General features: G+C 38.9%; 1 protein-coding gene across 2 annotated transcripts; it reads left to right on the top strand.

The window, feature by feature from the left end:
* The first annotated feature begins 68,091 nt into the window (after positions 1-68,091).
* Positions 68,092-131,489, top strand: GPCPD1 (glycerophosphocholine phosphodiesterase 1). Of its 2 annotated transcripts, none has more exons than XM_060078005.1 (20): positions 68,092-68,195; positions 73,784-73,860; positions 77,323-77,419; positions 81,937-82,021; positions 87,999-88,074; positions 89,948-89,989; positions 91,982-92,105; positions 95,437-95,668; positions 98,023-98,185; positions 98,497-98,629; positions 99,397-99,451; positions 103,871-103,963; positions 107,824-107,901; positions 108,603-108,642; positions 110,301-110,362; positions 112,797-112,862; positions 114,109-114,245; positions 114,712-114,847; positions 115,504-115,664; positions 128,086-131,489. In XM_060078005.1, exons 2-20 carry the CDS (start codon positions 73,812-73,814, stop codon positions 128,273-128,275), a joined length of 2,019 nt encoding a protein of 672 aa, XP_059933988.1. In that variant the 5' UTR covers positions 68,092-68,195; positions 73,784-73,811; the 3' UTR covers positions 128,276-131,489. The 2 variants fall into 2 exon arrangements, with proteins under 2 accessions (XP_059933988.1, XP_059933989.1); XM_060078006.1 differs by lacking the exon at positions 68,092-68,195 and adding an exon at positions 68,234-68,383.
* The last annotated feature ends 12,690 nt before the right edge of the window (positions 131,490-144,179 follow it).

The raw sequence follows: 144,179 nt of genomic DNA, 5'->3' as shown, positions 1-144,179 counted from the left end.
ACATAATAAAATAATAATAATAGTGTTTCCTGGGATCTCAGCTGTCAGTGTCCTTGCCCCTGCTGTGAGGCACAGCTCACTTCTGCCTCACTAGGAGGCCCTCCAATGCCTCTAGGTTGTTCTGGACCTGCTGTGGGTCCTGTGGTGACAGCTCAGACTGATCTGGCCCCACTCCCGCATGTGCTTGTTCCCAAAGTCCACAGCTGCCAGAGCTAGACGGTTTTCTTTTGTGGGAGCACTCATTGTCTGAGCAGATATTCCTTAGATGCAGGGTCTACCCAGATAATTGCAGGGATTTAATCTGCAGCTTGTTCAAGTGATGGAAAGATTTTTGATCTTCTTCCTTAGTTGCCCTGCCCCTGGGGCTCAACTGTGCTTTTACCCCCACCTCTCCATTTGGGCCACCCACGGAAATCTGCTCCCAAGGCTGCCCTGGAGCACTTGGGTCTGTCCTGGTGAGGACAGAGCAAAAAGGTGGCATGGCTGCTTGGATCACAGGAGCCCTGGTGACACCAGGTGTGCAGGGAAGCCAGCAACCACAGGCACATGAGATGTGTTCCTAGTGGGAGCCTTTTCTAGCACCTGGCAGCAGATGCACGAAGGCCAGCCCTGGGTGGGCTTTTTCTATTGCCCAGTGGCAGATGCTGTCATGTGAGGAAAGAGAGGCTACAATGGTGGCTCCACCCCCTGCATGTGACTCAGCAGTAGAGCCCGTCTTCCATGGCAGTCCAGTTTTCCTCCATAAGCATTCCCTGTTGTGGATTTCCTCCCTCCCATTCCCTCAAGCCATCTCCCCACAGCCAACAGCAGTCCTTGCTCCAGGTTTGCTCTCTAATCCCCATGCTCCAGGTCCCAGTCCCTGTGTGCACCGGTGGACACACCTCCCCATCCAGGGCACATAGGGCTGTGGTACAGACCATCTGTGTAGTTTTCACTCTGTCCTCTCTGCCACATATTGGTCCCTTCACCCTCCTCCAACAGCCCCAAATGTTTCCTTTCTGTCCCAACTGATTTCCCTGTCAGTGAGGGAGCTTCCCCAGATGTGGGAGTCTCTCCTCTGCTTCAGTTCCCCCCACTCAGGGTGCAGGTCCTGTCCTGCTTCCTCTCCTCCTCCTTCTCCCTTCTTTCTTTCATCCTACCCAGTTATGTGGGGATCTTTATAGTCCTTTCTGGTGTCCAAGGTTTTTTGCTAGTGTTTAGCTAGTGTTCTTTGAGAATTGTTGCATCTGTAGATGTATTCTTGATGTATCTGTGAGAGAGATGAACTCCACATCCTCCTACTCCTCCTCCATCTTGGAACCTCCAAGAGCCTATATTTGTTCTTAAATATTCTATTTGACCAAATGTTTAAAAACATTTTTTTAATATTTTTGATGAATTTCATATCAAATTCTAATTAAAGTTCTTTTGACTTCAGCTAGCTTTGGGATGCTTCAGAGGGTCCCTGAGAGCCTTCACTATTGCATAGGTTTTGCCTGAAGTGGAGCATTGGTTGGGATTTTCCCTTTTGAACTAGCCTTGGTCATTCATTCAGCTGCATTTCCAATGGGACATTGCTTGGGGTTCTCCCCTTTTAGACTGATGGGACATTGGTTGGGAATCTTCCTTTTTTGTGGTTAAGGAACTGTGATACTGAGGCACCTGAGAGGGAAATATATATATATATATATATATATATATAATATATATATATATATATATATATATATATATATATATATATATATATATAAAACAGACTAGAATTGGTTGGTGTGCTAAATTACATGGAAAGCATTGTCAAATGAGTGATAAACCTCCTCAGATTATATGGTATGAATAAATGTTATTAATATAGGCATTCTAAAAATTGTATAAAGTTTCTGAAATTTGCATATGTCCTGGTATAATGTTATAGTTTTATATATAGTTGTTTTTTATATAGTTGTTATGTTAAAATGATGCATGTCACAACAACTTGGATAAGCTTCTTTGTCAAGAAGAATTGTAATCATGTCTTTAACTTTGCCTTTTTAAGAACTTTATCATTCATAGGCAGCTAAGGTGATGCTTTGCAAAACTGCCACATCTTCAAGAAGGCTCATAAAAAGGAACTTTTCTAACAAATATAAGTTTCTGATAACCTTTAGATAATATCACTGGACTGGGCAATAAATGACAAAACTAATGGAAAACCTGTTACTTCATCCAGATCAACAGGAGTTAATTACATGGGACTGAATAAACTGATGAATATGATTTATAACTTTATTACTTTGGGAAATATACTAGCCTTAATCTTTGTTTTCTAGAAAAAACATTTTCTCTTATGCTGTGACCCTTGTAAACAGGTTGATAAATTATACCCTTGTAAACAAAGATGAAGCATTTATCTTTTTCTCTCTACCTGATCCTACCAGAATTTGGCTTCTCTAGGTGGCTCTCCTGTGGACTTGATGGTTTATTGTAACTGGATTACAACTAGTTATACTAAGCATTGTTTTAATTTGTTCTTTGTTACCAAATTGTTTATGCTTTGTGTCTCTCTGCTGCACTATGACTTTGACAATGTTACTAGCTGCATTACTTATATCCTGTCTATTTTATAAGATTGTTGTCTGTTACGGTACCCAGTGTGTAACCAGGCTTCCAACAAAATTAATGATAGCCAAACATCTTGAGGAAATAGATCACATTTATGACTCATGAATAATTGTAATAGTGTGATTCTAAGTATGGGAAGAAGCAATAAGGAAAAACATTTCTTGGATCATAATATAGTAGAAAGACAGAGGATCCAGAGAATATTTAATTATCAACAGGAACTAATCGAGAAATTAGCACCTGGAGTGGCATATCAACAAGAATTTTCACCTGATCTGGGATGAGCCTCCCAGCACTGTGGGACAAATTTGTTCATGAAGTGTCTCCCAAATATTGGTCAAATTCCAGACCAAGAGGAGGATCTGAGAAATGGAAAATTTCCTGCCACAGTCATCAGTGATTGCAGCCAAGACCTATGGTGAGCTGGTGAGCCCTGACTGAACTCAGGAAGGAAAGAATGACTGCCATCTAGCAGCCATCAGACTGCAGCCACTCCCTACAGTGAGCCTTGAGGAAACTCAGGATGTGAAAACACAGGATACTGGACCCAGATAAGTGAGGTCCATATCAAAAGGATCATTTCAGTGAGCCCAGACTCTTGCATATTTCCATACATAGAAAAGCACTAAATTCCTTAAAGTGAGATTGCCATTTCCTTAAAGCTAGACAAGAGTGGGTCAATCTACTTGTTTAATCCTGTTCTACTGAATGACACAGCATCAGGTTCAAATAATCGAGAGTTGTACTATTTACTAAAAATTCTAAGAATTATTACCTGCCCAAAGCTGATCAATTCCAGTCCACAATCACCCTTTATTGCCCCTACACATCAGGAAACAGTTAGAGTGGTCATCACCCTTTTTCCCACAAAATTGTGGAATGGACATTGACACTGGGGAATTGTAACAGGGAAGAACAAAATCTGACTCCATGTTGGATCTGTTTCTTTTATTTTAACCTTTTCTCTCCATAGCTTTTTGTTACTATAATCACTAAAATGATGTTGTCTGTAGCTATTGGCATACACAGTGGCCTCACTCAGGGAACCCTGCCCCTCTGCCTAAATGTTAAACTAAATTGCCTTTGGTCAGCTCACAGGGGAAACATTCTGACACTGCCCACCTGTGGATGGCTGCAAGAAAGAAGAAATTAATACATCCCCTCCCTGAGGCTGGCCAAACCAGGAGGTGTTTAGCAAGACTTATGGCCTTTTTATTTTACTTCCTCACCTCCTCCCACTCTCTGTTCTATAAAAGAAACTAGCATCCAGACCCCAATAAGATGGTACTCTGGGACGTTAGTCTTCCATCTTCTTGGACGCCTGACTTTCCGAATAAAGTCGCTATTCCTTGCCTCAGCACCACAACTCCCGATTTATTGGCCTGTCATGTGGCAAGCAGAGTGAGCTTGGACTCAATAACACAAGCTGGGCTTTTGCACGTATGGGTCAGGCCATGTGTACATAAGCTTGTTCATTATAAAATTACTTGTGATAGTGAAGTGATGGAGTACTGTAGAGCAGTTATAATGAATGTGTGGATTAGAGCTCCATTTTTTTCAGCATGGATAAATATAAAAAACGTAATGGTGAACAAAAAAGAAAGCTATAAAAGCTGTAAAAATATACCATTTAAGTAAATTTGTGAAACATACAAACAACGTTTGTGTTTTGTCTGGGTTTTGTTGTAGACATATACTCCCCAGTTGTCAGATCCACCACCCAGCCTTCTCTACCACACTGAGGCCCTGGGAGGCTTGAGGGACTTCACCCACAAGCTCCCTTTGTTCTGGCTTTAGTTGAGTTCATCCAATGGGAAGCACCAGTAGCAGTCTGAGGGGAGGAGGGAGGGAGGATGGGTATTAACTCTGCCCCCCTCCCTACCCACTCCCTCCTTGCTGGGCAGGCTGCAGGTCTGCAAACCTGCAGTTATTCCCTGAAGACCACAGCTACTGTGGTCCCATCCTACGGCTATAGGCCTTTCTGGGTCTTACAGGTACCTCCCTTGTTCCTTCAAGCCTAGGTCTGACAATGACTCCCTTCAGTTGCTACCCCCAAGGTGTTTCTCCATCCTTTGCTGAGTTCCCTTCTCACAGCCTACACACTTACAAATAGAATCTACTTCAATCAGCCCATTTGCAAATGTCTGCTAAGGTCCTGAACAATGTGGGGAGATTTAAAACTATGCCTGCAAAGTTTATACACTCAGCTTAGGAGACTGGTGACTGCTGTGAAAGGAAGTGGAATTGAAGACGAGGAGAAGGGGAGAGGAGGGCTTTAGCTGTGAAACTGCACAACTCATCTCAGGACTTAATGTAACTCAGGTTCTTTATGTCTTGGCGCAGCAAGAATTCAGTGAGAGGAAAAGTGGTAGGTAAGAAGTAGATTTATTAATATCCTTTGTAAAGGGGTTGCAGGAAAATTGGACATGAGAGATTGATCCCATCCCAGGTCTCAGGTGTGTTCCTGGAACAGGTTGCCAAGTGAGGTTCTATGGCTTCTTGTAGGAGAGAATTCAAGAGTGAGCCATAGTAAAGTTAAGGCAGAGATACACATTCCATAGACAGAATGTGGTCCATCTCAAAAGATGAGAGTGGGCCCAAAATATGAGGTGGTTGGTCTTTATGCGTTGGGTAATTGCACATGCTAATGAGTGGGAGGATTATTCCAACTATTTTGGAGAGGGTTTGGCCATTTCCAGGAATTGGGCCACTGACCACTTTTTGGCCTTTTATGGTTGGCCTCAGAACTGTCATGACACTGGTGGGTGTGTCATTTAGTTGCTAATGTATTACAATGAGTGTATAATGAGGCTCAAGGTCCACTGGAAGTTGAATCTTCTGCCATCTTGGGCCTAATCTGTTCTAACCAGTTTTTGTAGTATTCTGTTTTTTCAACAGCTTTGTCATTCTTTAAGGGTTGTGCCCTACCCCCTTTCCTCCTAGCTCAGCTGTATTTGCACTTTAAAAAATATAAATTTTAAGAAATCACATCAGAAACTATTATGTAAAAGTATTTAATTCAGTTAAATCTGGGAGGTTAATACATATGGGTGTCGTAGAGTGTTTTGATTGAAATATTTCTATAAATGTTTTCTTTTAATAACAAGCTTTAGAAAGTGAAATGCTTCCTCATTCTGGATGATACAAGAGTGTCACATGAGGCCCAAGGCACATTGCACCTGATGGAAAGTTCTTCTCCCTCACCTTAGATCCTCTCTTCACCAGCACTTCTTCCAAAGACATAAGATAAGTTCTGGACAATTGGATGAGGCTGTCCCACCCTCTTTGCCTGGAAGTTGTGGGAAAGTGCAGAGGTGCAATTTAAACTAAGATACTGAAATGGAGCAGGACCCTGTGGGGTCCTCCAGGGTACAGATCCTTTCCATGTCCCCAGTTTATTATTTGTAACAAATAGGCTTCATTCAGCCTCTTTGACCTTTCCTGAGTTCCAAAGGGCAGATTCAAACAGCTGCTTATCAGGGAAGGGAGGGAATATGGAAACAAGGAGGAGCAGTCAAGAAAAAATACTGCAGAGATACAGCAGGGTCCTGGTTCTTCCTCAAGGAATACATATAACAATATATTTGAGTTCTTCTGCAGAAACTAAGGCCTCCACCCAGTTAGAGGATGGTAAATTATTGTTAACCAAGGCCTCAGTGCATTTGTTTTCATATCACTAAGGAAGTTACTTGTATAGTCAAAGTAGACACAAAACAGTACTGAAAATTGCACAATCCCTGTACTTCCTTGAGTAAAACATCTGTAACTCTAAATCTTAGAGCTTAGAGTCAAAGCCTGTATTGCCTTGTCTTAGATATAGCTCTGTGTGTGTGTGTGTGTGTGTGTTTATGTGCAAGGTTGTGGTTTTAAGATTTTAAAATATTTTAATTGCTGTCTATGGTATTTTCACAAGTTACATTTATTGCTGTAAAAAAGTAAGCAATACAAAGTGTAGAGTTGACAGAATAAAGTCCTTGGCTGTCTCAGCCCCACCCGAGCCCCTCCTTTTCCCAGAAATAAACATTGCTATTTAATGTGTGTTTTCTCCTAGACAGTTATTTATGCAAGTATAGGCATATGCATATAGAAATATTATCTTTATTATTAAAGCTTTGATATCATTCTTTGTTTTCTACCACTTGCTTTTCTCAACTAATAATATATGAGAGCTAAGAGTATTGATAAATTTCTATGAGACAGGTATAATTTAAAATTCTTTACATGCATTGACCTGCATTTAATTCTCAAAAAAAAAAAAAGATAGAAAAAGGAAAATGCTGGGAAGCAAATACTATTATCTTTGCCATTCACAAATGGGAAAGTGGAAGACTGGAATGCTAATCTGAGTGTAGACAGGCAGGAAGTGCCAGCACCAAGATCTGAATCCAGGCAGGCTAGTGTCAGAAACTTCATTGGTTACCTGTGTGCCATATTGCCCTCATCTTTAAGATCTTGTCATGTCACTACATATGAATCTTCCTAAATTTTTTTAGATGCTGCATGGTTTTCAATAGCATGGACGAGTCATCATTTACATAACCATTCTCACATGCTGGACATTTGTATTGTTTCCAGCGTTTTGTGACTCATGCCTCTTCTTGTACGTAACTCTTTGTGCACGAGGATAACTATTTCTCTGGGCTAGGTACCTAAAGTATTGGAATGTAAGGTATGCACACTTAAAGTGTTGACATATAACACCAAGTTCTCTTCGGGAGGAGAATTTTCAATAGTACGTATCCTACTGGGTACCACTAGCCTTTTAAATTTTCTAGGAGAATTCACATCCTCATAAGCTCCAGATTACCAATTTTTAAAGTGTTTCCTAAGCTGATAGGCAAAAATGATATTTCTTACTGGTTGTAACTTCTATTTTCTTGGTATTTAGTGAAGTTGAGACCTTTTTATTTGTTTACTGGAAATTTTAATTTCAACTTCCATAAATTGCTTTTATGTTTTGTCTAATTTTTTATCAGACTGCCTTTCTTCTTCTTTTTGATTTGTATGATATATATGTATATAATGATTAAAATTCTTTTTACTGCTATACATATTGCAAATATTTTCCCTCAGTCTATCCCTTGTCTTTTTTTTTTTTTTTTTTTTTTGCAGTACGCGGGCCTCTCACTGTTGTGGCCTCTCCCATTGCAGAGCACAGGCTCCAGACGCGCAGGCTCAGCGGCCATGGCTCACGGGCCCAGCCGCTCCGCGGCATGTGGGATCTTCCCGGACCGGGGCACGAACACGTGTCCCCTGCATCGGCAGGTGGACTCTCAACCACTGCGCCACCAGGGAAGCCCTATCCCTTGTCTTTTAAATTTATTTTTTGGTGTCTTCTGATTCAAGAAGTATTTAATATTTATAAAGACAAGTTCATCAGTCTTCTTTTTGGTTTTGGAAGTTGAATCTTTCTTACTGCACACCTTTAGAAAAAAATATATAAGCATATAATACACGTTTATTGTAGAAAATATAGGCACTACAGATAAAAATTAAAAGTAAAAATCAAGTATAATTCTATACCTCAGATACAAATAAAAATTGTTAATGTTTTGGGTATTTCCCATTAATATTTCAAACAGGAGAACAGATATAGTTACACTATTTTTAATATTTATTTATTTATTTATTTATTTATTGTTGGCTGTGTTGGGTCTTCGTTGTTGTGCACGGGCCTTCTTTAGTTGCAGTGAGCAGGGGCTACTCTTCGGTGCAGTACTTGGGCTTCTCATTGCAGTGGCTTCTCTTGTTGTGGAGCACAGGCTCTAGGCATGCTGTCTTCAGTAGTTGTGGTATGTGGGCTCAGTAGTTGTGGCTCGTGAGCTCTAGAGCGCAGGCTCAGTAGTTGTGGTGCACAGGCTTAGTTGTTCTGCAGTATGTGGGATCTTCCCAGACCAGGGATCGAACCTGTGTCCCCTGCATTGGCAGGCAGATTCTTAACCGCTGTGCCACCAAGGAAGTCCCTACGCTATTTTTTTTAAGGGTCATTTTTAAAAGAAGTTTCTGATGTAACTATTTTTTAATGTCTGTGACCTGTTTTAAGACACTTTCAAGACGGTAGGGTAATTATTATATACAAAGGAAAGTTCTGTGTTCTTACAGTCTGGGCTGGAGAAATGCAGAGGGAATATTTCCAAGCTGTTGGTAGAATTTACCAGTTTTATTTCAAGGTGAGGGGAGGATATTCAGAGGAGCACAAGCAGAGCCATTTGTTAGGGAGATGTCTCTGCCCCCACCAGGACCCTCTACCCCCAGACATCTCTAGTTACACTTGTGTTGTAAACGGGTAACCAAGACCCCTTGGGTGCAACCCTTCCTCTCTCCATCACAGGCCCCATCTGAGCACTTAAGCCATTTCATCTAAACTTTAAGCCCTAAATTCTCATGGGTCTCATTTGCTGTCTTGCTCCAGACACTAAAGAGGCTGAGCACAAAGTTTCCATTGTTTTCAACGGAGATTTTGCACTAACTGAGCTCCTGAGGCCATTTGAAAAATATGTGACTTTGAGCTTCTAAAGTTAAAGATGGGAGGCATGTTTTAGTTAAAAAAAAAGCATTTTAGGAGCACTGTTTTACTCTCAAGTCCAATTACTACACAGACATCATTATGACAATGTAAAGGAAAGAAAATAATCATTCATTGCTCCACTACCATCTGTTTTCACATTTTTATGCCTTCCAGCAAAAGCAATATGTTTAAAAGAAAAATTCAATTCCCTCCTCACTTCAAATCACTCATAGTACAGGACAGATTCTCTGTCTCTCTTCTGTCCATTTCTACTACACATGTGACCTCTCTCTGGCTAGTAAGTCCCTCACAGTTTAATTCATGTGTACTGTCAATTCATCAGGAAATCTAAGGCAGAGAGGTATTGAAAATTTTATTTTCTCTGATCACATTTTCAACCATGCTCTTTTGAGACTCCCTTCCCATTCCTGAATGTTATCTGTAGCAGATGCTATTGCTGCCTTGACCATATGGCTCTCACCATTTACACCAAGTGCTTCTGGATGCCAGTGCTTGGATTTTCCACCTGAGCTAACTCCCGGGAGGGCAGGGAATTAATACCTCTGGGAGCAGCCCTCAACCAGTAACTGATGAGAGGTGGTGGATAAATACCCCAGTTCCCTCACTGCACACTCTGAGGTGTGCTTTTCATACTCTCCGAGAGATCCTTGTGGAATTAAGGCAGAGTTGTCCATCCTTTACTAACATATCCATATGTTAAGCACCCCTACAGGTGCTTCCTAGGGATCATCTCCCAAATAAACTACTTGCATGCACATCCTTGTCTTCTGGTCTGCTTCTATGGGAAGCCTGCAGCAATGCTCATACAATCCATTCCCAACATCTGGCTGTAGCTGGCTTGACCCAAGCTGGGCACCTGCCTGTCCCGATCATACTTTTTTCTCCCTGGAATCTTGTATTGGGAGAGAGAACAGGCTGATTTTTGTCTGCAGGAAGCTGGAGGCTCTCTCAAGTGAACTAGGGAGACTTGTGGGGTTATAGTGTACTAATGGGTAGGAGAAGCAGAAAAAGTCAGTTTGCAGGGAGAGAGAGGGATGGGGGGATGAAGGGAGATAAAGGGATGGAGAAAGGGAAAGAGAGAGAAAAGAATGGACAAGAGAAGCAGAGATGAGAGACAGCTTCCTATTCCAGGCTCCCTTCCTTCCTGAAGCCCTCCTACATCTGGTTCCTTGTCTGTGAGTTATGCCAATATAAGTGTCATAAATTCCCGTCTTTCTCTTAAACTAGCTTAACTTGTTACATACTACCAAACAATGAGATAACACAGAAGTTAGACTCACCCTCTCAGAGAGCTGTAAATCTATGTTCCAAGATTCTTCCCTGCCCCACCCCTGTACCTTTCCCATGAGGAGATGAGGCTCTGACTTATGACCTCCTCCTGTGACTGACCTCCTGGGAGGACTCCTTCAGCTGGTGGCCACTCTGCTGGGCTCTGCTGAGATGGTGTATGTGGTCCTTTTGGAGTGCTACATAACCTCATCTAGAACATTTTTTCCACTGAAGACCCCCTTTAGGCAGGGACAGTCATGTGTCCCCTCAGCCTCTGCCAGCCTCCAGGCTGCAGGCCCTCTGCAGGATGAAGCATCTCCTTGCTGGACAACTAGGGCAGCTCCTTGGCATTGGCTTCTAGTCTACCCTGTGCTCCTTCATAAGGAGGCTGGAGACCCCTTGATGTTCTCTTTCATGTCCTCAGGCTAAGAGAAACAAGGTGAGGAAAATGTTCCCCATCCTCTCCTCTTGGGGCATGCTATAGTGTGGTCACTGTTCACCTAGTAGAGGCTGCTTAATCAGGGCCTCCCTGTTTCCAAATTAGAAAATTTAAGAAGCATTGCCAATCTCTAAGTTCATGAGCATCCCCAAATTTCAGAGGAAATATGTCAACTCTCCCAAGAATTACAAATGTCCAAATGTCTTCTCAAATGTCACCTTGGCATTGAGGTCCTACCTGGACTTCTTTATCTAAAATTGTCAGCCCCTCCCTTGCCCTGCTTTTGTTGTTTCCCCTTAACTTTTGTCTCTACCTAACATTCCATACATTTTACTTATTTGTCTTGTTGTGGTTTTGTTGTTGTTGTTCTTTTCCCCAGTGGAATGTAACCTCCATGAGGACAGGAATTATTGTCTGTTGTGTTTACTGCTGAATCCCCAGAACTTAAAACAGTATGTGATGCACAGTAAGAACCTGTATTAGTCAGGTTCTCCAGAGAAATAACATCAATTATATATACAGTTGACCCTTGAACAACACGAGTTTGAATTGCACAGGTCCACTTATATTCAGATTTCTTTCACTAAATATGTATCCCAGTACTACACAATCCATGATCCGTGGTTGGTTGAATCCACAGATGCAGAACCTCAGATACAGAGGGTTGACTATAAAGTTATATCTGAATTTTTGACTGAGAAAATGTTTTATGCCCCAATCCCTGCATTGTTAAAGTGTCAACTGTATATGTGTGTGTATATATATATAGAAAGAGATTATGATATATATACTGGGACATATATATTTTAGTCCATTTAGACTGCTATAACAAACTATCCTAGACTGGGAGGATTATAAACAACAGAAATTTTATTTCTCACAGTTCTGGAGGCTGGGAAACCCAAGGTACAGGCAGAGTAGGTAAGAGATCTGGTAAGGGACCCTTCCTAGTTCACAGACAGCTGTCCTCTCACCGTCTCCTCACATGGCAGAAGAGGTGAATGAGCTCTCTGGGATTTCTTTTGTAAAGACACTAATTCCTTTCATGAGGACTCCACCCTCATGACATAATCACCTCCCAAAAGCTACACTCCCCCATACCATCACATTGGGGTTTAGCAATTCAACATATGAATTGGGGTGGGGGGTGATGCAAACATTCAGTCCATAACATATATAAAAGAGACTTATTATAAGAAATTGACTCACATTGAAACTGTGCATCTCAGATTGGGACTTGAACCCATGTGCTGGGACTTGAACCCAGCCAAAACCCAGATTGAGACTTGAACCCACAGCCTTTTAACTGAGATCACACACCTGATCTCAGGACTTAATGAAGCTCAGGGTCTTGATGTCTCATCTCAGAAAGAATTCACTGAGAGACAAAGTGATAGGTAAGAAGTGGATTTATTTAGAGAGAAACATACTCCACAGACAGAGTGTGGGCCATCTCAGAAGGCGAGAGTGGCACCAGGGTATGGGGTTGTCAGTTTTTATAGGGATGGGTAATTTCATAGGCTAAAGAGTGGGAGGAGCATTCCGGCTATTTTGGGGAAGGGGTGGGGATTTCCAGAAATTGAGCCACCACCTACTTTTTGACCTTTATGGTTGGTTTCAGAACAGTCATGATGCTTGTGGGTGTGTCATTTAGCTTACTGATGTGTTATAATGAGAGTATCCTGAGATTTAAGGTCCAGTGGAAGTTGACTCGCCTGCCATCTTGGACCTATTAAGTTCTAATCAGTTTATGTCGTGTCCTCAGGCTATGTCATTCTTTTAAAGAATGCCCCCCTCCCTCCTGTTTCAACATGATTACGGAGGCTAAGAAGTCTCAAGATCTGCAGTCAGCAAGTTAGAGACCAAGGAGAGCCAATGGTTCCAGTCTGAGACCCAAGACCTGGAGAAAAATGAGAGCTGATGGTGTAAGTTCCAGTCAAAATCTGAGTTCAGGAGCAGGAGAAGACCAATGTCCCAGCTCAAAGACAGTCAGGCAGAGAGAGAGCAAATGCTTCCTACTCAGGCTCTTTGTTCTATTCAGACCTTCAGTGGATTAGATGAGACCCATCCAAGTTAAGTTAGGCGGTCTGCTTCACTCAGTCTACAAATTCAAGGTTAATTTCATCCAGAAACAGCCTCACAGACACACACAGAATAATGTTTAACTATATATCTGGGAACCCCATGACCCCCCCAAGTTGACATAAAATTAGTCATTACAGTGCTCAAGAAACATTTACTTAACAAATGGATGAGCTCCCATCATCAGTCTCCTCTACAGATTCCTAATCTAGGTGGCCAGGATTAAGATGTTGGTCTCTACTTCCTGCAAATCCATCATTTTGTTTAAGTGATTTCTTTGGAGCCTCCCCAATCATTTGATTTAGGGACTAGGGAAAGCATCCCTTCTCCTCTCCACTCCCCACTAAGCCCGTTCCTACCAACACAACTCACCAGAGGGAAACATCCAGCCCCAGAGGTTGACAGCTCTCCTTAGAACGTGAGGTGCTTGTGTTTGTTGTTTTCAGCTGTGCCCCCTAATGCCAACAGGGTGGCAACATAAGAAATCTCTCTTATAAGATGTTGTCACACAAGAGTTTCCTGTCTGGCAGATTGTGAAAAGTGGCCACAAATTCCTCCTATTCATGCACTGCCTGCCCCTTCCCAATGTGCCTTTTCATTTCCTCCTATCAAAGAGTGGAAACAATTTCTCTACCCCGTTGAATCTGGACAGACCTTAATGACTTGCTGTGATCAATAAAATGTGGCAGGAGTGACATTGTGGGGAGTTCTGAGCAAAGCCTCAAGAACACTTGCAGCTGCTGCTCTCACCTTCTTGCCAGGTGAAGTAGGCCAGCCTCATCTCCTTGAGCATGAGAGACCATGGAGAGAGTGGTCCAGGCAGCAGTTGGCACCAACCACCAGACATGCAAATGGGACTGTCGGGTCACCCAGCCCATCATGCCTGTTGTAGCAATGTGAGAGACTGCATTGGTTTTCTATTGCTGTAGAACAAGTTAACACAACCTTGCCAGCTTAAAACAACACACATTTATCACCTCACAGTTCTGAAAGTCCAACACAGGTCTCACACAGGTCTAAAATCAAGCTGTCAGTAGGGCTGCATTCCTTTTTGGAGGTTTTAGGGGGAGAAACTCTTTTTTTTTTCTTTTTTGTTCATTCAGATTGTTGGCAGAATTCAGTCCTTTAAAGCTGTGGGACTGAGGTCCCCTGTTTGCTGCCCATTAGTGAGAGCTGTTCCTATATTCCTTGGCTCATGAACCCCTTCCTCAATATTCAAAGCCAGCAATGAGGGGCCAGGTCCCTTTCATACTTCAAATCTCTCCTGACTCTTCTTCCATAGCATCTCTCTGACTAACTCTTCTGCCGTCTTCTTACACTTTTAAAGCCCCATGTGACTACATTGGACCCACCCAGACAATCCAAGATAGTCTTCTTATCCAAAGGTCCATAAACTTAATTCCATTTACAAAGTCCCTTTGACAATGTAAAATACACAGGCCTAACACCAGGGATTAGGGCATAGACATCTTTGGAGGAGGGACATTATTCTGCTTACCACAGTGACCCCAGATGAGAGCATCAGAAGAACCACACACCTAAGCCCATCTCAAAGGCTGACCCACAGAATCATCAGCAAGTAAAATGGGTAGTTTGCTAATGGGGCAATAATGAACTGATACATCCTGTACACAAGAATATCAGATCACAAACAGCCAAAAGAAAATGCCTTTGGAATATGTTCTCAAAATTCCAAAGCGGTCCCTCAAACCTTGAAAACTCTCAGAGACAAAGTTCTCTGGGCTCAGAGCCTTGACCCAATCTTCTTGCTGCTAAACTGTCACCCCAAACGGGAAATGAGTGATAAGTCTTGGGAATCCAATGGATTCTCAAAGTATATTATCAGTAAAATGTAAAGTTGGACCCAAGTGATCATTAAATGTCTGCCTGTGTTCCATGCTTTCCTGGTTATCTCACTCCTGGCTGCTTGTTGAAAATCAGCTGTGGTGCCAGATGGGTCCTTTTAGGGTTGCCACTTGTCCTGCAAAGTGTTGGACACATTTTATTACATCACACAGCATCAGTTGAGAAAAAGTCTTTATTGTGAAAAGGCAAAATCCGCAAGACCAGGGTGAGGAAGACAGATGCATGGTCTTCAGTTTCTCATTAAATCAAGGAGCAACCTGCCAGAGCCAGGACAGCAGCTGGACACATCGTGGGCCCACTTTAGCAAAAGGAAAACACCCAAGTTTTAGTGCTATTTGGACCAGGATATTTGGCCATGAGGAGAACGCAATAGCTCTCATACTACAGGGTCCCCACCTGCCCTAGCTGCAAAGCATTTGGCATTCCCAGACAACTTCATTCAACAGCTGACATCTCAAATCCAGACCTTTTGGCACTAGTCTGTGCCATGAGAGGGTGGGAAGTTTTTCCACTAGAATAGAACTCACAGCATGTCCACCAAAGCCCTGGTCTTGGCATACCTTCTTTGAGGTATGAAAGAAGGTGGGACTGCCTACTTCTCTGTTTACTAGTTTTTCCTTTCCCTAATCAAGATGCTTCCTTAACTAATTGGGTTTCACCACCAATTCTGATTCATGGTAAGGGAGGTGGTCGTGGTGGGGGGCATACCACGAACAAGCAATGCTCCAGACGCCAGCTGGGTATCCTACAATTCAACTCAATTCTGACAGGTTAAGAGTGAAGTCCTACAAGACTACCTTTCCTCCCCAACTTCAGACACCAATCGCAAGCCCAGGTTATCACCTGTACTTCTGGCTGACTGGATATAAATCAGAGGTCCCCAGGACCCCCTCTTCAGGTTTGATTTGCTAGAGTAGCTGACAGAAGTCAGAGAAACATTTTACTTACTAGATCACTGGTTTCTTATAAAAGGATAGAACTCAGGAACAGCCAGGCAGAAGAGATGTATAGGGCAACGTATGGGAAAAGGGCCTAAAGTTCCATGCCCTCTCCGAGAGAGCCACATTCCCCAATCACCACGTGTTCACCAACATGGAAGCTCTCCAAACCTTGTTCTTTTGGGTCTTTATGGAGGAGGCTTCATTACACAGATGACTGGTGATTGAGTCAACCTCTAGCCCCTCCCCCCTCTCTGGAGGTGAGGGAGGAGGGACACAAAATTCCAACCTGCCAGTCACATGGTTGGTTTCACTGGCAACCAGCCCTCAGCCTTAGGTGTAGTCTAAAAGTTACCTTATCAACATAACAAAAGATACATTTGTCACTCTTATTATTTCAGAAAATCCAGGAGTTTTAGGAGCTCTGTGCCAGAAGTGGAGATGAAGACTAAATATATATATTTACACATATATATATAAATATATACATTAAAATTTTTTTATTGGAGTATAGTTGATTTAGTTTGTTAGTTTCAGGTGTACAGCAAAGTGATGCAGTTATACATATATTCATTCTTTTGAAAAAATATTTATTTATTTTTATTTATTTTGCCAGGTCTTAGTTGCGGTACATGGGATAACCTATGATTTTCTCCAGACATATGCCCAGGAGTGGGATTGCTGGATCATATGGTAGTTCTCTCTTTAGTTTTTTAAGGACTCTCCATACTGTTCTCTATAGTGGTTGTACCACAAATATATATTTATTATAAATCACAATATCACATTAACCCATTCTGTATGACTTTGTAGAACTGGTCCCTACCCTATGTATAACATGTGTTAAACCCAAAGGGTTTCACCCTGGTATGACAGTAGGTTTAAACAAATATACAGATTTTCTGGTGTCACACAAGGTCAATTAGAATCTCTAGGGATGGGCCCATGCACTGGAATTTTTTATATGCCATGGACATTTTTGCCATCTGATGAAGCCTATAGACTCCTCCTCAGAATAACATTTTTAAAAGACATAAAATAAGAAAAAAAATACCTATACTTACAATGGAACTCACTTATAGTGGAAGAGAGAAATCAAAATATTAAAACAAGTTTGTGATAAAATAAAATATTTGTTGCTTCTATATGAACACATTTGACAAGACCTAGCAGACCTAACTACAGTAATTCCAAAGTAGCGATAAGAATAAACAACATTTTCCGCCAGATTTTGCTCTCCACTAGTTCTCACCTTAATGATCTCTAATGGTTTTCCTAACACTCCCAACAAAGAATCCCTTTAACTGGTTTCCTATCTTTGAAAAGAGTCCGTCTTCTCTAGTAATGGCAATAATTCATTTCCCATTTCCTGCCTTCCCATTCCAATGAAATGACATTAAATTTTTTGAATAAAAATTTAAGAACCATTGTTTTGGCCTCTAGGAAGTCACTGAGTTTCAAAGACCCCTGAAATGATTGTATGAATGAGTACTAGCTAAGATGTTAGCTGATATCATCTTAAACGAATTGATAGGTTATCACAGAACATTGAGTGATAACCTGTGATAACTAATTGATATCCCTCTCAGAGGCATCAGTATTATTATATGGAGTTATTTCTATGTATATTTAGAATAGAAATGTATTAAAATTTTACATAATACACACTCCCTAGAATGGCTAAGAATACAAAGGCTGACAATATCAATTTTTGGCAAGGGTGTGAACCAACGGAAACTTTCATACATTGCTGGTAGGATTGCAAAATGGTACAGCCACTTTAGAGAATAGTTGGGCAGCTTTTTTATAGTTAAACAAAAATTTACTATAGTGAAACATATACCTATACAATTATCCATAATCTCTAATTTCACTCCTAAACATCTCGTCAAGAGAATAAAGACGTGTTATACAAAAGCTATATGGAAATGTTATAAACATTATTCATAAAAGCTAAAAATTGGAAGCAATCTAACTGTTGACCAACTGGTGAATGGATAGCATAGTATATCCTAGACAGAAAATCAATCAGTAGTTGATTGAGGCTTGGGGTCAGGGAAGAGAACTCCTCTGTGTTAAAAAGTAGAGGTATGTTGCACAAGGATGAGGGGTGGACTTGGAATGGAGGATGTTAGGAACTGTTTACAGATCTGCAGAGACAGGGACTCTAAAATGGGCTGACTGTAAGTATGCAAAGAGTTTGGGATCCTGGCTGCTACTCAGGGGCTTTGGCAAAGAGCCCTCACCCAAATGAGGGGAGGATATGATGGAGGGGGAAAGGGCAACTCTACTTCTTCCAAATCAAATGGCAAAATACCTGGATTGAGTAAACCCTGGGTGATGCTTTGATCTGAATGGAGTGGGAGGAAACTTTTCACCAAAAGTCTGGGATTGGATTTCTCTACTATTAAAGCCAACAGAGGTTAAGCCAGATTTAGTTTCATTTAAGAATATAACGTAAGAGACTTCCCTGGTGGCACAGTGGTTAAGAATCCGCCTGCCGATGCAGGGGACACGGGTTTGAGCCCTGGTCCGGTAAGATCCCACATGCTGCAGAGCAGCTAAGCCTGTGCACCACAACTACTGAGCCTGTGCTCTAGAGCCCACATGCCACAACTACTGAGCCTGTGTGCTACAACTACTGAAGCTCATGTGCCTAGAGCCTGTGCTCTGAAACATGAGAAGCCACTGCAATGAGAAGGCTGAACACCACAACAAAGAGTAGCCCCCACTCGACGCAACTAGAGAAAGCCCGCACACAGCAACAGAGACCCAATGCTGGCAAAAATAAATAAATAAATAAAATTTAAAAAAGACTATAAAGTAAGTTGACACTTCTTGTGTTTGATTCTCATGGAACAAATTCATAGAGATTCATGTGTGTGAGCATAAAATCATATTAATAGAGGGATGTTAGAGAAGATGTAATAGCCAGAGAAAAGGACACTAAAGGTGGTTTTGGCACTGACAGAAGTGGTGAGACAATCCTTTGGCAGCAACAGGGTTCCTGTTCCCCTGGGATCTTGCCAGAGAAGCTGGTACTTCTCACCTTGCTTTCTTGAAAGACTCAGTTACTTGGGCTTAGAGACCTTGCAAAGAAACATACTTTAATAGTCTGTTATGTAGGAAACTGAAAGTCAACTTAAGCATCATATCCAAATTTGCAAAATTTGTTCAAAACAATTTGCATTTGCCAAGCAATTTGTTTTGAACAGTTGCCTTGTCTATGAAAGGCAGCCAGCAGAAGATAACATTGTACTATCAACATAAACAAAGGCTATCTTCTTATAAACACTTGCCCAAAATACAACATGCAGTTCACCCAACCTTGGGAGTTAGCAATTGCATGTTGATGTAATGATCATGAGTTTTCAAGTAGGAAAAACCCAACAGACCTAAGACATGTCTTTTCAGAGTAAACTGCAGAGATGGGTGATTATGTTAACATCAGATTATTATACATATTTATTGCTGCAGTAGAACCATCTCCTCACACATTATCTTGGCTTCATAATGGTTGAGAAAAGCACTTGTGTATATAAATATGAAACTGTGATTATGATGGGAGTATAATATTGACAGTCTTTAATGATTGATCAAGATCAGTGACTTAAGAGATTTTGAAATGTCTAAGGTTTGTCCCAGCCCAGAATTACTGGATGGAGCGGGGCCTGGAAGAATGTCTTCATCTGCTTGGGCTGCCATAACAAAACATCATAGACTGTGTGGCTTAAACCAGAGAAATTTATTTTGTCATAGTTGTAGAGGCTGGAAGCTTGAGATCAGGGTACCAGAAAGGTCCAGTTTTAGTGAGGGGTTTCTTCTGGCTTACATGTGGCTGCCTTCTTGCTGTGTCCACACATGACCTTTCCTCAGTGCTTACATGTGGAGAAAGAGTGACCTCTCTCTCTTCTACTTTTTTTTTTTTGTACTGGGATAGTATATTTACAAATATACATCCAGTAAATATAAAGCACTAATATTTATATACACGAAAAAGACAAACAACCCATTTAAACAATGGACAAAAGACATGAACAGGTACATCACAAAAGAGGATAACCAATGGCCAATAAACATATGAATGTTATTGACCTTAGAGAAATGCAAAGTAATATCCACAATGGCATACCACTACACACCCACCAGAATGACTAAAATGAAAAACACTGACAGCACTACGTATGCATGTGGGTGTGTGGGGACACTGTGAGGCACTGCCTGGATCTCCTTTTCTTTTATTTTTGTTTATTTATTTTCTTATTAGTCATCCATTTTATACACCGCAGTGTATACATCTCAATCCCAATCTCCCAATTCATCACACCACAACCTCAAACCCCTGTCGCTTTCCCCTCCTTGGTGTTCATATGTTCGTTCTCTACTTCTGTGTCTCAATTTCTGCTCTGCAAGCCAGTTAATCTGTACCATTTTCTAGGTTCCACATATATGCATTAATATACGATATTTGTTTTTCTCTTTCTGACATACTTCACTCTGTATGACAGTCTCTAGATGCATCCACATCTCTACAAATGACCAAATATCGTTCCTGTTTATGGCTGAGTAATATTCCATTGTACATATGTACCACATCTTCTGTATCTATTTGTCGATGGATATTTAGGTTGCTTCCATGACCTGGCTATTGTAAATAGTGCTGCAATGAATATTGGGGTGCATCTGTCTTTTTGAATTATGGTTTTCTCTGGGTATATGCCCAGTAGTGGGATTTCTGGGTCATATGGTAATTCTATTTTTAGTTATTTAAGGAAACTCTATACTGTTCTCCATAGTGGCTGTATCAATTTACATTCCCACCAACAGTGTAAGAGGGTTCCCTTTTCTCCACACCCTCTGCAGCATTTGTTGTTTGTAGATTTTCTGATGATGCCCATTCTAACTGGTGTGAGGTGGTACCTCACTGTAGTTTTGATTTGCATTTCTCTAATAATTAGTGATGTTGAGAAGCTTTTAATGTGTTTCTTGGCCATCTATATGTCTTCTATGGAGAAATATCTATTTAGGTCTTCTGCCCATTTTTTGATTGGGTTGTTTGTTTTTTTAATATCGAGCTGCATGAGCTGTTTATATATTTTGGAGATTAATCCTTTGTTTGACGATTCATTTGCAAACATTTTCTCCCATTCTGAGGTTGCCTTTTCATCTTGTTTATGGTTTCCTGTGCTGTACAAAAGCTTTGAAGTTTTATTAGGTCCCATTTATTTATTTTTGTTTTTATTTCCATTACTCTAGGAGGTGGATCAAAAAAGATCTTGCAGCGATTTATGTCAAAGAGTGTTCATCCTATGTTTTCCTCTAAGAGTTTTATAGTGCCCGGTCTTACATTTAGGTCTCTAATCCATTTTGAGTTTATTTTCGTGTATGGTGTTAGGGAGTGTTCCAATTTCATTCTTTTACATGTAGCTGTCCAGTTTTCCCAGCACCACTTATTGAAGAGACTGTCTTTTCTCCATTGTATATGCTTGCCTCCCTTGTCATAGATTAGTTGACCATAGGTGTGTGGGTTTATCTCTGGGCTTTCTATCCCGTTCCATTGATCTATATTTCTCTTTTTGTGCTAGTACCATATTGTCTTGATTACTGTAGCTTTGTAGTACAGTCTGAAGTCAGGGAGTCTGATTCCTCCAGCTCCATTTTCTTCCCTCAAGACTGCTTTGGCTATTTGGGGTCTTTTTTGTCTCCATACAAATGTTAAGATTTTTTGTTCTAGTTCTGTAAAAAATGCCACTGGTAATTTGATAGGGATTGCATTTATTCTATAGATTGCTTTGGGTAGTATAGTCATTTTCACAATATTGATTCTTCCAATCCAAGAACATGGAATATCTCTCCATCTGTTTGCATCATCTTTGATTTCTTTCATCAGTGTCTTATAGTTTTCTGAGCATAGGTATTTTATATCCTTAGGTAGGTTTATTCCCAGGTATTTTTTCTTTTTGTTGCAAGGGTGAATGGATTTTATCCTTAATTTCTCTTTTTGATCTTTCATTGTTAGTGTATAGGAATGCAAAAGATTTCTGTGCATTAATTTTTTATCCTGCAACTTTACCAAATTCATTGATTAGCTCTAGTAGTTTTCTGGTGGCATCTTTAGGATTCTCTATGTATAGTATCATGTCATCTTCAAACAGTGACAGTTTTACTTCTTTTTTTCCAATTTGTATTCCTTTTGTTTCTTTTTCTTCTCTGATTGCTGTGGCAAGGACTTCCAAAGCTATGTTGAATAATAGTGGTGAGAGTGGACATCCTTGTCTTGTTCCTGATCTTAGAGGAAATGCTTTCAGTTTTTCACCATTGAGAATGATGTTTGCTGAGGGTTTGTCATATATGGCTTTTATTATGTTGAGGAAGGTTCCCTCTATGCCCACTTTCTGGAGAGTTTTTAACATAAAATTGTTGAATTTGTCAAAAGCTTTTTCTGCATCTATTGAGATGATCGTATGGTGTTTTTTTTTTTTCCTCCAATTCGCGCTGTCTCGGCGCACGTACATGTCAACAGCTCTTTTTTTTTTTTTTTTAATTTATGGCTGTGTTGGGTCTTCGTTTCTGTGCGAGGGCTTTCTCTAGTTGTGGCAAGTGGGGGCCACTCCTCATCGCGGTGCGCGGGCCTCTCACTATCGCGGCCTCTCTTGTTGCAGAGCACAGGCTCCAGACGCGCAGGCTCAGTAATTGTGGCTCACGGGGCCAGCTGCTCCGTGGCATGTGGGATCTTCCCAGACCAGGGCTCGAACCCGTGTGTCCGGCATTGGCAGGCGGACTCTCAACCACAGCGCCACCAGGGAAGCCCGATCGTATGGTTTTTATTCTTCAATTTGTTAATATGGTATATCACATTGATCGATTTGCCTATATTGAAGAAACCTTGCATCTCTGGGATAAATCCCGCTTGATCATGGTGTATGATCCTTGTAATGTGCTGTTGGATTCTGTTTGCTAGTATTTTCTTGAGGATTTTTGCATCTATATTCATCAGTGATATTGGTCTGTGATTTTCTTTTTTTGTAGTATCTTTGTCTGGTTTTGGTATCAGGGTGATGGTGGGCTCATAGAATGAGTTTGGGAGTGTTCCTTCCTCTGCAATTTTTTGGAAGAGTTTGAGAAGGATGGATGTTAGCTCTTCTCTAAATGTTTGGTAGAATTCTCCTGTGAAGCCATGTGGTCCTGGACTCTTGTTTCCTGGAAGATTTTTAATCACAGTTTCAATTTCATTACTTGTGATTGGTCTGTTCATATTTTATGTTTCTTCCTTGTTCAGTCTGAGAAGTTTCTACCTTCCTAAGAATTTGTCCATTTCTTCCAGGTTGTCCATTTTATTGGCATAGAGTTGTTTGTAGTCATCTCTTAGGATGTTTTGTATTTCTGTGGTGTCTGTTGTAACTTCTCCTTTTTCATTTCTAATTTTATTGATTTGAGTCCTCTCCGTCTTTTTCTTGATGAGTCTGGCTAAGGGTTTATCAATTTTGTTTATCTTCTCAAGGAACCAGCTTTTAGTTTTATTGATCTTCGCTATTGTTTTCTTTGTTTCTATTTCTTTTATTTCTGCTCTGATCTTTATGCTTTCATTCCTTCTGTTAACTTTGGGTTTTGTTTGTTCTTCTTTCTCCAGTTCCTTTAGGTGTAAGGTTAGATTGTTTATTTGAGATTTTTCTTGTTTCTTGAGGTAGGCTTGTATAGCTATAAACTTCCCTCTTAGAACTGCTTTTGCTGCATCCCATAGATTTTGGACTATCGTGTTTTCATTGTCATTTGCCTCTAGGTATTTTTTGATTTCCTCTTTGATTTCTTTAGTATTCTCTTGGTTATTTAGTAACATATTGTTTAGCCTCCTTGTGTTTGTGTTTTTTGTATTTTTTCCCTGTAATTGATTTCTAATCTCATAACGTTATTGTCAGAAAAGATGCTTGATATGATTTCAATTTTTTTAAGTTTACTGAGGCTTGATTTGTGGCCCAAGATGTGATCTATCCTGGAGAATGTTCCATGCGCACTTGAGAAGAAAGTGTAATCTGCTGTTTTTAGATGGAATGTCCTATAAATATCCATTAAATCTATCTGGTCTATTGTGTCATTTAAAGCTTGTGTTTCCTTATTAATTTTCTGTTTGGATGATCTGTCCATTGATGTAAGTGAGGTGTTAAATTCCCCCATTATTATTGTGTTACTGTTGATTTCCTCTTTTAGAGCTGTTAGCAGTTGCCTTATGTATTGAAGTGTTCCTATATTGGGTGCATATATATTTATAATTGTTATATCTTCTTCTTGGGTTGATCTGTTAACATTACATAGTGTCCTTTATTGTCTCTTGTAACATTCTTTATTTTAAAGTCTATTTTATCTGATATGAGTATTGCTACTCCAGCTTTCTTTTGATTTCCATTTGCATGGAATATCTTTTTCTATCCCCTCACTTTCAGTCTGTATGTGTCCCTAGGTCTGAAGTGCATCTCTTGTAGACAGCATATATATGGGTCTTGTTTTTGTATACATTCAGCAAGCCTGTGTCTTTTGGTTGGAGCATTTAATCCATTCATATTTAAAGTAATTATCAATATGTATGTTCATATTACCACTTTCTTAATTTTGGGGGGTTTGGTTTTGTAGGTCCTTTTCTTCTCTTGTGTTTCCCACTTTGAGAAGTTCATTTAGCATTTGTTGTAGAGCTGGTTTGGTGGTTCTGAATTCTCTTAGCTTTTGCTTGTCTGTAAAGCTTTTGATTTCTCCATCAAATCTGAATGAGATCCTTGCTGGGTAGAATAATCTTAGTTGTAGGTTTTTCCCTTTCATCACTTTAACTATATCATGCCACTCCCTTCTGGCTTGTAGAGTTTCAGCTGAGAAATCAGCTGTTAATCTTATGAGAGTTCCCTTGTATATTATTTGACATTTTTCCCTTGCTGCTTTCAATAATTTTTCTTTGTCTTTAATTTTTGCCAGTTTGATTACTATGTGTCTCGAGATGTTTCTCCTTGGTTTTATCCTGTATGGGACTCTCTGCACTTCCTGGACTTGGGTGGCTATTTTCTTTCTCATGTTAGGGAAGTTTTTGACTGTAATCTCTTCAGATATTTTCTCAGGTACTTTCTCTCTCTCTTCTCCTTCTGTGACCCCCATAATGTGAATGTTGTTGGGTTTAATGTTGTCCCAGAGGTCTCTTAGACTGTCTTCATTTCTTTTTTTTTTTTTTTTTTTTTTGTGGTATGCAGGCCCCTCACCACTGTGGCCTCCCCTGCCATGGAGCACAGGTTCTGGACATGCAGGCCCAGCAGCCATGGCCCACAGGCCCAGCCGCTCTGCGGCATGTGGGATCCTCCTGGACCGGGGCACGAACTCTTTTCCCCTGCATCGGCAGGCGGACCCCCAACCACTGCGCCACCAGGGAAGCCCCTATCTTCATTTCTTTTCATTCTTTTTTCTTTATTCTGTTCCACAGCAGTGAATTCCACCATTCTGTCTTCTAGGTCACTTAACCCTTCTTCTGCCTCAAGTATTCTGCTATTGATTCCTTCTAGTGTATTTTTTCATTTCAGTTATTGTATTGTTCATTGCTGTTTGTTTGTTCTGTAATTCTTCTAGGTCTTTGTTAAACATATCTTACATCTTCTTGATCTTTGCCTCGATTCTTTTTCTGAGGTCGTAGATCATGTTCACTATCATTATTCTGAATCCCTTTTCTGGAAGATTGTCTATCTCCATTTCATTTAGTTGTTTTTCTGGGGGGTTTTATCTTGTTCCTTCATCTGGTACATAGCCCTCTGCCTTTTCATCTTGTCTATCTTTCTGTGAATGTGACTTTTGTTCCACAGGCTGCAGGATTGTAGTTCTTCTTGCTTCTGCTGTCTGCCCTCTCTCTCTTCTACTTCTTAGAAGGCCACCAATTCTATTAGGCAAGGACTTCCATCCTCATTTAACCTTAGTTACCTCCTAAAAGCCCCATCTCCAAACACAGTCACATTAGGAGTTGGGGCTTCAACATAGGAACTTGCAGAGGACACAGTTTAGTCCAAAGCAAACAGTAAGCAGCCCCTCCTTCTTCTCTGCATGGAACTTTCAATTTAGCCACCAGAGAACCTGTAATGCATGAAGCAGTAACAGTGAGTAAGGAAGGTAGAATCCAAAGCTGAGAAAGAGGAGGGCTGGAGTACTCAAAGAAGCCTTTCTAAACCTGAGACTCCCTTGGGACCTTCAAGCCTGCTTGCAGATTTTCTAAACCCTGAATTCAGTCAGGATTCCCTTGCTCAGTGGCTTCCATTGCTCTAAAGAAAATGTCCAGTCTCTTTTATCACTGCTTTCCAGTGCACTGGTTCTACCTCCCAGCCTCTTCTCTTGCCACCCTCTGATGCAATCCCACTGAGCTGCTTTCAGTCCCAAGTAACTCTCCTTCACCTTTAGGACTGTGCCCATGCAGTTCTCTCTACCTGGAAGACATCCACCCAACATCTCACATCTCATCCTCTTGCCTCAGTTTGTACCTGCCAGCTCCCCTCATCCTTGAGGTCTCAGTTTAGAGGATGCTTCCTCAGAAAACCTCAGAGAGAACAGCACCATGAACCCTCAAACACCTGTCATCATCTGCATTTGGTAATGGAATATCATCAAATATTCTGCCAGTGTTCATATTCCCCTAATAATCTCATAAATAATTTTAATAGTTTATTTGTATGAATCAAGATCGAAAGTTCACACTTTGCAAATAATAAAGTTATTCCACTGAATTATTACATATATAATATTTATCCATTGCCCATCCCTTACTACATTGGTTGAACCACAAGTTATTATCTGCCCCTGAACACACAACCCCAGGCCACCTACGTGGGATTCAAAATTCCAGTTCACATTCATATCTGCAGAGCTAACCCCTAACCACAAATTACTACTGACATTGTCCTCACAAAGCTAACTCACCCAAATTAAGAGACAGCCCAGATATATCTCCAATATGTCATTTTCAGCACAACCTGACCTCACTGTAGGGTTCTTCAAGAACTAGAAAATTGACAATATGCTCTAAAGGAAAAGAAAGGAAAGGATGTGTGATGCTCCAGTTGGCAGCTCTAGGTTCTACCAGCATGGGCTTTGAAGACATTTACATATCAGAAAGTTTATAATAAGCCAGATGAAATGTTTGTGCAATGCACCCCGTGAGACTTACTGTGCCAAAAGCTGAATCTAAGTTTAGGTGGATTCCAAATTCTTTCCCTTCCCGAAATCCTCTAAAAATAGCTTCTCTATTACTTAGGAAATCTGTCTTGCTCCTGAACACAAATATGCTTTGATTTGATTCCAACATAAAAAGGCATTACTGAACAAAAGAAACACAGAGCTCTTATTGAGGGACATGGATGGGTAAGGAACTATCTGAACTATTTACTATTTATTGTCCTTGTGTTTTAGAATGTACAGAATGCTCCCCTCCCCCCATTTCTGTGTTCTACATTGAAACACAGTGGAGAGGGGGCTTTGCCAATGAAATTTGGTGAGTGTAGGAGGAGGGAGGTACAGGCAGTGTACCAAGTCCAGCTTGGTACACAGAACGTGCTGGAGAGAGAAATGCTGAAAAACAGAGAGAATAGGGGAGGATTTATATTTCCATGTTGGCAGTTGATCACATTCAGTCTTATTCAGTGAAGCTGCTTCAGTGGCTGTTGCCATGGGAACCAGACATGATTAAGTAGTTTATTGGATGCAGCTTCCATGGACTGATGTTCTAAAGCTGGGTCAGTGTTTCACCCTCACTTTAGGTGTTCCAAAGGTACCAAGGTATTTTCTTCCAACAGGTGTGTTTATTTCACTATCAATGTACACCCAAAACATCCGAGATAAAATGGCTAAAATTCATGAACCTAATATTTGTAGGATTTTGGTTATTTTGTCAGTAATAAAATAATTTAGTGTATTTGCCAGAAGGAGGCTATAATTGTAAATTTTACGTGTGTGCACACTGAATTTTGCATCACAATGTAAAAGGGATCATCTCACTTTGTAAGATCAGTAAGGCCATCACTGATTTGTAGTATTTCTCTTTCCGGACTGGGCTGGTTCAGAAAAACATTCATCACTGTAGTGACATTATAGTTACCTTTCGAAGATCTCCACATCTCTCATTTGTTTAAACCGACAGTTTTCTGGTGAGAGTCTGGCCAGACATCTCGTCTCCCCAACCACCTAATGAGGTGTAGCAACATTGCTTTCCTCCTCATATTCAGCTCCCTTAGTTACTCACATGACACACATGGATAGGCAGCTGACAGATACTGTGTATCTGTGATTCTTTCCAGAAACACTCTACAGCAGTCAGTGTGTGGAAATCAGCACACACCGAACAGTAGCAAATAGCTGGGAGCTGGGGCAGTGCTTTCTAAAAGGCTGCGTGCAGACCTGGGCTTTGCTGCTTAGAAGCTGGGTGACTTGCTTCCTTTGCCACAACTGCTTCAGGATTACTGGGAGGCACTGCCCAGATTCCTCTTCAGACCAAAGGACTCCCAGCTGCTGGAAGTGTTGTCAGCTAACAGCTGGGGCCCTCTCCAGAAATTGTCTTCTCCTAAAAAGAGCCAACCCCTCAGGGCCATGCTTCCTTCCTGGGTATCTCACAAACATCTGGTTCACGGGAGGGCAAGAGAGAGAAGGGGTGGTATGAAAGCCTGGGCCCCTCACTCTTACCCACCTTGCTCCAACTCCAGACCCCTCTGAAGGTTCACCCATCTAGCACTGATGATACTAGAACCTTCCTCATAAAGATGTTTTGGAGAATACATTATCAGTGTAGCCAGCACATCAGAAGTACACCATGGATATTAGCGATTCACATGGTTTTCAAAACCCTTGGCTGATTTACATGATGGAAGGCATTGCATTTCCCTTTAGCATGGGTTCCTCAGAGGTAAAAAGGTCTTTATTGGACAATATCTGGGACTGTCCTTCAATCTGTAGTTTGAAGTTTGATCCAGAGCTGAGATTTTCCATTTGTAAGCAGTGGCATTTTTAAAAACTGAAATCTCATGTGGAAACCATAGCTATGTATACACATAATAATAATAATAAATAAAAAGTATAGGGCACTTGCTATGTGCCAGGTACCATGATTAGCACTTTACTTTTAGGATATATGTGCATGCTTGTGCAATAATGAATTCATTGAACCTTCCCGACAACCCTGTGATGTATACACTACTGTCATCTCTTGTACTTCTTGCAAAACCTCTCCAGTGCATTCACAATAGTACAAAGGATGGTGGAATTTGATGACGACGACTATTTTCTGTGAATAATGGATATTTTGAATGCAGCTTTGGGTCACAAGATTTTTTTTAAAAAGCAGTAAATAGAATATATGTAGCACAAATAATCTAAAATAATAACCACACACACACACACACAAACATATTCATTCGAAGCTTTAGCTGTGTAGCTGAGAACAGTTGTTGAGAAATGCAACCATTCTTTCATATTCCAAATAGTCCTGAGAAAGCAATTTGAAAGGGGAAGGGGAAGGAAGATTATGGAAAGGAATGCATACTACTTAATACAAAAACGTGAAATTTTATGTTCATCGGAGAGAGAATTACAGGGTGTGTTAGGAAAATGGTTTCCTTCCTCCTTTTGGGTTTAGACTGTAGGGACCATTAATGTCTGTCATTGGGAGACTGTGTATTTGTGTTTGTGTGTGTATGAGCTTTCAGTTCCCTAATGGGCAGCTAGGAAATTAAGAGATTTTATCTGCAACGACACTGGTAGGGAGATTGGAGTTCGGGTTAGGAGTTAGGGATCCATGGCCATTCTGGACTCTTCAAAGAGACCTAGACTACCAAAACCTCCAAGAACGGAGCTGACACTCATGCCCCAGAGATGTTGACCCAGGCCAAAGAAATCATCCTCTGGACCATGTACCACTCAGGGAAGAACACTGACAATGACCCAAAAATAAGTCCTAGGGGCAGGGCCTGGGGTTTTGAACAAGCACAAGAGCTATGCATGGCAGCAAAAGAGAATCTTTTACAAAGAGTAGAATATGAGTTGGTGGGGCGGATTTAGGATCTGGGGTGTGCCAACAAGAAATCCCAGTGAAGAATTAAACTTTTCGGATAGTTTTCCCTTGAGCTAGAGGAAAATTCTTAGCCTCATTATAAATGGCTTCCTTCTTATGTGGTCTAAAGTTTCCTCAACAGTGTAATAAAATCTGATATACCTACAAACCTTGAGAGTTGTAGTGATATGGGGGCACAAGCTGTGGGGGAGAGACGGAAAAAGCATGTGGTGGTCAAAGGCAGAGAAAAGAAGAGCAGGCCTCTCAGACCTAGCAGGCTGCTGGGCTCCAGTGATCTGGATGCCAGGATCTTCTTGAGGGTCCTAAAACAAAAGCGGTTGCCCTTAAGGGTCCAAAACACTGACCTTGAGTTATAAGTGGGTTCGGTTAAACTTTTTTTTTTTTTTTTTAACAGAGAGTAATTAAGGGTCCATTCTAAACATTGCTCTACAGAACTGAAAATATTTGTTCAATATTTCCTGTGGTGGAAATGCAAAATGATTTTAGCGGTCGATCATACAAGTTGTGGGAACTGTGTATTTCTTAAAGAGAAAAATTTACTACACATGGGCCCAACATCACTATCTAGAAGCGTTCTTTATGTACCAGTTCCATGAAATCCAAGTATATTTTTTGGTAGATGTTGCTGCTTGGCTGGATGTTTAGGTAGCAAGAAAGAGAAGTGATGTGGGATAGGAAGCCAAGAGCTACAACTTCAACCCACCACCAGCCAGCAGGGTACTCTCAGGCATATCTCCTTGGCCTCTTGGAACCTCAGATTTCTCTTTAAAATGGGTTTTGCAAATTCCACCATTAGAGATTCATTACTTTGGCCTAAAGTGTTTCTCTCTGCTAAAATACACATACTCCTATGAGTGTTGTCAGAAACCACAATCAGGTATTTATGGTAAAGTGAATTTATTCAAGAACAGACTTTGGAAAGGGTTACTGATGTGGAGAAAGAGCACAGAAAGGGGAGGACGTTCAAGCCAACATACATTTTTCATTAGAACTCATCAGCTAAGAGGGGGGAAGAAATGAAGAGTTTTGACAGTGTTGCCTTGTCAAGGTAAGAGGGAATATATGTCACCACAGTAAGAGTTGAGTTTTACTAAATATTTGTCCCACTGAAAAGCAATTGCTAGCTGTGCTGGTTAAAACTCCAGAATACAAAATTATCATCCTTGGGTTTCTTCCTGGGTTGTGGTGTGATTGCCAGTTATGCTTCAGAGTAGGAAAATTAATTCCTTTCTTTCAGATTTCCCCTCTAAAATGTACGTCTGACTGATGATCATTTTCTAATTAAGTCATTTATTGAGAATGTAAGAAATTTCTACAGTGTTTTATCAACTCCAAAGTAAAAGACTGGTCAATGATTTTTTTTTTTTAATGAGAGGACTTCCCTGCTGGTGCAGTGGTTAAGAATTCACCTGCCAATACAGGGGACATGGGGTCAATCCCTGGTCCAGGAAGATCCCATAAGCCACGGAGCAACTAAGCCCGTGTGCCACAGCTACTGAGCCTGCATTCTAGAGCCTGTGAGCCACAACTACTGAGCCTGTGCACCACAACTACTGAAGCCCATGCACTTTAGAGCCCACGTGCCGCAACTACTGAGCCCGCATGCGGCAACTACTGAAGCCTGTGCCCCTAGACCCTGTGCTCTGCAATAAGAGAAGCCACTGCCACGAGAAGCCTGTGCACCACAACGAAGAGTAGCCCCTGCTCGGCGCAACTAGAGAAAAGCCCATGCGCAGCAATGAAGACCCAGTGCAGCCGGAAAAAAAAAAAAAAAAAGAGCATTGAAGATGTAACACCTTAGGTCTCTTCCAGCTCTGAAATATTTTGGTTGTGTGTCGTGCCTTACTTTCTGAAAGTGGAGGTGTTTGAAGGAGGTCATGCCCACAGGGCCCAGTTAAAGGAAAAGGCACCAAGCTCAGGGCTGGCCAATTTGGCTGACTAATCGAGAGCAGAAATGTACCCTCTCTGAATTTTTTGAGCAATAAAAGGAGAGCTATGTCTTATAGTTAGTAGCATCAGAAGTTCAGCAGACACTGTGAATTAGAGATGGAACTGATGTAATTTTCTACATAGAAGTTAAGCTGGGCAACTCAATGCAGGGCTCAATATAAACAGCTCCCTTTAGAAGCAGCCAAGAATATGGTCTTAACAGATACAGCATGCTTGGATGGTTTAGGACAATCTCTTATATCCTTATAGTTAAAAAACCAAACAAAACTGCTTCTCTTGATATCATATAAATTTTTAAATTGAATCTTGAATAGAGACTCTATTAAACAGTCAGGAGAAAATATAAAAGGTATTTTAGCTCTAAAATAAGCTTTATTCCTCATAGAAACAAACGTGAACAACTGAGAACATTTCCTCCTCATAGTTTCCTCAGGAACAGATGAACCTGGGATCCTTGACCCTTGTGGTATCTTGTGACTCACTCTTTATATTCAAAAAACATTTTAGTTGTCTGAAGAAGATTTTCAAATGCAGCTCTATTCCCTGCAAAATAGATTTCTTCCCAGAGAATTTTATCTATCCACTCACTGTTTTATGATTTATTTTGAAGGACTTGAAACAGTTTTGGTTCCTTGGGGGATGATTTGAATTCACTTAACAGAATACAGGCCCCTTTGTGAGCTAGAATTTCAGGATCTGTAACTCAGTAAAAGTGATTTATGGCTTTTATAAATGTTGGAAAGTAGGAGCTTCAGTGGATTAAATTCCACTGAAAACTTGCTGGTGATTTGTGATTTATTAACAAAATAAAAGAGAAGCTGTTTAAGGTATTAGAACAGAATTCAAATTCCTGGGTAAGCTTTAGCCAAGTAAATGACAACTTCAATTGCACAATTATTAGAAGGTCTATTTTCAGCTCAGTGTCTATGATGACACAAAGTTTTGCCATAGACATAAAAGTGAGAAGTTTTACTCTAAAGGCTATAGCTTCTTAATGTTGATATTTTCTATGAATGTAAGAATTTTAAAGTGCCAAGATCTAATCTGGAGTTTTGTTCATGTGCTCATACAGAAGAATTTGAGTTCAAACCTTCTTTTCTTACTCCATCAAGACAATGTCCATCTCATGGGATTTTGGTCTTAGAGGAGGAAAAGAGAGAACAATAATAAACTCTAATGAGAAACACAGGAAATGAGATGGCGTGAGAAAATCCTTCCAGTCCCTGCATGTTAGGTTGACTGCAACTGTGTCACAGAGGGCCACGACCACAGCAAAACAGGAACTGTTTTGCTAAACACTTTCCACTGAAGAGGTCCCAAAAATGCCCTTACTTTTGGTTTCAGATGTGGAGTCACTTTATCCATTTTCAGATATGCGTGCTATTGTGTGGGCTTGGTCACATCCAGCAGGATCCCCAGTTAGGAGAGAAGTAGTTCATTGTTTATGTGACCTCTGATTTGTTTCAAATCTAGCAAGTTGCATAAAAGTCTTCCAATGTCCTCCTTTTGGAAAAATTGGTCTGGCATTATAACTATGGGAGTAACTGTGATGGTGGAAAGGAAAAAGCTGCTAAAAAGAGAATAAAGGGAACAAAGAGGCATACTTCAGGTAGGATAGTCAGGGGAAGCCTCTCTGAGTGGACAATATTCAGTTAACACCTAAAGGAAGAGAAAGCCAGAATAAGAGAAGTATGGGAAGAGCTTCTAGGAAGAAAAGACAGCATATGCAAAGGTCCTGAGGCTGGACAGGCTGGTGTAATGAGCCAAAGAGAGAGTGGTTTGAAATAAGCTTGGGAAGGTGGGTGGGAGCCAGGTCCTGTAGCAGATTGGAGGGCACTGCAAGTTTATATTTAATTCTGGGTGTAGTAGGAATCCATTGAGGGAGGTTAAATAGACCATGACATGAACAAATTTTTATTTCAAGATGCACCTATTGTCTGTGTAGAGAATGGGTTGGCTAGGGCGAGGAGATTGGGTGGTAATGAAGGACAGGTTGATAAAATCAACAGCACTTCCAGTGAACCGAATATAGAGAGCGAGGAGAAGGATGAATCAAGATACACTGAAGTTTCTCACCAGGGTGTCTAAATGAGAGATGATGCCATTTACAAGACAGGTAAGGCTTAGGTTGGGGAAACAAGTTGGGAGGTGAGGAACCAAAAGCACCAGGAGATACACTGTGATGTCTCTGAAATTCTCTAGTGGAAATACCAAGAAGGCAGTTGGATATAGGAATCTTGAGTTCCAGGAAGAGATCATGGCTGGAGATATTAATGTTGGCATCTAGATGGTATTGGAGCCACGGTCCTGGATAAGATTATGCACAAAGAGCTCAGAAAAACAAGAGAAATGATCAGGGACTCCAAAATTTAGAGGTTGGATATTGGAAAAAGAACTTACATAGATGGCAATGAGATGGGAAACACGGAGAAAATGATATCCTAGAAACCAGGAGGAGAGTATTTCCAGAAACAGTAGGATGGTCAACTGGGTTATGTTGCTTAGAGTACAAAAACAGAAAAATGTCCTTCAAATTGGGCAACAAGGAGGTCATTGTTAACCACAGCGAAAGCAGGTTCGATGAAATGGTGGGGGCAAAAGCCAGGCCAGAGGGAATGGGGGAGGTGAAGAAGTAGAAACAGCATGTAGAGGGCATTTTCCCAAGAAATTTGGCTCTGTTGAAAGTAGTTTAAAAACTCTTTGCTTCCCTACATATTATGAAAGAACAAAGCTCTTAGGTTCTTGCCACATTACAATCTGCTTTTCCCTTCCTGTTTTGATTGCAAAGTTCTCTTTGCTTCAATTTTCAATTAGCACTAACTGGAAAATCACCTCCTTTCATCACAGTATGAAACCTGGACATTATTGTCCTGTCAAGTAACTACTAATTACACTGGCAAAAGTAAACTTCCTGAAAGACCGTGTCCTTGCTGAATAAAGATGTCATTTAGGCAACCATGATTTCTTGTTAGAAACCTAAAATATCTTTCTGTCTCAGAAAACCAATTAATTATTCAGAAGAAATATTCCCCTTATAGTTCAGCCAAGAAATTGAAAATGACCTTTTAAGGGCATGGAGCAGTATGTCTCCTGTTGTTGGTGTAGGAATAACTTTGGAAGAGAAGAAAGTGGTCATTCTTCTAGCTTCTGGTCAGCAAGATGTGTCAGGGACTATAAGCTCTCAAGACTCGCTACCCCATTCCCAGCTCCAGGGCCCAATTATTACTTGACTTTTCCTTAAAATGCTCTTGGTTCCAATAGTACATATCTCCTTTGTCTCTTCTTTTCTCCTTTGAACCTTATCTTTTCCTTTGCTTCACTGAGTTCAGTTTCTAAGATGACCCCAAATGATACCCCACCTCCTAGTATTCATACTTGTGTGTAGTCTCCTCTCTCACTAATAAGGCTGACCTCTGTGACCAATAGAATATTATGGGAACAACAGAGGATGACTTCCAAGGCTAGGTCACAAAAAACATTGTGGCCTCCACCTTCTTCTCTCTTGGACTGCTTACTCGGGGAGAAGGCAGCCACCACGTTATGAGAACAGTAAAGCAATTCATGGAGAGGTCCCCATGGGAGGATCTACAAGTTCCTGCCTATACGCAGAGCTCTTCGGATGTGCCATCTTGGAGATGGATCTTTCAGCCCCAGCCAAGCCTTCAGAAGACCACTGCCCCAGACAGCATCTTTTTTTTTTTTTTTTTTTTAACACAACAGTTCTTTTTTTTTTTTTTTTTTTAGATGTTGGGGGTAGGAGTCCATTAATTAATTTATTTATTTTTTTGCTGTATTGGGTCCCCGCCCCTGCGCAAGGGCCTTCTCCAGTTGTGGCAAGTGGGGGCCACTCTTCATCGCGGTGCGCCGGCCTCTCACCATCGCGGCCTCTCTTGTTGCGGAGCACAGGCTCCAGATGCGCAGGCTCAGTAGTTGCGGCTCACGGGCCCAGTTGCTCCGCGGCATGTGGGATCTTCCCAGACCAGGGCCCGAACCTGTGTCCCCTGCATTAGCAGGCAGACTCCCAACCACTGCACCACCAGGGAAGCCCCCCAGACAGCATCTTGCTGCAGGCTCCTATGAGACCTGGAGTCAGAACCATTCAGCTAAGCTGCTTCTAAGTTACCCACCCACAAAACTGTGGTATAAAATTGTTTTGCAACACTAAGTTTTGAGTTTATGTAGGAATAGATAACTAACACATCACTGAAACTGAATTACTGACAAGAGTTCCACAACCTTCCAGAAAAGTTTACATATTCTAAAGAGGATAGTTTAAAACCCAAATCTATAATTGATAACTTTCAGACAACCGAAAAAGTGCAATGAAAGACTCAAGGCAAGGAAAAAGGAGAGAAGGTAATTTTCTGGGCATATGTATGTTTGGGGATATAAGAGAGGGCAGAAGATACTAATATATAGTTAAGTAGGTCCTGATAACCTGCTTTTAGATCAAACCTCTAATAAAACCTGTACTTCTTGTCAGAGCTTCTTTCCTTCCTTCCCTTTAAAAAAATATTTCATTGAAGTAGATTATCATGGTAGATTAAACATAGTCTTTTCTAGGGAAGTCAGCTACCATGTAAGATGTCTGACTAGCCTTAGACCACCATGCTGGGAGGAAGCTCAAGCTATCTATCTGGAGAAGTACTTGAAAAGACAGAGGTGCCTGAGCTGTTCAGTCATCCCAGCTAAGGTGCCAGACAAGCGAGTAGAGAAGTCATCTCGGATATCTGGTCCAGTCATCCTTTCAGCCAACTCCAGCCCCAGATGCCAACTGACTGCAACTGCATGAGAAACTCTGAGCAAGAACCTCCAAGCTGAGCCCAGTCAGCCTACAGAACTAGAGAGATAATAAAATGGTTGTTTTAAGCCACCAAATTTTGGAATGGTTTGTTCCGCAGCAAAAATAATTAGAACACTGAAAGAGGAAATTGATCAGAGAACACTAGGAATGCCTGTTTATGCTGGTGATCATTAGTTTATAATGATGCCATTTGCCTGGCTGTGTTACTTTCTCTAGCTCAGCTTCTTAGTTTCAGGAAGAGGGAATGGATAGTAGCACTTATGCAAGATGATGATGATAATGATGGTAAAGATGATGATGATTTAGTGACTAAAACAACAATTTATTATTATCTTCTAGAATTTTGGGCCTGACATGCTCAGCAGGGCAATTCTTACTTGGAGTGTCTCAGATGGTGGCAGTCAGAGGGCTTCTTTTTCTACCCAATCTCTCCACATGGCTAGCTTGGGCTTCCTCACAGCATAGTGTTTCAGGGTACTCAGATTTCTTACATAGCAGCTAGCATCCCTCAGAGCAAACATTCTATGAGACACAGGCAGAAGCTGCAAAGCTTTGCAAGATTATTATTTTGCCAATGGCATGAAGAGACATTAAACACCGAAGGACTGATAAATGGGCATATAACAAGACTCGGTTTGATTTTAAAAGGAGAAAAGGAGTCCAGAACATGGAGCTCTGGTGCCCAAAGACTTGTTGTCTAGAGCCAGTGTTGCCCAAAGAATTAAGTTATTAAAAAAAAAAAGTACACACTGCTATATTTTAAAAATAAATAAAACTGTGCTGAAAGTAAAAAAAAATTTAATAAATAAAATAAAATCTTACAAGATTTACAGGAAAAAAAAAAAGCTAGTCACAGACCATTAGCATTTCTCTTCTGAACTCTTGGTCACCTTGTTTTATCCACACTTCTGTGTCTTCTATTCTAGTTACTTGAGCACTTGAGTTATCCCAGCTATGAAATGGTGACATCCAATAGGACAAAGCCCATCTTATTCTTTTGAACATCATAGTAGCTTCATGCCTTATGCTTTAAACAGGTCTTCAACAAAAGTTTGTAGTGCTGCTAGGTATTTGGTCTTTAAGAAGAAACATCAACATCCTCTTGTTAATATTTCTCTTGATCATGAAGCAGAATGCTGGAAGCTTTCAAAACAACTAAAGATATGCTTTTCATCACTGTCGTTGGTCACTATGATGACTTTTCTTAGTCAGGTTAACCTCCTCAGGCTTGAGGTAGCTCTTGACTTTGGTGCAGGCTTTTAATGGAAAATACTTCAGACTCGGATGTAAAGTATACCATTTAATAATGAAAATGCTTATTCTTCAGGGAGGTAGGGAAAGGCAGGATGATTTTTATCAATATGAGCCTTTGGCAGGGCCTCTGGCTGGCAACAGGATGGCACCTGAGAGGTTAGAGAAGGAGTTTTGGAGCTAAGTGTCCCTAGGCTTATCAAGTGCATATTTCTACTGGATAGTCAAGAATAAGGGGGGTTATTATCAGAACATGCATGGACATGCTATTGAGAGAGTCCATAGGACCAAAATTTATTTTCTTGACTTGTACCACCCACTATTTTGAGGGTGTTCTACTTGGAGAACAAAGTGTGAGATTTATTGTCTAGTGTTTCTGTAGAAGCAGTCTCAGTGTTGGCAAATAAGTTACAAACTCCACAACAACCACTCCCAAATGATTAAAACAGGCCTAAACCTGTCCTATCTGGCAAGTAGCTACAATTTCACAAAACAAAAGTGAGAAAAGTAAATGCAGACCAAGCCCAAGATTTCATCCCATGCCTGTGTTGACTGGGCATAAAATAAGTACTACAGATGCCTACAGAGCTGGATTTTTAATCTCACTAAATACCCAGAAACTCAGAAAAGATTTGGAGCAGAAACAATCAAATGTAAATACCCTACCACATCCACCAAGAGCTTAGGGGTAGGGAAAACTGGCTTTCATTTCATTAAAAAGGTAAAAGACAAAAGTTATTTTCTACATACCTTGAAAAAAGTTTTCATAGATAACTTATCTTGAAAACCAAATCAACCATAATTCTATAATCTCAGATAAAATAAATGTGTAGGATATTTTGTGAATCTCTCATTCAACTCAGAAAACTTTGTTTTTTGTCATTTAAAGAACACTTTAAAGAGGTACCAATATGTCTCTTCCATATGTAGTTTTTAGTAGCTTTTAATCCTTTTGTTATTGAAAAAAGTGGCATTGTGAAATTAAAACAGGTAGATTTTTTTTTTTTTTTTTCTTTTTGCGGTATGCGGGCCTCTCACTGTCGCGGCCTCTCCCGTTGCGGAGCACAGGCTCCGGACGCGCAGGCCCAGCGGCCATGGCTCACGGGCCCAGCCGCTCCGCGGCATATGGGATCCTCCCAGATCGGGGCACGAACCCGTATCCCCTGCATTGGCAGGCGGACTCTCAACCACTGCGCCACCAGGGAGGCCCAAAACAGGTAGATTTTTATGGTGTGGGGAAGGAAAAATAATTTTCCCTCTACCCTTCTACATTCTTGGTTGAGACATCCCCTGTAATAAAAGAGAGATTAAGAGGAGAAAAACAGATTTAATTTAACTTTGTACATAGGGGGAACCCAAAGGTAAGAGACCTTCCGACAGTCAGGCTATTCAGGTTTACTTGCCATCCTGAGCTAAGGAGAAGGACGTAGGGGTCTGGGACTTCAAAAGGGAAGAAAACAATTCACAGAAATATGGGAAGAGCAAAGGTTTGGTAAACCACCATCCATGCATTTAAGTCTATTTTTAAATTTTTTCTTCCAGTTTTATCGAGATATATTTGACATACAGCACTGTATAAGTTTAAGGTGGACAGCATAATGATTTGTCACACATACATCATGAAGTGATTATCACAATAAGTTTAGTGAACACCCATTATCTCATATAGATAAAAAATCAATGAAATAGAATTTTCCTGTGATGAGAACTCTTAGAATTCACTCTTTTAACTTTCATATATAACGTACAGCAATGTTAATTATATTTTCATGATGTACATTATATCCCTAGTACTTATTTATCTTCTAACTGGAAGTTTGTACCTTTGACTGCCTTCATCCAATTCCCTCTCCCCGCAATCCCACCTCTGGTAACCACAAAGCTGATCTCTTTTTCTATGAGTTTGTTTGTTTTTGAAGTATAATTGACCTAAAACATTATGTTACACAACATAGTGATTTGGTATTTCTATACATTTCAAACTGATGACCACTGTAAGTCTAGTTATGTCTGTTACTATACAAAGATCTTACACAATTATTGACGATATTCCCCATACTATACATTTCATACTTGTGACTTACTTATTTTGCAGCTTGAATTTTGTATGCTTAATCTCCCTCACCTATTTCTTTCTTCTCCTCTCACCCCTTTCGTCTGGCAACCACCTGTTTGAATTCTGTATCTATAACTCTGTTTCTATTTTGTTTTATTTTTTAGATTCCACATGTAAGTGACACTCATACATTATTTGTCTTTCTCTGTCTGACTTATTTCACTTAGCATAATACCTTCTAGGTCCATCCATATTGTCACAAATGGCAAGACTTCATTCTTTTTCATCTCTGAGTAATATTCCTGTGTGTGTGTGTGTGTGTGTGTGTGTGTGTATCACATCTTCTTTATCCATTCATCTGTTGATGGGCATTTAGGTTGCTTCCATATCTTGCCTATTATGAATAATGCTACAATGAGCTATCTTTTCTCATTTTCATTTTCTTCAGATAAATACCCAGGAGTGGAATTGATGGATCATTATGGTAGTTCTAGTTTTAATTTTTTGAAGAATCTCCATACTGTTTCCCATAGTGGCTGCACTAATTTATATTCCCACCAACAGTGCATGAGGGTACCCTTTTCTCCATATCCTTGCAAACACTTGTTATCTCTTGTCTTTTTGTAATAGCCATTCTGACAGGTGTGAGATGATATCCCATAGTGACTTTGATTTTCATTTCCTTGAATGCAAGGAAAGGAAGTGATGCTGAGGATCTTTCCATATGCCTGTATGTTTTCTTTGGAAAAAATATCTATTCAGATCCTCTGCTCATTTTTTAATCAGGTTGGTTGTTTTTTCTATTAATTTTTTTGTTTCTAAATTTGTATGAGTTCTTATGTATTTTGAATATTAACCACTAATCAAACATAAAGTTTGCAAATATCTTCTCCCATTCAGTAGGCAGCCTCTTCATTTTGTTTAGTTTCCTTAGCTGTGCAAAGGCTTTCCAGTTTTATGTAGTCCCATTTGTTTATTTTTGCTTTGTTTCTCTTGCCTGAGGAGACATATCCAAAAACTATTACTAAGACCAGTGTCAAAGAGTATTCTTCCTATGTCTTCTTCTAGAAGTTTATTGTTTCAGGTCTTATATTTAAGTATTTAATCCATTTCAAATTTATTTTTGTGCATGGTGTGAGAGATTAGTCCAGTTTGATTCTTTTTCATGTAGCTGTCCAGTTTTCCCAACAACATTTATTGAACAAGATGTCTTTTCCCCATTGTATATTCTTGCCTCCTTTGTCATAGATTAATTGCCCAAATAAGTGTGAGTTCATTTCTGGGCTATCTATTCTGTTCCATTCATCTATGTATCTGTTTTTGTGCTGGTACCATACTGTTTTAGTTGCTGTAGCTTTGTAGTATAGTTCCAAGTTGGGGCGCATGATATCTCCAGCTTTCTTCTTCTTTCTCAAGATTGTTTGGCTATTCTGGATCTTTTGTGTTTCCATACAAATTTTAAATTATTTGTTATAGTTCTGTGAAAAATGCCCTTGGTATTTTGATAGGAATTGCACTGAATCTGTAGATTGCCTTGGGTAGTGTGTTCATTTTGACAATATTAATTCTTTCATTCCATGAGCACAGTATATCTTTCCAACTGTTTGTGTCATCTTCAATTTCTTTCATCAGTGTCTTAGAGTTTTCTGAGTAGAGGTCTTTTACCTCCTTAGTTAGATTTATTCCTAGGTATTTTATTCTTTTTGATGTGATAGTAACTGGATTATTTTCTTTATTTCTCTTTCTGATAGCTCATTGTTAGTGTACAGAAATGAAACAGTCAGGATCTAATAAAAGAAAAAATGCAACAGATTTCTGTGTATTAATTTTGTGTCTTGCAACTTTACCAAATTTAATGATGAGTTCTAGTAGTCATTTGGTGGCATTTTTAGGTTTTTTTATGTGTAGTATAATGTCATCTGCAAATAGTCACAGTTTTACTTCTTCCTTTCCAATTTTGATTTCTTTTGTTTATTTTTCTTGTCTGCAGTGGCTAGAACTTCCAATACTATGTTGAATAAAAGTGGTGAGAATGGGCATCCTTGTGTTTTTCCTGATCTTAGAGGAAATGCTTTTAGCTTTTCACCATTGAGTGTGATGTTGGCTCTGGGCTTATCATATATGGCCTTTATTGTGTTGAGGCTTGTTTCCTCTATTCCCACTTTCTTGAGGGTTTTTATCATAAATGGATGTTGAATTTTGTCAAAGGTTTTTGTGCATCTATTGAGATTATCATATGATTTTTTGTTCTTCAATTTGTTAATGTGGTGTATCACGTTGATTGGCAGTTATTAAACTATCCTTGCATCCCTAGGATAAATCCCACTTGATAATGGTTTATTCTCCTTTTAATGTATTGTTGGATTCAATTTGTGAATATTTTGTTGAAAATTGTTGCATCTATATTCATCAGTGATATTGGCCTATCTTTTTTTGTGATATCTTTGTCTGATTTTGATATCAGGGCAATGCTGGCATTATAGAATGAGTTCAGAAGCATTCCTCCCTCTGCAGTTTTTTGGAAGTTTGAGAAGGATAGGTGTTAACTCTTTTCTAAATGTTTGGTAGAATTCACTTGTAGAGTCATCTGGTCCTGGAATTTTGTTTGTTGGGCTTTTCTTTTTTTTTTTCTAATTCAGTTTCTTTACTGGTCATATTTTTTATTTCTTCATGGTTCAGTCTTGGGAGATTGTACACTTCTAGGAATTTGTCTATTTCTTCTAGGTTGTCTATTTTATTGGCATACAATTGTTTGTAGTATTCAATGTAGTATTTCATTGTTGATTTTATTGATTTGGACCCCCTATCTTTTTTTTTCTTGATGAGTCTGGATAAAAGTTTATCAATTTTGTTTATATTTTCAGAGAAGCAGATCTTTGTTTCATTGCTCTTTCCTATTGCTTTTTAAGTCTCTATTTCATTTATTTCTGCTCTAATCTTTATGATTTCTTTCCTTTTACTAATTTTGGGTTTTGTTTGTTCTTCTTTTTCTAGTTCCTTTAGGTATAAGGATAGGTTGTTTATTTGAGATGTTTCTTGTTTCCTGACGTAGGCTTGTATCACAATAAACTTCCCCCTTAGAACCTCTTATGTTGCATCCCATTGATTTTGAATAGTTGTATTTTTATTTTCATTTGTCTCAGGTATTTTAAAATTTCTTCTTTGATTTAGTCAATGATCCATTTTGTAGTTTAGTAGCATATTGTTTAGCCTCCACATGTTTGTGTTCTTTGCAGTTTTTTTTCCTGTAGTTGATTTCTAGTCTCATAGCATTGTGGTCAGAAATGATGCTTGATATGATTTCAGTTTTCTTAAATTTACCTAGACTTGTTTTGTGGCCTAAGATGTAACCTATCCTGGAGAATGTTCTATGGGCACTTGAAAAGAATTATATATACATATATATATAATCTCCATCTAGGCCAGTGTTTTACTGTTTCCTTATTGGTTTTCTGTCTGAATGATCTGTCCATTGATGTAAGTGGGGTGTTAAAGTCAGCTACTATTATTGTGTTACTGTCAATTTCTCCCTTTTTGTCTGTTAATATTTGCTTTATGTATTTAGATGCCCCTATGTTGGGTGCATATATATTTACAATTGTTATATCTTCTTGGATTGATCCTTTGATCATTATGTAATGTCCTTCTTTGTCTCTTGTCACAGTCTTTGTTTTAAAAGTCTATTTTGTCTGGTACAAGTATTGCTACCCCAGTGTTCTTTTCATTTCCATTTGTATAGAATACTGTCTTCCATCCTCTCACTTTCAGTTCTTGTGTGTCTTTAGATCTGAAGTGAGTCTTGTAAGCAGGTCTTGTTTTTTATCCATTCAGATACTCTATGTGTCTTCTGATTGGAACATTAATTCATCATTTACATTTAAAGTAATTATTGATGAGTATGTACTTATTGTTGTTCTGTTAACTATTTGGGGATTCTTTTTTTTTTTCCTTCTTCTTTTGTTCTCTTCCCTTGTGATTTGATGACTATCTTTTTTTTTTTTTTTTTTTCCTGCACTGCACAGCATGTGGAACTTCCTTGGCCAGGGATCAAACCTTTGCCCCCTGCAGTGGAATTGTGGAGTCTTAACCACTGGACCACCAGGGAAGTCCTTGATGACTATCTTTAGTGTTATGTTTGGATTCCTTTCTCTTTTTGTGTGTGTATCTACTATAGATTTTTGGTTTGTGGTTACCATGAGGTTTATTATATATAACAATCTCTATGTATACATGATTATTTTAAGTTGCTAATCTCTGAGTTCAAATGCATTTTAACAAGACTGCATTTTTACTTTCCCCTTCCACATTTACTGTTTTTGACCTAATATTTTATATATTTTTTTGTTTTGTGTATCCCTTAACTACTTATTGAGAATACAGATGATTTATTCCTTTTGTCTTTTAACCTTCCTACTAACTTTATATGTGTATGATTTACTACATTTACTGTATATTTGCCTTTACCAGTGAGATTTCTTTCCTTTCATAATCTTCATATTTCTAGCTGTAGCCCTTTCTTTTTTGCTTAGAGAGGCCTTTTAACTTTTCTTTTAAAGCTGGTTTGGTGGTGCTGAACTCTTTTAGCTTTTGCTTATCTGTAAAAATTTTGATCTCTCCATCAAATCTGAATGAAATCTTTGCCAAGTATAGTAGTCTTGCTTGTAGGTTTTTCCCTTTTATCACTTTAAATACACCATGCTAGTCCCTTCTGACCAGCAGAGTTTCTGCTGAAAAGTCAAGTGCTTCTGGGGGTTTTTTAGATTTAAAAAAATATATTTATTTATTTATTTGGTTGAGCTGGGTCTTAGTTGCAGCAGGCAGGCTCCTTAGTTGTGGCTCACTGGCTCCTTAGTTGCAGCAGGTGGACTCCTTAGATGTGGCTCACAGGCTCCTTAGTTTTGGCATGTGAACTCTTGGTTGTTGCAAGTTCCCTGACCAGGGAACCTGGGCCCTCTGCATTGGGAGCATGGAGTCTTATCCACTGCACCACCAGGGAAGTCCCTCCCTTGCTGGCTTTTAATATTCCCTCTTCATTTTTAAATTTGCCATTTTAATTACCATGTGCCTTGTTGTGTTCCTATTTGGGTTAATCCTCTATGGAACTGTCTGTGATCCCTGGACCTGGATGTGTGTGTCCTTTCTCAGGTTAGGAAAGTTTTCAGCTATTATGTCTTCAGATATGTTCTCTGCCATTTTTTCTCTCTCATCTCCTTCTGGGACCCCTATAATGTGAATGTTAGTATGCTTGATCTTGTCCCAGGGGTCTTTTAAACAGTCCTTATTTCATTTTATTCTCTTTTCTGTTTTCTGTTCAGCTTGAGTGGTTTCCACTACTCTGTCTTCCAGCTCACTGATCTGTTCCTCTGTATCATCCAATCTACTGCTGATTCCTTCCAATGTATTTTTTTATTTCAGTTACTGTATTTTTCATCTCTGTCTGGACCTTCTTTATATTTTGTAACTCTTTGTTAAAAACTTCTAACTTCTCACTCTGTTCATCCAATCTTCTTCTGAATTCTTTCAGCATCTTTAGAATCATTACATTGAACTCTTTATTGAGTAGATTGCTTATCACCACTTCCCTTTGTTCTTCTTCTTGGGTTTTATCTTGTTCCTTCATTTAGAACATATTCCTCTGTTGTCTCATTTTGCCTAATTTGCTGTTTTTATTTCTATGTATTTGGGAGGTTGGTTACATTTCCCATCCTTGGAGACACCTTATGCATCTCTGTAGCACACTCCCCTCTAGTCACTAGAGCTGTATGCTCTAGGGGTGCCTCTTATGTGGACAGCATAGATCCTTTTGTTGGAGTGGGTTTACTTTTGTGGGTGGCCTGGTAATTGTGACTGGCCCTTGGTCTGATTGGTTGGCAGGTCCCGCCTTCTGCAGGGGCTGCCCAACACTGGTGGGCAGGGCTGGGTTATGAGACAGTTGGTTGCAGAGCCCGGGGGTAGGGGCGTGTCCTGGGGCTAGTGCTGGCCCACTGGTGGGCAGAGCCAAGTTCTGGGGTGGGTGGTTGTCGGACTGGGTTTCTGGAGCTAGTGTCAGCCTGCTGGTGGGCAGGGCTGGTTCCTGGGGGCACTGACTGAGAGGTCAAAGTTTTCCCAGAGCTGGTATTGGCCTGCTAGTGGGTAGGCTTGGTCCTGATAGGGCAGGCCGTGGGGCTGCTGTTGTCATGGTGAGTGTGGACGGGTCCTTGGGCTAGTGCCAGCCCACTGTGAGCAGAGCTAGGTTCTGGGTTCTCTGCCTAGAGGGCTCAGGGGTTCTGGAGCTTGTGCCAGCCTGCTGGTGGTCAGGGCCAATTCCCAGGGACTCCTGGGGCTAGTGCTAGCTCACTGGTGTATAAGTCTAGTCTCAGGGCTAGCTCCAACCCACTGGTGGGCAGAGCTGGGTCCCAGGATCTCTGGATGCTGGGCCCTAGGTATTCTGAAATTGATGTATTTATTCACTGGTGCATGGGGCCTGGGGCTGGTGCATGCCCACTGGTGGGTGATACTGGTTCCAGGGCTAGCTCTGGTCCACTGCTGGGTGGAGCTGGGTCCTGGGATCTCTAACTCTAGGGCGCTGGGTGTCCAAGAGTTGGTATTGGCCAAGTGGTTCATGGGACAGGGTCCCAATGGCTGGCTGAAGGATCCTGGGGGAGTCCCAAGGATAGTGCCAGAGGACTGGTGTGTGGAGCTGGGTCCTGGGCCCTCTGGTACACAGGGCCAGGTCCTGGGGTGCTTATGGTTTCAGGGGGTCTTAAAGCAACCAACCTACGTTAATGGGTTAATGGGTGGGTAGTGCTGTGTCCCTGTCCAGCTATCTGCTTGACCTAAGGCATCCCAGTACTGGTGCTGACAAGTTGGTGCATGGGGCTGTGTCCAGATACTAATAAGCTAGAGGGAGGATTCCAAAATGGTGTTTCTCAGCACCAGTGTCCTTTTGGTAGAAAGAGTTCCCAACAATGACTGCCACCTGTGTTCATGTCCCCAGTGTGAGTTCCAGTGTGAACTCCAGAAGGCATGTGCTCCAATATCAGCAGGTGGGTCTGACCCGGGTCCTTTCAAATTATTGTTTATGACCTGGGTTTCAGAGTGTGTGAGTTTTGTGTGTGCCTTTAAGATGGAGTCTCTATTTCCATAGCCCTCTGGCTCTTCTAAAAGTAAGCCCTGCTGGTCTTCAAAGCCAAATATTCTGGGGACTTGTCTTCCCCGTTCAGGACTCCTAGGCCCAATGTGGGACTTAGACCTCTCACTCCTTGGGGAGAACCTCTGCAATTATAATTATCCCTCCATTTGTGGGTCACCCACCCAGGGTTATGGGTCTTGACTATACGATGCCTCTGCTCTCCTACCTGTTTCATTGTGGTTCCTTCTTTAAATCTTTAGTGTTAGAAGATCTTTTCTGTTAGTCTTCTGGTCTTTCTTATCAATAGCTGCTCTATAAATAGTTATAATTTTGGTGTGCTCATGGAAGGAAGGAAGCTCAAGGTCTTCCCACTCTGCCATCTTGGCCGCTCTCTACAGTTAAGTCTTTATGATGAAAAAATGAAAAAGTTATGTTTGGTAATAACACTCTTCCTGGTACAGGCTCTCTATCTAAAGTCTTTTATGCAATTAAGGAAAGGTATAAAGCTGTTCTTGAGTCTGCTGGGCCTTGATTGCCTTCAGATCGAAATAATCCATATGCCAAAGTGGCATATTTTGGAGTGGCCTGACCTGAACCACATCAATGGCAAAAAGCACAAAGCAGATAAATACCTCTGGAAGCTAAATATCCTCATTAATTAAAATGAATCTTAATAGTTATGAACTAAATATTCAAATAAAACTTCACCTAATTAGCTTTCCATTTGTTTGATCAATAATATTTTTAATACATCACATTGCAATTGTTTAGATTCTAAGCTATGGTTATACATTTTTTTACTGTATATAAAATCTTGTATTTTCTTTTTTTATTAAAGTATAGTTGATTTACAATATTATCTTAGTTTCAAGTGTATAACATAGAAATTTTTTATAGATTATACTCTCTTTAAAGTTATCTTTAAATATTGGCTATATTCCCTATGCTGTACAATATATCCTTGCAGCTTATTTGTTTTATCATAGTAGTTTGTACCTTTTATCCTCTACCCTTATCTTGCCCCCAATCATCCCTCTCTTTTCCGGTAACTACTAGTTTGTTCTCTATATCTGTGAGTCTGTTGTTATTTTGTTATATTCACTCATTTGTTTTATATTTTAGATTCTGAATATAAGTGATCACATACAGTATTTCTCTTTCTCTGTACAACTTATTTCACTAAGCATAATGCCCTCCTGGTCCATCTATGTTGTTGCAAATAGTAAATTTTCAATCTTTTTTATGGCTGAGTAGTATTCCATTTTGTGTGTATGTATGTATACCACATCTTCTTTATCCATTCATCTGTTAATGGGCACTTAGATTGCATCCATATCTTGGCTGTTGTAAATAATGCTGCTATGAACATTGCGTAGCATGTATCTTTCCAAATTAGTGTTTTGATTATACATATTTAATGCAAATCGCTATCCTTTTTAGCAACTGAGATTGTAAATAGGAGGACATTTTCCCCAAATAAGCAAGATGTATGGGATCTGCAAGCTCATATCAAAGATTTGTGTAGGGGCTTCCCTGGTGGTGCAGTGGTTAAGAGTCCGCCTGCTGATGCAGGGGACACAGGTTCGTGCCCCGGTCCGGGAAGATCCCACATGCCACGGAGCGGCTGGGCCCATGAGCTATGGCTGCTGAGCCTGCATGTCTGGAGCCTGTGCTCCGCAACAGGAGAGGCCACAACAGTGAGAGGCCCGCGTACCACACACACACAAAAAAAAGATTTGTGTAGGTAAAAATGACATGGTATAATTTAGTTCACCCTAATTTCTACTTGACTTGGGAAATTTATAGAATTTATCTCTGAATTTGTGACTTCTGCATCCAGCTTTTACAATTTTTTTTTTTGGTGGGGGAGGGAGAGCACACAACCCACTTGCTTCCAACATCTTTGATGGGTTGTAAATATTATTTTCTCTGCTTACTAGCTATAGGAATAACATAAGAAGTTAGGTGATTTATCTAAGTTCTCCACAAATGTAATGTGGAAAAAGTAAATGAAATTGGAAGCAAAGATATTAAATACAGTCCTAATATTTGTTATTTACCTTCTGTGTAAATATTTTCCCACATTTTGTTTGCTTTCATGAGTCATTATGCTAAGGTAACTGCATAACAGTGGGGTGTGAATTATCAGTTAGTCTCTGCCTGCAGGGAGGAAATTTAAACTCAGTATTGCAGCACCAGGTCATGTGCAGTGACTAATTGTTTTGTTTAAGAAATGACCCTACTTTTTTAGGTGCATGTAATTTTTGATAACTTGTCTTGGTTTTGCCTTCAAGTTTGGTTAATGTTCTACCATCTATTGATAGAACTCCTGAAAATATATGAACTAACCCAAGAGCATCAGATGAGAGATGGATCACAGATGCCAAAAGCCTGCAGAATGATGTATTCTTTGAGCATTGATCCACTGTGTCTAGACTGTGGTGAGCCTTGCTGATCAAAGAGTACTTGCTACTCAAAGAGACTGGTAACATCAGCATCCCGTGGGAGCTTGTTAGAAATTCAGAATCTCAGACCCCAGACCTGCTGAATTAGAATCTGCACTTTAACAAGATCCCCAGTGATTCAAGGGTAAGTTAAAGTTTGAGAGACACTCACTGCTCTAGGTCCTAGATTCTAGGGCATTCCATAATTATATTTGATTTCTGCAAATTATCCAGGTGACCCATGACAACCCTCTCTCTCTCCCTTCCACTCACTTCTCTTTTGTTCTCTCCATCTCTTCTTCTACCTCTCTCTCCTCCATCTTCTTTTCCTCCTCTTCCTTCTTCTCTTCCTCCTCCCTCTTCTCCTCCTCCCTCTCTTTCTCTCTCTTCCCCCTGCCACCCCCATCTTCTTTCTCCTCTTTCTCTCATCTATAGAATATATGCTAGGAAAATAGAGACTTTTAACTCACGCATAAATATGCATATGCACAAAACCAAATAACTCAGCTTACATGGAACATGAATCTGTAAAGGAGCTGAGACTGGGTCTTGGAACAGTGGTGAAGAATGTGGGGTTATAGTTCTTACCCCTGAGTTTGAGATGCTCTCTCTTCAGTGCAACAGAGTGAGGATGGAGAATGACAGGTGGAAGCCAGAAGGTGTGGGGTTTGCCTCCCTTCTTTCCCAGCCCTGAGGTAGAAAAAAAGTGGGCTTCAGGCTGGACTCTTACAACTAGCCTCCTGTTTGCCTTTCCTGACACAGGAGATAGGTGGGCTCCAGGTTGGGCATTTACAACCAGCCTCCTGTTTGCTCTCCGAAATGGAAGTAACAACAGAAACAGGGTAAATAGCCAGCCTTTGTCTCCTATGGACATCTTAAGATAGCAGTCATGGCAAGAACAAAGAGGGGCAAAACCTTGTTTGAATAAAGGATCAAGGGATCTCTACTTCCCCCCTCCTTGAGGCAAGGGAGACACTACACATGCACAGAAAGGCTCCCTGGGGGTCAAAAGTCAGGGGACAATGCCAGGCCATAGTGAGTCTTGTTTCCCCCCAGACGCCTTCATGTCAAGATCCATCTTGGCTGAGAGGTGCGTGTGCACCAAAGGGGAGGGTCCTGAGACAAATTAGCGGGGGGTGGGTGCATGGGGGGAAACAAAATGATTGGCCAGAAGGAAGACAAAGACCCGGAAAAGTGCCTCTTTATAAAGGATTTAAACTTCCTAAAGGCACAACTCTCTCTCAGGGTTAGCCCATGCGTCTTTCCACACGTACACTGTTTTTCCAATAAATTTTTACTTTTCTCATTACTTTCTGCCTCCTCGCCTGAATTCTTTCCCGACAAGCCAGGAAAGGACTGGGGGTTTAGGCCCTGGCCGGTGGCCTCCGTGGTCTAGCAGTTAGGACTCCCTCTCCAGGAACTAAGATCTTGCTTCCAGCTACTTCTCACTGCTGCTTTCTGCAAGCTGCCGCTTACTGCTGCATGCATCTAAAATCAGCCTGAGGTCGGTCACTGAGGTCTCATCACTTACTCAAGCTTTTGAAGAGGAGGCTAGACATTGTGACTCTTCCCCCCTTGCTTTCTTTTGTTACCATTTTATTTTGAAATAATTTCAAACTTAAGGGAAATTGCAAAAATGATGCAAAGGACTCCTATACATCCTTTATTCAGATTCACTATTTTTAACATTTTGCCACATTTGCATGCTCTCTCTCTTTCCACACACATACACATATATGCAGATGATTATTATCTGAACCATTTGTTAGCAGGCTGAATCCATCATGCCTCTTACCTTTTTATACTTCCATGTATATTTCCTAAGAACAGGGAGATTCTCTTCAATTTGGCTTAAATAAAATTTTTCATTTGTTTCCTACATGGACTGATTAATTTTTTTGTCAACACTACATATGGGAGCCCCACAAAGATATGAGACTCAAAGAAGTGACCAGAGCAGGACTACCTTTTAGACAAAGAAACAACAAATTTGTGAAGAATTGACAAGACAAAGGGGTTTGGGCTTGGGTAGTAAATCGGTGAAGAAGTAACAATTTTTTTTAATATAGGCTTTCAGCCCTAAATTCCCTATCTCTGCTGATAAGGATGCCATCTACCCTCCTGATAGAGGGAAGGCGTCTTTCACAGGGGAGATTCATCTCTTGCTTTCAGGGGGACAAAGAAGGGTCAGAGTCTCCTCCTTGCACCACCGTTTCTCAAGTACCTTTAATTCAAAATAAAGCGGCATATTTTGGGGTGCATATACTATTATATTTGCATGGTGGAAATATTGTATAATGTCCTCAGTTATGCATCTCATCCCAACTCAACATTCAGTCATGTTGCACAGGTAGATGAAAAATGGCCATGGAGAGAGTATTTGTACCATGGAAACTGGCGAACGCTACAAATTGGAATTTTTTTTGGAGAGCCAACTGTTAAAGCACTGACTTATATATTCTTTATTGGCTTTTCTCCCTCCCCTGTCCCCTTCCCCCTCCCTCACAATACTTTCTGAGATCACCTTGCAAATAAGCCATTCGCACACAATTCTTTGTCTCAGAGAAATGCAAACTAAATCAATAGGAAAGAAAAATCAGGTGATTCCAAGCTGACACTGCTGTTGGAACAATGAGCTATAGTCAGGGAGGCTGGCCTCTTAGCACAGAGCTGCCCACTGAATATCCACCCTTATAGATGAGTGCAGTTTCTAAGCAGCAAAGAACTGTCGTGAGCCCTATAGTCACTGCAAGGGAACCTGAAGTAACTCTCAGCCTGGTGAAAATTTATATGAAATGAGACATTTTTGGGGAAAGAAGCTGATGTGGAATTCATCAGAGAAAGGAATTGAATCTCATACTCAGCAAAGCTTGTGGATGTTGTGTGTTTGAACCTCACGGGCTTCAGTGTGCTTTAGGTCAGTGCTTATCAGACTTTTAGAAATTTTGATCTAACAAAGTACATTTTAAAAAATTCTGGATCTAGACATAGGATTGCCACTTTTTCATTTTGCCCCAAAGAGAACTTTATAAAATGAAACAAAGTCCGTTATTTTAAAGGATGTTTTAACCTTTAAAAAGTAGATATAAATGTCATTCATCATAGGATATGTTTTTATGAGATAAACTTGGCTTCATGAAGAACTAATGACATTTCCTTTGCATTTCTCACTTTTCTTGTGGCTGGTAAACATGCCTTCAGGAATCATTACCCATTCCACATGGACTCTGGGGCAATCTCTCTTCTCATCAAGGTTCTGATGGTTTACAGTATAGAAAAAGAAAGTCTCTCAAGTGAACAAAAACAAAGGAGGGGGGACTTCCCTGGTGGCGCCGTGGTTAAGAATCTGCCTGCCAATGCAGGAGACACGTGTTCAAGCCCTGGTCCGGGAAGATCCCACACGACACGGAGCAACTAAGCCCATGAGCCACAACTACTGACCCCGCGTTCCACGGCTACTGAAGCCCGCATGCCTAGAGCCCGTGCTCCACAACAAGAGAAGCCACTGCAATGGGAAGCATGTGCACTGCAATGAAGAGTAGCCCCCGCTCCCCGCAACTAGAGAAAGCCAGCGTGCAGCAACAAAGACCCAACACAGCCAAAAATAAATAAGTAAATAAAAAAACCAAAACAAAACCAAAGGAGGGAATGAATGAGTTAATGGAAGGGATGCAGTGGAGGCCATACTGTCCATCTTTCAGAGATTGTTTCCTTTGTTTTCCCTCTTTATATCTGTTCTGCCTGTGTCTTCCTCTTCCCATTGCCTTCCCCTGTTGACTCATCTCGACTTGGCCTGGTTATTTACAAACTCCTGGCCTATAGAGCGCTCACTGAGGACTTCCTTCTTAGTATCTGTTATTGGATAAACTGTGTCCCACAGAAAGATATGTTCAAGTCCAATCCCTGTATCTCTGAACATGACCTTATTTGGAAATAGGGGCTTTGCAGATACATCCAACCTAAGATGAGGTCATTAGGGTGGGAAATCCAATATGACTGATGTCCTTAGAAGAGAAGAAACACAGAGAGGGAAGACAATGTAAAGACAGACACACAGGGTTAGGATGATGGCAGCAGAGGTTGGAGTAATGCATCTACAAGTTAAAGAATGCCAAGGATTGGGACTTCCCTGGTGGTCCAGTGGCTAAGATTCCACACTCCCACTGCAGGGGGCCTGGGTTCGATCCCTGGTCAGGGAAGTAAATCCCACGTGCTGCAACTAAAGATCCCATATGCCGCAACTGAAAAAAAAAAAAAAAAAAAGATCCCGCATGCCGTATCTAAAGATCCTGCATGCCTCAACGAAGATCCAGCACGCGGTAATGAAGATCTCGTGTGCCACAACTAAGACCTGACACAGCCAAAAAAAAAGAAAAGAAAACGATGGCAAGGATTGCTGGCAACACCAGAAGCTAAGAGAAAGTCATGGAACAGATTCTCTCCTAGTACCTTTAGAGGGAGCATGTCTCTGCTGGCACCTTGATTTTGCACTTCTGACCTCCAGAACTGTGACAGAATAAACTTCTGTTGTTTTAAGTCACTAAGTTTGTGGTACTTTGTTACAGTAGACCTAGGAAACATGTGGCATCCTAACTGAAGTTGCTGAGAGAAGCTTCCCTCTGATTGGGTGCCTTACCCTAGTCCAGTCAGAGGCCAGCCTAGCTTTGCCTCCCAGCCTAGGTAACTATGAGTGGGACACTTTGACCTACATGTCTAATACAGGAAAGCTGGCAGGACCCATGGGAGAAAGGCCAGTGAAGTTGGCCATTGCTGGATGACATAGAGGGGGAAGCAGGACTTACCTTCAGTAACCCCTTGGGTTGAAGCTTGAGTTTCAGGAGGGCACAGTGAACTCCAACAGAAAGTGTCCCATTTCTTCAGCCATGATAAAGTCGTCTCATTATTTTATCCTGGAGGAAAGGGAAGCTTTCTGGGGTCGAACACCAACCACTGAAATAATGTTGACCAATACTGCCTTATTTTGACAAAATATCTCAGTTTCTCCATGCCAACCATTCTTGCAAGATATGGTTCTACAGAGGAAGAAACACTGGTTAATGAGCTAACTACTAACTACCACAAGACACAAGTATGCCAAACAAAATGGGTTATTCATAAAATTATTAATCTGGGCCCTTTATGGTAGTAATAAACAGGATAGAGATTTTAAAAACCCAAAAAAACCCACATCAACACCCAAAGATGTGTCTGGCATATTGTGTTTTCCTAATCAGATAGAAACAGCTGAAATGGGAAAAATCACTGTCTGGGGATTTTTTGCCGTTCTTGGAATTCCTTCACACTGCAGCTGGGAAAATAGGCCTCATGACTTGCAAATCCAAGTTATGAATCATTCCCCCTACATAAATAAATAAACCCTGAATTTGAGCCAGACCAGTAACTCCATTTTCTTTCAATCTGGGAGCTGTGGTGTGCTGGTAAATACCCCAAAACCAGTTCTCCTGGAAGAAAGGCCCTGATTTGCAGCCTTTGCTGGTTTCAGACTCCCACCATGGCTGATTTCAAGTCACCAACCTGAAGACAGTGAACTTGACGTTGGGAGATGTGTACCACCTACACACAACTAGCTCCTGCACAGGATTCCTTAGGGGCTTGTTTAATAGTTGTACCTGACATCTTTAGAGAACTTAAAATAATTTGTTTTCTTTCCTTTTTTTTAAAAGTATTTATTTATTTATTTTGGCTGCACCAGGTCTTAGTTGCAGCACACGGGATCTTTTAGTTGTGGCATGTGGACTCTTAGTTGCAGCATGCATGCAGGATCTAGTTCCCTTTCCAGGGATCAAACCCAGTACCCCTGCATTGGGAGCGTGGAGTCTTACCCACTGGACCACCAGGAAACTCCCAGAATTTGTTTTCTTTATACCAGGTGTCTCACGTAAGAACTCCTCCACAGTTGTCATTCTTTTTAAATTCTTATACTTGATGAGGTAGATACTATCTTAGTTTTATAGGCTATAAAATTGAAAGCCTAAGAGAATGAGTGGTTTGTATAAAGTCATGTAGTGGAGCTGAACTAGGCAAGTTAGTTAACCTCAGTGGCTTTTGTTTCCTTTTCTGCAATGTGGGTTAATAATAGTACCTCAAACACGGTTGGGAGGATTTTCTAAGATGATGCATGTAAAATTCTTAGCACATTGCCTGCTGTGCAGTCATTCTCTATTTCAAATGCAATAAATATTCAGTGTGGAACGTTAAAAAGTACCAATATGCAAAAAAGAAGAAAATTTAAAATACTTCTCACTGTTAACAATCTTGGTGCAGAATTTTGGTTCTGGCTTAATATGATTTATGAAGGGCAATCCAGGCATACAAAATACTTTTTCAATAATGAACATTTGAGCAATTATTAAGTGCAATTCTGTTTGGATCATGATGGAATCTTAAGTTGCATATGAATGTATGCAAATTACTTCTAAAAATAAATTAGAGCAAGAACAATAATGTCATTGTCACTCTGAGTATGATATGATGTTCTCTCTGGAGTGGGAGTCCTAAGAAATAACATGAAGCCAAGGTCCAGGGCATGTAATAACTATGGATGGGACATCCATGGGTGCACATGGTGGCTGTAAATTATATCCCTGGTGAATGCTGCAAGAAAGATGGGGAGAGAACTGAGTCAGACAGATTCACAGTTAGGGAGAGCTAATGTGTTTCTTCCAAGCCGAGTCATTTGTAAGAGCTCCCTGGAGCACTGTGTTGTTGGAAAGGATAGTGGAGCCTCTCCTCTGGGGGTGGGGGCGGGAGTGGGTGCAGGGGGGCTGTGGGATATTTTCAAATCACAGTTCTCTTCCTGATTTGACTGAGGATTTTCAGTGGATTTTAGGGGAAACAAGAAATGATTTTTTTTTTTTTTTTTTTTTTGGCTGCACCGCAGCAGCATGAGGAACTTCCCAACCAGGGATCTAACCCGTGCCCACTGCAGTGGAAGTGTGGAGTCTTAACCACTGGACTGCCAAGGAAGTCCAGAAAGTGATACCTTTTTTTGTACTGAAAATTTCACAATTTTTTTTGTGTTCAAAACAAATTTCTTGGGACTTCCCTGGATGCCCAGTGGTTAGGACTCTGTGCTCTCACTGCTGAGGGCATGGCTTCAATCCCTGTTTGGGGAACTAAGATCCCGCAAGCCATGTGGTGTGGCCAAAAAACAAAACAAAACAAACAAATTTCTTGTTTTATCTGTGTTACCACAATTTGTTTCTGTAATTCAGTAGAAGATGAGCTGGAGTTTACTTTGCTTGTTTATTTCTTTTCTGTTGTTCTCAGGCATGATTTAAAAATTGACACATATTCACATAGAATATTTGAAAAACTGAGAAACACACAAAAAAGCAACAACCTCACATATTTCCACTACCTTTTTGTACATTCACTCAGCCTTTTAAAAGTAGTATACCAAAAATATATTTCTATAAACACATATATACATACATCAACAAATACTTTTATTAAAAAGTGGGATCATACTATATAACCTACCACTTGCTTTTTTTACTTAACAATAAACTATGAGGAACTTCCCTGGTGGTGCAGTGGTTAAGAATCCGCCTGCCAACGCAGGGGACACTGTTTCGATCCCTGGTCCAGGAAGATCCCACATGCCGCGGAGCAACTAAGCCCGTGTGCCACAACTACTGAGCCTGTGCTCTAGAGCCTGCAAGCCACAACTACTGAAGCCCGCACACCTAGAGCCTGTGCTCCACAATGAGAGAAGCCACCGCAGTGAGAAGCCCGCGCACCGCAACGAAGAGTAGCCCCTGCTCGCCGCAACTACAGAAAGCCCTCACGCAGCAACAAAGACCCAAACGCAGCCAAATAAATAAATAAACAAAAAACCACAATAAACTGCGAACATCTTTTTAAGTGGGTACATAAGGAATAATCAAATTCTTTTCGTGGCTGTTTATTTCTCATGTAAATAAATGAGCATTCTTTGTGTAACCATTGCCAAACATCCCATTGAGGGATGTTTACTTTGTTTCTACTTTTTAAATTTTTGTTTGTTTGTTTGTTTTTGTGGATTTGTGTGTGTGTGTGTGTGTGACAATTTCAAGCTATGTTACATGAATCCTGTTGGTATATCTTTATGTGCCTGTAAATATATATTTCTAGAAATATAAATTCTGGGTTGGTAGCTATGCACACAAATTTTTCACAGCTATGATTCAAATACTCTCCAAGAGTGTTATCAATGAACACCCTTAGCATTAATGTGCCAGATTATTCATTTTCTCACATCCTTCCAAAACTGGGTGTTATAAATTCTTACTTCTATTATTGATAAGTTCCATGGTTTCTCCTTGTTAAGGATTCTTGGAAACCCAGGAGGTTGAAGGTCACAGAACTAGATGTGGTGGAATGGATTGCTCTGTTGGCTGCTAGGAGAGTTTTGGCTTTAGAGTCAAAGAGGGCCATTCTGGGGTCTGGGCAGGAAGAGACTCATGCTTGCCCTTAGACCAAAGGATTACACAGAGTGTAAGCCTGTGGTGGCATAGTAAGATGGCAGACCCCTTCATTTTGGCTCAGGGCAGCATCCTTTCTACTAGAAACAGGATGAGGAGGGGTTGCATCTCTAAGAATAATTTAGGGCCAAATTTAAAAAGTCATGTGAGATTAAAGATGTGTGATTCTGAAATCCCTTCAAACTCTACTAAGGATTAGATGGCCCTTCAGGTGGCTGAGTCTAATTACAAGAAAGAGTGGACTTTAGAAGTCAATTATTTATTTACTCAGGCAACACAAGTTTCAAGTCCATTTGATAGGCATCGTTCTAGACACTGGGCTTCCAAATAGAATAAGGTAAGAGTCAGTAAATTCAAGGAGTTTACAAATTAGTTGGGGAGGTTGGGGGAGACTGAAAACCAAAAGCTATACCAAGCAAGGTGTGGTTGACATTTGCCTATGCAAATTTACCCACATAAATTTTTGTCACACCCACAAAAAAAATAACTAAGATGAAAGCAGGAGGAAAGAAAAGGCTTGTAAGGAAAGGCTTCCAAGATAAGGTGCAGATAACTTGATGGCTTCTTGGAGCTAATTTTACAGTGGTTCAAGTGGGTGGGGATGGGCAGAGGAGAAGGCTTCTCTGGAGCAGATCTTATCAAACTTTGTGTTCAGTGAACCCCTAGTAATCTTGTTAAAATGCAGATTCTGGTTCAGCAGGTCTGGGGTGGGGCCTCGAGACTCAGCAGTTCTAACATGCTCCCAGGAAACATCAGTGCTGCTGGTTCAAGGACCACACTTAGAAGGGCAAATTTCTAGGCTGAGGTGGCCCTAAATCCTTTGGTATAAGTGGGAGGGAAGGGGGTGGCTTGTATCAGAGATAAAGCTTTAGTGTTAGGTAGGATCCAGCTAATTGTGGAGAGCCATTGGGATACTAAAAAGGGGAGTGCTTAATTGGGGGTGGTGGTGAAATCTAATCCAGAGAGGCAGAGTATGAGAATACATCTCCTACCCTTTCCCTTTCTTTGTCTTCTCCTCCCCCTCTTCCTCCTCATCTTGCATTTAAGTCATAAAAGTGGAGAATTACATGAAGCAAGCAAAGAGGAAGGTTCCTCTGTTTTGAAGACAAACGGAAATTTCTGGCTATTACAGAATTCTTAGGTCTCTGAATTCCTTAACATTTCCAAGATGAGTTTTAATCTCCTACAAAAGGAATTTTGGCTGTTTGCCTTATACAGTGGGTGCCTGCTTTGGCATTAATGTTACTGAACTCATATTCGGCTGTTCACTGCTTAAAAGCCAGTATGCAAGAGACAACTTGTCAAGAGACAAGTGTTGGTTGGAAAGGAAAGTTTGCTTTATTCAGGGGGCTAGCAACCTGGGGAGAAGGCAGACTCATGTCCAAGAACCAACTCTGAAGATTCTGGTTGACCATGCAAGTTTCTTAAAGGGAGAAATGGGAAGTTAATCATTTAGGGAAGGTGTCAAGAGTCTTTTTATCTTCCACTGTGTGCAGAGTTTCTTCTGATTGGTTAGTGGTGAGGTAACAGGGTGGTGTTCCAGGAATCTTGTGCTCAGCCTGAAGTTACCATCCTCCACCTGGGTGGGGCCCTTAGTTCCTACAGAAGAACTCAAAGATATATTGTTATGTATATTCCTTAAGGAGGAACCAGGACCCTGCCCCATCCCTGCACTATTGTTTCTTGATTGCCCTTCCTTTGTTCCTGCACTCCCTCCCTTAAATGGACACAGGACTTCCCTGGACACAGGTTCAAGCCCTGGTCCAGGAAGATCCCACGTGCCACTGAGCAACTAAGCCCGTGCACCACAACTACTGAGCCCACGTGCCACAACTACTGAAGCCCGTGTGCCTAGAGCCCATTCTCTGCAGTACGAGAAGCCACCGCAATGACAAGCCCACGCACCACAACGAAGAGTAGTCCCCACTCGCCGTAGCTAGAGAAAGCCCGCATACAGCAGTGAAGACCCAATGCAGCCATAAATAAATAAATAAATAAATAAATAAAATTTAAAAAGGGACATGGAAAGGATTTGTACCTGGGGGTACCCCACAGGGTCCTGCTCAATTCTATGATTTGAAACATGAATTGGTGACTTGACAGTGGATTCTCTGGACAGGGATCTGGGATCTAAAAAAAAAATAATCACTTATTTTAATAAGTTTTATGAGACCATGATGCCATTTTCTTAAAGAACCTTTCTGTAATAATTACCCAACTGGGAACTTCTCTCCCCAAATCCAGTAAAATAAACACCTCTAAAACCAACTAATTAGTTTTATTTACTAATGCTTATTTCTGTAGTTGGCTGGGTAATAAAATAATTTGGGAGATGATTTCCATTTCTGACGGACTTTGGTTGACTCCACACATTATAACTGAGTCCTCTAACCATGAATCATAGATATAATATTTGTGTTAAAGGTCATTTATTCAGATTTTTTAAAAAATGCCTGGTAGTTAACTAAATCTGGTGAAAAAAAGATGGCCTCAGAATTCTACCATCATTTTCATAGGTCCTTGGGGTTTTCTTCTTTTCCTTAGGAAAATATTTTGATTACTTTTATTTTTCTTATTATGTTTTGATTTATTTTTGATGTCTTAGCATTTTTATGTATAATCACATTAATTGATTGCATGGCCATGTTGATGAATTCCAAGAGGATGATCTCCACCCTCTCTCCATGCCCCGTGGGTTGGGATTTACATTTGTTCTTTTAGCAGGAAAATGCAGTAAGGAGCATAGCTATGGCATCCGCCTATTTTCATAAAAGGAAAATAAGGAAAATAAGGCTCTCTTTAACCCAGCAGGACTAGGATAATCAGTAGTTTGTTTTGTTTTGTTGTTTGTTTGTTTTGTTGCCCTGGAACCCAGACTCCAGGCCTATCTGGGCCAGGCAGGACATATGACATGTCTGATTAGTACAGTGAGTGAGTAAAAGGGAGTTGGCTCCATGTTGGGTTAGGGTGTGCATTCAAAATTAAATTTAAAAAAATCTACTATATATCTACAGTTGTGGGTCAAATATATCATATGACTAAATGTCATTACTGCTAACTGGACACAGTGATATGGTTGCATGGGGAGGCCATGCTATGGAACATGTAGCAGTGAGTTCCTACTTCTCCAATGGGTACACGTGACATTGTTTATTATTAAATATTGACATCTGCATTGACAAACTACTTAATATTTTTTCCTGAACTTTTCAGTTATTCCTACAAGCACGTTTATACCTGCTATGTGCCAGGCACTATGCTGGGATCAATAATTCTTGCTCTTGAAGGCCTGATTACAGGAGGGCAAAACAGAAATGTAACAGATAAAAGCAATGAAGTGTTAGTTCTCAGGCTTGTTTTCATTTTATAGGTAAAATAACAAAGGTATGGTGCAAGACAGCATGACAGAGAGTAGAATCATCACCTCTAAATCACTCACATAATAAATGAACCACCAATGCCAAGAACCTCTGCCTTCCTGACTCCAGTTCCAGCATTCTTTGGCCTGTTGCCAGCCTGAAGTGAGCATCTGGGCTTGTGAGCCTGGTGTGCGGTAGCAGTGCTGTTAGTGTTATTTTGTTCAGAGTAAGAATGTGCCCTGAAAACAGCAGCTCATTCTGTGGAGAGTCATCAATATTTTCACTAAAATGGTGAAATGATGATAGCCAGTCAAATGTGGAAAAATTTGAGCAGTAAAGGGAACTCCTTTGGGGAATTCATTTTAGTGCCAAATGCACAAGACTGAGAGTCATTTGGAAAGACAAAAAATAGTAATAAGTGGAACAGGCTGAGGACAAAATGTTCAGTGCTTTCTGATCTAACTTTTTTTGTGTGTATTAAAAAAATTGAGGGACTTCCCTGGTGGCGCAGTGGTTAGGAGTCTGCCTGCCAATGCAGGGGATGCGGGTTCAAGCCCTGGTGCGCGAAGATCCCACATGCCGCAGAGGAATTAGGCCCGCATGCCACAACTACTGAGGCCCACACGCCTAGAGCCCATGCTCCGCAATGGGAGAGGCCACTGCAATGAGAAGCCCGCACACCGCAACAAAGACCCAACGCAGCCAGAAAATAAATAAATAAATAATTTAAAAAAAAATGGAAATACGGTGTTAGTTCAGATGTAATACATAGTGATTTGACATTTGCATACATTATGAAATGATCACCATGATAAATCTAGTAACCATCATCCCCATACAAAGTTATTACAGTATTTTTGACCATATTCCTTATACTATACATTAATATCCCCATGGCATATTTATTTTATAACTTGAAGTTTGTACTTCTTAATTCCCTTCACCTATTTCATCCCCACCCTCCCCCCTTCTGAATCTGTGAGTCTGTTTTTGTTTTTGTTTCCTTAGTTTTTTAGATTCCATGTATAAGTGAGGTCATATGGTATTTGTCTTTCTCTGTCTGACTTATTTCACTTAGCATATTACCCTCCAAGTCCATCCATGTTGCCGCAAAAGGCAAGATTTCTTTTTTCTGTTTTTAAATGGCTGAGTAATATTCTGTTACCACATCATCTTTATCTGTTCCTCTTTTTTAAAAATTTTATTTATTTACTTTTATTTTTGGCTGTGTTGGGTCTTCTTTGCTGTGCATAGGCTGTCTCTAGTTGCGGCGAGTGGGGGCTACTCTTCATTGCGGTGCACAAGCTTCTCATTGCAGTGGCTTCTCTTGTTGGGAAGCATGGGCTCTAGGTGTGCGGGCTTCAGTAGTTGTGGCACGCAGGCTCCATAGTTGTGGCTCACAGGCTCTAGAGCGCAGGCTCACTAGTTGTGGCACATGGGCTTAGTTGCTCCATGGCATGTGGGATCTTCCCGGGCCAGGGCTTGAATGTGTGTCTCCTGCATTGGCAGGCAGATTCTTAACCACTGTGCCACCAGGGAAGCCCCTATCTGTCCCTCTCTCGAAGAATGCTTAGGTTGCTTCCATATCTTGGCTATTGTAAATAATGCTGCTATGAACATAGGAGTGCATGTATCTTTTTGAATTAGTATTTTTTGTTTTCTTCAGGTAAATACCTAGAAGTGGAATTGCTGGATCATATGGTAGTTCTATTTTTAATTTTTGAGAAACCTCCATACTGTTTTCCACCAATTTACATTCCCACCAATAGTGCACAATGGTTTCCCTCTTTCCATATCCTAGCCAAGATTTACCTCTTGTCTTTTTGATAATAGCCATTCTGACAGGTGTGATGCACTATCTCATTGTGGTTTTGCATTTCCCTGATGATTAGTGATGTTGAACATCTTTTCATGTGTCTGTTGGCCATCTGTATGTCTTCTTTGGAAAAATGTCTAGTCATGTCCTCTTCCTGCTGTTTAATCGGGTTGTCTGTTTTGTTTTGATGTTGAGTCATATGAGTTCTTTATGTATTTCAGATATTAACCCCTTATCAGATATATCATTTACAAATATCTTCCCCCAGTCAGTAGGTGGCCTTTTTTGTTGATAGTTTCCTTCACTGTGCAAAAACTCTTTAGTGTGATGTAGTCCTGTTTGTTTATTCTTGCTTTTGTTTCCCTTGCCTGAGGAGATAGATCAAAAAAATATTGCTAAGACATATGTCAGAGGTACTGCCTATTTTCTTCTAGGAGTTTTGTGGTTTCAATCTGATGTAACTTTTGCTACTGAGTTTTACAAGGTATTAACTCCTAAAGAGTCCATAGGACAGAGGACTTCCAGAATTACAATTATGTTAAATTATGTTACACATGGTAATTTTTCTTTAGAGATTGCTTCATTATATCCAGTTTTACCAATATGCTAGTCACTTACAAACCATACTTCACTACTCAGGATGTTTCTGTAGCATGCTACAGTAGCTAAACATGAAAATTTGAACTAATCCTTGAATGGGGCTGCTGGTCCACAGATGACTTATTTATGGATGAAAAGTTAATTTAGTCAAAATCGAATGAAAGACTTTCCCAGTCATTCATGAAAAAATGGTTATTCTACTGTCCCTTTTTGTGGAGGAGACTCTGTATAGTAATTGACAAATCTTTCTAGATTATTCTTCCATTAAATTAAAAAAAATTTTTTGAAGCTCTCCCTTTTTGATTACATACATTTAAAATATGGATAAGGAAAGTTAATGGGTAAATAACTATCTATCTAAACAATTAGCTAAATTGCCACAATTCTGTGAGTTAGGGTGGACATTACCTTATTTCATCCATTCTACCGTCCCCTTTTTAAAATATAACCTCTCAAATCACTGATGGCCAGGCAGCAGCCCTGACATAGTTGTCATGCCTTAGACACACTTGAATGCGGTTGTTTTCCCTGAAGACCATTTGTAGATGGAGTAGGTGTCCAGGCTATTATCTGTAGACCTTTGTTGATAACTTCTCTTAGGATAAAAAATAACAATGGCATCAAAACTTGCCCAATGGCTATCAGTGGTTTATGTCCTAGAGATAATATCTGAGCACTTAGAAAAATGTTTTGTCACTAATATATTGTTTAGAAAACAAGGACATTACAATTATTTATGGTTGAACTATAAATGTGAAGAAGTTTGAAAAATACCTAAACCATTTATTTCACTTATATTTTCCTTCTCGTATATATGCACAAGAATAATATGTAATAAAATTTATGTCTAAATAGGTATAAAAGAGCCAGGTAGTGGCTGTGGGCCAAGATCTTTGTTGACAGGACAGTACCCAACTATCTTGTTGCAATGTGAAAGCAGCCACAGGCAAAAAAAAAAAAAGGTATAAAAGAACACTTTCAGTAAGTAAAATGAAACATTATAAAATATAAGTATTTTGGCATAGTTTAAAGGGCAGCACTTTTTGATTCTTAGTATTGTCTTACAAATCAACTTTTTAGGTTTGATGAAATTGGTAGTTCTTTCATAGAGTAGAGGCACAGGGAAAGTCTAGGAGGGACACAGGCATTAGGTAGCAGCAGGTATTGTGTGCTGTGTGCTGGGTGCCTTCTCAAACTTCATTTGAAATAACCTATGGTACTTAAATTTCTACTTCATTGATGAAAAAACAGGTCAAGGAAGGCATTTTGAGCTCCCCATTTGAATCTTTCCCACTACAGACATTTTGATCTAATGGTACAGTTGAGAGCTTGGAAAGTATACACCACAAAAGCTGCAGCCAATTTGAAATTGGTTTAAAGGTTCACATTTGCAGCACTTAAATTTCTTTGGAAATCAGCAATTTCCTTGGTTTCCTCCATGTAGAGTTGATCTCATATGAAAGAAAAATTAACAGCAAAAATGAACTATAACAATTGTGTCACTTATATGATGAATAAGTGGCACCTCCTATAACTTGGGAATTGCTCATGGACTCATATAGAGGGAATGAAAGGCATGGACCTTACCTTCGAGGAACAGGGCCACTGGTGAGGTGAAACACAAAATTGATAGCCTTTTGAGTCTGTAAAAAGATTCTGACAGTACAGCAATTGTGAAGTATCTCAGGAGAATACTCATAATATTTTCATGGGTTGATCAAGAGATAAGTACAAATGATCAGTCTTTTATCCAACTCATAATGAGTATTTCTGGGAGAAGACTCAGCACAAAACAAAGCTGTTTAAAATCGCCAAAAGGTGCTTTAATGTAAATATTGTTGGAGGAACCAATACTTTGTGACAAAAATATAGGCTTGCAAAAAACTAGACTTGGTAAAATAAGGGCCACAAAAGTAAACTCACAATGGTAGAAGCTATAGCTGGTTAAAAAAAAAAAAGAAAATGATACCAACATAAAGCATTTTTTTTGCAGTAAAATTTACATGAAAAAAACTGAACCCAGTGCTTCCCTGGTGGCGCAGTGGTTGAGAGTCTGCCTGCCGATGCAGGGGATGAGGGTTCGTGCCCCGGTCCAGGAGGATCCCACATGCCACGGAGTGGCTGGGCCCGTGAGCCATGGCCGCTGAGCCTGCGCGTCCGGAGCCTGTGCTCCGCAACGGGAGAGGCCACAACAGTGAGAGGCCCGCGTACTGGAAAAAAAAAAAAAAAAAAAAAAAAAAAAAAAAAATATATATATATATATATATATATATATATATATACCTGAACCCAATACAAATAATTTCAATAAAATAAAAATGGAGCAAACTAGCAACAACTTAACTCTGCCTTCTAGAAAATTTAAGTAAGAAAGTAAATGGGTTTAATAGAGTTTTCTCCAGAATAAAGCCTCAAAATTCAATAGTGGTAAAAATTTTTCCAAAGACATATTTAATCACAGATAGTGAGGGGTAGGATTTACGTTCAAGTCTGGGACCTAAGTCTAGAGGTTTTTCCACCAATGCTGCTCACCTTTAAAAAAATGAAGGTATAAAGTGAGATCATGCAGCTGATTTTAGACAAACGAGATAACATGTTTCATTATTTAATCAAATAAGATAATGTAAAATATTTTTAAATGAGGTAAGATCCAATTTAATCTCATTAAACATTTCTCGGAATAGTTATAATATTCCACAGAGGTAGGAGGAAGGAATTTATTGTTTATATTTTACTCCAATATCTCAATCAGAACAGGGTATACATGATATAATCTAAACTATATTGCATTATTAAAGAGTTTTAAAGTAAGGCTGTGTAAAGTGGCAGCTCCAGGAGTCCATTCTTCCTCTGCATGGGTCTAGGTTTCTCTGTTCTCATTTTTTCAATTATCCAATGCTGCTGGCTTGTTTTATATCTTCTAGAAATTCCTCAGTTTCTGGCCCACTGATAGCAACTTTCAAATATGTGTAATTCTTCTGCTATTTCAATAGGATTTGGGGAAGGAGCATGGATTAGATCATCAACTTGGACTATAAACATTAGGCAAATAATAACTTGATTAAATGGTGATTATAGGAAAATAAAGATCTACTATAAACATTTAAAATAAGCAAACTCATGTGAAAGAAATTCATCACTGAAGTGTGACTAACAGCAGAAGAATGAAATCAACTCCAAGCTCTTATGAAATGTACAACAACAGACTTTATAGTACATAATTGGGAGGAATTTTTAATTCCTTAAGAAATTTGGGATTAAAACGAGTGCCATCAAGAAACCATTGCATTCTGTGCCTCGCACAAAGCAGGCACTTAGTAATTATTTATTAACTGAATGGATAACAGACATGCTCTGGGATCTAATCCAAGCTCAAATATCAAATTCCGTCATGAACGATCCGATTTATAAAACTAGAAGCTGTCTAAAAGCTAGAGCTTATCTAACTCAAACGCCTTTTCAATAGGACCACAACTTGCTGCTCGAGCTATCTCTTAGAGTCCTTCAACATCTCTTTTTAAATTTTCAGTATCTCACTCGATTTAAAGGAAATCTGATAACAATTTTCTATTACGGGTGAACCAGCGGTTAACCTTGATGCTGGAAAGTAACAGTTTAATTTGGGTGAGTAGCAAATGCTGATTAATTTTTTTGGAACCGTCAAAGGAGAGAACATCTCTTGCCTTTTTTTTTTCTTGGTATGGCCAAATTTTTTTTCCAGAAAATAAATGACTACAACTTTTGCAGAGTGGTTCTTTCTAGCTTCCAGAAAGCTTCCTTCAAACTTTACGTACAAATAACCTGGGGATCTTGTTAAACGCAATTCCAATAGACAGGTCTGAGAGGGTCCCCAGAGAGCAAATCTGATAGCCTTCAGGTGATACTGCCGGTCCGAACACCATGCTTTGCTTAGCAGAGGTATAAACTCTCAACCATTTTAGGTCACCTAATTCTCCTTCTTAACGCTAAAGATTTGATCCAAGAGTGCTTGTTATTTTGTAACGAAAGAAAGTTTCCACAGAACGTCAGGCCTGTTAATTTCCCTTGTTTTCCAATGGGAAAAAAACGCAGTTCAGGATCGCAGCTCCACCTTCCATCCTAGGTTGTCCTAAGACGGCTTAGGGGACCAAGGTAGGCATCTATGAACCCAGGCCAGGTCTCTGCGGCGGCTCCCACCCAGCAGAAAAACCCAGCACCGGGTACCGCGGGGAGGCCCGACCGCCCTCGGCCACGGACGCAGGCCCTTTCCAGGAACGCGCGGGCCCGCCCCCTGCACGCGGCCGCCCATTGGCCCGACGGCGCCGGGCGTGACGTCAGGCCCCGCCCCACCACTTCTCCGGCCCCGCCCCGCGGAGTGGCCTGGCGGTTTGGTCTGGAGCAGCTGAAACCGGTTTGAGCGGAGCTGCTTCCTGCCGCTCGGCGCCGCGGTTGGCCGCCTGGGGGAGCGCTGGCGAGGCGCGGACGGCGGGCGCCCGGCACCTCGGCCCGCGGCACTGCTTCTCGGGCGCGGCGTCGGTGGCGGCGCGTACCCGCGGACCCGGCAGGTGAGGCGGGAGGCCGGGGGGCCGGGCGCGCGGTGCGGGGGCAGTGGCGGCCGCTCACGTGGCTGCCGAGTTGTCAGGGCGACCCGGCTGGGGGACGCGGGCGGAGCGCGGGGCGAGGCATGGGCAGGGTCCCCCAGCCCGGGCGGGCTCTGCCCGTCGGGGAAACAGCGGCCTGGACGTTCGCCCCGGTAAGTCGGTGGGTGACACATGTTTATTGTATTTATCCTTTGCTGCCGCGATTCCTCTGGGCTGCTGGTGCTTCGTTCCCCTCCGAAAATTTTGCAGCGTTTTCGATATACGAGAATGCATAAACCGTAGGACCACCATGAGTATTCAAAGAAACAAGTCTCGCTCACCACCACTCTCTGGCTTTATCCTTAAGTAATTCATAGTGTTTTGACAACTGCTTATTTTCTGAAATTGCCTAACCAAGTAGTCTAGGGTGTGCTTGTATAATTCAGTTATTCCAAGAAACCGAAGTGCCTTAGTCTCTTAGGAAAAGGTTCCAGGAACAGTCATCAGTGCCCTTGATACAATTTTAAGACAGTTTCCCCTTCTTATAAAGCTCTGCTTTTTCCAAAGCTCTTCAAATTGCCTTGATGACTTCTGGGAGAAAGCCTTCATCAGTTAGGTGCTTCATCGGCCCCCTCTTATCCCACTGCCCTGTTATAAGGGAAATTAGGCGTGAATTCAGCCACGAATTGTAGAGAAATCTTTCACCATTGAGGCAGCTGCCTAGTCTGTAACACGTAGAGGAACTGATAAAACGAAGCAGGATGTTTGGACTTGATGTTTTCTTCATACTCTTCTTTAGCCCTTCCTATTTCTGCCCAGTTCCTGTCCACTACTCCCCCCACCCCCCGCCTTGTGTGTCTTGCTACGTTTCTGACAGTTGTGACTTAGCTAAGAAATAAATACAAATTATCAGTCCTTTTTCCAACTCCTAACATTCTGGATACAAATAACACAAGATAAAACAAACAGGTAAAACTACACGGTGGTTCAGTGGTTCTCAACTTCACTAGGGAGAACCAATATTCTAGACAAAATAAGATTAGGAAAGTTGGACTCCAATAATGACCACAAAGGAAATCTCAGTGACTAAAATTTGATATGTACAAAAAGGAAGCTGATGAATCAAATCTTTGTGTATAACTTAACCAGGAAAAATAAATGAAATGCATATGAAAATAATATCAAGATGAAATGGAAAAAATTTGGAATAGTTTTATGGCATTGTTTAGAAAGGTGATTAAAGAATTAACCGGCTTAATGAAATCTCCAGAACTGCTTTCTTAATAAAAATCCATTCATGTCTGTGTACATTTGATTAAAATACTGGCTCAGAATATACTGGGGTCTGAATAGTGGGGTCATAATGATCCTCCAACAGGATGAGCAGGAATTAACTCAGGAAAATACAGGCATTTCATATGTTGTTTTCCTGTAGTCAGTTGGAGCCTAGGAAAGAGCAAGGAGAATTGGAAACAGCTTTTTTCTTTGAAAAAGTATTTGAAGGAAAACAGTGAAATTTTTTTGGCTAGAAAAAAAACCACATTTTAGCTGAAAATATCTGTGACTTCAGTTTAGCTCTAAAGTAAATGTTCCTGTACCTTTGTTTGCTTAAATCTCCCTTTTGTTCCCCAAGCTGGCAAACCAGTAAAGGAATGTGTTGGGATAGTTTGTTTGACAAAAAGAATAGAGTAAAACTTATTTCAGGTAGTGTAAACTCTGAAATATTTTTAAAATGTAAATTACAATGTCATTTTGCAAATTACCTGAGTCCTTAAAAAAGTTAAAGTGTAAAATGCTACTCAAAGTCCTAGATGAGAATGCTGTTTAATGCTTATCTTCAAAAAGTACAAAGTGGAGGCTATGTTTAAGAACCAGACCAAACCAAAAACCTGCCTCAGAAAGTCTGTAAGTGAGGTTATAGGTGAATTGGTTAAATTACATGTGCAGTCAGCTCATGTATGTAAAAATGACTAGCATTTTTCATCTTATTCTTGTTGTATGTATATCTAGAAGACCTCCCCCGTCCAAGGTGAGATTTTCTTTGCTTGTTTGGAAGAAGAGGAAGTGTTGGTTGTATAAATTTTTCGTTCCACAACAGAACAGTATTTTACTTTGGTTGGTAGCAGGGTGCCAAAATTGTACGCTTCAATTCTGCACCAGAATTTTGGCCTCTGTCCACGATCAAGTAAACTGCTGCTCCTGCAGCTCTGCAGGCTCTTATTTGGTACGGTATTAAATTTGGGCAAGGGGGGGAATGGAAATTAACCAGATTATATGACTTAAGGCAATCCAAGTTGGAGATGATGCTTTGTTGACACCTGGGGAGGTTAGGGGGGTAATTTTGTGCTTGTGTATGTAGCTTTGGTGTAGTAAATACTGGATACTGCAGCTGGTTCCAGTCAAGTTACTATAGCCACTTTCACAAGCAACCTTAAGAATGAGAAGCTCAATTTTAATCAGTTGATTTACTTTTCATTAAATTTACATGTTTCACATTTAACACAGTAGAAATTTAGAGATAATTTTGTACTAGGTGTTGATTTTAATACATAGGAATAATTACATCTGATTTCCCTAAAATTGGTTAAAATATTTACTTAAAATTGATCAACAAATAACTGAACACCAACTTTTAATTATGTAGATAAGATTGTTCTTAGTAACTGGCAGTAAACACTGGGTGAAAGTACAGGTTATATGTTGAGATGGTGGTTGGTTATTCAGCAATTTGCTGGATGATGGGGCTTTTTGCTATGTCTCAAAATTAATTCAGTAACTTAAAAAGCCAAGCTTTTTTGCTAGCCTTAAGGTTTCTTCTTGATACGATTGATACAGATAAATTAAATGTAAGGTATAGATAAATGTAAGATTGCAGTACTTCAATGAATCATTTGATTTATTAGGAAAGGAAATAGTCTTATTATCTTAGGGTTATACTCAGATTCATATCAGATGTCATATTAAAAGGCAACTATTAAGATATTTGGGTTAAATAGGTAAAAGGTGAGGTAACAATCTAGAGCTAATTTTAGATTTGGAACATTCTTTGGCCATGCTACAACTGGATGTATATGCTTTAAATAGATCATGTTTACTCTTAGACACAGAAAGTAGATTAAGGTATCAAGGACAGGTGTTTTTTCCTCCAGTGTGGAATCTTGGGTTTTCTAACTGAAGTGGTAGAGTTGCCAGATACGGAATTCTTTAGCCAAGTGACATGAAACCACATTGACTGGTGTTCTTGCTTAGTATATATACTGTATTTACATTTTGTAATTGATGTAGGTGGGATGATGCATAGTTTATAGCTAACATTGGCTATAAACTATGATCCTCATTGCAGCGCCCCTGTGGTTAGATATTAGAGATTCCTCATCCTCAGCCCTCTTGATATTTGGAGCTGGACAATTATTTGTGGAGAGCTGTTCTGTGTATTGTATGGTGTAGAGCATCACTCCTGGCTTCTACCCCCTAGATGCCAGGAGCATCACCCACAGTTGTGGCAACCAAAAATGTCTCCTGACATTGCCAGATGTCCTTTAGAGGACAGAGTTGCCTCCAGTGGCAACTGCTGCTATCGATCTGTCTGCCTTGACTTGGAAGCGTGGTTAACTGTGGGTATTAGTGTTCATTAAATGACCATTGCAGAGTTGTGCATGTATTCACAGGGAGGGGAACATAGTGAAAATGGAAGAAAGAATAGCTAGGAAAGGTGCTTGAGGATTTTTTTTTTTGAATAAAATAATGTGCAAATGAAGATAAGCAATTTCAGTTGGTAAATTAAAGGAAATGATGTAAAGACATCATTGGAATTATTTTAGGAACATTGATGGATTGGGGGTACAAAAGTTTTTTTGGAGGTGTTGGAGAAGTTATGTACAATATGATGTGGCCTTGTGTGGAGTATGTGTTCTTTCTATATTTAAATTCTATAAACTGCATGAGAATTGATGTACATTAAAATTGTTAAAAAATTTCCTATCTTGGGACTTCCTTGCTGGTCCAGTGGTTAGGACTCCGTGCTTCCCCTACAGGGGGCATGGGATTCCATCCTGGGTGGGAGAACTAAGTTCCCGCCTGCTGTGGCAATCAATCAATCAATCAACCAATCAATAAATTAAAAACAATTTTAAATTTCCTATCTTAAGTACTTAAATTAAGGGATAGTAAGGTGAATAGGTTGGTTAGGCTGGGAAAAACAGTGAAGAAATGAAAAGTAAGCTGGAGAGAAAATGTGGATAAGGAATAAAGGACATCAAAGACTTCAGGATTTAGATTTCTATAAGTAATGGAAGTGATTCCAAGCCAGGGATGTGAGGGATATTCTAATTGACATAAAATGTATTGTTGGGAAGCGATCGAGAAGCCAAAATATAAGTAGGAGACTTAGGGTTTTTAATGAAGTTTAAACTTAGAAAGAAAGGCATGTATGTAAGATCAATTAAAATCTACAGGTTTTGGTAATGTTGGCTTGGCCAAAAGTTCGTTCGGTTAATGAATATGTTGTTCAATAAAGTTCTTGGTGAAAATGAAAAATGGCAGACTTCCTGCTGGAGCGGTGGTTAAGAATCCTCCTGCCAATGCAGGAGACATGGGTTCGAGCCCTGGTCCGGGAAGATCCCACATGCCGCAGAGCAGCTAAGTCTGTGTGCTACAACTACTGAGGCTGCTCTGTAGAGCCCGTGAGCCACAACTACTGAAGCCCGCACGCCTAGAGCCCGTGCTCCTCAACAAGAGAAGCCACCTCAGTGAGAAGCCTGCACACCGCAGCGAAGAGTAGCCCCCGCTCCCAGCAACTAGAGAAAGCTCATCCACAGCAATGAAGACCCAATGAAGCCAAAAATAAATATATTAAAAAAAAAGAAAAATGGCTACTTAAAACCGAACGAACTTTTTGGCCAACCCAATAGATTACAGAGTTGAGACTAAATTCAAGTCTGCAGAACTACAGTAATGATGGGCCTGTGGTTAATAAAGAGAAACTTGAAAAGAGTGATTTGTGAGGGGGAAGGGGTTTTTGTTATTGTTTTTTTTAAGCCATTGGTTAGGTCACTTAGAAGCAGGTTCTCAAACTTGTTTCAGAACTTAACTAGTTTGTTTCAGTGGGTGGTACTTAAGTTCTTTGGTTGTTTTCTTGTTATTAAAATTGGAACCTTCTTAATTGAAGTAGAAATGCTCTCTTGAGCCAAGTTTTTTTCTGACTCTAGTTGTTGGTGTGTGTGTTTCCCTCCACTATAAACATGAGCCTGGTCAGGAAAGATAGGTTGAGTTCAGAACAGCTGCTTATTAGAGGAGAAGGTATATGACAAGATAATCTTGAATTCTTAAAAAAAGTTTGGACACGCTTGTTTTGCAGATTTTTCTGGTCCATACATTCTTACAGGTTTGTAACACTAGGTCCTAAAACTTGCTAGGTACTTCCTAAATAATTCCGTCTCTATATATAAGATCTCTGAAATCTTTTGCTCACAGTTGAGATTCATTTTTATTTTTGTGTTTTTTAACTTGTTTCTTGGTGGTAGCTATCTAGAGCTGATATTCATGTACTATAAATGACATCTTTTTCTTTCTAGCACGACATCCTAAAATAAATCCATCAGAATGACACCTTCTCAGGTTACCTTTGAAATAAGAGGAGCTCTTTTACCAGGTATTGTAAAACTTTACTTTTAAACATTAAAAAAAAAAATAAATGAGCGTTTTTCTTATCTGGATTATCTTAAATATAGAGTTGTTACTAGAGTGAGCCTAATTATTAGATGAAAGTATCTTTAGGACATGCCTGATAACAGAAATGTGCTCGGAGCATAACAACTTCAAGAAAAAAAAGCTTCCCAAATAGTAAGTGTCTTAGTCTCATGTTTTCCAGGAAAGCTGTGAATTTTGAACAGGACAGATAATTGAACTGTGATTTTTTTTTTTTTTTTTTTTTTTTTTTTTTTTTTGGCTGTACTGCACAGCTTGTGGTATCTTAGTCCCCTGACTAGGGATTGAACCTGGGCCCTCGGCAGTGAGAGTGTGGAGTCCTAACCACTGGACCGCCAGGGAATTCTCTGAGCTATGATTTTTAAGTCATGAAAATGAAGGAAATTTTTCTAGTGTTGAGAAGTTGGTGAAATATTTGGCGAAGGTAAATTTGTTCCTTACTTGTACATCTATTTTTTTTTTTTTTTCTTTTTGCGGTATGTGGGCCTCTCACTGTTGTGGCCTCTCCCGTTGCGGAGCACAGGCTCCGGATGCGCAGGCCCAGCGGCCATGGCTCACGGGCCCAGCCGCTCCGCGGCATATGGGATCCTCCCAGACCGGGGCACGAACCCGTATCCCCTGCATCGGCAGGCGGACTCTTAACCACTGCGCCACCAGGGAGGCCCTATTTTTTTAAGCTTTATTATATTTTTTGCTGTCTACTGAAGCAGTGTGAAATAATTTTAGTGTAAGATAACATGTCAAAATAGTATCACACCTTGCTACTTACCTGGTGGTCCAGTGGTTAAGACTTCTCCCTTCTGCTACAGGGGACACAGGTTCGATCCCTGGTTGGGGAACGAAGATTCCACATGCCGCACAGTGCGGCCCCAAAAAACAAAAAAAAAAACCCAAAAACAAACTATCACACCTGGGTTAAAAATTCCTTGTTTAATACACTCTGGCTATGCTGACCAGTTCCTCAAATCTTTTGCATTCCTTTCCTCCTTTGGGGCTTTCTCAAATTGTTTCCTTTGTTTAGATCTGTGCCCCCCGCCACCCCAACTCTCCTTATCCCAACTTCCCGTATTCGACTAGGTTAAGGTCCCTGTGAAATTCAAGGTTCTTTTTTGTAGTACCTCTTAATGAGTTTTATAGAGTTATTTGAGTAATTTTTCTTGTGGACAGATTGTAAGCTCTATGAAAAAAAATGTGACTTTATCTTATTCATGCTGAATTCCTGTACCTAGCACAGTGCCTGGCTCAGAACAGGGGTAAGTATGTGTTCGAAAAATGAATGAATGATTCATTCTGTATGTCAGGCATCTTTGATAAAGCATCCATCACAGCACCTGACGGTGTGTGTTTGTCCAAGTTCAGATTCTTAGGCAAGATGATTTTGTACAGCTCCACCTCTGGGCAACATTCTGCAGATTGAAGATTGCTAGTCAGTTGATGGGGTTGCTCCCTTGGGTCTAGTACTCACCTCTTGTCCTGTGTGTAACCTCTTCTGTGGAGAGGAGACTGCAGACCTATATCATACTTTTGTGCATAGGCAGTTTAAGCTAGAAGGAGCTGGCCACATCAGGCAAATGTGGTGACCACAGAATTAGCCACAGAAGGGTCAGCTTGACAAGGTGGAACTCCTTCTCAAGGACTAGTGGCAGATGTGAATGTAGGTGTATCTGTAGGTGGGAAGGAAAGGAGGTAGAGGGACAGGGAGGGGATGTTGGGGTGGATTCTCACCTCCCCCCACAGATCTCATGTCACCTTGATTTCCTCCCCAAAGCAAGGAGGAAGTGTTCTCTGCTGACAGTGGAGAGGCTGCAGAGAGAAGTGAAGTAAGAGGGAACAAGTAAAAAGAATGTGTGGGGGTGCTGTTTGCATATTCCTTTAGTTAGCATTCAGGTCTTTATAATCTTCTATACGTGAAATCCAATTAAAGAAATAGGTCTGTTCTGGTAAAAAGTTTCCCTTTTTTCCTCATAGAAGCCATATGCAAAGGCAATCAGCAGAAAGACAGAGTAACATTGCAGGAGGGAATTAGTAAAATGCAGGAGCACTTATATAGAAGGAAAGTAACCACAGATTGTCCAAGTTTCACTTTTTCCATGTGGGATACATGTTCTTCCCAGAACAGAGAGTAGCTGCTATTTTGTATGGGGATAAGAAATAACTGACTCCATGAGAAAGGTTAATGAGACTGTCCTTTACAAAGGAAGTGTAACCAGCCTGAATCAGTGATTTGATGGTAATCTGTACTTTGAGCTAGGAGCCACTGCATATGCTGTACATATGCAGAGCAACATATATGATCTTGAGAATAAATATTTGTGCCTTGTATTTAGCAATAGTGTTTATCTTTTTTTTTTTTAATATGAAGAGGTAGTGATAACCTAAGTTAATTGCAAAAAAAAAAAATCTGGTTACTTTAAAGGATTGGTGAATATTTTAACATGAAATCTTTATACATAACCACCGTATGCTTTTACAGACATGTATTTAGAACCCTGAAAACTCCTGAATGACTACCACATTTGGGATTTTAGTTAAGTTTTAGACAGTCCAAGCATATAAAATGCCATGCAGGTGGCTAAAACCAATTAGAATTGTAGTCTTAATATAGTAGTGTCCAGAGCTTGGAAACCAAGCTACTCTCAGAGTGTGGAGGAGTTTGTCCTGAAGTTTGTTCATTTGGGCTCAGTTCCTTGTTTTTTTCTTTAAGGATTTTAATTATAGTAATTCAGAATGTGTTGATATATAAGTTAAAGATATCTGCATACTTATATTCAAGAAGTTGTAGACTTTTGCTAAATATATGGAATTTAGCAAATATAGGTGATGGCTATATGTTGGTTTGTGTGTTGATGACAAGTGTTCAGATGAAGTGTGACAGTCTTTATTTTAGTAAGGAATATGAGATTTTTGGCTAGTTTTTCACTAGTCTTTGATCTGGGGACTTTTTTTTCTTTGTTTGTTGTTGTTACATTGCTCATGTCCCATTGATAATTTTCTTGATCTTTAGCTTCTTGGTAGCTACTGTTTGAGTTCCTGGAAAATATCAGGTACTGGTTCTGTAGGATACTTATATGTTCCTTTAAATTGGAAGCTGCCTTGAAGGCAAGGACTGCCGTTTGATCCCCTTGTCTTCTTGGTGCTCATTATTGGCTCAGTAAGTAGTTGAAACAGGAAGAAAAGTCTGTCCCTATATACCCTTCCTTTTCTCTGCCTTTGGTTCTGTAGAGGTGGGTCAGGTTAATAACGTAGGTGCTAGTGTGAGTGGCACCTGGGTCCAAACCCATTTCTCCACTGAAGCTCTTCCATCTCCACTGAAAAGGGACTTGCATCCCGTTAAATTAGTACAGTTTCCTAAAACTAAAATGAGATGTTCCTGCTTAACCCACTATAACTCGTTATGTTTCTTTAGGAGAGGTTTTTGCAATATGTGGAAGCTCTGATGCTTTGGGAAACTGGAATCCTCAAAATGCCGTGACTCTTCTTCCAGAGAACGAGACAGGTGAAAGGTAAGCATGGGCATGTCATAATATTGAATAATTGTGACATTCAGATTATAAACTTGGGGGTTTCTAAGATACCTTGGTATATTTTTCTTTTAATTTTTATCAAACTTATCACATATGTATAAAGAGTGAAATCATTTTACAAAGTTTGCTGTGAAAAAACAAGTTCCTCTGTTTCTCAATTTCCACCTCGCAAAAAGTCATTTTCAACTCTTGGCTGTTGGCTGGTTCTTTTGATGCTTAATACCATATTTCTAAACAGGCTTATATTGTTATTTCTTATTTTAAAAAACTTTTTAAGGCATTTTTTGGCTTCTCAGTACTATTCTTGATAAAAGATCTAATTTTTGCTTTCGCTTATGAAATAATTTTCTTGAGACATGTATTCTTTTAAAAGTAGCAGAGGGTGGAACACGTCCTTAGGAATTTTAGCTAATGTAATGAAATGAGTTTACTACTGACATTAAATACAGCACTAAACTTAGCATGGGTGTGTTGGTGCATTGGAGTGGGGAAAAGAGGATCTGGGTGCCAGTTTCAGTTCCGAAGTTAGCTGTGATCTTGGGCAGATCTCATATCTCTAAGCCTATCTGCATGGTAAAGGGGTTAGGATAGAATCAGTGTTGTCAACAAAGGTGGTCCTTCTCTGTGTGGATATTTCGAAGTGTTATGGATTGTCAAGATGTATGCATGGGGGTAAAGGAAAGATGAGATTCTAAATAGTATACAAATACATGCAGTGCCCCCAGGGAGAAACATCAGAGTAGATGATTGTTAAGCACTGATACTAAAAATGTGGCCTGTGGACTCAGTGCTAGACAAAAAAACATTTTTTTATCAGTGCACAATGTGAGAAATACAAAAATTGAGAGCAAGCATTTAGAAATGTTTATGGCAGTTTGACATGGCTGGGATACCCATGCATGTCATGGACTTATCTCATTGAACTGGGTACATCATAGACCAGAAGTATTGGTCATGGGACAAGTAGGTAACACAAGTAAACAGAAACTGGTCCTTCACAGCAGACAGTTTGAGGAGCACTGATGGCAAAGCAGAGGGAAATAACAAGGAAAGTAAAACAATACCATAATGTACGCTCAGGAAAAGAAAACAAAAAGCATACATAGAACACCTGTTCCTCTATTTATCATTAGTGTGACACATTTTCTCAGCCAATTCTCATCTGTTTTTATAAGTTAAGTTCTGTTGACAAATGATATTGGGATCACAGAAAAACGAGATGTTTATTCTCTTCTAGTGGCTATTTTTTCCTTGATTTGTGGATTAGTCACTCCCATCTGAAGTGAAACCTCATGTCTTTCTAAACTTGTTTACCTCTGCTCTGAACTCTTGAGCTGCCCTGTTACCTGTCTTAAGTCCATTCTAGCTAACCTGGTCAAAGTGATGTGAACAGAATGAGAACAATTAACGTATTAATTTTAAGGAAGCAGCCATTTTGACATCGCTGTACAATGAAGTATAATTGATTCATATATGGCAGATAAACAGTGCTTCACAAAGAGAAAGGACGTAGATGACACAGTTGATATAAGTAGTTGAAACAAGATGATACAAAAGGTAAACAAATCTGTTTGCCTGTAAACAACAGTCTCGTGGGGGTTTTTGGTTGGTTGGTTGGTTTTTGACAGCGTGCTGGATCTTAGTTCCCGGACCGGGGATTGAACCCTTCCCCCTACAGTGGAAGCGCAGAGTCCTAACCACTGGACCACCAGGAAGTTCCTCAGGCTTGTGCTTTAGAACTGGGTTTCTTTGGGATTTCAGTGTACTCTGCACTTAAGTCCGCTGTTCCTCCTTTTCAGAGTCTCTTAAGTCTCTCTGTACCTACAGGTTTGTGGTGACAAGAGCTCTGTTGGAATTTTTTTCTTACAAACAATTTGAAGGTTGTGGTGTTATTTCCTAATAATGCAGGAAATGTGGGTCACTTATGATTTTATTTGCCATCCTTGGAGATCTTACGGTATTTTTGTGGGGAGGATATGAGGGCAATTCAAAACCAGACAGGTGCACTAAACCTTCTCACTGCCCCTCTTTCCTGGTTTTTCTTGAGTTTCATCAGGTTACGTTCATTCTTGACGTCACTGAACAGTTCTGGTACATTTTTTTAAAAGTAATTTTATTTATTTATTCATTCATTCATTCATTCATTCACGACTGCGTTGGGTCTTTGTTGCTACACTCGGGCTTTCTCTCTAGTTGCGCTGAGCCGGAGCTACTCTTTGTTGCGGTGCGGTGGCTTCTCTTGTGGGGCGCAGGCTCTAGGCCCGTGGGTTCAGCAGTTGTGGCTCGCGGGCTCTAGAGCGCAGGCTCAGTAATTGTGGCGCACAGGCTTAGTTGCTCCGCGGCACGTGGGATCTTCCCGGACCAGGGATTGAACCCGTGTCCCCTGCCTTGGCAGGCGGATTCTTAACCACTGTTCCACCAGGGAAGTCCCTCTGGTTCATTTATAACTTTGCTATATTTGCTTAGGGAAGTAAAGTAAAAAGACTCATTTTATTGCTCTCACCATCTGATCTTTTCATTTGGTGATTCTTAACCAGGGGAGCACATTGGAATCACTTTAAAAAATGATTTAAAAAGCACTTTAACTGGTTTAAAGCACTTTAAAAGGGGGCTTTTAAACAAATGCCTAGACCCTGCTCCTGTAAGACTGATAAATAGTGCACGAGAGAGGGGCCCCAGCACATTTTTGAAGCTTCCCCCTAATTCTGCTGTGCACATCTGGGGCTAGTTTCACATACTCTGGCTGGTTTTATGGGTGAAATAATACTGGAAATTTGCCTTTTTTTTTTTTGGGTAGCAGAGATGGGAAATAAATTTCATCTCAGAGTTGGTAGAATCTGCTTGGAGCCCTGTGTTGAAAAGGATTCTGAGGCTTATCAGGGAGAAGTAGTCAGGGCACATGTTCCGAGCATTTAGGCTGTCCTTGTTGTGCAGCAGTGTTTCTCAAGCAATCACATATGTCCAGTTTATCAAACTCCACCCCAGACCTATGAAACCAGAGTTTCCTGCCAGGGCATATGTATTTTATTATTACCAGGTTAATCTGATTGTTGAAACTAGGACCAGGGGTGACAGCTGGTTGTGGATATTTTGTTAGAAACCAGAATTGAGTCAGAGTGAGGATAATGCCCTAAGTCCGTCTTGGCAGAGCCAGGTGGGGAGCAGTGCTAGCCGTCTGGTATCATGGAAGAATATTTGGAGCTGCCGTTTAGTCACTGAACTATTCATGCTGAATTAACGTTTGGGTAATGGTCTATGACATGGGCTCTCAAACTTGTGTTCATCATCAGAGTCACCTGGACGCTTGTTAACTTACAGAGTGCTTGGGCCCTCCCCCAGAGTTTCTAATTCAATAGGTCTAGATGTGGCCTGAGATTTTTTTATTTAATTTATTTTTGGCTGTATTAGGTTTTCATTGCTGCATGCAGGCTTTCTTTAGTTGCGTTGAGTGGGAGCTACTCTTCGTTGCGGTTCTTATTGCGGTGGCTTCTCTTGCTGTGGAGCACGGGCTCTAGGCGTGTGAGCTTCAGTAGTTGTGACATGCAGGCTCAGTAGTTGTGGCATGTGGGCTCTAGAGCACAGGCTCAGTAGTTGTGGCACATGGACTTAGTTATTTCGCTGCATGTGGGATCTTCCCAGACCAGGGCTCGAACCCGTGTCCCCTGCATTGGTAGGCGGATTCTTAACCCCTGTGCAACCAGGGAAGCCCTGGACTGAGATTTTGCATTTCTAACAAGCTCCCAGTTGATACTGATGGTCCTGGGACCACACTTTGAATACCATTGGCCTATGATTTGAAGCTAAAAATCAGTTATAATCATGAATTGTAGTGAATTCTTTCACTGTTGAGTCTAAGCTTTAGAATTAGCATTAGAATATGTAGAATGACATAGTTCAGAAGATGTTGAGTAAGATACAAGTACAAGTAAGATACAGACACTGATTGCTTGGCTAGGGAAATAGCCAGAGGCTGGGCAGGACAGAATAAGGGACAGTTGGGAACAGGCATTTAAGTTTGTGGCCTTGGCCTCAAAGCCTCTTAGCAGCCATGTAACATCCCTAGCTAAGTGGAAAGCGAGAGGAGATTCAGAGGTCTGCACTGCTTGCCTTTTCTGTTTGGAATACTACTTCTCCTGCTTCTTTGTATGGCTCATCATTTAGGTCTCAGCTCAGACAGTTCTTTCTTGTTGAGGTCTCCCTCCAAAACTTCTTGTCACCTCAGAAAGGTCAGCTAACCCTTCCTGTGTATGCTGTTGGCTTATATATTTGTCTATCCACATAAGCAAGCAATCTCTGTGAAGATGGATTTCTTTCTGCCTTATTCATCACTGTGTTCCCAGTACCTGGTTCAGATTAGGCCTGGAGTAAAAGTTTGTGTAGGAATAAATAAATGGTATTGGTCACAGACCTTACTTGAGGGATTTTATGAATTAATGAAGACTTTATGCATTTTAGTTTGATACTGATGCTGCTGCTTTAATTCTTTTTTCTCACAGCATGTTATGGAAAGCAACCATTGTACTTAGTAGAGGAGTATCAGTTCAGTACCGCTACTTCAAAGGGTGCTTTTTAGAACCAAAGGTATGTTTTCTTTATCTAGTTTCCAGTTTCTTTACAAGACTTCTTTCAAAAGCAACTAACTTAAGTTTGGAAACATTAAAAGTAAAATGAGTTTGTTTAGATCAAATAAGGAAAAAAGAACTCTAGATTAATAATATTTTAGTACCAAAAAAAAAAAAAAGGAAGTAGCCTCTTCAGAGGCAAATAGTGTGTGCAATGGAATTTTTAAAAGACTAATAGTAAGTATGTTCTGCAATATTCTTATCATGAAATTGGTTTTAATGATAAGTGTTCTTGATAGGTGTGCATTTTGTATAACTTTTGTAAACTAGTTAGTAACCAGTAGTAAGGGTTTTTCTTTTTGTTTCATTTTTTTAATTTGTCTGTGGTAAAGATATATTTAGAGGTGTATATAGCCAGCTTTAAGTGAGTAACTTTGAAAAAATTATTTCAATGCAGCCATCTCTTAGTGGCTGCATTAACTCCTATCAAAACTGAAGTCATTCCTTTTAGACTTTTTTCAGTGATAGTGTTGATAGACCAGGATCTTTTCTGAAGGCCTTTGGAATATCAGTTAGATCTAAATCTGCTTGCTCACTAAGATTTATTTATTATTTTGGGAACGTTTTCATATTTAGAAAAAAAAAAGTTGATTCTTTATTTTAAAGATACTTATTTGCTGAAAGGATTCTTTTCCTTCAGATTTTTACCTTTGAGCACACTTTGGGCTGCATGTGAACAAGGGCTTAGGCAGGAGTCTAGGAAGCAAACATGGATTAGATCTTTTTAAAAATGTATTTCCCTTTGGGGTCCTTGAATACTTGTTACGTGTAAAAAAAAAAAAATGCAAGCAGCCACTGTGACCTCAGTCTCTTAGCCACCATTATAAAGAAGAGAAAAACTGACAAACCCACTTCAGCTGTCTTTTGCACCTATTACGTTTCTTATTCCAAGAATATATTGTGAATATACTCAGTAATTAAAATTAAATTACATTATAGTTGATCATTATGTTGGCTTATCTTGACAATAGTCTCACTTTAATGACTAAGGGAAAAATCATTTATTTGGCATAGGGGTTGTGCATTGTGGCAGAGTTCTTTAGTATAAAGTGAACATTTGTGCAGAGTTATGTAGATCACAGCACTCATGACTTTGAAAGCATATTTGAGGATCCTGGTATGTGAAATTAACTAAATTTTACTTACGGGGGCATTTGGACAAAATCCTAATGAGTCCTTTGGGCGTAGTTTCCTAAAGTAAGACTGTTGTCAACACAGGTCAAATTAAGCCAACCTACAGTATTTTCTCTTTTCATTGAAAATGTAACCAAAAGCAGCAAATCCGTCCAAAATGCCTTTTCCAAAACATTGGCACGAAGTCTGCTTACAGTAAGAAACAAGTTTTCCCCCTTGTAATACTTGCAAAAGTTTACAGTATGTGTTGGTGAGTGTGTTTCTTTAAGTAGGTGCTCTGTATCGTGTACACATGTACCGTGTGATGCAGGGGCTGCCATGGTAAGTATGTTTTTCATGGAATAGAGTAAATAGCCACATAAAATCCCATGCATATGGCTAGAGGTTTTTTTTTTTTCCCACACGCCAGCTTAAAGTGACACTTCTTTTTAAAGTTGGTGGCGCTTTTTAAATGAATCATAATTTTTAATAGAAGTAATTAGAAACTTTGTCTCAATTGTGCATTGTCAAATGATAGAACTAATGTGCAAGGAATCTTAAATCGTGAAATGACGTAAATTATTGGAGTATATATTTTATGAATATAAAGAATGATTGGAAAGCAAAATGATTATGAAAGCATTGAAAAACTGACATGGGTAATAAGGTTACTTTTACTGGGTCAAAAGTTTTAGTTTATCCGAGCAGTTGTAGAACCTAAGCTAAAAATCTTGTGATCTTGTCACTTGACCTTCAGAATTCAGCTTCCTCATCTATAAAATGAAGGATTTGAACTATAGATTTCTTACATCCCTTCCATTGCTAAAATTTTTCTATAAATAAAATTTTACCATTCATAGTTTCTCTTCCGTAATTTGCTCTTTCTGGCATACTCCTTTTAGTTTAGAAGTTAAAGTCTTGAAGTCCTTTTTCTCTTTAATTTCTCACAGCTCTATGTTCTTATACTTTGTAGAATTAGAATAAGGTGTTAATATATTAAATTCTAAAATAATTTTTTACAGGTGACAAATATTATCTTATTTAAGCATAGCAAACAAAGGTAGTAGATATTCCTGGAATGGAAACATTGCTGTGAGTCTGCAGATAACCCATTAATTTCACATCTTCACCAAAGATAATTTTTGAATTAATGTGTAATTTAAACATTTTTTAATCCACGTTCACCCCTTTTTATTTGTGGCTGGAATTAGGGGTTGTCTCATACTGAGATGTTAGCCACTTTTTAATTATACTGTCTTTGAAATTTTTCATTCATTTCAGTGAAATAGCTTATTTTTCAGTAACATCTGCTTTTAATTTTTACAGGTGTTAACATTCACTCATAATTAGATTCATTACAAATTCTTTTACCTTGTTCTTAATGTCCCTTGATTTTTATTAAATCCTTTAACAAAAGAATCAATCATCTGGTAGGCAGACAATTGTTTATTTTCATAATAGCCCAGGTTGTCATTTTGTACAATGGTTTCTTAATAAAATTCTTCTGGATGCTAAATACCCTCAGCTGTTAACTGTGAATTTGAACCATCTCAGAGATGTATGTCGGCCTAGCCTTCTTTGCTTTACTCACTCCTAAGTGACCGTTTTTCTTCCTGGTCTTGTTAAAAATAGTGATTTTTAACTAACTGGTTCTGGCCTCTGACATAGATTAAAAATTCAGAGCATTTCACATGGGCTTTTTTTTTTCCATTTTTTTCAAAATCATAGAAAGGAAACTGAAATTTTTACAGTTTACGCTTAACAGTTTTTATGATATTTGAAAGCAGTGATATTCCATGATAGTGATAGTTTTGCTTGGTGGTCTGTTAAAAACCCCAGGCTACCTCTTATATAATCTTGTTTCTTTTTCTCAGTGCTTGATATAGCTGAGTGATGTCAATCAATAACTGTTTAAGAAAGCAGTCATTATGACTTTTTTGTAGAAACAGGTTTTTTGTATTTTTGTTAACATGCATGTTTGAGAAACATTCCAGCAATCATCTGATTTAATACATGCTAAAATGTGAAATAACTCTACCAGTCCTGTTAGTGGAGTACTGTCTTGGACTGATATTGTTACTTTTGTCTCCAAAGAGCCATTTTCCGCTTGACTCCAAAGTGCTTAAAATTGTGGCAGTCTTTTACAGAATGGAACTCTTGTTTTTTTCCTAAGATCTTGAAGAATGACTTACTGCATTTAACATATTAAAAAGGATTGCATGTTTTGGAATCGTTACTAAGATCTTTAATTTCCCAGTGCTCAGGTGTTAAGGTTTTTTTTTGTTTTAAAGAACATTGGTAAGCTAAAATTTAAGATTACCTACCAAAGTTTAATAAACTAGTCATAACAATTTTGGAAATTCAGTGTGTTTTAAAACTTGCTTCATTTGTCAATATTATAACATTTTATGTACCAACCATGAATTTGTAGTGTGAACGCCAGTAGACACAATTATAAGCCATCTGTTGAATTGGCCCTTTGGACTGCTCCTCAAGTCTCCATTCTGTTCAAGCCTAGTTTGCTTTATGCTATGATTAGTGGGTTTGTAAACAGTTAGGGGTGGTGTTTTAAAAATTACTACTAAAATATGTTCCCTCTCAAGTGTTTAATCCACAGGGCTATTCTTACATGATTAAGTATAGATACTGTAATCAACACTTTTTGTGAAATTCCCCTGATACCTGAATTAAAACAAAAAGTTAGGGCTTCCCTGGTGGCGCAGTGGTTGAGGGTCCGCCTGCCGATGCAGGGGACACGGGTTCGTGCCCCGGTCCGGGAAGATCCCACATGCCGCGGAGCGGCTGGGCCCGTGAGCCATGGCCGCTGAGCCTGCGCGTCCGGAGCCTGTGCTCCGCCACGGGAGAGGCCACAGCAGTGAGAGGCCCGCGTACAGCAAAAAAAAAAAAAAGTTAAAACAAAAACAAAGCCTCTCCTTTCTTCTACCCACTTTTAATCCCTGCTGATATTTACTATTATGTTCATGGCACCCTTTCAAGTCACGTTTGATTAGTAACTTTTATAAGAATATGGATCTACACCACTTCTGTAGCAAAGAGGATTTTTTTTTTTTTGAGGGGAGTGCAGGGGACATGGGAGGGGTGGAAGAAGGGAATAGATTAGTTATTTCTGGTTGCCCATTACTGCTAAGAAACATTCCTATTTTTATTGTATACATTTGCATCTTTTGAGGGTTAGAAAGTTTGATGTGTGAAAACAAATTCAAAAAAGTCACAGCAAAAAGTTGTAGTAAAAAACATCTAGCAGATGCAGGATCAGATGTTTCTTGTTTTTTTAGCATAATTCACCATATTTTAAGATTAGCACTTTCACATTTACATTTTTTAAAACGTCTACACAGTTTATTATCAATTCACAAGTGAACCCTTATAACAAGGATGTATTCAGCTAGAGAAAATGAGTTCCTGTATTATCCCAGGATTAAGGAATTTAATGTATACCTAATGCAATTTTAGTTTTCAAACTTCAAAAGTTTACAAGTTTTAAAAAAAGATTTTAACCTCTGATTATTTTAAGTGACAGAATTATCTCTTGCCTAATTTGTAACATACTTATTTGTTATCATTTGGCACATTTATTATTAAATAAAATCAATATTGAAATCCTATAAAATGTTATAGAAGAGTATTTAATGCTATCTACAGATGTAATAAAGAGAGAAGCTTATCTGTTCCAGACTTAAGAGTATATATATGCCTAGACAAGGGTTGAAAGATACGTGAAAATATTGATAGTGATTATCCCTAAGTAGTGTGGTAATGGGTGATTTTTGTTTCTTTTTGCTTCTCTGTATTTTACTAAATTTCTTCTTCAGAAAAAAAAATACCTTGTAAGGATATAGTTTGAAATTTTTCTTTTAAAATATGTATTTAAGGATTGTATTTTGGCACATAAGTTTAATTAGACAAGTTTAGGGTTTTTTGTTTTAAATACTTCAAGGAAAATGAGGAAACACTTCATATACTTCAGTACTTTAGGAACACACAAGGGAATCCTTGTGATAGTTCATTCTTGCTTTTAAATTGCTGTAGACATTATCAACAATACATAAAGCTTTATTTTCTTTTTTAGTAAGAGAATTTGATAACAGAAGACAGTATTAAAATTTTTCACACTGAATTTATAAACTTTAAGGCATTAAGAGTAAAAACTGGATGTTCATTCCCCTTTAATCAAACTTGTTCTTCAGATTTACCCATGCATGTATCCTTTCCTAAAGGGAAGGGCTTCCTGTGCTCCTTAGAAACACTGGTTACTAAGATACGAGAATCTGATATTCTTCCTGTTACCTACTTACTAGTTAAATATATGTCATGAAGAACTTTATTATGCCCTCTAGTTCCTTGAGTAACTTGTGATAATTGATCTTGAAGTATTCTACTCAGTTCTCAGTTTAGGCCTTTTCCGAACACTTGAGGAGTTACTTCAATCTTCCAGTAATTCTTCATTGACTTCCGACATACCAAACATAAAGTATATTTGCTGTTAACTTTAACTTATGACAGAGTATCAGTTAAAGATTACAACTGAGTGTTGTCGGCAGGTTTAAGAATGGGTTTAAAATGGTTTTATTTGCCAGTTCATCTTATTTTTGTTTACTGCCTCACCCTCATTTTCTTCCAGGATTCATCATGTTTTTTGACCTGGTACATTCCTGATTTTTCGCATATAATATTGATATTAACAAGATGAATCTCTTGGTTTCATAATTAGTATAAGACTTAGGCCACAAACATCTAATGGCATCATGGGTAGAAAATAAGATACAAGAAATTATTGCAGACGTTTAACTTTTAAATTGCAGACTATCGGTGGTCCATGTCAAGTCATAGTTCACAAGTGGGAGACTCATCTACAACCACGATCAATAACCCCTTTAGGTATGGGCATTAACTGCATCTGTTTGAGGCATATGCATAAAGTTACTAATATGCTGCACAATGGCTTAGTGGGATTTAATAAATATTTATTTTAAAGTTTAAGGTCAATGCATTGTCAGTACTACAAGTTTCACTTAGCATATCATGGGTCTTACTTTCAAAACTAAACAGTTCTTAATTGCCTTTCTTCATAAACTTTATTAGAAATGCTTACCTGGTTATTTTTTATTTCTTGAGTTAGATGGGTTTATTGTGGAATATATATTTACATTGGAGTAGTTACAGAAGTTTATAAAATAGCATTTTTTTAACTGAGCATCCATCCGTGGCTTTGATATTACTTGCTCAGAGAACTTAGAACATTTGAGGAAAGAATTAATCCAAAACAATGATTCTTACATTTTTAACTTTGAATAGTAATAGAGTAAGTTATTCTGTTTGTGTGTGTTTTTTAAACTAGTAAATACTTGAATAAACTTGTATGAATGAATTCAGATTTCTTGGTTGTAGCAGACATTTTCCCCCAATACCCTGCTGGCTATGTTAAAGTTGCTATTCAGCTAATTTTTGTTTGTTTGTTTGTTTAAACGTTCTTTAGTTTTCTTGTGCCTAAAAATGGCATTTCTCTTCATACAAGTATTTTTGAATCTCCTTTTCCATACTGAGATTAAAATTTGAAGTTCTTTTCACATACATTAAATTACCTACTTGGTTTCACCTATAAATTGACTTAGTTCTGAAAACTCTATTTTAGTTTCCAGAGAAAATTAGAATTTAAAGAATAAATGGCTTGTTAGTTACTAGCTTAGATTAGAAAGTAGTGAGAGATTCTGCTTTACCCTATATATAGCAAGGACACATCTCGTTTAAACAGCTATCTCATTCCATCCTCTTTATTGGATTTTCTTTTTGTATATACATTTTTGTAATACATTTTTGATAGTATATTTAGAATTTTTATGTAGTGTACTTTAGAATTAAAAGAGTGCCATACTGAGGTTGGAAATTATTAGGAATTGAATATTTTAAAAATTGCATTTTGAAGCATCTTGCAGTTAAATATATTTTCTTATTTTGAGAAAGTAGGATGATTTTATTTCTGGTCTTTTTAATAAATGTATTTTATACTTTTGGAAAATATAACTTCTGAACTTAAGAGCTGCGTGAAATATACCAGAGAATCTTTATTGGGAACTGTCACACTTATTTTAACAAATTCAGATTTATGTTTAAAGTAAACTGGGAGAGGAAATAGCAGGGAAGATAATTAGTATTTTACTCAGAGGGTGGGGCTTAACAGCTTTTCTCATTTAGTTGAAATTTCTGTTAGGAGGCAATGTGCAAACACTTACTTTTTGGTAATTCCTCATAGCTCTATATATACAGGTAAGTTTATGCTGTTTAAAAAGCTTTTAGCTGGCTATAGAGAATAGCTGGGGTTTGAGGAGCATTATATTTTAGGTAAGTTCAGAATACGCACTACGTAAGAATAAGCATTTTAATTGTGCCAAGATCTTTGGTTTGAAAAATCAACCAGGAGATATTGTTGTCCAGCAGCTTGTCAGTCTCATTCATTGGTTGGTATAAACATTTGTCCCAGTGCCTCTAGAGCACCTCTCTGAGGAGTTTTCTTTCTCTTCCTTACAACATTGTGAATAATCACCATGAATATAAGAACCATTACTGTTTGATAGCCTCCTTAAAAGGGATTTCTTTATTGAGGGCTACAATAAATATGCTTATTCACTTTGGGCTGCTTTTAAATTCTAAATTAATTTTTTAAAAAATCCTTAAGGTAGGTAATTTCTCAATTGTTCATTCTGTATATACATCATGAATTTTAACTAGATTTTCTATTTTCCTTCAATTTTAGAAAGTGAAATTATTATTGACGATGGACAATTTGGAATCCACAGTAAGTGAGACTGAGTTTTGAAAATTTTTATTCACATGGTTGAGATGTTACCTTACATTTCATTAGGAACAGCACAGGGAAATATGACAGAGTATGATATTGAAAATAGAGACTAGAAGACTAGATCCAAAAAACAAATGCATTCTGTTAAATAATAGTTTCTAGTATAATTATTATTATTTTGGGCCATGCCACGTGGCTTGTGGGATCTTAGTTCCCGAATCAGGGGGATTGAACCCACACCCCCTGTAGTGGAAGCGCAGAGTCCTAACCGCTGGACCACCAGGGAATTCCCTCCAGTATACTTCTTATGCTTTATTTTTTAGTTTTTATTTGGCTGGTGACTTTAGGTATATGAATTAATATAATTAATTTAAAAGTATTGTACTTAACTGTTACTATATCATCACTTAACACTACTGTGTTTGAAAATGATGTTAATTGTCCTCAACATTTAAAGTGTGAAATGTTACTCATAAGCTACGTTTGTGCCTTCTGTGTTTGTATGTGCATTTATAGTAAAATCAAGACTAAGTAGCAGAATGTTCTAGTAATTGTGGCTGAGTATTTTAACAATTAATTTACAGTGGAATATGCATTCATACACTTTCTGCATCAGTAAATACTTTATCCTAAGGATTCAAGTTTTTTCTTCAGTGACTGGAATTCTCACAGTGTATCAGCATTATCATGCTAAACTGCATTTTCATTTTAGATATTGTACTGTAGGAGCCAAAAGGTGTAAAGGGGGTGGACAGAACGTGTGCTCGCATTGACTGTGAACCAGAGATAATTGCTCGTAACCAGTTTGCATTCCTGTTGAGTACAGGAAGGAATAGGGCCTGAATGTTTTGGTTGTGGTTTTACTAAGTACATATGTTTAGCCACTTTAGAAATGTACATGCTTTTGCGGTATTTGAGCAGGAATTTCACTTATTTTTCTTGATTTTGTTTGGGATTATTTCTATCACGTCATAAGGTCGTCTAACATACTCGAATAGTTTCATTTAGCGTTTTAGAGACGACACAAAATTTATGCTACATGTTTTGGAGAGCTTTTTCAATGGAGAAGTTGTTTTCTCATTTCTTCAACTGTAATGATGACATTAAATCCTTCTATTATATGTTAGTTACTATGCATGGTTATAAACACATGGCATTTCTTTCGTCATCTGTTGCTGTTGTCGTCATCTTCCTAAATTCAGCTTTAGTTGGCCTCCAGGATAGAAAGCCATTTTTCCAACTCTGTCCATTTCTGAAAACAGTTTAAAATTAAGAGATGGTAGTGGTTTCTCTTCATGTATGAAATTTGATAGTTATGAAATCATACCTAAGGAAAAAAGTTTCTTGATTTTTTTATTTTTTGAAGTCCTCTTGATGAAGAACTTAGGTCCAAAACAGTCGTCAGCTCCCTGGTATTTATGAAAATGTTATTACCTTTGTGAGTAAGAAACTTCAAGTTAAACAGTGCTAACAGTGTTATCACAATCATGCAGTTTATCTGTGGCAGAATATGTAAATGGAGAATACATTTGTTTTGTTATTACCACCTCATATCTCCACTGCCAGCACTAGTGGAATAACTAGTTTCAGCTGAATATTTCATGTGAAGCTTTGGAAGTGTAGTAGTGATCCACTGCCAGTGGAACAAATGCTAGGTTAGAAGCCGTCTTGGAATATGTATTCTTTCTGAGATAGATTTGTATTACTTCAATAGTATATTCAACAAGAGTATTTTAATTTACTTTAGTGCTAAAGTTTGGCTAGTTGTTAATGTTCATTTAACTTTTCCCGCCTACTTGATATAAAAGTTCTTTGTCAATGACAAGTAAGACTACTTATATATTTGCTTTGGAGAGAAATACCAGTGATAGCTAACCTGAGTATATTAAACTGTGAATGTGAACTAGAATTGTCAATATATATTGTACTTATTGGATTGGCTTTAAAAATGTGTGTATTCATTACTGTTCTTCATATTTACTTTGCCAGATGGTGTTGAGACTCTGGATTCTGGATGGCTGACGTGTCAGACTGAAATCAGATTACGTTTGCATTATTCTGAGAAACCTCCTGTCTCAATAACCAAGAAAAAATTAAAAAAATCTAGATTTAGGTATGACCATGTGTATTTGTTACTTAGGCTATTTATTTTCACTAATGCTGTAGATTTCTGATCCATCTGGTTATATCCTTTATGTGTATAAACTAAGAAAATAGCACACAGATAATGTCAGATTTTCTAATAAATGCAGTGTCTTGTGAGAGTGAACTGCTTCCCTCCCTGAAGATTGCTACAGTTAAATGTACTTATGTTAGTCTTAATCTCCAAATTGGAAACCAGAAAATTTTATTTTTACTTAGGTAAGTGACTTCTAGGCTTATATATCTTTGTAGTTTCTACCATTTAAAATTTCTTAGTGTAGCAATAAATATTTTGTTTTAAAATTGACGTAACAAAATGATTTTGTGCTAAATGAGGGGAGAATGGCATGAACAAAGAAAAATGATTGTTGGAAATATACTTCAGTGTCCTAAATTTCCTGGTGGCTTGAAAACGAGAAACTTTTTCATTAAGGAGGTCACAATTACCATAGCAGTTCCAGATTAGTTTAATTTTAATCTTAATTTAAGAAGACTTAGATGTCAAGCTTTGTATAAATAACAAAATAGTAAGTAACTTAATTTTTCTGTAACGTCACCATGTATATCTTTGAGTGAACTGATTTCTCAACGACGGAGGCAGCCCTATCATTTGAATTTTTTAACTTTGGGACTGAGAGTTCTAAGTCTTGATACGTTATGTAGCTTTTTCTGACAAAATGTCAGGGCTGGGTTGAAAGGGCCATTTTCAGTAACTGAAGTAATTAATAGTAATACTTATTATCTTCAGAATGAAATTGATAATGATGTTGCAGTTTGTAAATCCATAAATGTTTTACAATAACTGCTGAAAATACTATAGTACTTACCTATACCGATAATAAAATACATAAGGGAAAGGGTGGGTAACACTTCACAGTCCTTTCCATTGGCTATTCTGTGAGTAAAGAGTGTTGGGTGTACCTTGCCTCTGTTCATTAACTTTTCTAGGCCTCTGCTTTGCTTCTGAAAAACCTAGGTAATTGGACCACGTGGCTGATCTGCAAGATCCGTTTGATCGCAGAGATTCTCTAACCAGTTAGTCATAAATAACTGAATATTTTATTTACATGTTAAAAGAAGCAAATAAATTGTGTTAACTGCTGTAAAGTGTTTTATTAGCATAAGACCTTGAAATAAAGGTAGCAGTAGAAGATAAAGCCTTGGTTGGTTGGGCTTATTAGGATTTTTTTTTCTTTGACTGTAATTAAGAAATTAATAGAGGGAATTCCCTGGCAGTCCAGTGGTTAGGACTCTGTGCTTCCACTGCAGGGAGAACAGGTTCGATCCTTGGTTAGGGAACTAAGATCCTGCATGCCGCAGTGTGGCCAAAAAAAAAAAAAAAAATTAATAGATAATTAATGGGGTTCTGATTGGATTGTACATGCATACTGAGTCCTGTACTGTTCTTGTTTATATAGTAATTGAGTGTTTGTATATATTATTGTATTGCTTAGGCTTACACTGGAAGATTTTTATAACCATACTTAGTTGGGCTCTACAAATTAAGTGACTGATTCCTACTGAAATAATTGCACATAGCTAGAAACCGATGTTTGTTTTGACCATCTTTTTTCCCCCAAATTCATATTATTGATAGGTTAAGCCTTCATTGGCTAGAAAATAAATTTATCTGCAGGTTTATCAGGACTTTTAAAAACTTAGCAACAGCATTTAAATTTTAAATAAAACACTAGACATGATGTTTTATCTCATTACCACCACGTTTTCAACAACACAAGTTTCTCTTTCGCTTGATTCCACCAGAACTTGGAAAGCAATGTTACTTACTATAAACTGTAACATTTATATAGCTATTTGAGTAAAACCTTTAATATTTAGTTCATTTAGAACTAAATTCTTTCATAGATCCCTTTAAACTTGATTTTTTTTGGGGGGGGATAGATGCACATTGCTATTTGTAGATTAGCCTTTTTTTTTTTTTTTTGGCTGCGGCATATGGGATTCTAGTTCCCTGACCAGGGATCAAACCCCTGCCCACTGTGTTGGGAGCGTGGAATCTTAACCACTGGACCACCAGGGAAGTCCCTAGAATAGCCATTTTTAATCTTCCATTCCTTCCTTGTTTGTTCATTACTATCCACTTGTGGTCGCTTTTCATATGTCCTGGTAGAGAATGTTTGTTCCTTCAGGCTTACCAACAAAATCAGTTGTTCAGAACTGTTCCTAAGAGTTTGGAGAGAAAAGATGATCATTTTTGTTTAGATTATTAAAGTGGTGCTACTTTTGGTTTTACAGTATGATTACAAAACATTATTACTAATTGAATAACCTGTGTTCATATCCCCTCTGGAAGGTTTCAGAGTGTGTGCCTATGAGGCAAGTCTGCACAGTGGTTGAAGGCAGCAACGTCATTCGGAGAGAGCAGGCCTCACTGATACAGTTCTGTTACTTGTATTATTAAGTGGATCTCATTTAAATCTAGAAGGAAAAGATTTCCTTGCGCAGCTGTATTCTATACAGTAACGTTGCTTCTACATCACTGGTATTAAAGTTGTTTAATCTATGTACATTCCAGTTGGTGCAAGAAATACTCTAGAATTGAGTTGACTGTTTGGCATTACAAGTGCTCTGTGCAACTAATCGCTTCTCATTGGGAGTTAACTAGTCTTTGTGACCCAATAGCTTGGGTAACTTGTCTTTTGTTTTCATTGCTGTGGAGTCTATAAGAGTTTTAGACTCTTGGTTAATTTTTTTTTCATTTGTTTCATTAAAAAGGTACATATAAATATACACACATAAAAACCACAAATACATGCAAATATATATATTTAATACAGTAGTTTTCTTTAATGATGTACTGTTCACAAAGTACGTGGACTCACTGTGGAGAGAAGAAAGAGGAAATTTAAAAATTTACAACTACCAACTCAAACAGCCTTTTAATGCACACTAACAGAACATGGTTCAAATTTGTACTTGTTTTATATATATATTTGTGAAACTTCTCATAAGAAATTGAGATAGCCAATTATAAATGGATAATAGTAAATGCCCTTTTAGATTCTTTTAAAAAACCTAAAGAATTAATGAAAACAGCCTTAGGCATAATGAGCATTTATCTCATTTTAATACTTTGCAGAAATGTGTGGGGATAAAAACATCACTATTTTATAAAATATAACTAATGCCTTAACCTGTAGTATGTGTAGTCTGTGTAATATTTTTATTTGAGGGTTTAGCATATACAAGGAGCATTTTAAAATTTAATGTTTTGGTAACATTTATATGGATTTTCCTTCTTTTTCACTTTTTGCATTTCATTATTTTTTCCTTTTATGTAGGGTAAAGCTGACACTAGAGGGTCTGGAGGAAGATGACGATGATAGGCTATCTCCCACTGTTCTTCACAAAATGTCCAATAGTCTGGAGATATCCTTAATAAGCGACAATGAGTTCAAGTGCAGGCATTCACAGCCAGAGTGTGGGTATGGCTTACAGCCTGATCGTTGGACAGAGTATAGTATACAGACAATGGAACCAGATAACCTGGAACTAATATTTGATTTTTTTGAGGTGAGTGTATTTCACTGAGGGGGGTGAGAGACAATGCAGAGAAGAGCTTATTTTTACATATGTTTTGATTTTTATCATAGTTTAGTTTGTGTAAATGCATGATTCATACAACTTTTTAGATGTTTACTCCTCTATACATGTTAGCAGATTTTAAAAACGCAAGAGTTGACAGATTCAGGTACTATTAAAATTATAATTGAGAACTTCAGAATTGATGTTTTCAATAATTTTTCTTTGTCTTTAATTTTTGTCAATTTGATTACTATGTATCTCAGCATGCTTCTCCTTGGGTTTATCCTGCCTGGGACTCTCTGTGCTTCTTGGACTTGGATGGCTATTTCCTCTCCCATGTTAGGGAAGTTTTCCACTATAATCTCTTCAGATATTTTCTCGGCTCCTTTCTTTCTCTCTTCCCTTTCTGGGACCCCGATAATGTGAATGGTGGTGCATTTAATGTTGTCCCAGAGGACTCCTGGGCTGTCTTCATTTCTTTTCATTCGTTTTTCTTTATTCTGTTCCACAACAGTGAATGCCACCATTCTGTCTTCCAGGTCACTTATCCGTTCTTCTGCCTCAGTTATTCTGCTATTGATTCCTTCTAGTGTATTTTTCATTTTAGTTATTGTATTGTTCATCTCTGTTTGTTTGTTCTTTAATCTTCTAGGTGTTTGCTCTTTAATTCTTCTAGGTCTTTATTAAACATTTCTTGCATGTTGTCGATATTTGCCTCCATTCTTTTTTCGAGGTCCTGGATCATCTTCACTATCATTATTCTGAATTCTTTTTCTGGAAGGTTTCCTGTCTCCACTTCATTTAGTTGTTTTTCTGGGGTTTTATATTGTTCCTTCATCTGGTACATAGTCCTCTGCCTTTTCATTTTGTCTGTCTTTCTGTGAATGGGGTTTTCATTCCACAAGCTGCAGAATTCAGAATTGATGGTTTTTTTTTTTTTTTGCGGTATGTGGGCCTCTCACTGTTGTGGCCTCTCCTGTTGCGGAGCACAGGCTCCGGACGCGCAGGCTCAGCGGCCATGGCTCACGGGCCCAGCCGCTCCGTGGCATGTGGGATCTTCCCGGATCGGGGCACGAACCCGTGTCCTCTGCATCGGCAGGCGGACTCTCAACCACTGTGCCACCAGGGAAGCCCTAGAATTGATGTTTTAAATCAAGACCAGATGTCTTGATGTCTGTGTCTATTCTAAATATAAATGAATTGTATCCAGAGGGGCTTCCAAGGATAGAGGGAAGGGCAGGCTGTGTAACTCTTGGTGGCAAACTGATGTAATGGGCATGATTGAGTCCTTTATGACTGAAGTCTGTGGTTTATTGAAGCATTTTATAAGAATTCATTGTAACAGTGGACCCATTTTTGCAGCTTTACTTGATATTATAAATATGTAAGAAAAAATAGTTGCTTTTAAAGTTGTGCCAGGTTCTTCAGAATCTGTGCTGCCAACTTCCCAGAGCTGCTTGTGCCACTTCACACTAGAGCTCTCTGCTCATGGGCGGTTCAGCTGCTCCTCACGAATAACACTGTGTCCTCCCCTGAGGTCCTGGCGCTCTGGTGTTTCCACTCTTATTTCCACTAGATTAGAGTTTAGCTTTCTGAGAGTAGGGAATATTCCTTGCCCAACAGTAGCACCTAGCCACTGTTTCTTAAAATAGCAAAATTCAGGATGGATTAGAATCCAGTAAGTAACACTTATAATAAGTTATAACCTTATACTTAGATCTTGCCTAATTAATAAGATCTATGAGACTTTTATTCTAAAAATATGAGGTTTTGGTTGAACATTTCCTTGTTCTTTTAGTACCTACCTCTTAATCTTTCGAGCAGCCTAACTTCCCTTTCATTTGGTTAGCAGTTTTGGAAATACAAATTTATTCATAGACTAGGCGGATGAAATATGCTGTATAATCTCAAAGTTGAGTATTCAGTGTCCTATCCCTCTGTGTCATCTGTGTAGATGCATTTTTAAAGAATAAAATATACATTAAAAGTCATTACAGGTATATCTTAGTCTTGGAATGTAAAAGTACTTAGAAAGTTTCAGTCTGAGCTTTATATTTGCCTAATACATGTTAGAGGATCAGAAGTGCACATCAACAGTTTTGATCAATAAAGTAACACATAAAATCTTAAATATACTATATACTAAATATCTTTATATACTAAAAGAAAATATGTTACTCATTACAACAAAGCTATCTAAATTACCTGAATATAAATTTGGTTGTGTTTCTTACTGATCTTCCTCCATAGATTCTGAGTTGATTTTAAAGGGTGTCTTTTGATCTTTAAATGGAAAATACTGAAGTATAAGAATTTGGGTTATTCTTAACCTCATTTTTCAGGAAGATCTCAGTGAACACATAGTTCAGGGCGACGCTCTTCCCGGACATGTGGGTACAGCATGCCTCTTATCATCCACCATTGCAGAGAGTGGGAAGAGTGCTGGAATCCTTACTCTTCCCATCATGAGCAGAAATTCCAGAAAAACAATAGGCAAAGTGAGAGGTAAGCCTGGAGAAGCAGGGTGACCCTTTACAAATAAGCAGATTAAGTTAGGATTTTAATTAGTTTCAAATTGAGCTTTTGAGAATGGTAAAGAATTAACTTAATAAATTGTTTTAGAATATGAACAAATACAATAACAATAAGGACATATCTAATTTTCTGGAAGCTTTAATTTGAATGTGTTTTGACTTGATTTCTTTCTATTTGATCGATTGATAAAGCTGTTTTGAGTGGTTTTTAAGTGTAATTGAGTTCGTCATAGCCTTTTTAATTGTCTTTATTTCCCTTCCCCCTTTTTTTTCATATGAAAGTTGACTATATAATTATTAAGCCGTTACCAGGATATAATTGTGACATGAAATCTTCATTTTCCAAGTATTGGAAGCCAAGAACACCATTGGATGTTGGACATCGAGGTGCAGGAAATTCTACAACAACTGCTCAGTAGGTTGAATATTAGAGTAGTACTAGCATTTGGTAGCTCATGCTTGATAAGGTTAAATAGGTTTGACCAACTAAACTTTGGTCAAACGATCCTTATAATTATTACCCTGGGATTTAAATGTAATTTGGTAATTGGGGTTTCCAGTTCAAATTAATTAGAGACTAACTCTCTTGTAAGATTCTGGTCAGTCTTTTTAATATTCTGCTGAATTGATGAGAGAGACATTAAAACTAGAAAGCCAGGAGGGGAGAGCTTGATGCAGTCAGCCTGATGACATCAGTGTGTCTGTGTTGTGGTCCTGACTTTCAGCATGTTGTTCTCTCAGAGTCTTAGTTTCCTCACCGGTTCTCAGTACAATTTCCATACTTTCAGCCTGTTGGTATGTCTGCCTTTTTCCACCCTTCCCTGGTCTGCCAGTATCAAGTCACCTGAGGCTTCAATGCAGGGAGCAAGTTTCTCCACTACTTCATGCCCATTGCAAAGGATTGTTTTCCTTAACTGGTCACCTCACTTGGGGAGGTATGGGGTGGTATAGGATATGTCTATTCAGCTTGTAAATATCTAAAATTGTTAGAGCTTGATTTATGGGATGAATGCACACACCAACCAAGTGATGGTCACAGTCTTATTTTGGGGATGGCAGAGTTAGCCTCAAAATAGAGAATAAGTACTATGTCCATTGTTGAAAATGTAGTTGACGTCTTTACTAAGTTTATCTTTTCTATAGTAATGATAACTATATTTCTATATATTTATTTTCTTTCAGGCTTGCTAAAGTTCAAGAAAATACTATTGCCTCTTTAAGAAATGCTGCTAGTCATGTAAGTGAATCTCTCTTTCTTTAAACAACTTTGGACTGGTGGTCCAAAGAGAGAAAAGTAGAGAAATGTAGGTCTGGAGAGCCTCCTTCAGTCTCCATTAATAGGTTAAAAGGGAGACTTCATGCTTTTTCTGAATATATTTCTAAGTGAAGATAAAGCATTTCTAGGCATTTTTATTTAGATTCATGGTGAAGATTGGAATAGAATAAACAATAGAATCCTAAGCATCCTCTTAAAAATTAATTAATTAATTAATTTGAAGTATAGTTGATGTATATTCTATAAATTACAGCTATACAATATAGTAATTTACAATTTTTAAAGATTATTCTCCATTTATAGTTATTATAAAATATTTGCTGTATTCCCTGTGTTGTACAATATATCCTTGTAGCTTATTCTAAACCTAATAGTTTGTACCACTTAACCCCCTACCTCTTTATTGCCCCTCGTCCCATCTTCCCTCTCCACACTGGTAACCACTAATTTGTTCTCTATATCTGTGAGTCTGTTTCTTTTTTGTTATATTCATTAGTTGTTATGTTCTTTAGATTCCACCTAAGTGATGTCAGTATTTGTCTTTCTCTGACTTATTTCACTTAGCATGATACCCTCCAAGTCCATCACACACACACACATACCTTCTTTATCCATTCACTGAGGTTGCTCCCATATATTGGCAGTTGTACCTAATGTGCTGTGAACATTGGAGTGCATATGCCTTTTCGAATTAGTGTTTTTGTTTTCTTTGTATACTCCAGAGTGGAATTGCTGGATCATATAGTAGTTCTCTTTTTAATTTTTTGAAAAACCTCCATACTGTTTGCCACAGTGCCTGCACCAGTTTACATTCCCATCAACAGTGTAGGAGGGCTCCCTTTTCTTTACATCCTTTCCAACATTTGTACTTGTGTTCTTTTTCATGATAGCCATTCTGACAGTTGTGAGGTGATAACTCATTGTAGTTTTGATTTGCATTTCCCTAATGATTAGTGATGCTGAGCATCTTTTTTTAAAAAAATACTTATTTATTTATTCGGTTGCACCAGGTCTTAGTTGCAATAGGCAGACTCCTTAGTTGTGGCATGCATATGGGTTCTAGTTCTCTGACCAGGGATCGAACCTGGGCCCCCTGCATTGGGAGCATGGAGTCTTATCCACTGCGTCACCAGGGAAGTCACTGAACATCTTTTCATGTGCCTGTTGGCCGTCTGCATTCCCTCTTTGGAAAAATGTCAGTTCATTTATTCTGCCAGTTTTTTACTTGGGTAGTTGTTTTTTTTTTTTTTTTTTGTGGTACGCGGGCCTCTCACCGCCGTGGCCTCTCCCATCACGGAGCACAGACTCCAGACGCACAGGCTCAGCGCCCATGGCCCACGGGGCCAGCCGCTCCATGGCATGCGGGATCCTCCCAGACATGAACCCACGTCCCCTGCATCGGCAGGCGGACTCCCAACCACTGCACCACCAGGGAAGCCCGGTAGTTTGTTTTTTTGATGTTGAGTTGCATAAGCTTTTTATATATGTTGGATATTAATTCCGTATGAGTCATGATCACGTGCAAATATTTTCTCCCATTCAGTAGGTTCTCTTTTCGTTTCGTTGACGGTTTGCTTTGCTGTGCAAAAGCTTTTAAGTTTAATTCTGTCCCATTTGTTTGTTTTTAAGCATCCTTTTTTTTGAGATAACATTTTAAGTGTTTGAGGCATGAAAAACATTCCCCATTAAGCACTGCATTTCATCAGTTGAATTACTATGCTCATTTAGATACTCACTTTGGAAATAATGTTTACAGAAGGATTTGATAGTGATTTTTTTTTTTTTTCTGCGGTATGCGGGCCTCTCACTGTTGGGGCCTCTCCTGTTGCGGAGCACAGGCTCCAGGTGCACAGGCTCAACAGCCATGGCTTATGGGCCCAGCCGCTCCGCGGCATGTGGGATCTTCCCGGACCGGGGCACGAACCTGTGTCCCCTGCATCGGCAGGCGGACCCTCAACCACTGCGCCACCAGGGAAGCCCTGATAGTGATTTTATGTAACACTCTTTGAAGTCTGTCAGTTTGCATCCTGTATACCAACTTGATTATGTTGACTTTCTTAACTCCTTTTATATAATTATTCAGAGATAGTCCTTTTTTTTTTTTTTAGCTTTTAGTTTTTTCAGCACCTGAAACTTGACATTTTTAATCAAGAACCTGCGTTATTTTCCCCCACATTCCAGTATACCTCAAGTTAAGCCTCATGTTCTCAAGTTAAACTAAGGGGAAAATGGAGGAACATCTCATTTTATTTTGGTTTTTTTCCAGTGTCCTCCACATGCCTTAAACTTAGCCTTTTTTAAAATAGTTCACCAAATAAATTTGATTTGTCATATGTTTAACTTTATCACTTATATGAGCAAACATCTATTCTAAAACATACTTTTTTCATATTTTAATATCTATAAAATTGGGTTAGTTTTACAGCTGTTTTAGCTTGTCATGGTTTGATTAGCATTGTTTTTTCTCCCTCTTAGTGGTATATAAAATAATGATGCATTTTGTATTTCATGACATATTGATTATCATAATTATTTTAATGTTTAAAAATGTTAATAGTGGATAGTTCTATCTTTGTATTGAAAAGATACTAAATTGGTGAGTATGTTGTGCTGTAGGTCATTATTTGGAACCAGTTTTAGTTCATTGTAGCTAAGTAATCTAAACGTAGCTTTATTAGCTGTCAACACATGAAGATCCCTGATAAAGAATTTTTAGGATCTCTGCTTTTTTGTTTGTTTGTTTGTTTGTTTTTTGTGGTACGCGGGCCTCTCACTGTTGTGGCCTCTCCCGTTGCGGAGCACAGGCTCCGGACACGCAGGCCCAGTGGCCATGGCTCACGGGCCTAGCCGCTCCGTGGCATGTGGGATCTTCCCGGACCGGGGCACGAACCCGTGTGCCCTGCATCGGCAGGCGGACTCTCAACCACTGAGCCACCAGGGAAGCCCTAGGGTCTCTGCTTTTTGAGAGAGGATTTCATTAAGCCCTTTTCTTCTGTTGAAACCCTTTGTACTCTTATGGATCTTATGTTAGTTATGAAAGGCCAGTTTGATTTAATGTTAAAGACATCTTTGAAGAGATTCTGGTTATTATTGGCTTATTTCTTAAAGCTTGCTCACACATGAGTTTTTTCCTTTTTTTTAACTGTTGGCTGCGCTGCACGGCATGCGGGATTAGTTCCCTGACCAGGGATTGAACCCGCACCCCTGCAATGGAAGTGCGGAGTCTTAACCACTGGATTGCCAGGGAAGTCCCTTACACATGAATTTTTAGATCAAGTTTTACCTCTTAGTAAATTTATCTTTCTAAAGGATGGTGATCATGTAAAATTAAACTTTTAAACTGGAAAGCTGTAAGTTCTTTCAATCATTGCAACTATTTAGGGGACATAGGGTTTGTTCTCTTTGGTAGAAATGATTTGTGTCATTGTCTTGTTGACAGTAGAAGGAGCTAAGCTTATTTCCTGCTCCAGAAGTCATTGAGGAAGTAGGCTCCTTTGGTTCTAGTCTCTGATCCATATGTACTGAAAAGTTGAGCATCTTCCTTGACCTAAAGCCTAGAGTAAGGGATGGAAATGTGTCCATCCGTTCTTATACAGCACTTCTCTGGGCCATAGACACATACAGAATCCTCAAACCTTGTATTCTTTGATCCCAGCTGGCTTTCTTTTAGTGAATGCACAAATTTGTATGTCAGCTTATGTTCTCAGCCTTATTTGGATTAATTCATATGTCATGATGGATCTGACTTAAGTCGAACTTGTGTCCACCTTTCTTCTGTTTAGGCTTCTATTAGGAAATTTGGCATGTGCATCATTCTTGTTGCCCATTTTGCTTTCTCTTTCTTTTCAGCAGAAGTTATCGTTTCCTCTTTAATCTGATTATTGAGGTTTTATTACGAAAGGTTGTAAAGTGTACTGCTCAAGTGCACCAAGGAACAGAGCTAAGAGACTGAAGCTTATTCTTGTTCCCACCTCCCCGTTGAGGTTCCCCTGTCCATCTGAGGTGTGTAAGGGCAGTGAGGTGTGAGGTAGCCATGCCCCGGGCGCCATTTCTGCTCATAGCAGTAGCAGAGGTGACAGTGGTGGAGGCTGTCCACTGCCACAGAAGGGCCCCAGGGTGTGTTCGAGTAGGATCAGAACCCATGTTTTTTGCCAGGAAAAAATTGCTGTGCTATTGCAAAAAAGAAATTATAATTGTTCTAAAAGAAGAGATTACCTTTTAGGAAAACCTTGAAGTACAGCATTAAATAATTCACGACGTTTTGTGTGTACAAGTCTGTAATTTTGTGGTGAACAATACATTTCTCATGTTCTTACAGTTTTAGATGTATCGTGGGCCAGATAATATTTTTCAAATACTTGTTTCTTTTATTTCTGTCAGGGTGCAGCCTTTGTAGAATTTGATGTACATCTTTCAAAAGATTTTGTGCCTGTAGTGTATCATGATCTGACCTGTTGCTTGACTATGAAAAAGGTATGTAGAAATTCCTTTATTTTAAACTCTTACAGTTAGACAATAGGTTTTAAAACTAGGAAGCTTTGTATACACACACTATGCCATTTTACATAAGGGACATGAGCATCTGTAGATTTTGGTATCTGTGAGGAGTCCTGGAACCAATCCCCTGCAGATACTGATGGATGACTATATATTTAATTACTTATTTAGTAGAGTTGGTTAGTTCATTTTCTTAGGGAATTACTGCCAATTCTTGCCTCTCTCAAGCTCCTTCCTACAACATGAAGACAGAGGGAGGAGTCAGGAATTAATTTTCTAGAGTATTTTCTCTGTATGGCTGAATTTTCCTTTTTTTATGTTATTTAACAAAAAGGATATTAGACGTGATTTCTGTATCATTCTGCCACTGTCCCTCTGTTGAGGTAGGAAAGGAAGCTATCAGAGTGTTTATTGTCAGGCTCCTTTCTATTTTTGCTTCAAGCTTTTTCTCAAGTTAATAGGCTTATATGATTTGACTAGTGGGAAGAGCCATAGTGAAAAATAAAATTGGAGAAGTGCTTCGGAGCCAGATAGTGGAGAGCCTCAGGGGTTTAGACTTAGGAGCTAGGGACTTCTTTTGAAAGACTTTTGAGCCAAGTAGGGAAATGTTTAGAAGTAAACTTTCAGATGAATGTTTTGATACCTGATGTAAGGACAACTTAAGAGGACAGAGACTAGAGACAAGGGGGGTGGAAATGTGGGCCAAAACTTAAGACAAGCCTGAACTGGAGTAGAGACGGTGAGAATGGAAAAGAGGGCATGACAGAGGAGAAAGTCCAGAAGGAGATTTGAAAAAGCATATAATTTCTTTAAAATTATAATTACTGTTGTATAGAAATAACTGTAATAATTATATAGTATCTGGACTTCAGTATACAAGTTAACCAAGTGATTTCTCAGGGACTTAAACTAGGAGGGTCCTTTAAAACCCTTTTCTTTGGCATTTTCTTTAAAACTGTGTTGGGTATCATTTTCCATTGTGTTGATCTAAAGTTAAGGCTGGGAAAACTCAGCTACATGTGGGAAAATGGATTAGAACATTCTCTAACACCGTATATAAGAATAAACTCAAATTGGATTAAAGACCTAAATGTAAGACCAGATACTATAAAACTCTTAGAGGAAAGCATAGGCAGAATGTTTGACATAAATTGCAGCAATATTTTTTTGGATCTATGTCCTAGAGTAATAGAAATAAAAACAAAAATAAACAAATGGGACCTAATTAAACTTTAAAGCTCTTGCACAGCAAAGGAAACCATGAACAAAACAAAAAGACAACCTACTGACTGGGAGAAAATATTTGCAAATGATGCTACTGACAAGGGATTAATTTCCAAAATATACAAAGAGCTCATACAGCTTAATATCAAAAAAACAAACATCCCGATCAAAAAGTGGGCAGAAGAGCTAAATAGACATTTCTCCAAAGAAGATATACAGATGGCCAACAGGCACATGAAAAGATGCTCAGTATCTCTAATTGTTAGAGAAATGCAAATCAAAACTGCAATGAGGTTATCACCTCACACCAATCAGAATGGCCATCATCAAAAAGTCTAAAAATAATAAATGCTGGAGAGGGTATGGAGAAAAGGGAACCTTCCTAAACTGTTGGTGGGAAGTAAATTGGTGCAGCCAGTATGGAGGTTCCTCAAAAAACTAAAAAATTGAGTTACTATATGCTCCTGCAATCCCACTCCTGGGATTTCTGGAGAAAACTATAATTCGAAAAAATACATGCACCCCAGTGTTCATTGTAGCACTCTGCACAATAGCCAAGACATGGCTAAATGTCCATTGACAGATGAATGGATACAGATGAATGTGTAAAGATATGCACACATACAATGGAATACTACTCAGCCATAAAAAAGAATAAAATAATGCCATTTATAGTGACTTGAATGGACCTTGAGATTATCATACTAATTGAAGTAAGTTAGAAAAATAAAGACAAATACCATCTGATATCATTTACATGTATAATCTAAAATATGACACAAATGAACTTATTTCCAAAACAGAAACAGACTTAAAAGACAAAGTTATGGTTACCAAAGGGGAAAAGGGGTGGTTGAGGTATAAATCAAGAGTTTGGAATTAGCAGATACAAACTACTATATATAAAATAGATAAACAACAAGGTCCTATTATTGTACAGCATAGGGAACAGTATTCAATATCTTATAACCTGTAATGGAAAAGAATCTGAAAAGGAATAGATATATAATTACTTATATATATACACACACATATATAAAAGGTATATCTGAATCACTTTTCTGTACACCTGAAAGTAACACAATAGTGTAAATTAAGTATACTTCAAGATAAATAAAGTTTGATTTGCTAACATGTACCAGACACTGCATGGTGTAGTATGCAAGGCACCTATGAGAAGGCACCTAGCTCTGCCTGCTAGTGGATTCTAAACAGTCATATCAGTTTGGATTATTATCATTTATAGAAAAGGACCTTTCCCTTTCTGTGAAAGGGTATTAGGAGAAGGAAGGAAGGTGATGCGCCTATTTGTTTAAATTTATTTATTTGTTTGTTTAAATTTATTTATTTTGGGGGGGCCACGCTGTGTGGCTTGTGGAATCTTAGTTCCCCGACCAGGGATTCAACCTGGGCCCTTGGCAGTGGAGAGCACTGAGTCCTAACCACTGGACCTCCCGGGAATTCCCGAGATGCACCTATTTAGCTGACAGAAGTAGAATTACTTAATAGAATTGGGGCAGGTTGTTTTTGCTGTGGGGAAATGTTAATTCAAAGCGAAATGAGAAGGAATGGAGTGGTGAAGGAACTCACTAACCAAGATTGAGATTAATGCCTCTAGCTGTAATTTCTAAAAATCCATGAGGGCTAATTGAAGAGTATAGCTGATCCCCAGTTTTCACCAGACTTTGTCCTGCTCTTAAGTTGAACCTGGTTCAGTTAATTGCGGAATGAAAGCAATGAATTATATATTTTTTAGTATTAATTTTTAAGTTGGTATTTTCCTTAGAAAACCAATTTATGTTCATTTGTAAAATTATAAATAGTTCAGAAGATTATGAAGTGAAAAGTAAATCTTCCTTTACTTTTTCTCCTTGGTGGTACTCCCTTCTCTTAATAGTTTCTTGGGTGTCCTTCCAGAAGAAATTTATACGTATATAGCCTCATACTATATATACATGAATGAATATAAATGTAACGGATTTTAATATATTTGTTGTATTGATGATTTATTGGTGGTACATTCACTCATTTTCTTAAGATAGAAGTGCCTGAACAGTGTGACATTTGATATGATATTAAAATCTAATAAAACAGATTTGCTCCTTGGGAAAGCATTTATAATAGATTAGGGTTCCTATTAAATATTACTACTTACAGCTAACCAGACGATTTTTTCATGACAGTTGATTTCTGTGGCTATTTTTAATCAAACTTCAGTCTAAAAGGTTTAGAAACTTACTGATAGAAACTAATCCTTACTTAGATCCTGCATGCCTGTTGATTTCCTAGTCATGTAGCATGGATATATGTCAAATAAAATGTATACAGCATGACAGGAAATAGGGGAAATGACTGACTTGTGGCTTGGTTCTCAGTGTGTCTTTACTGCTACAGCTTCTTCCCAGCTGTTTTCTTCCAGGCACTCCCACCTACATTAAAAACAAAAGCCAGAACTTAAGAGCTGGGAGGTGGTGTTTGGTAGCAAGGGCTCCCCTTCGTGGGCTCACTGTGGCCACCAAACTGTTATTCTCATCAGTAAATTGAGATGTTAGGCCAGTTTAGAGTAAACATTCAGTAATAACGTGGGGCCCAATTTTCTCTCTCTCTTTTAGAAATTTGATGCTGATCCAGTTGAATTATTTGAAATTCCAGTAAAAGAATTAACCTTTGACCAACTCCAGTTGTTAAAGGTAGTAATAATAGTGTAAAATGTAAATTATATTTTAGTTTTAGGACTATTTGTACTTGTTTGTATATAGTAATGTTCTCTTTGTGCATGGGGATGACTAGATATATACAGCATGTACTGAGTCTGTGCTTTGGTTTTCTGTTCTGTTAGGAAGAATGGGTTCGTGCTCATCCATCTTCTTTAACAGTTTCTATGGACCCCATCTTTTTTTTTGCTTTTTTGAAGGAGATAGGCCCTAAGTCTTTATAGGCCATAGGGGCTAGCCATAATATTAGGTTGTCTCTGGTCTGCTTTAGCTCTTTTTTATTTTATACTTGGCCTTCTATGCTATTGTTGATTTTTATAACTATGCTATCTAAGATCCTCCTGTATTTTACTATGTAATTTTACATGATCCCTCTTCTTATTCTCATTAGATACCTAAATTATCGGTTGATTGAGTATAAACAGTTTCCTAACCTAATAATTTTTATATTCTCCCCTACTTGGGTATTTGATCATGATCTTATGCATATGTATGTAAATATAAAATAAGTACAGTGGTAAGTGGTTATTCTTACTAAACTGATGATTCTACATTTTATAATTTCTCCTAACTTGCTAGCTTTTCAAGTTATAGTTCTATTAACCATATCTTCATAAACTAAGGCCTTTTCTTCTGATTACATTTTGTGTGTGTGTGTGTGTGTGTGTGTTTTCTAGCTCACTCATGTGACTGCACTAAAATCTAAAGAACTGAAAGGTATGTACCAATGTGAAAACACTGTTTTCATTTCATAATTAGCATTATGAATTTCCTTATCCATTTTAACTTACTCTTGGTGACCTTAATATAATACTGGGTTATGTAAATGTAATTTTATAGACATGAAGGCTTTATATGTATTAATTGTCAAATGCATACATGTCATGTATAGTAAGCATGATTTTTCACTTTTATGAATTTTCTTAGCTTGATGATCAAAAATTCTTTATAATTTTGTACCTATCCATTCTTTTTTTTTTTAAATTAATTAATTTGGGTCTTAGTTGCAGCTGGTGGGCTCCTTAGTTGCAGCATGTGGGCTCCTAAGTTGTAGCAGGTGGGCTCCTTAGTTGTGGCACGCAGGCTCCTTAGTGTGGCACGCAGGCTCCTTAGTGTGGCATGCGAACTATTAGTTGCAGCATGCATGTGGGATCTAGTTCCCTGACCAGGGATCGAACCTGGGCCCCCTGCATTGGGAGCACGGAGTCTTAACCACTGTGCCACCAGGGAGGTCCCTCTTTCCAGACATTCTTAAGCATTACAAAGTACAGAACGTATCAAGTATAGAATCTGGCTCCAGAGCCAGGAGTTTGAAACCAGCTCTAGCATTTACCAACTGTGACCTCAGTTACTTTATTTAACCCCTCTGTGCCTCAGTTTCCTCAAAGCTTGTCCTACCCACAAAATCCCTTTGTAATTCCACTTTACTTTCTACTTCCACAGAATTTAATAGTCTGTGACATTCATTTTAGCCTTGGTGTGTCCTTTTTTTAACCCTTTATTTTTCTGTATGTCCTGTCTCTTCCACCAGGATGTAAACCTCTCAAGGGTGGGGGAAATGTTTTTATATTCCCTGAAACATTTACTGTACTCTGGTTATAGTAGGTACTCATTAGATGTTAATCTGCAGTTAGGATAACAGGATAGTTGGAATGTCTTTATGAAGAAATTAGTGAGGTGCCAAAAACTCCAAAGATTATTCTCAGAGCATAAATATGACTTTACAAGCTTGTAAATAGTTCATAACTATTAATAGTAAAATCAATTTTACCTTTAATTTATTTGACTGGAAAATTTTACATGATTTAGTTTTTGAATTTGTAATGCACTAGGGTTGGTTATTTTTGTTGTCATTTTTGTTTTGCTTTTTGTTTGTTCCTGGGTGATTTTTTTTTAATCTTGATATAAAAATTTTTCTCTTTTGGAAAAAAATTCTTGTGTGCCTTGAGACATAATCAATTTTGGATTAAATGGTAATGGTACCTATAGATTCTCTTAATTTCTAATTTGATATCTCAAATAGAAGTATTTACAAGATTACACAGCCCTTAATTTCATTGAGAAATAACAAATCACTGCTTGTGACTCCTTTCTTAAAATTATATTACAGTTTTTATAAGAAAATAATCACTGTTGAGGTCATAAACTGTGATGTTCCTACTAAATATTGTAAACCAGTCTTCATAAAGGATGCTTATTTTGAAAATGGGGGTTTTAATGGTTAAAATTAATAAATACAGGAGCCTTCAAAAATACTATATATGAAAGGATCTCATAACTACTTCATCTTTTTTTTTTTGCCTTCAGAATTTAGGAAAAGGTCTTAGTGATAAAATGGCATTTATCTACTGAGTTTTTGTAATTTAAATTTTCAGAATCTGTGGTTGAGGAGGAAAATTCCTTTTCTGAAAATCAGCCATTTCCTTCTCTTAAGATGGTAAGTTCCTTAGGAAAACTAGGGCAGGCTATCATTATTCTGTTATATCTGAATAATTTATTTTGGTCTTTTAAATGGGCACTAAAAAGGCTGTGTAAAAGACAACATTAATGTAAACTTATGTTTGATGCTTTTTAGAGAAAATACATTCTTGTGAAGTGTGCCTATGGTGCCTTTTTTTTTTTTTTTTTTTGAGAAACTTATTTGCTCAAATGAATAAAATTCCTACCTCATTGGGTTAATTTGGTAAGAATAGGAAATTCACATATTTCTGTATATAAACAGGAAGGAAAGGGCACAGAAAAGGGGTTGGGGAGTGTGACGATGGGAGAGGCACTTTTAAAATGTGTAAGGCTGGTCCTTAGCTTTTAGAGAGAAATTCCCCAACCAAAGAAAATAAGTACCCTGGTTACTTAAAATGAAATACAGATTTCAAGTATTCACTCTGAAAATGTGTAACAAAAACTGGCATGAACATTTAAAAACTAGACCCAAGTCATAGAGAAATTGCTTTGACAGCGTCAGGCAAGCCTGTGTGGATACCAGATACCTTCTTTGGTCATGCTGAGTCTCCTTTTCTTGCTGGCTCCATTTCCTAATTTTTTCTTTTCTCCACTGTCTTTTTTCTGGTGATGTGTCAGGTACAATAGACTTCTTAGGCAAAAATAGGTAATTTCAGTTTATCATGATTATTCACCCTCCAAAAAGGATGCTGCAAGAGAGCCCCTAAAATAGGCATTGTCTTAGTGCATTTAGAGCATGATTTGTATAAATTTTCAGATATTTATGAAGCCCAGCTAAGTCATTCCTTCTAGTCCAAAATTCTGAAATCGTTTGATTCTTAGAAATTCCATGATTTCTAGACTTGTGATTTCATAGAACAGAAAAACAGGCTTTTAAAAAATTGTTTATCAAAGGTTTGACAACTTTTGTTTAGCCAAATAAGTTAAACACACATTTATTCATTCACTTTGCCATCACTATAATTTAATCAGAAAGTTTAAATCCAAAGAAAGGCCAAACACAATCTTAGTATAAAGGGGAATCCTTCTGCAAATTTGATGTATACCAATCTCAACAGTAATATACACTATTGTCCTTATTTTTCTGATTTTGCATTAGTCCAGTAAAATTGTGGCAGGTACGTTAACTAAATAAGGCTAAACGTATTGGAGAACAAAGTCAAAAAGCCCCTCAGGAGATTGAGTACAACCTGTTTTAGGTACTGTACTTTTCATGCAGCAGGGGCTAGATCCCAGGTCACCAGAGTCCCAGGCTGTGTTCTTACTCTGTTAGCATTCTTTTATTTGCTATTATAAAATTAAATACCATATATATTATACGTGCTAAGTGATTTCTACACTTTGAAATACTGACTAAACAAACCGGCTGATTGTAAGTTAATAACCAAGCTTCATATTTTAGATTGGATTTTCTAATTATGCTGCCCAAGTGGTGTTATTGCAAAGTGTGTAGATAATTTAGTTTTTATTTTTTAATAAATTTATTTTATTTATTTTTGGCTGCATTGGGTCTTCGTTGCTGCGCGTGGGCTTTCTCTAGTTGCGACGAGCGGGGGCTACTCTTCATTGCGATGCGCAGGCTTCTCATTGCAGTGGCTTCTCTTGTTGCAGACCACAGGCTCTAGATGCGTGGGCCTCAGTTGTGGCTCACGGGCTCTAGAGCGCAGGCTCAGTAGTTGTGGCGCACAGGCTTAGTTGCTCCGTGGCATGTGAGATCTTCCCAGACCAGGACTCGAACCCGTGTCCCCAGCATTGGCAGGCGGATTCTTAACCACTGCGCCACCAGAGAAGTCCAAATTGTCTAGATAATTTAGATATATTGACACTATATTATTTGTTAATTTATATAGATATAGACTTATTTATTTATGAGCCTGTTTAATTTGGAGTTAACATCTTTCCAGGAGGTTATCACTGTGATGTTCATCACCACCTTCACAACAAGCTAGAAATCATGGTTTTTCATACAACCATATCTTAGTAAAGTAGACTGACATACCTGAATGCAATTCAGAAAACATGACAAATATCTTTTTAAATTCATGAGGCTGCCTATCTTATTACTGCACACTTTAGCTGTTCAGTAGTGATGGTGAAAAGGATTTTAGGTCAGGATCATCTTTGCGGTTAGTAGTGATCGATTATCACAGATATTGCTAAAGACTACTGCCTTTGCTATTTAATTTCTTTTGACTTTCTTATTCAACTTAATCATCAACCAGGTTGTCAGTTTGAGTATAAGAAAAGATAGTGGTTTTTGCTGAAGGCACAAAACACTTTATCCTTACTAGTGATATGTTTTCTTATAGTTTGCTTTTTGTAATTAATCCGTTTTTCTTTTTTCCTTCTTATTCTACCATTCATCTCACCAAAAATGAAACAAAATTTACCACCAACAAACACAACTCTAGGTTTTAGAGTCTTTGCCAGAAGATGTAGGGTTTAACATAGAAATAAAATGGATCTGCCAACAAAGGGTAAGTCATTTTCCATGTGGCACATTCTTCGTTCCTCCCTCACCCGTTTCTTTAAATGCATTCATTCCTATCTCTTTGTTTTAATGGAATAAACGAAACTGAAATCGTGGCTTCTTCCAGCAAGCACAGTGCTTGTTGGAACTTTGAAGTAAAGCGTATCTTACACTTACACTAATATTTAAGTTCTTAAAAGTAGTGATGAATGTATTATAGTAGAAATTCTAATTTACATGTGTCTCGTGCACATTAATATGGATGGTTTCTAGGCACACTTATAAAGTGAACAGTGAGAACTCTGGCCAGTCAAAACTTTATAACTCTGATTAGTTTTTGGGTTTTTTTTAACCCCCTGTCTCAATATATACCTTAAATAAGTGCCTAAGCAGTTTTCTGTTAAGTGGCAGTAGCTAATAATAATTAATCAGGAAAAGAAATTTCTGCAGACATGTTTTAAATCACTCTGAAATTTAGTCATTCTTTTGTTCAATAATTATTGAAAAGCTGCTGTGGGCCAGGCATTTTCTGAGTTCTGTGCTTAAGTAGTGAAGAAAACAGAATAAAGCCTTGCCTTCCTGAAACTTAACAGTCTTCTATTCGAGGAAAACAACTTGGATGTATCAGATGGGGATATGTGTAAATGATTGGGGTGGGGGGGACATTGGAAGTAGTTAATCCAGGCATCATGATTGGGCAATCCTGGTATTTGTTCTGGTCAGAATAATCTATAACTGCCCTTAAAGCATGTCTTCTATGTAGCTATTTATGATAAGCCGGTCCTGGCTAACATATAATGTGTAAGTGCACAACCATCCTTTTTCTAGTAGGTGATTTTTAGTTTTCAGAGCTTTTAGAATTATTGTAATGACTAATACTTAAAATTTTTAATATTTGGATATCAACAGGGCTCTTGGTATCTTAGTTATAATTAGAAAATTATTTTTATTACTTATTGAGGGCACTTGATATGCCTAAGACTCAAAGAATGAGATATTTTAAAGTCATGGTAGATTTCAAATTTCCAGAGTTTTAGTTTTTATTTTGTTAACCTTATTAAAGCAAAAGTCTTTTGATGTTATAATTGCTTTGTATATAAGTGTCTCTATACCTAATTATGATAATAATTCACACAGGCCTTTGCTTTCCTCATCTGTAAAATAAGAGTTGGACTAAATGTTCTCGAGAATTTATCCTAGCACTGTGATTCTAAGGTATTTAATGACTTTTGTTTTCCTATTCTTCCATATAGGATGGAATATGGGATGGTAACTTATCAACATATTTTGACATGAATCTGTTTTTGGATATAATTTTAAAAACTGTCTTAGAAAATTCTGGGAAGAGGAGAATAGTATTTTCTTCATTTGATGCAGATATTTGCACAATGTGAGTAATTCAGTTTTTTTCTCCTATACGCTTAGACTGTGGCTAGGACTAAGGGCACAGAGATTGTAGTTGGAGGTGGGGAAGTTCCCAGACTTCACCCTTGATTTGTCTTCTCAGTCCCATTGTATATATTTCTACTGGGATGCCCTCCACACCCGCTGGGTTATAGCACCTCATGCCTTGTGTTTCATTTTACAGATGTATAATATCCTCCTTACCAAATTGTAAGCCCTCAAGGGATTTCTTTGTGCCCATTTCTGAGAATATTTTAACTCTTGTATAGAATAATTTAAAATTTTCTTTTTTTTAACTAAAAGGCAATACACGTTAATGGTGGTTATATCTCAGGAATGAGTATGCTTTTAAAATTTTGTTTCTTTATATTTTTAGTATTTTCTAAAATTTCAAAACAATATGTTATGGTTATCTCCCCAATGAAAAGTATTTTTTAAACTGTCTTTTTTAGGGTTCGGCAAAAGCAGAACAAATATCCCATATTATTTTTGACTCAGGGGAAATCTGATATTTACCCTGAACTCATGGACCTCAGATCTCGGACAACCCCCATTGCAATGAGCTTTGCACAGTTTGAAAATCTACTGGTAAGCTATAGTTGAATATTTTAATATTTGTTTTTTAAAAATGTTTTAGAGCATTAGTCAATAAAGTTATATATTAATTTAACATCTAATTGGTTAGTTTTGACCTATGTATAATGAGCAGGTAGCTCTACTTAAAATGAGGATATTAAATCTCAGACTGAAAAGCAGTTAAATGACTACCACCAACAAAAATTTTCTTGCAGGCCTAGGTTAAGTAAGTTTTGTAGTTTAGTTTTCTGAGTGGGTTTTATGAATCATCTAAAATGGTTAGATTGTTGGGCTTCCCTGGTGGCGCAGTGGTCGAGAGTCCGCCTGCCGATGCAGGGGACACGGGTTCGTGCCTCGGTCTGGGAGGATCCCACATGCCGCGGAGCGGCTGGGCCCGTGAGCCATGGCCGTTGAGCCTGCGCATCCAGAGCCTGTGCTCCGCAACGGGAGAGGCCACAACAGTGAGAGGCCCACATACTGCAAAAAAATAAATAAATAAAAATAAAATGGTTAGATTGTAAACTTGTTTGATCGCATAAATTGTAAGAAAAAAATTCTAACATTTTCTTTCCCTGTCCATTCTGCTTTGCAGCAGGTTCTTATTAGTTATCTATTTTATACATATAATAAGTTTCTCTTCCATGAGTAACTTATCTTTCTTCTTTTAGGGGATAAATGCACATACTGAAGACCTTCTCAGAAACCCGTCCTATATTCAAGAGGCAAAAGCTAAGGGACTGGTCATATTCTGCTGGGGTGATGATACCAATGATCCTGAAAACAGAAAGAAATTAAAGGAATTTGGAGTTAATGGTCTGATTTATGATAGGTATTTGTTTTTCATGAAAAATTTTCATGGATTGTTAGAAAATAAGTAGTAGAATTATCTTAACATTTGTCAGTGGAATTTTTCAAATTTTGAACTTATACCACAGTCACTTGGGAAGCTTGTATAAAAATTCAGATGACTGGGCCCTAACCCAGATGTATTGAGTCATATTGCAGGTGAAGGTGGCCACCCTAGACCTCTTCTCTGTCTACACCAACTTTCTTGGTGATCTCATCCAGTTCTGTGCCTTTTCCTACCTTTGTATATCCCCAACTCAAGCCTTTCCCCTGACCTCTAAACTTTTATATCCATCTATCAATGCCTATTCTTCCTATAGACTTCCTGATTTCAGTATAAATGACAACCAACTTTCCAGTTTCTGAGGCCGAATCCCTGGAGTCTTTCATGATTCTGTTCTTTATCTCCTACCCAAATCCAGTCAGACAAAATCAGAATCCTGTTGATTCTATCTTCGAAATATATCCTGAATCCTTTACTGTTGTCATTCTCCACTAAGCCACGTCGTTTCTCAGGTGGATTATGAAAGTCAACTGCTCACTGGGACTGCGTCCACCCATGCACCCTGCTGTCCATTATGGGGGCGGGCAGGGCTGAAAACTGAAGTCAGATCATGTTACTGCTTAACCTTCCCCCCTATTCTGTGTCTCCTAATGTAAAATCCCACATCCTTACAAGGCCCTATGTGAGGTGATCCCTACCCCCACCCCCAATTGGCCTCCTGCTGTTTCTCTTCTGATAAAGATTTCAGGAAAGACTAAAATGTCACCTTCTTAGTAGGGCCTTCCCCGAATATCCTAATTCAAATCAAAACCTCTACTCACAGTGCACTTCCTGACGTTTCTCCATACATTTACCACCACCTGATATATCCATATACATACTATATTTTACTTATTTTCTCCCCAACCTCCTTTCCTACCCCACCCTCAACACACCCACACAAGCAGAAGCTCCATGAGGGCAAGACTTTGCCTGTTTTGTTCACTGCTCTATCACCAGAGGTTAGATGTAGACGCCCAAATATTTGTTGAACTAATCTTTTCTTTTTAAGTAAACTCACTGGGTGTTTAGGATGTAAGTCTGAGATCTCAGAGAGATGAAGAGGTTGCTCAGTGTAAAGAAATTTGGGATTAGAGGGAACGTCATTTGTTCTGCTGAGGGGATTAGTGGGCTTGCTAATACTTGAGCAGCATCATACAAAGAGTAAGTGATGAAATTGTTACCAGGCCTGCTTTAAAAAATACAGTCGTTGGATTTAGTTTATATTACTGTTTGTTCTATAAAGTTATATCACTTTCTTAATAAAGCTTTTCCCCACCCCAACTATTTTGTCTGAATTAGTCTGGTTTTAAAACTGCCACCCGGATAATGCCTGCCTTTTAAAGTGTTTGGTTAATACTGCTTTAAGTGGCATGATTCATAGCTCTTTTTAATAGACGTTTCCAACTTATTAAAGGAAAATTAAAATTTTTAAATTACAATTTGACAGAAGTGCTTTATTTAGCAAATTTTGGGGGAATATTTCTTTCTTTGAGGAGGGGGAAGGGATGATTGCAAATATTTTCAGGCAAGAAAAGTATATTGTGAGATTATACCAGGTACGGCAGTTGTAGGGTATACAAATTTTAGTTAGATCTTTCACTTAAAGGGCCTTACTTGGTTGTAGCCAAACACTGACCTTACAGGGAGAACAGGAAGATACTATGTGATACAAAGGGCCCTAAAGAAAGTGAGTTCTTCCTGGCTCAGGGTCAACAAGAATAATTTTAAAGAGGAAGGATTGAGATGGATTTGGGCGGGGGTGGTGGTTAAATCAGCTTTGACAGGATTTGCGTTTTAGGCAGAGGTGCAAGCAGGCACCAGGGCAGGACTGTGTTGAGGATGTGGAGGATGTTGAGGAGGCAGCCCAGCACTGGCCTCCTGTTCAGACCTGATGAGAGGAAAGGTGGACCGTGTTAGAGTCAAGTCAGTCTTTATTATCCTTGGAAGTTTTTTCTTCTTTTTTCAATTTTAGTCTAAGAACTACATATGTATATATAATCAACCACACTTATATATACGAACTACATATATGTGTGTTGTGTGTGTGTGTATATACTTCAAATAGTTCTATGAGACTAACAGTAAAAACCAACAGTCCTGGGAATTCCCTGGCGGTCTGTGGTTAGGACTCTGTGCTTTCACTGCTGAGGGCCTGGGTTCAGTCCCTGTTCGGGAAGCTAAGATCCCACAAGCCGCGAGGTGCAACCAAAAAAAAAATTAAAAAAAACAAACTAGCAGTCCCTTACACCTATCCATTTCATTGTCTCTAGCTGAATTCCTGTGCCCTAATTTTTTTTGGAACTATTTCTTGGTACTTAAGGTGCTTATGCTATTATTTTTTCATCATCAAATTTAGACCTATAGAAGGTTTGAATGATAGTGATTCAGAGCCTTTGTTTCATTTTACATGTGGGAGCATTGTGATGTGTTTTAGTTTATCAAAAACCAATTTGTTCTCTTTTACAAAGGCATTAACACAGATTTTACATTTAATCATGGTTTTGTGATATATTATCTCATAAGCTGCTATGCTTGATTTGCTGATATTTGGAATTTCTGCATTTGTAGTAATGAGTAAGGTGGCCTTTAATTTACCTCAAATGGTTGTCTAATTTTGGCATGAGGATAATACTTGCCTCGTAGAGTAAATTGAGCAATGTTTCCTCTTTTTATACTGTGTCTGCTCGAATTATTTTTAAAAATTCAGTAACAGACACCCACATTTAAAGAACATTATTATTAGATTTGAACTCCCCTGTGTTCTCTCTAATTCTATGCCCCTACCTCCTCCCTCAGATATAACTGATAAGCAAGCAATCACTCTCTTTTAAAAGTTTTTAACTTCTTATATCTATTGCTAAACAATATAACATTTAGTTTTTCATGGCTGTAAGCTTTATTTGTACTCTTTTCCTACTTGTTATATTCTTAAAATCAATCCATTTGTTACATTTAGCTGTAATTTATTCATCTTCGTGGCTTTATGACTCTACCACAATTTATTCTACTATGGGAGAACACTGAGGTGGTTGCCAGGTTTTTGCTATTACAGTGTTTGCTGTAAACATCGTTGACCAGCTCTCCTATGGTACGTGTATAAGTTTCTTTAGGGCAGTGACAAACCTTTTGATCCCCAAACCAGTTAGAAATGCATTTCACATTGCAGTCCAGTGCACACATAGATATGTATATCTGCAAGTGTGTACCTGAAACTAAGTTAAAAAGATAATGCCCCTTGAATATTCTATTTATATGTGTGTGCTTTTTAAATGATTGTGCCACTGGCTTACACCTATTTCAATGCTTTTCTTAACTTTCTGAACTGATTTTGTGACCCACTAGATCTCTAGCTCAGCATGACAAGGCATCCGTCCGTGGATCAGGCATTGGAAGTACAGCAGGAGTATGGGTACATGGAGTGGGCTGTTCTGTGCTCATTGGAGCCTCCTACCAGTTCTCAGGAGTAGGCCACCCATAATAAACCTGTCAGGTAGAGTGGACACTGAACCAACACATGTTAAGTGGCTCAGGGCACTCTGTCCGTAGGTTTCAAAGCTGGTAGGATGGGCAGGGGCCCTCCTGGAGTGATAGCCCTGAGCATACCTGCCCACCCACGCAGGTTCCTCCGGTACATATTGTTTGACTTCTGTGGGCACAGCTGCCATGCTGAGCTACAGTTCTTGTCTCAGACCTTCTGTTTCCTGTAGTCCAAATCTTTTTTTCTTGCTTTACTGTCATTTTTCTGGAACACATCCTTCAGTATTTTCTTGAGAAAGGATGGAAAATAAATGTTTTTGAGGTCTTCTGTGTCTGGAAGTATTGTGGCCAGGCATAAAATTCCATGTTAGAAATCATTTTCCTTTAGACTTTTAAAATCATTTCTCCATCATCTTCACAATTCCATTGTGCTGTTAAGGAATGTGAAACTATGTTGATTCCTACTCTCTCACATGTGATTTCTTTGTTTCTTCTCTGTAAGTTTGGAGAGTTTTCTCTTGTTCCCAGTGTTCTAAACTTTCATAGAGATGGTCTTGTGGGTCTGGTTTTACGCATCATGCTGGACACTTGGTAGCCCTTTTAGTCTATTGATACATGTCCTTGAAGATGTGGAATAGTTAGTGAATTATTTCTTTGATTTTTATTTCTTCCATTTTTCTGAGTTTGTTTTTTTTTCTTTATAGAATGCTTTTGTTGTATATTATACACTCTTGGACGAGACCTAAAATTCTTATCTTTTCTCATATTTTCTATCTTTGTCTTTTCCACTTTCAAAGATTTCCTCAACCTTATCTTCCACTCATCCTATTGAGTTTTTCATATCTGCTATTGTGTTTTGAATTTTCAAGAACTGTCTTTTTTCCTCTGGTTTCTCTTTTTTCTATATATAGTTTAAAAATCCTGTTCTTATTTGATGAAAGTGACACTATTTGTCTGAAGGCATTAAGGAACTTTTTTTAAAAAAATTTTCTTTTGCTTACTATCTTACCGGTTAGAAGCTTTCCTCAGATATTTAGAGATTCTTGGCTGCCTCTTACGATAAGGAATTAAGATCTAAAAAGCTTGTTGGAAGCTCTGAGCATGTGAATAGGGCTTATGGGGTTTTACTATGGGGTGATCTGGGTGACCTGTTTGGTCATACATCTGTCAGTAGATTAAAAAACTGCTTTTTGACTGGTCAGATTCCTCGTAGAAGAGGCTATAATATATTCTGCTTAGAGGATACAGGTCTGGTTTCTTGGAGTCAAGTGTGGGAAGAGAGAGAGATAGGGGAAGGAGGGCATGTCTCTGTATTTAGCATGTGTTGTATTTGTACCATCTCTAATATCCCTGATGCTGATGGCCATTTTATAAAATGCCCCAAACTCTCTAACCTGGTTTTGTCCTCCATTCCAGATTTCCTGTTTAATTCTGGAAATAAACTTCGACCAAGTGGGGTAAGAGCAGCCTCTGCAGCAGGGAGTAAGAGGAAGGGAACCACTTGCTGCTGCTCAAGCCTTCATCCCGTCCTCCTCCTTTGAGCCCCTTCCTACCCCCTCAAGTTCTACAGAAGTTTGGGGCTGCTTTTAACTCACCCTTTTCATTTTTTCAACTACTGGCTTGTGGTTTGACCTATCCATTCTGCTAACTGAATCACATTGTTATTACTTAATCCATCTGTTTTCTAGCTTCCAGAATTCTGTTGTACTGTCTCTTTGGTTCTTCTCATGTTCAGTGAATTTTCTTTTAATACCTTTATTTTTAACAGAATATAGGGGGTGAACTTAGATGCTTTTGTTCCGTCTGATAACCTTGACCCAGAGGTCACTTTTCATTCTCTTAAGTATGTCTTGAACAGAAAGTCTTGTAGACTAGTCAAATACTTAATAGAATCAATACTTTAAAAATCTTGTCTAAGAAATTCTTCCCTCCTGTGAGGTCCTAAAGAGTTAGTGCTTCACATAAGTTGTCTGGCTTTCACATTTCAAGCATGAAAGACCTTCCTGTCTCTGCTGATAGGCAATGCGAGCGCTGCCATTGCCACTTGGGGCTTTTTCTGGACTCTCAACTCTAGGTACACCTGCCAGTGCTGCATAGCTTTAGGATTACTTTTCACACTGGTGAGCAGTCCTTTATTTTATTTTACTTTATTTTATTATTATTTTTTTGGCGGCGCCACATGGCATGCAGGGTCTTAGTTGCCCAACCACGGATGAAACCCGTGCCCACTGCAGTGGAAGCTTGGAGTCTTTTTTTGAGTGGGGTGGGTATTTTACTGATTTATTTCCTTATTAGTTATCTATTTTATACATATTAGTGAATATATGTAAATCTCAATCTACCAATTCACCCCCCCTCCACCCTGCTTTACCCCCTTGGTGTCCATACGTTTGTTCTCTACACCTGTGTCTCTAGTTCTGCCCTGAAAACACGTTCATCTGTACCATTTTTCTAGATTTCACATATATGCATTAATATACGATATTTGTTTTTCTCTTTCTGACTTAACTTCATTCTGTATGACAGTCTCAGGGTCCATCCACGTCTCTACAAATGACCCAGTTTCGTTCCTTTTTATGTCTGAATAATATTCCATTGTACATATGTGCCACATTTTCTTTACCCGTTCATCTGTCGATGGACACTTAGGTTGCTTCCTTGTCCTGGCTATTGTAAATAGAGCTGCAATGAACATTGGGGTGCATGGTTTTTTTCGAATTATGGTTTTCTCAGGGTATATGCCCAGTAGTAGGATTGCTGGGTCATATGATAGTTCTATCTTTAGTTTTTTTAAGGAACCGCCATACTGTTCTCCATAGTGGCTGTATCAATTTACATTTCCACCAACAGTGCAAGAGGGTTCCCTTTTCTCCACACCCTCTCCAGCATTTATTTGTAGATTTTTTGATGATGGCCATTCTGACTGGTGTGAGGTGATACAGCATTGTAGTTTTAATTTGCATTTCTCTAATTATTAGTCACGTTGCGCATCCTTTCATGTGTTTGTTGGCAATCTGTATATCTTCTTTGGAGAAATGTCTGTTTAGGTCTTCTGCCCATTTTTGGATTGGGTGGTTTTTTTTTTTTTTATATTGAGCTGCATAAGCTGCTTGTAAATCTTGGAGATTAAGCCTTTGTCACTTGCTTCATTTGCAAATATTTTCTCCCATTCTGAGGGTTGTTTCTTTGTCTTGTTTCTGGTTTCCTTTGCTGTGCAAAAGCTTTGAAGTTTCATTAAGTCCCATTTGTTTATTTTGTTTTTATTTCCATTTCTCTAGGAGGTGGGTCAAAAAGTGTCTTGCTGTGATTTATGTCATAGAGTGTTCTGCCTATGTTTTCCTTTAAGAGTTTGATAGTGTCTGGCCTTACATTTAGGTCTTTATTCCATTTTCAGTTTATTTTTGTGTATGGTGTTAGGGAGTGTTCTAATTTCATTCTTTTACATGCAGCTGTCCACTTTTCCCAGCACCACTTATTGAAGACACTGTCTTTTCTCCATTGTATATCCTTGCCTCCTTTGTCATAGATTAGTTGACCATAGGTGTGTGGGTTTACCTCTGGGCTTTCTATCCCATTCCATTGATCTATATTTCTCTTTTTGTTCCAGTACCATATTGTCTTGATTACTGTAGCTTTGTAGTATAGTCTAAAGTCAGGGAGTCTGATTCTTCCAGCTCCATTTTTTTCCCTCAAGATTGCTTTGGCTATTCGGGATTTTTGTGTCTCCATACAGATTTTAAGATTTTTTGTTCTAGTTCTGTAGAAAATGCCACTGGTAATTTGATAGGGATTGTACTGAATCTGGATTTCTTTGGGTAGTATAGTCATTTTCACAATATTGATTCTTCCAATCCAAGAACACTGTACATCTTACCATCTGTTTGTGTTGTCTTTGATTTCTTTCATCAGTGTCATATAGTTTTCTGAGTATAGGTCTTTTGCCTCCTTAAGTAGATTTATTCCTAGGTATTTTATTCTTTTTGTTGTAGTGGTGAATGGGATTGTTTCCTTAATTTCTCTTTCTGATTTTTCATCATTAGTGTATAGGAATGCAAGAGATTTCTGTACATTAATTTTGTATCCTGCTACTTTAACAAATTCGTTGATTAGCCCTGGTAGTTTTCTGGTGACATCTTTAGGATTTTCTGTGTATAGTGTCATGTCATCTGCAAACAGTGACAGTTTTACTTCTTCTTTTCCAATTTGTATTCCTTTTATTTTGTTTTCTTCTCTGATTGCCATGGCTAAGAATTCCAAAACTGTGTTCAATAAAAGTCGCAAGAGTGGACATCCTTGTCTTGTTCCTGATCTTAGAGGAGATGCTTTCAGTTTTTCACCATTGAGAATGATGTTTGCTATGGGTTTGTCATATATGGCCTTTATTATGTTGAGGTAGGTTCCCTCTATGCCCACTTTCTGGAGAGTTTTTATCATAAATGGGTATTGAATTTTGCAAAAGCCTTTCCTGCATCTATTGAGAGTATCATATGATTTTCACTCTTCAATTTGTTAATATGGTGTATCACATTGATTGATTTGCATATATTGAAGAATCCTTGCATCCCTGGGATAAATCCCACTTGATCATGGTGCATGATCCTTTTAATGTTTTGTTAGATTCTGTTTGCTAGTATTTTGTTGAGGATTTTTGCATCTATATTTATCAGTGATATTGGTCTGTAATTTTCTTTTTTTTTTTTTTGTCTGATTTTGCTATCAGGGTGATGGTGGCCTCGTAGAATGAGTTTGGGAGTGTTCCTTCCTCTGCAGTTTTTTGGAAGAGTTTGAGAAGGATGGGTGTTAGCTCTTCTCTAAATGTTTGATAGAAGCCATCTATCTGGTCCTGGACTTGTGTTTCTTGGAAGATTTTTAATCACACTTTCAGTTTCATTACTTGTGATTGGTCTGTTCATATTTTCTATTTCTTCCTGGTTCAGTGTTGGAAAGTTATACCTTTCTAAGAATTTGTCCATTTCTTCCAGGTTGTCAGTTTTATTGGCATATAGTTGTTTGTAGTAGTCTCATGGTGCTTTTTATTTCTGTGGTGTCCATTGTAACTTCTCCTTTTTCATTTCTAATTTTATTTATTTGAGTCCTCTTCCTCTTGATGAGTCTGGCTAAAGGTTTATCAAGTTTGTTTTATCTTCTCAAAGAACCAGCTTTTAGTTTTATTAATCTTTGCTTTTTTTTTTTTTTTGCGGTACGTGGGCCTCTCACTGTTGTGGCCTCTCCCGTTGCGGAGCACAGGCTCCGGATGCACAGGCCCAGCCGCTCCATGGCATGTGGGATCTTCCCGGACCGGGGCACGAACCCGTGTCCCCTGCATCGGCAGGTAGACTCTCAAGCACTGCGCCACCAGGGAAGCCCTTTGCTGTTGTTTTGTTTCTATTTCATTTATTTCTGCTCTGATCTTAATGATTTCTTTCCTTCTACTAACTATGGGTTTTGTTTGTTCTTCTTTCTCTAGTTCCTTTAGGTGTAATGTTAGATTGTTTATTTGAGATTTTTCTCTCGTTTCTTTTTTTTTTTTTACAACTTTATTGGAGTATAATTGCTTCACAATGTTGTGTTAGTTTCTGCTTTATAACAGAGTGAATCAGTTATACATATACATCTGTTCCCATATCCCTTCCCTATTGTGTCTCCCTCCCTCCCACCCTTCCTGTCCCACCTTGAGGTAGGATGTATTGCTATAAACTTCCCTCTTAGAACTGCTTTTGCTGCATCCCATAGGTTTTGCATCATCGTGTTTTCGTTTTCATTTGTCTCTAGGTATTTTTTGATTTCCTCTTTGATTTCTTCAGTGATCTCTTGTTTATTTACTAGTATTTAGCCTCTGTGTGTTTATGGTTTTTACATATTTTTCCCTCTAATTGATTTCTAATCTCATAGTGTTGTGGTCGGAAAAGATGCTTGATATGATTTCAGTTTTCTTAAATTTACCGAGACGTGATTTGTAACCGAAGATGTGATCTATCCTTTAGAATGTTCCATGTGCACTTGAAATAAAAGTGTAATCTGCTGTTTTCAGATGGAATGTCCTATAAATATCAATTAAATCTATCTGGTCTCTTGTGTTTCTTTATTAATTTTCTGTCTGGATGATCTATCCATTGGTGTAAGTGAGGTGTTAAAGTCCCCCACTATTACTGTGTTACTGTCGATTTCCTCTTTTATAGCTGTTAGCAGTTGCCTTATGTATTGAGGTGCTCCTATGTTGGGTGCATATATATTTATAATTGTTATATCTTCTTTTTGGATTGATCCCTAGATCATTATGTAGTGTCCTTCCTTGTCTCTTGTAACATTCTTTATTTTAAAGTCTATTTTATCTGATATGAGTATTGCTCCTCCAGCTTTCTTTTGATTTTCATTTGCATGGAATATCTTTTTCCATCCCCTCACTTTCAGTCTGTACATGTCCCTAGGTCTGAAGTGGGTCTCCTGTAGGCAGCATATATATGGGTCTTGTTTTTGTATCCATCCAGCAAGCCTGTGTCTTTTGCTTGGAGCATTTAATCCATTTATATTTAAGGTAATTATCGATATGTATATATTCCTATTACCATTTTCTTACTTGTCATGGGTTTGTTTTTGTAGGTCCTTTGTTTCTCTTGTGTTTCCCACTTAGAGAAGTTCCTTTAGCCTTAGTTGTAGAGCTGGTTTGGTGGTGCTGAATTCTCTTAGCTTTTGCTTGTCTGTAAAGCTTTTGATTTCTTTGTCGAATCTGAATTAGATCCTTGCTGGGTAATCTTGCTGGTAGGTTCTTCCCTTTTATCACTTTAAACATATCTTGGCACTCCCTTCTGGCTTCCAGAGTTTCTGCTGAGAAATCAGCTGTTAACCTTATGGGAGTTCCCTTGTATGTTATTTGTCAGTTTCCCCTTGTTGCTTTTAATAATTTTTCTTTGTCTTTAATTTTTGTCAATTTGATTACTATGTGTCTTGGCATGTTTCCCCTTGGGTTTATCCTGCCTGGGACTCTCTGGGCTTCCTGGACTTGGGAGGCTGTTTCCTTTCCCATGTTAGGGATGTTTTTGACTAATCTCCTCAAATATTTTCTCGGGTCCTTTCTCTCTCTCTTCTCCTTTTGGGACCCCTATAATAAGAATGTTGGTGTGTTTAATGTTGTCCCAGAGGTTTCTTAGGCTGTCTTCGCTTATTATTCTTTATTCTGTTCCGCGGCAGTGAATTCCATCCTTATGTCTTCTAGGTCACTTATCCGTTCTTCTGCCTTAGTTATTCTGGTATTGATTCCTTCTAGTGTATTTTTCATTTCAGTTACTGTATTCATCTCTGTTTGTTTGTTCTTTAATTCTTCTAGGTCTTTGTTAAACATTTCTTGCATCTTCTCAATCTTTGCCTGCATTCTTTTTCTGAGGTCCTGGATCATCTTCACTATCATTATTCTGAATTATTTTTCTGGACAGTTGCCTGTCTCCACTTCATTAATTTTTTTTGGGGGGGGGGTTTCCTGTTCCTTCAACTGAGACATAGTCCTCTGCCTTTTCATTTTGTCTTTCTTTGATAGTGGTTTTTCTTCCACAGGCTGCAGGACTGTAATTCTTCTTGCTTCTGCTGTCTGCCCTCTTGTGGGTGAGGCTACCTAAGAGGCTTGTGCAAGCTTCCTGAGGGGAGGGACTGGTGAGCTGGGTTTTGCTCTGGTGGGCAGAGCTCAGTAAAACTTTAATCCTCTTGTTTGCTGATGGGTAGGGCTGAGTTCCCTCTCTCCTGGTTGTTCCGCCTGAGTCAACCCAGCACTGGAGCCTACAGGCTCTTTGTTGTGGCTAATTGTGGGCTCTGTGAGGGCTCACACCAGTGAATACTTCCCAGAACTTCTGCTCCCAGTATCCTGACCCCGTGGTGAGCCACAGCCACCCCCCCGCCTCTGCAGGAGACCCTCCAACTCTAGCAGGTGGGTCTGATTCAGTCTCCTGTGGGGTCACTGCTAGTTTCCCCTGGCTCCTTGTGCACACACTACTTTGTGTGTGCCCTCCAAGAGTGGAGTCTCTGTTTCCCCCAGTCCTGTCGAAGTCCTGCAGTCAAATCCCGCTGGCCCTCAAAGTCTGATTCTCAAGGGGTTCCTTCTCCCATTGCCAGATCCCCAGGTTGGGAAACCTGACGTGGGGCTCAGAACCTTCACTCCAGTGGGTGGATTTCTGTGGTGTAATTGTTCAGTTTGTGAGTCGTCCACCCAGCGGTTACGGGATTTGATTTCATTCTGATGGAGCCCTTCCTCCCATCTCATTGCAGCTTCTCCTTTGTCTTTGGGATGTCTTTTTTGGTGAGTTTCAGTGTCTTCCTGTTGAGAATTGTTCAGCAGTTAGTTATGCTTCTGGTGCTGTCGCAAGAGAGAGTGAGCGCATGTCCTTCTCCTCCACCATCTTGAACCAATCCGGAAACTTGGAGTGTGGACCACTGGGACTTCCAGGGAAGTCCCGAGCAGTACTTTTCATCTTGATCTTCAGTGCTTTGAAGTCAGAACTGGGTATGAATTCCAGCTCTACCGTGTAGTACCTTTCCATCTGTCAAATGAGGCATTGCTGATTGATTAACTTGGAGAGAAGAATCTCTAATTGGAGTTGAAGAATCACTAATAAGCTACAGATTTCATATTCTATCAATTTATAATCAGCTCTTTTGCTTCAGGGGTACAAAAGGCAGTGATGCTATTCTGGATTATTGGCAAGACTGGGAAAAGAAATATTTTTGAATGGAACTGATGCTTATATCTTTTAAAGAAAAAAATAAAAGGACTCTGTAGTATAGGTGTTCTTCTAGGCATTCGGTAAGCAAATTCTCCTGAAAAGGTTAAGTCAGACAGGTCCTAAGTAAACCGTAAAATTACCCTATTTTATGTTTTGTGTTTTTTTCATTGCAGGATATATGATTGGATGCCTGAACAGCCAAATATATTCCAAGTGGAGCAGTTGGAACGTCTGAAGCAAGAATTGCCAGAGCTTAAGAGCTGTTTGTGTCCCACTGTTAGCCGCTTTGTCCCCTCGTCTTTTTGTGGGGAGCCTGACATCCATGTGGATGCCAACGGCATAGATAATGTGGAGAATGCTTAGTGTTTATTGGGCGGAGACCATTCGGGGCATGCATCGCTGTTCTGGGTATTCACTTTTTATCACTGAGCATTGTTTATCTATGCCTTTTAGGTTTTCAGTCCAGTGAAGCAATAATGAAGTATTTTAATATTTCACTACAGTTCTTGCTAGAATTTCAAGTATTCTATTTAAATCACTTGGCCAGGTATAATTACCAGTCAGTCTCTTTACAGTGAAAAAATTTATGGGTTGGTAAATATTTTAAACTAAATATGTAAGTTATGTTAAACAAATATTCATTAAAAACATAACACTTTGAAATTAACTATACAAATATCTCATATTTACACTTATTACAGCTTTTCATTTGATCAGGTCTGAAATATTTAGCACTCAAGGAACATGACTATGCATAATTATACCTGACCATGGGAAAAATAAGTACCTCAAATGCATGCATTTGCACTGGTGATTCCAACTGCACAAACCTTTGTGCCATCTGTGTATTTTTCACATGAATTGACATTCACACCATTTTCATTCAGTGTGAACCTTGAGGCTGCTGCCATTTCCCCACTTAACCAAACCAATGCCTGTGTAAATAGCCTAGAGGTGATCCTTGAAAACTTGTTTAATACATCTTTCAAAAGTTGTTTTGCATAAATATTAAAATTTCAAAAAGCTGCAGGGTAACTTAATGTATAAAATATTAGAAGTATGGATTGAAGACAGTACAGTAGATGATAATGTATAAATTCTGTTGAATGCATGCTTTTTGTTTTAAGCATGAGATAGTACACGTTTACTGTAAGTCCTTGCATCTGTGGTGCTAGGTGAGTGTGAGAAGGTGTCAAGGACTGAAAAATAATTTGTTGCCTAAAAAAAAAAAAAAAGGAAAAAAAAGCCTATTTGTAGGCATTTTAAATATGCTTAAGTGTCTCTCACTACCTATTACACACCGTTGCTTTGTGTGTTTGTTTTGTATGTGTGTTGTACAGTAGTTAAATCTCTGTGCAGAAAAATAAATGTCCTGAATTCTTATATCGGTATTCTTTATTGGTTAATGAATATCATGCATGTAATTTATTTAGAAATGCAGAACATTCTATTTAATGTATATGCATGTTGTTAGGATTATACCAAGGTTTCTGTCATTAGACGCAGATTGTTTTGGCATAACTGTAACTTATGAATGAATGTTGAATAAAATACACAGATTTATTTTCTTCATTATAAAATGAAATTTCAAGAAGGTGTTACTTTTGTAGCATTGGTTCTATATTATTATTACGAGAAATTGGAATTTAGTGTCTACCCTGCAAGGATGGCTTATTTGCATATACCTTTTATTGTTCCTCGCTAGGCAGTTTATTCATGTATTGACATGATTTGGTAGTAGCTGAGAACCTGAAACTTGGATTATATATTTGTATCTTTTTATTTTTTTAAGCCAAGCAATGCAGCTTTGGTCAAATCTTAATTGTGTGAAGATAGGCTTTAAAAGCCTATGGTATTGTGTTTGTAACACTGATATTTAATGGAAAATAGTTTAGGAAATGGAGTCTTCTGCAGAGGTTTTATATACTTTTCTCATATTGAAAGAGATTTTCCAACACTTGATGTGAATTAGGCACTTTTAGAAAACGCCTGGAAAAGAATTACTTTTCTTGATCTGCAGACCTGGTACAGTACAATTACCATTACCTTACAGTAACTTGATTAGCCATATGTGTATTTCAAGTCGTGTTTGTTTGCTCCTCCCCTGTGCCTTTCCAGTTCCAGCTCCATTTTGAAGACCTGCAGATCATGAAAAAACAGGAAAGGAAGTGATGTGGGGGTCAGTTTCCTGAACTGTGTAATTCGCTGAGAAGAGCTTACAGCGATTGCTTATGACAAGGACAGAAGCTCACTGCTCGGCTTCTTTCCTGTCTCTTCCTGACCTGATAAACACCAGGGTTAGTGGATGATTAACTCATAGCGAGCAGTGGCTCTCGTTTTTACAGGACTAGGTCCTGGCTTCCATATCACTAGCTACTGCCCTGTATATTCTGCTCCAGCTACACTGTACCTGTGCTAGGCCCTAGCCACGCCATATTCCTACACTACTTCCTGTCTGTAGCCACGTGACCTCTGCCTGGAAGCCTTCTTTTTACTTGATACTTTCTCCCTGCCAAACTCATTTCTCCTTAAGCCATTCATTGACCTCTCTCCGCTGCACCCTTGCCAAAACTTAAGAAGGGATGCATCCACCTTTTCTACTCCATGGCCCAGTGTTCATTCCTTGATCATGCCATGTATCATAGTACATTTTAGGTAGACGTAGTTGAGGTTTGTCTCACCAGGCTGCAGGCTCTTCAGGGGCAGGGACCTTGTCTTACAAATTTTTATTTCCACAGTGCATGAAACATAGTAGAAACTAAACTTTGGAATTGTGGGGATAATTTGTATCAAATGTCTTTTTGAATTAAGAGATTTAGTTAATGTTTACTAAGAATGTAAAGTCTGAATTGGTTTACATTTGGCAGTTGGAACAGTTTATTGATGTCAGTTTTAAATGTAGAGGTCTAATGTTAAATTATTTTATATTTTCTGGAAACTGAGTGAAATGTTTGATAAAATGCTGCCACTGTTCTCTGATAATTCCACTGTCCGGAATTACGTACTGTAACCGACGGGATGTAAACGTGAGGAATACAGCTCATTGCTGTGGCAGTGGTGCCCGAGGGCAGCCACAGCCACCCGTGACCTCACTCCCATTGCTCCTTGTGACACTCGTCTTCCTTCTCCCCTCTGAAGCCCATGCTTAGGCCTACCTCAGCACCGCTTTCCTTGTCTTCCTTCTGCGTTCAGCTCAGGTGCCACCTCTTCCAAAAAACATTCCTCAGCTCATGATGCAAACAAGTACAGACAGCCTCTAAATCTTACCACTTTTATTTTCAGCCTTGGTTATAAACCCAGACAAGTTAACTGACTTAACCAGGTTGGGACTAGAACTGGGCTTTGTGACTCCTAAACCCATGTTCTTATATGACGCTGCCTTCTGAATTTTCGTGGCATTCTTTAGCATATGCTTTCTTGTAGTCCCACTTTTTATGTGCCTGTTATATTTCCCTAATAAGATTGTAAGCCCCTTAAGGGCAAGGACTTCTTTGCATTTCTAGCACTACCATAGTGTTCGATACTTAGTTATGAACTAGATAAATAAATGGTGGTGAATACAATCCTAGTTTCCTAACTCAGATTGTTTCACAATATACATACGTTTTCACATGGTGTGTGTGGCCGTGTTGTCTGGAGTGTGTGTGCTTGCATGTGCATGTGTGTTGGCATGTTTACACATGGAGTTCTCACTCCACCCGTTTCTTGGGGTCACATAGTTAAGGGGTCACAACCAATTTTCTACTCCATGCTGAATGGGGACAGTCACGGGAATAGGTGGCAGATAAGGTACAGTTTTCCCCCAGGCCTTGTCCCTTTCTAGGGCAGTATACCTAAATCCTGCAGCCGGTGGCCCTTAGGTGAAGCAGGTGCCGCCTTAGATAGAACTTGCGTGACCTGTGGGGGGCGCTGTTTCCTGAGTCTTGAGGGACCATCACTGTCCTTTGTGCCTTGACTCTCCACATCTTGACTGCATTTTGTTTTTCACATTATTCCTGGTTTGGTACTCTAGGTTGACAGTGGAGTCCTGTTAATTTAGATTTGGATACAAGTGATTTACTCCTTTATGTTTTAGGTTTGGATCATGTGCTTTTGGGGTAGAAAGCAAAGTATGCATATTAGAAATACTGCATGGGCTTCCCTGGTGGTGCAGTGGTTGAGAGTCCGCCTGCCGATGCAGGGGACACGGGTTCGTGCCCTGGTCTAGGAAGATCCCACATGCCGCGGAGCAGCTGGGCCCGTGAGCCATGGCCGCTAAGCCTGTGCGTTCAGAGCCTGTGCCCTGCAACGGGAGAGGCCACAACAGTGAGAGGACCACGTACCACAAAAAAAAAAAAAAAAAAAAAAAAAAAAATACTGCATTATTTGGTGTTCATGAGTGAAAATTTATTGAAATATAATCTCAGTGGGTTTATATAGTTTGAGAAATGGATGTGAAATGTTTAAAAAGTAAGAGAGCATATGATTAACATCACACGAGTATGTGTTGGAGGTAAGAAGGAGAGCTCATGGATTGGAACAGACTTCATGAGGCTCTCAAGCCCTTGCAGAATGGGGTGGAGGTCAGGAGTTGTGAAGCCAGTTTGGGGCACGGCCTTTGTAAATTCAGAGGCCAGGGTAGTATTGTGTTCAGAGAGGATCGAGGGGCCCTCCCAACAGTGGGAAGGATTTGGGGTGTCAGAGACTCTGCATCCTTGCAGGAGATAAAATTTTATTGGTGATTTTAAAGGAAAATGACATTAAGATGAAATGCGTTTTCAAATAATGAAGAAAGTAAGATTAGTACAGGAATAATAATAAAAGGAGAAGTACAGAGATTAATTTGTCTAGTCCTCCACTAAATTGATTCAAACATACGTCTACCTGTTTCCTCAGATAGAAACGCAGGTGGGATGGGTGAACTTCTGAAACTTACTTGGAAAGCCAAATTATATAATTTCACAGAAAGAAAACTAAAACCTAGTAAAAGTTCCATGGCTTCCCATGATTTCAAATGTGTCTCTCTGCAGCCCAGACCTCTCCTAAGCTCCAGATTGATATATCCAGCTGTCACCACTTCTCCACTTGGAGTTCTAATGGACATCTCACATTTAATGTACCTCAATAAAGCTCTTTTTCCCTGCTTTCACCAAACCTGCTCCCATCCCACCTCCTCTAGTGTTCTGTATCTCAGTAAGTGGCACCTAGGAGTCTTCCATGGTTTTCCTAGTGATTAGTATAACTTTTTTTTTTTTTTTTTTTGTGGTACGCGGGCCTCTCACTGTTGTGGCCTCTCCCGTTGCGGAGCACAGACTCCAGACACGCAGGCCCAGCGGCCATGGCTAATGGGCCCAGCCACTCCAAGGCATGTGGGATCTTCCCAGACCAGGGCACGAACCCGTGTCCCCTGCATCGGCAGGCAGACTCCCAACCACTGCGCCACCGGGGAAGCCCTGATTAGTATAACTTTTTTAACTATGATATGTGATAGGTCAGTGGTCCATTTATCCTTTTTCAATTTTTAAAAAATTCACATATTTTGTTTAATAACACAAGAATCACCTTTTCAAGCCAACAAAGTCCCCTTGAGATCTTGATCAATGTTGGATTGCTTTTCTAGATGAATGTGTGGGAAGGATTAGTATTTAAAAATAGGACATCTAAATATTTAGAGCACAGGTGTGTTTCCATTCAGAATTTTTATGTCCTGTAAAATGAGTTTTTTCATTTAGGTGTTGTATACTTTTTAAAGTTTATTTTAAACACTACTTTCCTTAAATATGTTCTTCACCAATAATTAGCAGTTAATTTTTGTTTATCTTATCTAGCTACTTTGCTGAATTCAATTAGTCAAAATAGGTATTAAGTCTCTGGGATTTTCTAAATAAATTTTATCTGCAAATGCGTTTTTCTGATTTTAAGTAACAGCTCTTTATCTTGCCTTGTTTCATTAGCTAATAACAGTTGTAGGTATCCTTGTTTTTTTCCTGCCTATCATAGGAAGTAAGTATGATGGCTGCTGAAGTTTCTAGTAGGTGACCTTTATCAAGTTAAGAAATTTTCCTTTTCGTCTTAGTTTGCTAAAGGATCTCTTCCCCCCGCCCACCCTTGCCCCCCAAGGGATTCGTTTTGAATTTATCCAGTGAGTTTTTGAAGATTTAGAATATAATTCTAGTTGTTATTTGTGAATTTTAATGTAGTGAATGATGCTAATATATTTTCTGAATTTGGATTACCTTTCAGTAACTTGTATAAATGTATTTGTGAACTTCTGATTTGCTAGTTTGTTTAGGATTTATTATCTACACATAAATGAGATTGACTTAGTTTTCTTATGTTATGTCTAGTTTAAGAGACCTTTGGGATAGCCTTATAAAATGAGTAAGCTCTTCAGGTTCTTCTATTTTGTCAAACAGTTTATATGTTGTGAGAGTCATCTATTCATTGAAAGTTTAGATAAACTCTCCTATAAAACTATGTGCTATTTTCAAGTGTTTTTTACTGCCCTTACAGTTTCTTCTTTAGTTATTGCCTGTTCATTACTGCTCTTAAATTTAGTTTTAAAAATTCTACCTAATTTTGATTTATTTGTACCTTCTTGAGTTGAATCTACCTCAGTATTAAATACAATGGAATAATAGAACTGATCTTAGACAAATATTGTTTTAATGGAAATGGAACAAGAACTTTATGTTTAAATTTTATTTATTTATTTATGGCTGCGTTGCGTCTTTGTTTCTGTGTGTGGGCTTCTCACTGCGGTGGCTTCTCTTGTTGCAGAGCATGGGCTCTAGGCATGCAGGCTTCAGTAGTTGTGGCTCACGGGCTCTAGAGTGCACGCTTAGTAGTTGTGGTGCATGGGCTTACTTGCTCCACGGCATGTGGGCTCTTCCCAGACCAGGGCTCGAACCCGTGTCCCCTGAATTGGCAGGCAGATTCTTAACCACTGCACCACCAGGGAAGTCCCAAGAACTTTAATTTAAAAAAAAAGAAAGAAAAATATTTACTCCTAAGAGCTGATGTTTCTATAATAATGGAACTATGCACTATATATTGTATACACTATATAAAGTGTTAATCTTGTTTTTTAGTTTCTAACTCGTCTGCTTGCATTGAATTTCCTTATATTCATTAAAACATAACCAAAATCAAATATTTGTTGAGGGCTTGGGTAGTAGAATAAAGTTAGCTTCTGTTTTCAGTATGCTAATTATTTAGTTGAGGTAATATATATTTTAAAAAATGCAAAATTGTAGTAGTTGTCCAAGAGAGCAATTGAAGGAAAGTCTCCAAGCTATATCCTAATGCTCATTTAGCGACATAAATCAGTCCTACCACCTCCACTTTAACTGGAATGGCTCTGCTTTGACCAATTTTATTTCTTCTAATAGAGATGTGATTTGAAGATGTGATTTGGCTAAAAGTATTTAAGACGCCTATTATACATGTAATTTGAGAGGTGTGTATGTTGCATTTTGGGTGATTTCCTCAGTGTTGTCTTCCAATTCACTCATTCACCCTTTCACTATATCCACTTACTCAGTTAATTGCATTTTAAATATTAAAACATTTTTCATTTGCAAGATTTCTAATTGATTTTTTATGTCCATCTGATGTTATTTCATTCCCTTCCATTTTTATTAAATAATTTAGAGTTCTTTTTTATTTTATTTTATTTTATTTTTATTTTTTGCGGTACGCAGGCCTCTCACTGTTGTGGCCTCTCCCGTTGTGGAGCACAGGCTCCGGATGCGCAGGCTCAGCGGCCATGGCTCACAGGCCCAGCCACTCCATGGCATGTGGGATCTTCCCCGACTGGGGCATGAACCCACGTGCCCTGCATCGGCAGGCGGACTCTCAACCACTGCGCCTCCAGGGAAGCCCTAGAGTTCTTTTTTAAATGGAAGTGTAACTTCCATTTAGCTCTTTGAACATTTTCAATCTATTTGATTATTTTATCCTTTTCTGGCTGTTCTGGAATGAACTCTCGTTCTGATTTTGATTTTATCGGCTTTTCCTTAGCTTTGAGTTTCCTCGTGCCTCATGTGTTTTGGAGTTTTGATATGCAAGATCATGTTTCTGTGTCTTCCTTCTTCCAGTCTCTCTGCTGGTCTTGTGGCTGCCTCCCTTAGGGAATCCAAGACCTCAGTCTAGATCCAGGTATATCATGGCACCTGACAGTTAATGCCTGGAAGGACACTGGGGACATTGCACCCCACCCTAGTGTCACCCAGCAGCATCGTTTTGATTTCTGGTCCAAGGAGATTTATATATATATATATATATTTTAATTTTCTCTTTTCTAGTTGCTTGCCTTGTATACTTATGTGTCTATGAGTCCAGGATATAAACAACAAGACGTTGCTTTGATGGCTTGTCAGAGAAGCTTGTCCCAGTGCTTTATACACATATACTTGCCTTCTGTCTTTTGAGTGCCCATCAGGGAATTATATCTGTGCTGCTCTATCCATTAAGGTAGCAGATCCCACACGCACACAGGAAATTTATTACCTAGTGCCAAAGATAGAAACCAGCTGCCCCCAAAAGGATTTGACTCCACTCTCACCTCAGAAACCTGCTTATTGAAACTTATAGCAAGTAACTTCCTTCCCAGCATCTCTAACCCCTTCCTCCCTTATGGCCTGTCACTTTCTATGCTAACTTTTCCTGTCTTCCCACCTCTCCCTGGTACTGAGAATCTTTGTTGCCCCTCTAGCAGCTGATGATTAGAGAGGGGACAGCATCATCTAACTTGGGTTAGCCAATGAGTAACAACCAATGGCTGATTTTTTCTGTGGCTGATTCTAGTTATTGAGCTGTCAGAAACTTTCTTGAGAGTTGCAATTGGAGAGACTGAGGTCCTGCATGTCCTCAACTCCTGGAACCTGGACCTCTGATCATAGAGCCACACCCTATGGGTGGCTTCTAGAAATGCTTTGTTTACATGTATATAGAGAACTTTTTTTTTTTAATTTTATGAAGTGTTTCACAGAAATAATCCCCGAGGGTTTATTTTTTATTTTTTTTAATTTTTAAATAATTCTACAGCATTTCTATTGATTGATTGATTGATTGATTGATTGATTGATTGGCTGTGTTGGGTCCTCGTTTCTGTGCGAGGGCTTTCTCCGGTTGTGGCAAGTGGGGGCCACTCTTCATCGCGGTGCGCGGGCCTCTCACTATCGCGACCTCTCTTGTTGCGGAGCACAAGCTCCAGACGCACCGGCTCAGTAGTTGTGGCTCGCGGGCTCTAGAGCGCAGGCCCAGCAGTTGTGGCGCACGGGCCCATTTGCTCTGCGGCATGTGGGATCTTCCCAGACCAGGGCTCGAACCCGTGTCCCCTGCACCGGCAGGCAGACTCTCAACCACTGTGCCACCAGGGAAGCCCATAGAGAACTTTTAAAATCCAATTTCTTGCTTTGGTAGTGAGGAAACTCAAATACTCTAATTTCTGGGAACTAATAAAAGCCAAAATCAGCCTACATCAATTAGAGGTGGTAACAGTCTCTCTTTTTTAAATTAACTAAATTATTTTTTAAATTTGCATTGAAATATGGTTGTTACAATGTTGTGTTAGTTTCAGGTGTACAGCAAAGTGATTCAGTTATATATATATATATATATATATATATATATATATGGTACTTTTTAAGATTCTTTTCCATTATAAGTTATTAAAAGATACTGAGCATAGTTCCCTGTGCTATACAGTAGGTACTTGTTGGTTATCTGTTTTAGATATAGTAGTGTGTATATTTTAATCCAAAATTCTTCATTTATTCCTCCCCCCCTCCCCCGTAATAGTCTCCTGAAAATAGAAAATAGATTTTTCAAATGGTCAGGGGCCCACCAATATGTCCATATTTTAATATTTAATACTTTTTATAACAGTTGAAATAGTTTCATAATAATCTCACCTAGTTAATATCCATAGGAAATGAGCTGAATGTATAAAGTCTCTGGGAAGAGTTACTAATCTGAAGGTGACAACGGTAAATGGCTGCTTCTACTAAAGAATAAGAAGAAAAGGTGTAAAGATTTGGAGGTAGGGTTTATATTGGCAGTTAGGAAGGTTTCCTATTGTAAGTTATTGGATCTGAATAGGTAGCAGTTTTGTGGGGGGGTGTTGTTTTTGTTTTTTAATTAGTGTGCTACTCTGAGCTGAAATGGAAACAAATCTCATATGACCTGTAAGAGAATGAACAATGACCTTATTTTTATTTTGACCTTATGTGCGAGCCGTTTTCAGTTTTTAAGTTAAATATACACCTACCATACAACCAGCCATTCTGCTCCTAATTGTTTACCCACAAGAAATGAAAGCCAGTGTCTGTATAAAGACCTGCATGTGAATGTTCATAGCAGCACATTTGTAAGAGTCCCAAACTGGAAACAACCTATATGTCCATTAACAATTGAATGGTTACAAAAAAAGGAGCAAACTATCAATACAACAGTGCAGAAGAATCTCAACAATAATTTTACTTAGTATAAAAGGCAAGACAAAAAAGGATTTAATGCCATATGAGTTCATTTATAAAAAATTGTAGAAAATGAAAACTAATCTAGAGTAATAGCAGATCAGTGCTTGCTGAGGAATGGGGGTGAAGTGGGGAGGGTGGAATGAATTATAAAGGCATGAGGAAATTTGGGGGAGTGATGGATATGTTTAGTATCTTGATTGAAAATGCTTATTTGAAAAAATTTTTATTCTTTGTACTGCAGCTCCATCTGAATAAAACAAACTAGATGTGGTGTTTGGAAGATAAGCCAGATCTCACAAGAAAGGCTGTTAGAACTTATCCCCAGACTGGAACATGTCGCTGTAGGGTGGGAAATATATGTATATGGATATCTCTCTCTCCCTTTCTCTCTCTCAATACTCTGACTCTCAAGAGTATCCATCGTGTCCATACAGGGAGATGGGGGTTACTCATGTTTGTCGGGCTGACTAGCCCACTTACAAGTGTCATTTGTCAGTGGTGGCAATCACAGAGGGCCTACACCTTTGTCCAAGATACCAACTTTTCTCCCCTATGGTTCCATTGATACCCTTGGGCAGAAAGAGCCCAGGGGATCCATACCTGGAAAGTAGGGGCCAGGGCACAAATCTGTAAAGTATCAGCCTATTGGGAGTTTTAAAAAGCACACTGAAATAAGGATTCAAATGCTATTCAGTGTTAGTTGAATGGAACCCATACTCCAGTTGCAAAAGTGAACATAACCTGGGGTGCATCATATGAAGGGAAGACAGTAGTAGAAATCAACTTGTAAGAACATGACTTTTTATTATTTCCAAAGTGACACATGTTCATTATTTTAAACATGGAAAATAGAGGTTAGCAAAAGTAACATAAATATTATCCAGAAGTCTACTACCCACATAGTACCATTATTATAATTTGGTATTTTTTCTAGGCAGATATGTTTTATTTTTAACAAAACTGGATCTTACTGTTTTTTTCATTTTTTGACTAAAATGTATATAATGAAAAATTGAACTTCTTCAGGAAAGATAGAATATACATACTTCCCATATTCCTCCTGCCAGTACAGCTAAAACCCCTGAACATTATATGAGCAATTATATGCAAAACAAGCATAAGAAGACTCAAATATGAAGAGAAGACAGACTAGCTAGGGACCTCAGGACTCAAGGAACAACATGTGGTGAGTTCCCTGGGTTTTCTTATCTGCCTCATCTGTCCCAGACAATACTGGTGAAATTGGCAACAAGGAAACACCAGTAGATGTAGGCAAAAACCAAACCAGAACGAAACAACAAAAACAGCAAAAGCCTGCTCTCTCCAGCTAAAGGACCAGGAAAAAGGCAGCCTAAGAAGGCAGAAATCCATTAGACAGTAACTGCTCTATTCCAATCGAATACCGCAGGAAAGACTGCAACCCTATCCTCACCCCCACCAGTTAAGGCTAAGGGGAGAGCCTAGATTCCACTCAAGCAGTCTTAAACTTAGCACCTCAACCCTCTACGAGGATGATGTCAGAGGAGGTCTAGTGAGGAGCCTGAACTCCATCCTCCTTGCTTTCTGGGATAGAAGCAGAGGAGACCCCATGGAGAATCAGGGTTTTCACCACTGCACAGAGGTAACAAAGCTGCCTGCATTGCAGTGTCGTGGAGACTGCACAGGGAGGCTAGATTTCATCCCCGTCCTGCAGTAACAAGCTGCCTCTCCTCCTGCCCACTGGGTGGTGTCAGAGGAGGTCTAGGGTGAAGCCTGAACTCCCAGCCCTTCCTGTTCCCAGGTGTAAACAGGAACATTCTCCTACCTGGCAGTAATGAGGCAGTGCTGTGGTAGAGGGAGCCTGTTAAAAATACAAGACTTGGGGCCTCCCTGGTGGCGCAGTGGTTAAGAGTCCGCCTGCCGATGCAGGGGATACGGGTTCGTGCCCCGGTCTGGGAGGATCCCATATGCCGCGGAGCGGCTGGGCCCGTGAGCCATGGCCGCTGGGCCTGCGCATCCGGAGCCTGTGCTCCGCAACGGGAGAGGCCACAACAGTGAGAGGCCCACATACCGCAAAAAAAAAAAAAAAAAAAAAAAAAAAAAAAAAAAAAAAAAAAAATACAAGACTTAAATAAGATTCAGTCTTATAATACCAAAAATGTCCACGTTTCAATTAATAATCACTTGTCATACCAAGAACCAGGAAGATCTCAAACCATGTGAGAAAAGACAACACAGATGACATAGATGTTAGAATTATCTGACAAGGATTTTAAAGCAGCTGTCAGAAAATGCTTTGACAAGCAATTAGAAACATACTTGAAACAAATGAAAAATGGTCTCAGTGAAGAAATAGAAGATATAAGGAAGAACCACACAAAAATTTTAGAATGAAAATGAGCAAATTTTAAAATTCAGTGAATGGGCTCAACAGCAGAATGAAGAGGACAGAGGAAAGAATAAGAGAACTTGTAGATAGAAAAAAAAATTACCTAATCTAAACAGAGAGAAAGTAGCCTGGGGGGAAAAATGAGCATGACCTCAGGAACATGTGGGACTAAAACAAAAATCTTGACATGTCATCAGAGTCCCAGAGGAAGAGGAAAAATAGGGTGGGGTTGAAAGATTGTTTGAAGAAAAAATGGCTGTAAATTTCCCAAATTTGGGGGGAAAACTAACTTGTAAATCTAAAGATTTAAGAAGCTGAGCAAACCACAAACAAAATAAACCCAATGAAATCCACACCAAGGCACACAGTAGGTCAGCTTCCGAAAATTAAAAAAATATCTTGAAAGCAGCTAGAGAGAAATGGCCCATTACCTATAGGGGAAAAACAATTCAAACAACACGTTTCTCTTCAGAAACTATGGAGACTAGAAGGATATGACATTTTTCAAGTGTTGAAAGTACTGCCAACCCAGGATTCCATATCCAGCAGAAATAATATCCCCTAGAAATGAAGGGGAAGTCAAGGTATCAGATAAAGGAGAACTAAGAGAATTTCTTGCCACCAGACCTCCCCTGAAAGAAGAGCTGAGAGGGAGGTGTCTAAAGAGAAAATGGTAAGATGAAATGCAAAAACACAGGCCAATGCAATAGAATTTCCTTATCCTATTGAGTCTTCTTAATTATGTTTGATGCTTGAGGCAAAATTATAACACTGCCTAATGTGGTTCTCAGTGTATATAGGGGAAGTATTTGGGAGAGGGAAAAGCATGTAAAGGAGATGTTTTGACACTCAAATTGGTAAAATCATGGCACCAGTACACTTTGATAAGTTGTATATATAAAAGGTAATAAGTTGAGTAACCACTAAAAAAGCTATACAAGGAAATACACTCAAAATACTATAAGCAAATAAAAATGCAATTGTAAAAAATGATCAAGTAACCCACAGGATGTTGGGAAAAGAAAGCAAAGAAAAAAATCAGAACAAGTAAGGAACAAAAAATAAAGTAACACATTTAAGCCTTAACATCAGTAATTACATTAAATGTAACTAAATATACCAGTTAAAAGACAGATTGGTAGAGTGAATATGTTGACAAGAAACTCAAGTATAATGATAAAGGCAGGTTGAAAGTAAAAGGACAGAAAAAGATATGCCATGCAAAAAATCAAAGACAAGTACAACAACTATTAATATCAAATAAGGTCAGCATTAGAGCAAAAGTTACCATAGAGAAAAAGAGACATCACATAACGATAAAAGGGTCAATACACCTAGAAAACAGCAATCTTAATGGTGTATATGCAAACAAAAACCCACAAAAAAACCCACAACTGAGTTGCAAAATACATGAAGCAAAAACTGCTAGAACTGAAACAGATACACAATCATAGTTGGAAACTGCAATATCCTCTCAAAAATTGATAGAACAACTAAACACAAAACAGCAAGCATATGAAGAACTCAACAACATCTACCAATAGGATCTAGCTGATGTTCCAAAATTTGTGAGGTACAACGAAAGCAAGTCTGAGAAGGAAATTTATAGCACCTAAATGTGTATGTTAGAAAAGAGGAAACAAATCAATAACCTAAGCTTGCATCTCAAGAAACTAGAAAGAAAAGATCAAAATAAGCCCAAAGCAAGCAGAAAAAAGGAAATAATGAGTATAAATGAGAAAATTTGAAAACAGAAAAAGAATAGAGAAAAATCAATGATATAGAATGCTAGTTATTTTAAAAGATCAATAACACTGACAGACCTCTAGCAAGACTGGCCAAAAACAAAAGAGATAAGACAAATTATTAATATCAGGAATAAAACAGGTCCTTTAACAGACATCAGAAGGATAATCAGGCAATACTATGAAAAACTCTACACATAAAATCGACAACTTAGATGAAATGGGCCAATTTCTTGAAAGACACAAACTACCACAACTCACCCAAAATGAAATGTATATTGAATAGCCCTATAACTATTAAGGAAATTGAATTGTAAAAGCCTGAAAAAGAAATCCCCAGGCTCAAACAGAGAGTTCTACCAAATGTTTAAATAAGAATTAGAACAAACTTTACAAAATCTCTTCTAGAAAATAGAAGTTTTTCCATCTCATTCTTGGAAGCTAGTTATTAGTTATCACCCTGATACCAAAACCAAAACCAAATAAAGAGAGTACCAGAAAGACAGTAATTTTTTAAAACAGAAAGCAAGAAAAGAAAAAAAAACTATGGACCAACATTCCTTATGAATGTAGATGCAAAAATCCTTTTGAAGTGTTAGCAAATAGAATTCAGCAATATATAAATAGAATTATATACCATGAACAAGTGGAATTTGTTTTAAGGATGCAAAACTGATATAATATTTGAAAATCAAACAGTGTAATTCACCATATTAACAGGCTAAATTAGAAAAATGACATGAGCGGGACTTCCCTGGTGGCACAGTGGTTAAGAATCTGCCTGCCAATGTGGAGGACATGGGTTTGATTCCTGGTCCAGGAAGATCCCACATGCCACAGAGCAACTAAGCCCATGAGCCACAACTACTGAACCTGTGCTCTAGAGCCCGCGAGCCACAACTACTGAGCCCCTGCACCGCAACGAAGAGTAGCCCCTGCTCGCCACAACTAGAGAAAGCCTGCATGCAGCAACAAAGACCCAACGCAGCGGGAAAAAAAAAAAGAAAAATGACATGAGCATATTAATGGATGCAGAAAAAAGCATTTGACAGAATTCAACACGATTTGATAAAAACTCTCAAAAGGAAAGGAATAGAGAACTTCAAACTGATAAAGATATCTACAAAAACATACAACTCAAATCATACTAACGGTGAAAGATTGAATGCTTTCCCCCAAGATTGGGAACAGGACAACAATGCCCACCATCCAGTGCTATTCAACATAGTACTGGAAGTTCTAACCAGTGCAATAGATTAAAAAAGGAAAAAAGGAAGAAAAGGCATACAGATTGGAAAGGAAGAAATCAAAGTGTCCCTATTTGCAGATGACATGATAGTCTACATAGAAAAATCCCAAGGAATCTACAAACAAACAAACTAGAACTAGTAAATGAGTTCAGTAAGGTCAGAGGATCAACATACAAAAATCAAAAAAAAATTTAAATCAACATACAAAAACCACTACTTCTATATACTAACAATGTACATGTGGACACCAAAATTTAAAATACAGTACCATTTACAATTGCTAAAAAAAGAAAAATACTTAGGTACAAATATAACAAAATGTAGGGCATGTATGCTGAAAGCTATTCAACACTGACACAAGAAACAAAGATCTAAATAAATGGAGGGGTATTCCAGGTTTATGCATTGGGAGACTCATTCTAGTAAAGGTGTTGATCTTCC

Source organism: Mesoplodon densirostris, chromosome 16 (assembly GCF_025265405.1).
Source record: "Mesoplodon densirostris isolate mMesDen1 chromosome 16, mMesDen1 primary haplotype, whole genome shotgun sequence".
Taxonomy (NCBI): domain Eukaryota; kingdom Metazoa; phylum Chordata; class Mammalia; order Artiodactyla; family Ziphiidae; genus Mesoplodon; species Mesoplodon densirostris.
The sequence above is the reverse complement of the archived record's forward strand: the minus strand, read 5'-3'. Positions and strand labels throughout refer to the sequence as shown.

Excerpts from the sequence above, each read along its gene's own strand:
- GPCPD1 (XM_060078005.1), top strand. The coding sequence starts at position 73,812 with ATGACACCTTCTCAGGTTACCTTTGAAATAAGAGGAGCTCTTTTACCA. Across the intron at positions 92,106-95,436 it reads TTAAAAAAATCTAGATTTAG|GGTAAAGCTGACACTAGAGG; the intron begins GTATGACCATGT and ends CCTTTTATGTAG. Across the intron at positions 99,452-103,870 it reads TAAGAAATGCTGCTAGTCAT|GGTGCAGCCTTTGTAGAATT; the intron begins GTAAGTGAATCT and ends TATTTCTGTCAG.